This window comes from Lissotriton vulgaris, chromosome 5 (assembly GCF_964263255.1).
Source record: "Lissotriton vulgaris chromosome 5, aLisVul1.2, whole genome shotgun sequence".
In the NCBI taxonomy this organism is placed as follows: domain Eukaryota; kingdom Metazoa; phylum Chordata; class Amphibia; order Caudata; family Salamandridae; genus Lissotriton; species Lissotriton vulgaris.
In genome coordinates this window covers 67,296,580-67,398,260 of record NC_141693.1, presented here as the reverse complement: position 1 = coordinate 67,398,260, position 101,681 = coordinate 67,296,580, and the positions used below count along the sequence as shown (strand labels likewise).

The window sequence follows — 101,681 nt, the reverse complement described above, 5'->3', positions numbered from 1 at the left end:
TCCTCACGCACGCTCTGCTGCCACCACCACTGCATGAATCGCGCCGCTCGCTTCTTTAAAGCGGCCAGCGGCACAACTCTCTCTAGCGACGTCCTTTGTGCGCTCTCCACGCGAGGTGGTGCGCGCTGTCAGGGGAGGTGCGCGCACACCCTAGAGGGAACGGTGGAGGTAGGTACCTTTGTCCAAATAGGGACCCTTGTGTCTAGTCAGGGTAAGGGTGTACACTCCTAAAATAAACCCTGCTCAACCCCTTGGTAGCTTTGCACGAGCAGGCAGGCTTATCTCAGAGCCAGTGTATAAAGCATTTGTGAACACATACAGTAACCCAGTGATAACACTACAGATGGACACCACACAAGTTGTAGTATAAAAATAAGTGTTTTTATATAGACTTAATACAAGACCACAAACAACAAAAATCCACAATACTGTACATAAAGACGGTAGAATTAGCTCAGTTCTCTTAAGATGTAAAATGTGACACTTTTAGTTCAATTTACCTTAGGATGCGTAATGCTATACAACAAATGTTTTGCAGGGAAGGTGATGTATCCGTTCTTTACACCCAAGAACGGTGATGCGTCGGTTCTGCTTTCTGAGGGGAGGTGATGTGTCGGTTTCTTACTGCGCTTCCATGACGATGCGACCAGCAGCGCCGTGATGCGATGAAGATCCGGTGCAATAAACAGAAATGGCATCTTCTCCTTGATGCGACACGATGCGTGCACGCCCGATGGCCGTGCGGCGACTCAACGATTCTTCTGAGCTGCGACTGGCCCTGCGACTCGCTTCTTGGTGATGTGGCGGCATCTGGCGGACGTCGATCCTCTTCTCCTTTAAATACCTGGGAATATGGATTACCCTGCTCCCGGAGCTGGGCTGGTCCCTTAACGTAACCCCACTGGTCAATAAGGCCAAAGAAGACCTTCAGAAATGGAAGACACTGCCCCTGAACCCTCTGGGCTGGGTTGCTTTGTTTAAAATGTTGATCTTCCCCAAGTTCCTCTATGTCCTCCAGAACACCCAGTTCTGCTTCCCCAGGTCCTGATTAAGGAGTTGGATGGCTTATTTACCAAATTTTTCTGGGGTGGCGGGAGGTCGCCTCTGGCTCTCTCCACATGTCGGATCCCTTACTTTGATGGGGGCATGGGCATGAGACATCCGTACCTCTACTTTGTAGCCACATGTTTGCTGGTGGTCCATGATTGGTTCAACGGGGGATGGTCTGACCCGGCCGACCGGCTGGAGTTGGGTGAGCTGGTTTTTCTAAAGTCCAGGCCATGTTGTATGGAGACCCATCTGCTAGACGTGACACGTTCAGTATTCCTGGCTTGGCAGGCTTCACTGCGCCTTACCGGCTGGACCGGCAAGTTGACCCAATGCACCCACCTGGGATCTCATAGGCATAACACAGCTTGGGACAACTGGGTTAGGGGCCACATGCTTTCCTTCCAGAACATGCGCAGGTTGTTCCTTGCGACCCCCCCAATTTTATAAATATTTACAGTTAAGACACGCCCTTCACATACACATCATAGACGACACTCGGCTCCCGGAATACAGCCCCAAGGAGGCCCAGACTTTATTTGGGGACTTGGGCGGGGGGGGGGCATCTCCCGTATATACCACACTATAATCAACAACACTCCCACCTCATTGGACAAATTGAAGGACCAATGGGTAGATAGGGTGGGGCCACTGGATGAGGTGGACAGGCGAGATGCGCTCATGTCGTCCAAGGCAATTACCGCCTCTGCCAAACTTAGACTAATCCAATTATATTACTTGCACACTGCTACCTCGCTCCAGTACGCCTTCAGCGAGCGGGCGTATGCTCCGATGCGTCGTGCGCTAGGTGCGGCCAGGCCCCAGCAGATTTTTTTCATGTGGTCTGGTCCTGTCCCCGGCTGGCAAATGTTTGGGGAGCCATTGAAGAGGATAGATAGGTAGATAAACTTTATTGTACAGTTAATAAAAACCATTACATATATATAAAATACCAGAATTTAAAACGTAGAAGATGAACATTAGACAACAAATAAACAGGTAATGAGTCGTAAAACACTTTAAAAAAAAAATTAATCTTGTGCTTAAAAATTGCCATATCTGGGACAGGGAGAACATTCGTGTTTAATGTACGAGTTCATGATGGAAATTAGGACTTTACCAAGGCTCCTCTCTTTTTCTCGAAATTAATGATGTATTTGACTGCTCCACAAACAAGTTGAGGGTCCACAGAACACAGTGTTTGTATAATAGCGGACCGACAGGTACGTACTCCAATTTCATTGAACTTCACTCTTAGTCTGCTCCGGCGTTCCAAATTCAGGGCGGGCAGATGCAGATCAGATTAATTAAGTCTTGTTTTCTTGCTCCACACAATTTGCACCCTTTATTTTCTTGTATCCGCCATTTTGGTTGATCAAAGTTTGTTGGAAGGTTACCCAGCCTCAATGTAAGATATCTCAATTTGATATGCGCTGAGAAGGCAAGTTGTAGATATGCTGCCGGAACCAGCTTTTTATATGATTGTATTGTCATTCAGGCATGTTAACGATGACTCAAAGATGACTTATCGTTAATTAACGAATGCCTGCTGGCAGCCTTCTTTGCTGTTTGCTTGAACAATGATACCGGGAGCCTAGTTTCCCAAAGTGGGGCCAATTCTGTAGTTTCTAAAGAGAGTTTGAGGAATTTGGCATACTGGGTATTAGGACTATTATGAATTGCTTCCCACATGGCACGATAAATCTCTGTTTCCTGGTTCATCCAGACATCGTACCAAAATTTAACAGTCTCATATTTATTTTGCCGAACTTGTGATTGCAGGCCAAATTCAAGTCGCACTTGTGCGGGTGATGCATTAATTGGCAAACCAAATACACGCTTATAGATTTTTGTTTGTATTTTTTCTATGAGCTGTGCACTCTTCCCGTGATGTAATATGCATTGAAGAGGAGCTTACAGAGGTGTTGGGGTGGGCAGTTCCTCACGTTCTGCATCACTCACTACTGGGGATAACGGATGGGCTAGATGGGTCCCGGAACGATAAGACCTTCTTTAACACAGCTATGATAGTAGCCAAGCGAGACATAGCGGCAGCATGAATTTGTCCCGATCCACCAGCTCTAGGAAAGTGGCGCAAGGGAGTGGACTGGTGTGCGACACAAGAGAAAGCTCTATACGCGGCACATGGATGCCCCAAGAAATATCGGAGGGTGAGGGGTAAATGGCTGGGCGCTGTCGAAGAGAGTGAATGACGGTCGTACACCCCGTGGGGTGCAGAATTGAGGGTCACATGGATTTTTTTATTTTTTATTTTTTTTAAACACTTTATTGAGGCAAGTAAAGCAATCCACATTGTCATCAAGCTGATACACACCATGTACAGAAGAAAAGCAAGTGGCATTGACAACAGAATAAGGTGTACATGTAATTGTCCATCGCATAGCAGGATAGGATGTATACAGCAGTGTACATTTTTTCTGATAAGGCAACAGAAATGAATCTATAACAACACTAATTGCACGTAAATGAGAAGAAAAAGAAAAAGGGGAGAAAAAAACAGAACACATTTCGATCGGCTTGCGAGAACAACACTTCAATCCAGTCAGTATGACAATGCACAGTACTATTGGCAACAACCACCCTAGAGCAAAAAACAGATGATGTCCGGCACCACCCTTCAAGGGTACAGCAACCATCAAGAGCCAACATACGCGGCTGAAGACAGAGCAGTCCACTAGCCGGATCCAGGACAGCACTACAGCCTGCAGCACCAGGGAAAAATGGCTTCAGTGCCAGGAAGGATGAGGAACCCCTGGCCCACAAGAACCCGGCCACCACTCACAAGGATAACAAGTGTGCTGCAACGAGGTCAACACCAAAGCGGGGTCAAAGAAGGAAGGTTCACGTTCTAACCCACCCCGGTCGGAGTGTTGGGGTGTAGAGATTGAGAGGGTGCCACCTCCGCCCTCCAAGCTAGATATTGGCGGTATGGACCCCAGATATCCAAGGGGCGGGAGGATGTCGGAAGCTGTTCCGAATACTCCACGCTGTTCACATTACAGAACGCCACGCTCCTGAGCCACGACGCGACTGTAGGAGCGCGCCGCGTGCACCAAAGCAGTGCCACTTCTCTTTTGGCCAGCAGGAAGCAAATGGACGCCAACTTGCGAATTTTGCGAGGGAAATTGGACACATACCCCAGCAGGGCAATCTCAGGCGTGACAGTCAGTGATAGACCCAGTATTTCACCCAACGCTATGTGTACCTCAACCCAGTAGGTGTACAAACTCGGGCAGGTCCAGGAAAGGTGTGCAAAGTCAGCCTGAGGGGCGTTGCATTTAGGGCAGGTGTGGGGTCTGGTGGGGTCAATCCTATGTGAAAGCGCCGGTGTGTGGTACAGTCTCCGAAGAAATGTAAAATGTATAAGTTTGTGCTTGCTATTCATGGAGACTTCCCTGGTCATTAGACAACACGCCTCCCATTGGTCATCTGTGATCTGTGTGCCTATATCGAGTTCCCAAGCGGTGCGGACCGCTTCATCCGACGAGGGAAGTGAAAACAAGCACAGCTTGTAAAGTTTGGACACCATGTGGGCCCCCGATGTGGTCTGTATGATGTGTGTAAGGGCTGGGGTATCATCCGGCGGGAGAGGGAATGTATTGAAAGTAGCTCTCAACAGCGCCCGCACTCTTGTAAGTATAAATGTGTCCATAAATGTACGATCAGTGAAGCGGGGGTCTTCAGTGAGTGTGAAAACGTGGCCATTGGGGAATAGGTCGCCAATCGTGTGCAGGTGGAATTTCGACAGCGATCTGCGTACCACCGTTTCGCCCGTTATAGGGAGCCAGTGGGCGTTGGCCAGCGGGAGGGCGGAAGAGTATAGCGTGTCTACGCGAAGCAAGCGCCTGAGTTTATCCCAAGCCCAAATCGTTGTGGTGAGTGGGAGTATGTCCCGTGGTTCTCGGGGGAGGCCCCTGGGAAGAATCGTCGCGAGGCTCACCGGGAGCGCCGCGTCAGCTTCGGGCCGCAAATGCGGAATCCTGGCATCAGGATGATACCAAGAGTGAGCGTAGGAACACTGGGCGACCAGGTAGTAAAGGTAGAAATCTGGGACCCCAAAGCCACCCCGCTCGTAAGGTAGAGTTAGTGTGCGCCAGGCAAGTCGTGGGCGTTTACCCCCCCATACTAATCTCAGCAAGGCAGTACGCAATTGTGTAAACAAAACCTTGGTAAGAGGAATCGGAATATTATTGAAAAGGTACAAAAACCGGGGGAGGACAACCATCTTAACAATGGCAATGCGCCCAGCCATGGACAAAGGGAGACGGAGCCACCTATCGGTGTTATCCTCCAGAAAGTCGAGGGCTAGTCCATAGTTTAGGCGGATAATGGACAAGGTGTCAAGGTGTATATGTATCCCCAGATACTTGACAGACTCTTCGCACCACTCCAGTGGGAGGGAGCAGGGCCATTGCGCGGTGGCAGGGGTGAGGGGAAACAATTGTGACTTATGCCAATTAACCCTAAGGCCAGAGTATTCGCCAAAGCGTGCGATCTCAGATAGCAGGGTTTGCAGATTGGTCTCCGGAGTACGGACATATAAGACCATGTCATCCGCATAGAGCGAAACCAAGAGAGGGCCCGTGCGGAACTGTAACCCTCTGTGGAGATGTTTTTCCTGCAAGTGTCGCACCAGGGGGTCCATTGCCAAAATAAAGAGCAAGGGAGACAAGGGGCATCCCTGGCGGGTACCTCTGGTGAGAGTAAATCTGTCGGAAAGGGTGCCGTTTAGGCGAATGCGAGCCGCGGGAGCAGTGTACAGCAGCTCCACTGTCGCGACAAACATCGCGGGCATGCCCATCCTACGCATCACATCCAGAAAAAAGGGCCATTCTAGCGTATCAAAAGCTTTTTCGGTGTCTAGAAAGACCGCGGCAGCAGGGGTGGCTGGATCGATTCTGTGTAGAACCGAAAAAATTGTGCGAAGGTTCAGTGACGTCGTCGACAATCGGACAAAGCCCGATTGTGCTGGTGATATAATGGCGTTAACCAGCAACGCTAACCGCATCGCCAGTGCTTTGGCCAAGATCTTATAGTCCAGGTTAAGGAGTGAAAGTGGGTGATAAGAGCTGCAGATCGTGGGGTCGCGTCCCGGCTTGGGCAACAAAACTATGACCACTTCGCAAAGTGTCGGGGGAAGAATACCGGAGTCCAGGGCCTCGGCGTACACTTCCATAAGTATGGACACTAGTTCTTCCTTATATTCCTGATAAAAATCGGCCGTGAAGCCATCAAGGCCAGGCGCCGAGGACCCCTTTAAGGAGTCGATCGCTTCCGTAATCAGTTCTGGAGTGATGGGATGAGCCAAAAAATCTTGCATGTACTTCTCCAGGTACACCATAGCGATCTCGTTAATGTACGGCCCCGGGTCGCGACACTCTGCCGTAAGGGCAGTTTTGTAAAGCTGCCGATAGTAGGCCAAAAAGGTGTTGCAAATGGCGGGGGTAGTAAAATGGCGGTCGCCCTGCGCATCCGATATTTCAGTAATATATGCCGCTTGTCGGGGAGGGCGCAATAGCTGAGCCAGCAATTTACCCGGGCGATCGCCTTCACCGTACCATGCGCCGTATGGTGTTTGCTCAAATACTTCAATTCCATGTCTGCCGCTTCCCTAAATTCTAGGAGCAATTCGACGCGACGCGTCTCGTGGCCCGGGGAAGGGTCAGCAAGGATTACAATCTCAACAGCCAACAACTCCTTCTCCAGGCGGGACAGGGTAGCACGGATATCTCGCAGCGCCCCAACATGTTTGGTGATGCATACCCCTCTTATGGTAGCCTTGAACCCCTCCCACAGTGTGGCCCAGGTGGTCACTGATCCAGTATTGAGTTCGAAGTAGTCTTCAATTGCAGCACGGACCCCCTCCGCAAAGACCGGGTCTGTTAATGCCCTCCCAGGAAACCTCCACTGCCGTTCGTAGCCGCCAAGTCGAGGGACTGCGAGGGACAGGACTACTGGGGAATGGTCTGAAAGAGTGCGGGGAAGAGTGCAATGACCTGTGACCCAGCCCGCCAAACCCGGAGAAAGTAGCCAGTAATCTATTCTGGTGCTGGTGTTGTGGTAGCTGGAATGATGCGTGAAAGTAGGAGAGGCAGAGTGTAACTTGGCCTCTATGTCCAGAAGGGAAAAATGGGAGCACATGGACGCCACCACGGCGCGGAGAGTGGTTTGCGATCTGGGGAAGGGGACGTGCTATCCCTACTGGCGTCCATCAGCATATTGAAATCGCCCCCTATCGCTAGCATGTCTATATCAGAGTGTAAAAGTGACAGGTACAGGTCTTCAAAACAGGCCGGGGAGTCAATATTCGGACCGTAGACCACCACAAAAGCAATTTTATGGCCATACAACAGCCCAGAGCGCAGAGCATACCTGCCCTCGCCATCAATCTTACTATTTATGAAGACAAACGGAATCCGCTTGTGTATTAGAATTGCCACCCCATGCGCATATCTACTGTAGCATGAAAACACTCTGTGAGAACCCCAGCTCCTAGCAAAGGAGGCCGTGTCCGCCTGAACCATGTGAGTCTCCTGTATAAAAAGGGCATCAGTCTTATGTCTCTCAGCGTATTGCAGAACCTGTTTCCGTTTACGGGTAGAATTCAGCCCACGAACATTCCATGTCATCAGCGTCAAACTCGATGGACCAACCTGCAAACCTATCCGGGCCATAGCGTCAGATCAAGAGGTGTGAGCAATAAGCGGTCATTCAACAAGCCAACAGCATGTGACTCGCAAGCAAACGACAATGGAAAAAAAAAAGGGAACCAAAAAAAACTCCCACATCCCCTCCCCCACCCACCACCCAGCCTCCCGCACCCCAAGAGAGGCAGAACCCAACTAGTTTCTGAGCAACAGTGCAGAACAACAATGAACAGTGAGACAGAGCATCTGGATATTTCTGCAAATTGAAGCGTGACACACCCCAGAAAAAAGAGCAAAACACATAGGCATATGCCATGGGGGGAAGCAACGCCATCCCAACAGCACAAAATCGGAGATTATAGCAAGCATGAAAATCCGGATGTAATGACACACCCCATCCAACAAACATGCAACCATAGTCACAGTGTCACAGGCAATCAGCCCCGGCCAGAGTCAGCAAATAAGTCGGCGTTAGCTTGTGTGTCCGGCTGCTGTGGAGATGTGGGCCTGGAGCCACAGGCTGAACCAGGACCCTGTTTGTATGAGCGGCAGAAGTCCTGAGCTATAGCCGGGGAATCAAAAATGCGTAATCTGCCATTAATGTCCACTATTAAACGGGCAGGGTAAAGCATGCTGTATTTTAGGCCGAGATTGCAGAGAGCTGCCTTGACACTGGTATACTTCCGTTCGCTTCCTGCACCATCAAAGTGTAGTCGGGGAAAAAGGACAGCTTGCTCCCCTGCCACTGCACTTCACCCATCTACCGTGCAGCCCGGAGGGCAGCATCGCGGTCTCGAAAGTTCATGATCCTGGCGATGATGGGCCGAGGCGGCAGCCCCGGGTTTGGCTTAGGCCCCAAGGTCCTATGAGCCCTTTCCTCCACGAAGCCGGCCGTGAAAGTGTCCTTGCCGAACAGTTCAATGAGGAGCTTCTCCACAAAGGTGTCGAACCGGCCGGTGGTAGTTGTCTCCGCCACGCCAAGAATTCGAATGTTATTACGCCGGCTCCGCGCTTCTAAATCTTCATTCTTAATGGCCACGTCCTTAAGAATCTTCTCGACCCGTTCCAGCCTTTTCAGAGCCTTGGAGGACCCGTCTTCCAGATCAGAGATCCTGGACTCCACCAAGTCCAGGCGCCGGTCGTGAGCCTGCACCGTGGAGCCGATGTCAGACAGTTTTTTCTCCAGACTGTCAAAGCGAGTGTCTAGCGCCTTAAAGCCGGCACGCATCTCCCCCATCAAGGCGGCCATCATGGAAGTTGCGTCGCCATTTTCATGTGCCCCCTGTGCACCAGGAGCCGCACCCGGAGGAGGATCAGCGGCAGGTAGTGGTGGTTTATGAAAGTTAAGCGTCCTCTGGGCCGGGTCTTTTTCCCCATTGCTGCAGGTGTGAGGCGGGGCCGCAGACGCAGCGACAGTGGTGGAGAGCAGGGATCAATGGTAGGGCAGGCGGTCGGTGACGACCCTCACCAGGGCAAGTGCAGTAGAGAAAGTGCTACAGGCAAATGATGTGTCCACAGACCAGGAGAGTCAGTTCAATGATACGTGGGCCAGACACAGTTAGCTCAACGGAGCGCCTTCGGGTCGTCTCCACGTGCTGGACATCGCCACCTCAATCGTGGGTGTGCACTGAGGAAGTGCGGCGCAGCTCCATGCGGCAGTGCAGTTGCGTGTATCACAGAGGCACGGCGGGGCCGCTAAGTAGCGCCGGATAATGACCCCCCCCCCCCCACACCAGGGCCCTGCAGGCACCACCCCAGATCCGCGTGAGCCGGTACTCCAGGCCCCCACACGTCCGGGCCGGAGGCCCCAACCGCAGACGGGGGCCGGGGAACCCGGGAAACGGGGACCGCGCAGCAGCAGCGGCGCCCCCGACAGCCCAGCAGGGATTGCAGCAGAGGGGGATGGGGTCGCGGCCGACAAGGCAGAGCAGGACTCACCTGGCGCTCCAGCGCAGAGGGAAGATGGCGTCGACGCCCGGAGGCCTCAGATCCCCTCCGCCGTGGTCTCTGCGTCCGGCCGCTCCCACGGCTCAGAAATAGCTCATCGGCGGCCCGCAGTCATCCGGAGGCAGGTACTGGCCTGTGGTGTGGTCAGGAGTGCCAGTTCACATCTCCGTTTGCCGTCTTCGGGCGCCCGCTCGGTGGAGCTTCACTGCGGAGCAGCCATTCCGCTCGCCGCCGTGGCCACGCCCCCAGGGTCACATGGATTTTGATGATGTAAATGAATATCTGCTATCCGTGATTTTGCTGATTTGTTATACGTTTAAAATCAATAAAAACTTGAATATCAAAAAAAAATCTAATAATCTGGGTGCCAGCTCCTCTATGTACACCTTATAGAACTCACTAGGGAGCCCATCAAGGCCTGCTGATTTACACGTGGGGCGAGACATTATAGCTGCCTTTACGTCCTCTACATCAAAGGGCTGTGTCAAATATTCTCTATGACCATCGGAGAGTCACCCTAATGCAATATCATCCAGATATGAGCAGATGTCAGCCTCGGAGACTTGTCGCCTATCCCATAAAGTTCTGAGTAGAAATCCAACATGATCACACTCATCTCCTGTGTAGTATGACGCGCAACATCCACCCGGTCAGTAATGTTTTCCTGACCCTTAGGCAGTGTTATCTGCTTAGCTAGAAAGCAACTAGGCCTTCCTCCCTCCCCATAATATTGTGCTTTGCACCTTCTAGATCTATGCGCCCATTCCTGATCTGCAGTTTGGTTATGCTCTGTCGCTAGCCCTCTAATGCTGGCCAGCATTTCAGGGGCGTGTTTCTTTCATAGTCACGCTCCAAAGCGATTATCTGTGACGTCAACTTGCTTATTCTGCACCTAAGGTCTTTCAGTATGCCTGCTTGTGCACCTACGCACTCCCCACGGATCGTCACTTTAAAGGCCTCCCAAAGTGTCCCCACACGGTCTACTGTTCCCTCATTCTCTACAAAATAGTTTTTGATCGCGCTTCCAATTGTACTCTTAAACACCAGGGAGGACGGCTGTAATCTTCACTTAAATATAGGTCTCGTACCATCAGGGATAAGCAACTCCAGAAGTACTGGGAGTGATCTGAGAGCATCTTAGCTCAGTGACTAATTTGGACAACCCATGGGCACGCTCCCTTGATGCACACCAGTAATCTAACCTAGACCATTGTGGTGTGGCCTAGGCCTGGTTTGCGCACATTGCTATGTTAGCATGGCTTTTTAGACGTTTTTTTTGTAAGTTAGGCTGCGTGAATGTCTTCACATGAGAAAGGCTTTTTTTTGACATCCCTAGACTTACATCGTGACCCTAGTCTGCACAGTGAGTGGTGAAGGCTCCAAGGTTATCATAACAAGGTAGCTGTTGTTGGCTCACGTTTTTAGACACAACACAGAGCAGCTGCGAGCCAACTGAAATTCTGGCACCTTTATTATTGCACACAGCCATGATTTCACACACTTGGAAGATTCCTGTTTTCCAGACAGACAGAGAGCTTTCTCATATCCTGATGTGATTCACTACTGCTGATCATAGAGGTATAGGATACCCTATACAAACCTAAGAAACCTTCTATAGTTTATAAACACCGTTCTTAGCTAGGGAGGTTGATTTACTAGGTGCTATAATACCTGTATTCACCATCATTGTAATATGATTGCTCCTTTTGTGTTTTATGGAGTTGTAACAATGCTGACCATATTATTTCTAATCATATGTCTGCTTATGTTGGCAAAAATACTGCATCTGAGAGCACGTCGTTAACATAAATATTTTAACCTTTCCTGTGTCTCTGTTTTACTACTGTTGTGGACTGGTATGAGAGTATAACGAAAGAGTGTTCTTGCTTCCCACCATTCCTGAGAGTAACCTAAGTCGCATGTTCTGGGTTGTCTAATCATTGGTTACTTTGCTATAGAATGAAGAGCCAATGTGACACTGATGCTAGCTGGTTGGGTTCTAGGTACTAAGGTGAGTTTTTTGGTACACCACAATTCACTGAGGTCCTGGGTCTCTGTGCACAGTTCTGTGTAGGAGCAGAATCCTTGCAACACCATGATCCGTGCACCGAGGAAACTAAGGTGCTCTCTCTAAGCTCAGGTTGGTGTCATCTCCAGACATCTGTAAGACCCCTGGCGCTCAGTAATCTTGTCAAAGTGTCCGAGGCCGGCCTGAGCCATCCGAGCGATCCATATTAGCATCCAGGCAAATGTTAAAGTCCCCACCCCAGAGCACCTCTACTGGGGGATATTTAGAAATACGTCACCAAACATCGCAAAAAAATGCAGGATTATCAACATTTGGGCCATATATGTTAAACAGCAGCACCGTCACTCCCCCCAATTTGGCCAGAATCAGCGCCACCCGGCCCTGCTCATCTATGTCTGAGAGAAACATGGTAAATGGCACGCCCTTCTTAATGAGGATCATCACCCCTCTGGAGTAGGAAGGGTAAGAAGAGGCCACTCTCACTCCTGCTCAACAACGCCCTACATTTTTCTCTGAGAATTTAGTTAAGTGGGTTTCTTATAAAAAAGAAACACCTGTACATCCATCCTATCCAAATACGCTAACACATATAGAATTTTCTTGGGACTGTTGAGCCCACGTACATTCCATGTAAGAAATTTTATATTACTCCCTGAGCCTGCTGTTCATCCCTGTCACTTTGTATATTGCCCAGCCATGTCACACATATCAACAGTATTCTACCAGAAGTACTTTCTTTACAGAAGTTGGATCTCCCTCTCCACCATTATCAAGCATCCCCCACCCACTTCAGCTCCTCCAACTTGCTAAAGCCATCCTGTTTTAAATAGAACAATCCCCCCCCCCCCAACTCAAAATAGCATAGTAACTACACTGGGTATTCCCGGTAGGGAGCGCCAGAGTGCTATCTGCCTCCCACGTGTGTAGGAGGTGGCTGACCTGTCCTATACCACTTACTATATTGCCTCAATGATATTTCTCAGAGACGACGCCAAGGGAGCTAGTACCGTGTATGACTGACCAGTCCATTACAGCGAGTGAACTTCAAACCAAAAAACAACCGCCCCATTCACCTATAGATATAGCAACACTTCTTGCTTCACAGAGCTAGTCATGAGTACACACATTATTGTTCTTCCTCTCCTGGGTCCTGCGAGTATTCACGCCACCGCCTTTTTAGTGTTTTAACATGTTCAAGCTCAGCTTTTGGGTTTGTGAAAATCTTAAATGCCCCTTCCGGGCCAATTCGAAGGCGGGCGGGATACAGCATGGGATATGGGATGCCCACAGATTGCAGCTGTATTTTACCATTCCAAACTCTCTTCTCACTGCCTGCATCACGACCGTGAAGTCTGTATAGAACGGCAATGTGTGCCCCTGAAAAGTTAGGGTGCCCTTTTCTCTCACCAGGATAGAATCATGTTTAATAGTTGGGCGATAATAGGGCGTGACATTGCTCCTGGGTCTAGACGTGCCGCAAACGAGCAGTGTGCTCTTTCAACAATTAATATGGGAGACAAGTTCTCAGTTCCGAAGATATCCTTGATCATTCTCTCAACATAGGTCTCCATTTTCCATGTATTTGTCGACTCAGATAGTCCTGTAATTCTAAGGTTATTTTGCATTGACTTAGCCTCTAAGTCTTAATTTTTCACCTGTATTAATCCTAGGACCTTTTCCATTTTAAAGCTTTACTCGTGACTGCACCTAGATCATCCTCAGCATTGGAGACCCTTTGTTCAACTCCCCAAATTCTGGTATTTTGCTTTTCTAGTTTTGCAGACATATGGTTCATACGTTGGTTTAAAGTGTCTATCTTACCATCTAAAGACTTTGCTGCATTGCCAGCAGCGTAGATCCAAGTGAAGTAGTGGCCTCACCTTGTATAACCGCAGCCTTTGATTGTGTCCTGCTAGGTGTCCGCATCGCAACTGTGAGGCGAGGTTGGGTTTTATCTGGTTTGCCCATGCTGCTTCCCAGACATGCGTATACCACTTTCTGGGGTGTTACACCTCGTCTTTCTTTCTAGCACCTATTGCACCACTGTCCAGCCAACTCCACAATTTAGCTTGTTTCCCCTTTACAGCGCGTTGCTCTGTTTTTAGTACCCGTGCACCCCCACAACTGCAGTGCCACAGCCCTTTGAGTGTTCCACCAAGCTCTTTCCAGGAGCCCATCTCAGACCAAGGCTAGTAACTATTTACGCAGTGCTGCCCACTCATGTGTTATCAGCTAGCGTATATTCCGCCTGACTGGATGTCCAGTTCTATTCCGTAGCAGACTGCACTCTTATTAATCGCCAGCACTCTCACTGCAGCCTTATGAGGGAGCTTCTTACTTCTGGCTCTTCGCTGCTTGTTTCTATGTGTTTTTGTTCCATCGCAGCGCTAGTCCCACCTCAGGCCGCGGGCACGCACCTGAGCCCACAGCCACAGGCCCAGCTGCAACCCCACTCACCGCACCCATGTAGGCAGCAATTCTCACTCCTTGAGGTTAGCAGGGGCTGCAGCAGGGCTGAACTTTGTTACTTCTCGCCTTGCTCTGCTGCGGCTCCTCCGGTATCGCACAGCAATACGGTCACACCTCACTTCCCATGCCGCACCGTCATACCTCAGTCATCTCACATGTGATCGATGTGCAGCGATAGGCTCAGATCGCCTCCCGTTCCTTTTTCACTCGCCAATATCCTCGCCTATTTGCACTTCACAGTGCTTGCTGGCTTCTGTCCTGTGGTGAGGAGCTTTTCAGTATTCGTGTTCTGTGCCTCTTATGCAGAGAAGGCCGCCATGTTTCCCTTGCGGGTTCAGGTATTTTCACCTGCGGGTTTCTCTTGCCATACCAAAAGCAGCATCTATCAGACACCTCAGGTCCACTCTAAGGTGCCTATGGTCGTCTTTCGTCCCCGCTTTCAGCCACTATATAGTACAATTCAATCGGATATTGGTCGGATTGTTAATCAGCCTGGCAGAGCTACACTACAGTGCAGCCATTTTGCCGTGCGCCCTCTAGCGCCCCAGGCGTAATCTAGTTTAGATATTAACTGTTCCCCTCCTGCATTTGTGGTAACGTATAGTTTCGTACCTGTCGGTGTAGTTTTGCAGCTTGAAGACTTTCTGGATTTACTATGCTGTGCATTATTCCGCCATCTAGTGGTTGGGTCCCTTAACTGTAGTCTTTTTTCTCTGCTTTTTTTTCCGTGGCCCAGGTGGGCGTCGACATCCTAACATTTGCTGTCTTTCGTGATGTCGGCGCGCTTCTGGCGGAAGCTCCCACCTTTGGTCGCCATCTCCGGATTCTTTTTTCTTTTCTTGTGTTATTATTGTTTTCCCTCTCATTTCTTAAGTCGTGTTCATTCCCTAATCCCCTTCCTCACCTTTCTGGCGGAGGAGGGTGGGTTAGCTAGTGAATCCAGAAAGTCTTCAAGCTGCAAAACTACACCAACAGGTAAGAAACTATACATTTTGCAGCGTGAATCTTTCTGGATTCACTATGCTGTGCATAGACTTTGTAGCGGTTTGTCCTTATTGTGGTGGCTGGGTGGAAGATGAGCACTGGTTACTGAAAATGTGCTGTAAGACCTTCTGTCCCACTTGCGCTTCCTTGTTCATTTGAATATCCACACAGTAGTGCTTCGTGAGCGTGTGCACTGAAGACTATGTTGCAGCTTGGTAAATGTCTTGAATTGGTGTGTTAGCTAAAAAACGCAATTGTTGCTCCTTTCTTCCTCGAGTGAGCACGAGCTGCTCCTTCTAATTGTTGCCCAGCTCGTTTGTGGGATAGTTGTATTGATTGATTGTGCAATGGTATTCTTGGTAACAGGTCATCCCAAGAAACTGCTTGCAAAGAAAACAAAGAGCTGCTTTGTCTTTCTGCACTCCTTTGTTCTTTCCATGTAGTGCATTACTGCCCTTCTGGCGTCCAGTGTATGTAGGGCTCTCTGTGTGTTTGTGCTTGGTTTTTGGAAAAAACTAGGTCTTTGGATTGTCTGGCTGATAAGGAACCGGTACACCACCTTTTGCATGAAGTGTGGGTCTGTTCTCATTCCAATCCTATCACTGTGTATCTGCAGGTAGGGTTCTTGAAGTGTTAGCACCTGCAACTCACTTACTCTTCGTAGTGATGTAATAGCTACTAAGACGGCCGTATTTAGTGTGAGCATGTGCAGTGTAACCTTGTGCATGGGCTCGAATGGTGCCTTCATCAATTTTGTCAGTACTACGTTGAGGTTCCATGTTGGTGCTGCCATTCTGTTCGGAGGTGCGATCCTCTTCGCCCCTTCTAGAAATCCCTTTATCTTCCCTGTTTCTCCTCTAGTATAAGTCACAATCGCCGCTAAGTGTACCCTTAGGGATGTTTAGCTTAGTCTGCTTTGCAGCAGATGCCTTAAGTATTTTAGCACTGTTGACTTCCTTGAGATTTTTCTTTGCAAACTCTCCCTAATGTACCATTCTGAGAATCTCTTCCACTTAGCTATGTAGCATTTCCTTGTGGTAGACCTTCTTGCCTCTCTGAGCACTGCCATTGTGCTCGCTGGTAGCTTGAGGTGTGCAAACTCTTCAGGAGCCAAGCCAACAGGCCCCAGGCTCTGGGTGTAGCACCCTTCCGTCCTGCACTGTTAACGGGTCCCTTCTTTTTGGGAATTTGTGTGCTGGTGCCTGCGCCATCTCTACAACTTGCGAGATCCACAACTGCCTGGCCCACTGAAGTTCTAGTAGTATCAGCGACATATTGCTGATCCTGCATTAGCGGAGTACCGTGTGTATCAGGGGTATCGGGGAAAAGTGTAAGCAAATGTCTTTGACCAACTTATCCATAACGCATTCCCTTATGACCAATGGTCTGGTTGTCTGGATGCGAAGTGTTGGCATTTTGGTGGGTTGCAAATAGGTCTATTTGCAGTGTACCCCACTTTCGGAATACCTTCTGTAATTCCTGTTGGTTGATCTCCCATTCGTGTGATGCTGACGCCTGCCTGCTGAGTCTGTCTGCCTCCATGTTGTCCGCCTCTATGTTGTCCTTCCCCGGGAGTCGTATTGCTAGTAGGTCTAACCTTATTGGGATGGCCCATGTCCATATCTCCTGTGCTAGCCTTGATAGCGCTAATGACTGTATTCCTCCCTGCTTGTTGATGTAGAACATGGTCATGGTGTTGTCTGTTTGGATCAACACCCTGTTTCCGTACAGCTGCTTCTGAAAAGCTTTCAGGGCTGGAAACACTATCTTTAGTTCCAGATAATTGATGTTCTTGCCCGCATTCTGTTGAGACCATAGTGCCCTCACCTTCAGTCTGCTCATGTGCGCGCCCCACCCCAGCTGGGAGGCGTCTGTTGTGATGGTCACTGTTGGGAGTTAGTTGTGTGAATGGTTTCCCCTGTGATATGTTTTATTTGTTCCACCACGCTATTTCCTGATGCACCTCGTATGTGACAACCACTAGATCTTCCCAACTCCCAGTTGCCTGTGACCATTGCTGCTGTGTCCCTTCCTGGAATGCCCTCATGTGTAATCAAATATTTTGGACTAGGTGAATGCAAGACGCCATCATTCCAATCAGCTTGCTCACCATCCTCACTGTCAGAACGTGCCCCCTTGCATTAATGAGGTGTTTCCTTCCGTATCACTAAAGCTCTGTTCCTGCGGGGGAACACATTGGCATGTATGCTGTCGATCTCTGCCCTTAAGAATATCTTGATTAGCTCTGGCTCTGTTGACAATTTCTCCCAATGAATCGAGAAGCCCAGCTTTGTCAGTGTTAGTATGACCTGCTGGATATGTAGTTTGCATTGATCGTACAAACTTGCCTTTACGAGCCAGTCGTCGAGATAGGGGTATACATGTATCCCCTGCCTTCGTAGGTGTGCTGTGACAGCTGCTAGGCATTTTGTAAACACCCTTGGTGCAGATTTCAGGCCGAATGCCAGTACTGTGAACAAGTAGTGGCTTTGGTTGATCACAAACCTTAGTAGGCGCTTCTGTTTGGAATGTGTAAGTATGTGTCCTTTAAATCTATAGTAGTCATGAAGTCTCCTTGCTGTATTTGTGGTATTACCTCTTGTAGGAAAGTCATCTTGAATTTTTGAATCCTTATGAATTTTTTCAGGAACCTCAGATCAAGGCTAGGTTAGGCTATCTGGTTTTAGGATTAAACCTAAAATAACTGATAAAAACCTTCCAAAAGGAAAATAGCCATCACCTTTGTAAACTTAGAAACACTGGAACAACACCTTCGCATCCACAAACTAAGTGCCATTCAAAGAAAGGAAAAGATGAGTGAAAGTCATTTTTATTTCTTCCTCAAGGGGCCAATACAATGTAACTTTGTTATACAAGGCAGCAGCAAGAAAGACTGGGCAAACATTATTCTGTTTGAGTTTTGTTGTTTATGGATGTCACTAAAACATTGTCTCTTCTTCCTTAAGCTTTTGTTTTAGCTTTGTGGTCTTTGGTTTAAAGATGTAGTGTTTAGAAGCATGATTTGGGCCTTATTTAGTTATTTCATAAACTGTAGGGAATCTGGAAATATCAAAATCATATTTGATTTTATGGCTACATTTGATTTCACTGATGAGTAAATTGGCTGGTTTCATAGGAATCTTTCCCCATATGTACCATCACATTTACCCACAGACAGAGACTGGGTTAAATCCTTTGATACATCAGCCCCCTTTTCTAGCGAGTCAGTATTGATTGTAATTGAATTGCCAGAACTAAACAAAGAGTTGACATGGCACATATCCCTGTGAGCCATGCCCACAAAACCCACTACCCTGGCATACTTCAGTCACCCCTCTAGCTGGGTACCCTGTGCCAGAGGTGTGGGCACAGGTGCATGAGCCCTGTGCCCCTACAGTACCCAGGGCCATTCCTGGGCACTGTAAGTACAGTGATGCCATTAAGAGTATATGGTGCTGGGAGGTTGTCACTACGAACTCCACAGCACCATAATGGCTACACTGAAGACTGACAAGTTTGGTACCAAACTTCTCAGCACATTAAACCTGCACTGATGCCAGTGTGGGATTTAATGTAAAATGCACCAGAGGGCATCTTAGAGATGCCCCCTCAGAACCTAACCTACAATCCACCTCTGGGCTGAGTGGCTGCCACACAGCAGACATGTTGCTGGATTCCTGGGTGGAGAGCCCCCCGCTCTCCTGGGAGAGGTGCTAGGTCTCATCCCCCAGGATGGGCAGGTGGAAGCTTCAAAGGCATGCCCCCTCTGTGAGCTTCTCCAGACCATTTGCTGTACCCAGCAACTGGCACCCACCAGTCTTGACCCCTACTCTGGCGGGAAAAACAACGTCAGGAAGGGGGGTGTGCCAGCCTGTGCCAACCCCACCCCTTAGGTGGGGGAGAAGAGGTGAAGCAAGACCCCGGGCTCCGGCCATCTTGAAGATGGGGAGCCCTGCCCAATCACAGCTAGGCTCCTGCCCCACCTCCCACAGGAGAGGAGAAGGTTAGGGGGTGTACCCACCCCAGGACAGGGACCTATTGGTCCCTGCCCTTGCCCTACCTGTAACGCCCCCAAATTCAGTATTTAGGGGCTCCCTGAACCTTCCTTCCTCAGATCCCGATAGGAAAAGAAGAAAGAAGACCAAGAGGAAGAAGACCCGCCGCGCAGCTGCTAACAACAGGACGACAACAACTGACTTGGCCCCAGCCCTACAGGCCTGTCGCTCCTGGAACCTGCCCCAGCCTAAATCCCGGTGACTCCTGCGGATAGCAACCATGGGAAACCCAGAGGACCTGCCTGCCTTGACCCTCTTAAAGTCTGGGACTCCCATCAGCAGAGGCTCTGCTGCAACAAACCCTTGGTGCCAGTCAGGAAGCACCGGACAAGCCCACTCTGCACCCGCCGAGCCTGGCCCGTGCCCGAGTGATCAAAGACCACGAGGAACACCCCCCGGCGACTGGGACCCGAAGACCAGTGCCCAAAGAACCTCCTCGATGAACCAGATGACGCCTGCAGACTCAGAACCAGGGACCTCCCCAACCACGACCAGCTGAGTGTAAGCTTGCCGACACCCAAAGATACCCCTGCACCCTACAGCCCCCTGTGCCTCCCTTTGGGGTACCTACCTGTGCTCAAAGATCCCAACTTACCTCTCGAAGTGCTGGTCACCCCTGGAGAGTCTCTGCCCGAGCCTTTGTTATCTTCTTACCTTCCCCATTGTATAAAATTGAGCGCCCGACGGCTCAAAAGCACCCTGCACCCAGCCGCCCGAGTACCGCTGGCTGTGCCACCTTTGCCCTATCCTGCTTCCCCCTTTGCCCTGAGCAAGTGACCAGGAGCCCAGCTCCCACAGCCGCGTGGCCGGCTAGCCAGCAACCACCAACCGGAGGCCCCCTGTCCCTCATTAGATAACATTGGGCCTAACTACCTCTGCACCCGGCCGCCCCTGCACCGCTGAGGGTAAACCAACTGTACTTACCTGACCCTGGGGGACCCCTGAGTCTATGCCCAGAACCACAACTTCGCCAGACGAGTACTCACCTGGAAACCGGTAACTCACTTACTCGCCATTGGATAACATTGACTGGTTTGACGTTTGGAACTTTTGGAAACTTAAAATGTTCATATAAAATCAACCGAATTCCGAAGTTCTCACCTGTGATCAGGCGAGAAGCTAGTACTGTACCATGTAGCCCAGTACTGAACCGCAAAAGTAATCCTCGCCGGGTTTACTAGTAACCTGAATTTTCTCCATAGGAATCCATTGTCTGCTTTTCTATGAAATTTCTTCCAAGTGTCTACTTTTGAAAACTTGAAATATTCTTTAAAAATCATACGAAATACTGAAATGAAATGACTTACCGGTTTTAAGTTGAGATTCCAGTACTGGACCCAGGACCCCAGTACTGGATTACCAAAGTAACGAGATCGTACTTTACCTGCAACCTGAATTTTCTCCCATTGGATAACATTGCCAGATTTCTGTTGAAAAGTGTGAACTTTTAAAATAGCTTTATATTCCTGAAAAATCACTGCAATACCTAAAACGTTTTTACTAAACTGTATTCAGCTTAGACCCCAGGACTGAATCTAGGAGCCAGTCCTGGAACTACCAAACTAATCTACAAAGTAATCAACTGTGTTTATATAAGAAAATCCATTGAGCTCAATTGTGTGTAGAATTGTGTTGCCTACTGCAACCCCTGTACCTATTGTGTTTACAAAGTTTATTGCCTTTCTGCAAAGTACTCATCTGAGACCTCTCATATTGAGAAAAGTATATTTTGATACCGGTTGGTTCTAGAAATAAAACAACTGTATCTTTGATATAAAAACAATTGGCCTGGAGTTCAGTCTTTGAGTGTGTGAAACCTTTTGCTGACTGAGTGTTTACACCAAATGCTTTACAATGTCCTCCGGTACTGCCTTACTGCTCGACCAAGCTACCACTTTAGAGCGTAAGGTCACCCCTGGCTTTAACCTCTGTTATACCTCTGGGGTTTGTGGACTCTATACATACTGTACCTTATTCTGGTCCAGTATATATAGAGCCACTTTCTCACACATCTTTACAATCTTCAGAGTTAACAAAGAATGCTATTGACTTTGTCGTCCATTCTGTTGCACTGTTTCGTTATGCCCGGGAACTAAAATGCAAATATTTCTCATTTTGTGCATTGTGTGGCATCAAAGAGTCATAACTGTGTCATTTAGCCGGTGGTTCTCATTCCTAGAGGGCGTGAATGCTATATTATCCATGTAGCGACCATTTACAGAATCCTTGCTTGGTGATGATGCCAAAGTCAAGAAAAGTGATTATCTTTGGTCACATATTGACAGTGATGTGAAAAAAAGTACAGTCTACTGCATGCTTAGGTTTTTACAGTTAAACTTGACTGCTGTAGTGGACATAATCAAAATACTAGAGTCCGAAAACACCCTTGTCTACCAAGTGTTAAGCGTAATTGATGTAGATGTAAAACATCTCCTTGAGTAGACTGGGTGACACTTTTAGTGACTTTGGTACTGCAACATGTGCCATGTTAGAATTCTTGCCACTTGGTAAGCAAAGAAATGTTGAGGAGCAATGCAGAACATTTTATTTTACAGACTATGGGAAATGGCTTGCAATGATGCATAGAAATGTCCTTTCACCAACCATGGCATTCAAAGTTAATGAAGCCTCACTGGAGTACACTGCACAAGTTCTAGATTCCTTCAGAATTTTCTCCAGACTTTGAAAAGTACTGATTCATTTTTGACCGCTTCAATAACTGAGGGCATATGTGCCCAATTCAACGCATAAGTTGAAGAACATGTCCTAGAGAATCACAATCTTCAGGTGCACCAGTATTGGCATGGAAAGCTATGTCATTGGCCAGAGTTAGAAAATTGTGTACTGGCTGTTTTGGCGTTGCCCGTCTCAAGTGCCAATGTAGAGAGGGCATGTTCACAGACAAACGTTTATATAGGAAGGAAAGAGCAAGCGTGCATGACCAAAGATTAACTAAAGAAGTATTGTATGGTCATCTACAATAAGTTTGATTTGTAAAAATGTATTTGAACCTCATATAACCTGTGCACATGCAATCTATACATATGCTCCGTCAGTACAGAAAGCAAGCAGTAATTAAAATTCAATTTAAATTCTATAAAAAACAGAAACCCGTTTCTGTTGTTCTTAATGGCGCGAAAACGTGTAACCACTGATAACCACTGATAACCACTGTTTTTATAAGGTATTGAAAAAACTGAATAAACCCCACCAGAATTTACCAAAAATAGAAACTGAAAACAGGAAAGCCTAGTCTTAGTGTTTCGTCCACTTTTGGTACCAGGAAGTAAGTTGAGTAAGCCCCCTTGTTCCTTTGGTTTTGCGGTACCACTTCTATTGCCTCCTTGCTGAGCAATTCCTGTGCCTCTAGCTGCAAGAGCGAGAGTTCCTTTGCTGAGTGTGCCTTTCTTCTTGGTTTTTTGTTCGGAGGTGTCTTTCTAACTCTATACAGTATCCGTATTATATGATGTTTAAGATCCATTTGTCTGATGTTACCTTCCTCCATTCCTGGATGAAGTCTCTTATTATTCCCCCTACCGGTGTTGAGTGTTCAAGGTACTGTTTGTCGTTGAACGTTTGGCTGCATCTTCTCTTTTTGTCTTCCCGTCCACCTTGAGGTGTTGCTAGGGTGGGGGCCTGATGCATGGCGGAGTCACTTGGTTGAGGGCTGTTGTCCTCCCCTCCGTGTTTGTCCACATCCGTTTCCGCGCCCTCGAAAGGACTGTCCCCGGGGTCGGTACTGCCAGTTCTGCTGCTGCTGCTGGCCTTGGTTATTCCCTTGGTAGCCTTGCTGGAACGATTGGTGCAATGTAGTCGGCACGTTGCCTCCACTTCTACCACCTGGTCTCTTTGTGGGTGTGCCTCTTCTCATCCCCCTGAACTGCAGTGCTCCCATGGACCTTGCTGTTTCGTTGTCCTTTTTGAGCTGCATCAACTTGTCGTCCACTAGTGTGCCGAACAGTTGCTCTCCATTAAAGGGTGCATTTAAGATGTTGCGTTGTACCTCTGGCTTGAATCACGAAATTCTCAGCCATGCGGGTCTTCTCTCAGTCACCACTATCATCATTAGCATGCTAGATGTTTCTGCAGCATCCAGTGCCGATTTTAGGCATGTGTTCGCCAAGTTCTTTCCTTCCTCTACCAGGTGAGCAGCTCTTTGTTGGTACTGATCTGGTAGATGCTTTAGGAGCTGTCCCACTTCATCCCAGTGTTGGTATGCGTGCTTGTTGAGCAGGGCCTTGGAATTCGCAATGCGCCACTGTATTGCCGCATTTCTCTCCACCTTTCTCCCTGTGAGATCCATCCTCCTACTCTCCTTGTCTGGAGGTGGTCCGGCATTCGTGAGAACATTAGCCCTTTTCCTAGCCGTTGCTGCAAGTATGGAGTCGGCTGGCACTGACCCCTAGATGTATGCAGGGTCCTTTGAAGAATGTTTATACTTCTTCTTGGTTCTAGGTGTCACAGCCTTGCATACTGCTGGCTCCTTAAAAGCCTCTCTTCCTTGGACCAGCACACTAGTGAGCATGGGCAGGAATTGGCTCCTGGTCTGTTGAGGCAGTAGAGTTTCCAGGAGGAAACATGCCTTGTGCTTCTCCTCCTCCATTTTCACTCCATAAGTCTGTGCAGCCTTCTGCACGACCATGTTGTAGATCCCTATGTCGTCTGGCGGCGAAGGCTTTGAACGGTAAGTGTCTACACCCTATTCCTGTGATTCAGCATCGAGATCTTGCCATTACACGTATTGTGCCTCCGAGGACGCCGCGTCCCGGTAGGATTGCAGATCTTCGTTGCCTTATCCCTCCAAATAGTAGTCCTCTCCTCCCAGTTCGACTGGTTTGGGTGTTTTCGGCGATTCTGCGTCTTTGTCATTCCTTTCGACCTCGACCGCAGGATGGTGAATTGACTCATCTTCTCGTCGAAGTCCTTCTTCCGCTGTAGGATGCTCGCCATTTCGGCCTCGAGCCTCCTCTTCTTCCTCTTCATGTCGGCGGCATGTTCAGCGTCCAGGGCCGGAGCGAGTCTCTTCGAGGATGTCGATGTCAGCCCTTCTTTCCTCAGCACCGAGGTGTCCTTCTCGAGGGCAACCTTTGACGTCTGAGGTTTTTCGCCGATTGGGAGTCCTTTTCGAAGGATCCGCTCGGCTGACTGTTCCTGAAGGCTGTTGCTTTCGTCTAATATTTCAGCGGCAGATCTCCTTTAGAGGACTTAGCTTCACCTCTACGAGGGTCACTCGGGGCTTTTTCTTCACTCTTTCGAGTGTTGCTTGGATGTTTAGGGGTCAACAACTCCCTTATCTTCTTCAACGTCTTCATATGGACCTCGACGACCATGCAGTCCTCTGGTCCTTCGGCAATGTTGTCCTCTTCTCCACTGGAGAGGCCCCAGTCTCGTAGCATGCTGAGGTTCGCCCTTCTCGGCCACTCCCTTACCGGAGGGTCTTGGGTGTAAAGGCCACACAGGCGTTGCAGCCTTTGTTTCTGTGGTCAAGCGGCAGGCAGAGATTGCAGACTGAATGCTGGCCCATCTGGGCGCACTTGTGGTGGCAATTGGTGTAAAACTTGAACGGTGTTTTGTCCATTGCCGTGCTCAGGGATCCCCCTGCGAGCGCAAACTCTGTCGAACGTCGAGGTTTTGTTTGTAAAACTTCTCCCTCGTCGCTCCGGGTACCTGACATGTAATCGGTGTAGTTGAAAACTTGATTCTTCGTCGAATATCTTTGATTTTGATTGAATTCCTCTTCCAAAACTGTGGAACTCCTCTGCCACGATCCAGACCCAATGGCAGAAAAAAGAATCTGAAGATGGCAGAGCATAGTGAATCCAGAAAGATTCATGCTGCAAAACTAGCGTTAAGGGGAGGAAGCTGTCTGGTCCCAGTGGGTAGCTTGGGATCTGGGCTCTCAGCGTCCCTTGCAGCCTCCGTAATATAAACTGATCCAATATTGGGGCCTTCTGAAAATGGGTGTCTTCTGTTCTTGGGAAAACGTTTTCCCCTGGGAATAGGTCGCCCATGGTGGTAAGGGAGTATTTACTGAGTGTTCGGCGCACTAGTGCCTCCTGGGTGATGGGCAGCCAGGGGGTGGCTGCCCGGGGAAGGGCTGATGAGTACACTAAGTGGCCACCGGTCATTTGGATTAGCCGTTACCAAGCCCATCTTGTCAATGGATACAGTCTGAATGTCACGAGGGTCTCGCAGAAGCCCCGCCGGCAGCAAGGCAGCCAGTGGGGTTGGGTCAACCAGGTCTCCTTCTGGTTTAGTTTATGGAATCAGAGCGTCGAGTTGGTACGAGTGGTGCGCAAAGCTGCACTGGGCCACTAGGTAAAAAAGGTGGGGAAGGAGAGCTGTATTGCGATCATTTTAGCTACTATTTTGTAATTGAAATTCATTTGGGGAAAGTAGTCTGTATGAGCCACATAGTTGCAGATATTTCCCTGGCTTGGGGAGCAGTAGGATTACCACTTCACGGAATGTGGGTGGTAGTACCCTGCTCTCTAAGGCTTCTCTACATAGTTCGAGGAGATGTAGTGCCAGTAAGTGTTTAAATGTTTTGTAAAACAAATGGCAGTGAACCCATCGAGGCCAGGCGCCTTCTTACCGTCTATGGCCTCTATGGCTTGTGTTATTTCCTCAACTGTGAAGGGTTCTCCGAAAAATTGATGATGTGCGGAGCTTAGCCTCACCATAGTTATTTCTTCCAGGCAATGCGCTCTGTCCGTAGCGTCATCCGTGACCCGTGAGGTGCACAGATCAGTGTAGTAGGTAAGTATTTCACTCTGAACATTGAGCGTGTCTGGAACGAGAGTTCCATCCCTCAGACAGAGACTGGTTATATAGAGCTGACACCTAGGAGGTTGCAGCAATTGCGAAAGTGTGCGACCCTGCCTCTCTCCCTCCCCATATCTCCTGGCTGTTGCATATTTACTTAAACAGTGTGTTTCTCTCACCGCTGCCTCACGAAATTTAGCCAGTAGAGCAGCGTGGCAGTGCATTGGCGTCTGTAGTCCGTTCACTGCCTGTTCCGGATACATTACATCTATTCGCCTCTCAAGCTGGAGACGTGTGCGCCTTAGGTCTCTCAGAATCCTGGCATGTTTAGAGATGCATACCCCCTAACATACGCATTGAAGGCCTCCAAAAGCGTGGCCCAAGAGCTTACCGACCCCTTATTATCACCTCACTCTAATTCAGCGCCTCAGCAACATCGGAATCCAAGGGAAAGCACTGGAGTGGATCACCTCGTTCCTCGCCGGAAGAACCCAGAAGTCCGCCTCCCTCCGTTCCGATCCGCGGCCACCGAAGTCATCTGCGGCGTACCTCAAGGATCCTCGCTCAGCCCCACCCTCTTCAACGTCTACATGAGCCACCTCGCAGCCATCGCACGCCAACACAACCTTAACATCATATCATACGCCGACGACACCCAGCTGATCCTCTCCCTCACCAACGACTGGCCAACGCCAGAGCCAGCCTACACGAGGGAATGAAGGACGTGGCCAAATGGATGAAGAACAGCCACCTGAAGTTGAACTCAGACATGACTGAAGTCCTCATCCTGGGATCATCCCCCTCCGCCTGGAACGACTCTTGGTGGCCCCCTGCCCTGTGCACAACCCCCAAGCCAACGGACCACGCACAAAACCTGGGCTTCATCCTGGACTCCGCCCTCGCAATGACCAGACAAGTCAACGCCGTATCGTCATCCTGCTTCAACACCCTGCGCATGCTCTGTAAGATCTTCCGATGAATCCCCACCGAAACCAGGAAGACGGTCACCCAGGCACTCGTCACCACCCGAATGGACTACGGGAACACCCTCTACGCGGGAACCACTGCCAAACTACAGAAAAGACTTCAACGCATACAGAACGCCTCCGCACGACTCGTCCTGGACATCCCCAGACACAACCACATCTCCGCCCACATGAGAGACCTGCACTGGCTCCCCGTCAGCAAGAGGATCACGTTCAGACTCCTCACCCACGCACACAAAGCTCTCCATGACCTGGGCCCTAAATACCTCAACAACGCCTCACTTTCTACATGCCCACCCGCCAGCTGCGATCGACCAGCCTCGCCCTCGCCACCGTACCACGCATCCGCAGAGCCACCGCCGGAGGAAGATCCTTCTCCTACCTGGCGGCCAAGACCTGGAACTCCCTCCCCATCCACCTACGGCTGACCCAGGACCATCTCTCCTTCAGGAAGCAACTCAAGACCTGGCTTTTCGAGCAGTAACGAACCTCCCCCCCCCCCCCACCCCCCCCCCTTCCCCTCTTCCCCTCAGCGCCTTGAGACCCTTCCGGGTGAGTAGCTCGCTTTACAAATTGCTCTGATTGATTGATTATTCAATTCAAAGTACTCCTCAATTGCCTCACATAGGTCCGACCGGAACACCTCGTCCCCTAGCTCTAGTCCTGGGAACTTTCATTGCCTTTCAACTCCACCTTCTCTGGATATATGGAGCTTAAGCAGCACTGGGGCGTGTTCCAATAGTGTTCTGGGTGAGGTGTTGAATAGTATTAGACCATGGTGTCATGTTGGGAGAAAGTAGCCAGTAGTCCAGTCGAGTAGAAGTATTAAGATGTGCAGAATAGTATGTGCAGGCGGATTGAGTGGGATGCCGTTGGCACCAAGCATCTACCAGGTTATGTGTCATACAACTCAGCCATCGCTCGTCGGGAACGCGGTTTGGTATCAGGGGTGTTTGCAGTGCTGTCCTGTTTTGGGCCTAGTAATAGATTAAAGTTCCCACCATGCAGATACAGTCCGCTTCAACCATGTCTATCTGAGCCTGCAAGTTGTAAAACAAATTCAGGGCTGTCTGTGTTGGGTGCGTATATGTTGATAAAAGCTATACTATACCCCAGGAGACGGCCTTTCCCAAAGGTAACGCCGCTCTGTGTCCGGGTGGACCGTTGACATTTGGAATGGCAGTCTTTTGTCTATTAGTATGGCGGTACCTCTGGCATATGTACTGTAACCTGTTAAGCACCGATGCGTTCCCCATGCTGCTGCAAAGCCAGGTGTTGGCGTCGGAAGCAGGCGCGTTTCCTGTTGAAAGGATATGCCAAGCTGGTGTCTCTGCAAATAATGAAAGATCTGTCTACATTTACGCACGTTATTAAACCCCCTTCCATTCCAAGTTGCTAGTGTTACATCCGCAAATGGGCTTAGCCTACCGTGCATGTACACGGGGGTGGGGGGGGGGGGGGGGGGGGGCGTGGTACTGATGTTGAATACTGCGATGTGTTTGAAAACAGTTCCCTTGAAAATACATCATTGCATAACTTTCCATTCAAACTGTCATCTTCCCCTCCCTCCCTCCCTTCACCCATCCCTGTTGCAATTATAACACGCCCTCTGAATCACTCGATCTGCACGCCTCAAGACCTACCACATTGTCGGTTACCAGACTTATACCTCGTAGTCACGTTGCCAAAACTCAACGAGCGTCAGGATTCCACCAACCCTGCACTGCCGCCATTACGTGTTTACCTCTCTTCACTTTCGCGGTAGACACCACACCACCGCTCTCTCGAACATAGCATCTTAGCCACCAGTTGCTTGCATGATTATTATACATTAAATGAGTGCATGTAACTATCTATGCCTTTCTCCCTTCTTCTCCCTCCTAGGCAATAGAGGCTTTCAACAAATAGGCATTAACTAAATGTCCTGATGATGGTCCCCATGATTAATTAGTGGGACCGAAACGCCGTCGACCTTTTGTGCATCTTATGCAAAAACGTAAATTATATGTTATGTATATGTGAAGGTGCCCGCTTGAATTTTCTGTGCATTTGTAAAACTACAGAAAACCTCAGCTTTTGCCTAAAAAGCCCTGTTTTGTTCCTTTTTGTTCATCTTTCTTTTCACTGTATTGATCTGTATGTGTTCGGTTACAGGCTTGTGCCCCACTACGGTGAATTGCTGAAGGTATCCTTTTGCCTATATCTTTCATTAAGTAAAGATTAAGACCTCTGTCCGGCTGGACATGTCTAATTCAATATAGAATCGATTGTGTCTATATTTATTGCTTTTGAACAATTTGTGTGCATGGGACCACTGTTTTGATAAAATAAGCAATTATAACAGGGACATCCCACCCCATCAATAATATCAAGAGTAATGATATGGGCGTTATCTTAACTATACACTAACAAGATGTGATACACACTAAAGGGGTGGCAGTGCTACACTAGCCTCCAGTCGCTGTAAAATAATCAAATTACAAAGAGAGAAGTTTGTTTGCTGGACTCTACCTTTAGGTGCTTTTGGCTGTGGCCCAGGTGGTATACCGTTACTAATCCATTTGCCTGCCAGATTTTATTGTCTAGCTGTTTCTAAGGGATGGACAGGGATTTATTCTGTAGAGAAAAGGTCTCTTGTGGCGCATCTTTCTGGTGCATCCCTTGTGCGGCTGCGTATGTGTGGTAGAACTCCTGTACTGCCATTGGAGTGTCAAAGATTTGCGGCTTGCCTTCCACAAGGACACGCAGGCGGGCTGGATACACCATACCGTAGCCAAGGCCCAGGTTCCTCAGCGTAGCCTGGACTCCAATGTATTTGCGGCAGCCATCTCGCCTTAAAGTCTGGGTACAGGGAGATGATAGTGCCTTCCAGGTAAGTGGGCCTTTTTCCCCTAACGAGTCATACAGCAGTGTCTCTGTCCCGGAAATTTAAAAGCCGGGCGATGAGTGGTCTTGGTCGGCAGCCCAGGTTGGGGCGTGGGCCAACTGGTTCGATGGGCTCTCCACTGTGAATGTAGCATTAAAGGACTCTTTGATAAATAAGTCAGTCAGTCAGTCAGTCAATAGTTGTTCCACAAAGAGATCCAGGTGGTGTGTTTGTAGTGATCAGAATATCTAGGATGCGTATATTATTGTGCCGACTTCTCACCTCCAAATCTTCAGTGTGACAGTTTTGAGAAGCCTTTCCATATGATAGAGTTCCTTGACCGACTGCACGGTTCCGTCTTCTAGGTCTGAAACCCAACCCTCCACCATGTCAAATCTCTTATCCTGAAGGTCGATATGCGCCTCTAGCGTGTCAAGCTGTTTGTCCAATGAGTAAAGCAGCCATACAGGGCCTCGAAACCAGCCCTTAGTTCCACCTGGAGGGCACCTGCTCCCGCCGGTTCCACAGTAGTGAAGCACGCAGCTCCGCCACTCTCAACCATTGGTATGTTGGTGTTTTCTTCAGGGCCTTTAGATATATTGAATTGTAGGCACCGCTACTTAGGGTCAAGGTGGACCATAGCCCATGCCGCTTTAGAGATGCAGCTGTGAAGATGCATGGGTGTACAGCGTGGGCCAGAGAGTGGCAGTGTGAGGCGGGCGGCATCCCCCAATCGCCCTATGGTGCCAGCAGCAGGGAGTATGCTGGGCAGCTCTGCCGTGTTGTCCACTGTGTATAAAGGGGATGGGAGTAGCAGCGAAATTCGGGCAGAGACAGGTTCTGACGCCAGGGAACACAGCAAGCCGCTGGGCCAAGCCAGTCCTCCCGGCCCCCTGCTAGCCGAGGTCCCCACGTTAATAGATTCTGATCTGCAGCAGTGCTCAGGGCGTCTCAGGCCCATCAAGGAGGGCATGGCGCTTTAGGCTGGTCAATCACGGGCCGCCATCCAGCGGGCCACTGACCAACGAGCCAGCAGAGCGGATATCTCCAACCAAAGAGGTGAGTATCTGAGAGGGCAAGGGGAGGCAGGGTGAGATCAGAGGTCGCGATCTATTCCCAGGCTCGCCCGTGGTCCTGTCACTGCAGGGTCTCTGGGGGCAATGCAGACCAGCTTACTTTAGAGTCTGCATGATCTCCTCCCTCGAACTCCACCTCTCTCAGTGGCGCTCCAGTCAGCAGTCACTCCACTCTGCCATCACGTCGCTGGGAGGGGTCCTCTTCCTGTCCCCGTACAGGAACTTCGTCAGCTAGTCCGGGGAGCTCCGACTAATGCGCATCGGGGCCATGCACCCAGCCCAGGCACGGTCGGCAACAGCACCCGCCTATAAGACGCTCAGCAGTACAGGCGGTTTGGGCTAGTTTTCTGGCTTCTGGCAGGTTGTGCCCCACACAGCCACCAATATAACAGGCAACGCCTGCAGGCAGGACGGTGTTGATTAAATGAAGAGTACGGCAAGGATTGCGGCTAGGCTGGCGGAGCTTCAATGCTACCCGACCATCTTGGTTGGCAGCTTGGCCACGCCCCCTCTGCTCTTATCTTTAACAGCTTGAAGCTGCTGGTTGAGTGCAATTGCCAGCACATTACCTATTTATGCACTGTAGTTGTATCTTGAGTTTAGCAAATACAAATTGCACTTTTTAATATATATGGTCACTTTTTTTAGGAATTGTTTGTTATTTTGTCTAAATTGATTTGTATTTTTATTTATATTTATAATGTGTATGTATATTTATGGCCTTGGAGGCCTAGATAAAGTTTTTGGGAAATGAACATAATGTTTTTTTTCACTTTCAACAACAGTTATTATTTAAGAATAGTAAGCAGATGAAGTGACCAGCAGCTCTGCTGTGAGTAAACTTTACATGATCCTGGTGCTTTACAATCAAATCACATCACTGCATCATTCAGTTGAACTGTATGTACAGCCCATCTTTCTTTAAATGAACTGTATTCGGATCTTCGCAGCCCACTTATATCTCTGCTGCAACATGTCTCGGTGGTGACCCCCAACTGCTCTCTCTCACCATTGCTATCACCCCGCCCTCCCCTGGACTCCGTCACCAGGAAAACAAGCCTGTTGTTGGCGCTGTGCAGACAGCCGGGGCAGAGCCCCTTTAAAGCTTAAATAAACATCCTAATAACTGGGCTCCTCCTAAGAGATGATTCTCCAAAAAGAGTGTTTTATTACTTAAAAATAGCTCTGCTTGTGCTCCTTGTTACATGTTGAATCACACCAGAAGGGGTGGGGGGAGCAGCTCCTACACCAGCCTCAGCTCTTCTGCTGGTGGGTGGCAGGGGGGAAGGTAAGTTGGAAGCCTGCTGCTCTCACTTTAGCCTCAGATCTGCTTCTCCCCAGAGAGAGAAGTACGGGCAGAGCCTCTGTGTGAAGGGGGCCCGCGGGAAGGAGTAGAGAAGCTCCATGGAGTCAGCATTGTACAGGGACAGCCGCCCCCCCTCGTAGTCCAGATACACCCCCAGCTTCAGGGGCTTCTCACGAGGGGAAAGAAGGGTCTCAGGAGACGTGACAGCCAAGTACTGACCATTACGCCCCCCCACAGCCCAGACTCCCCCCTTGGGTGACCATGTGAAGCGTCCCTTCCTGTTCACAGACTCTGCTGCGACCCCCACATGCCACCCTCCCCCCTCCTGCAGCAGCTGCACCTCCCAGTAATGTCTGCCGGAGGTGAACCACTCGCTCCCCAGCACACAGGGACAGAAGGAGGTGAATCTCTTGGGGATGTCCGGCAGGGGCTGTGTTGTGCCTGTCCGTCTCGCACGTCTCCGCCCCTCAGACAGGAGGAGCAAAGGATGAGCCGTGTCTGGATCCAGAGTCACCATCACTGCAGAGAAGAGATACACAATTAGAGATTTAATGACACAAATACAGTTGTTTTATATTTTAGCATATGTTTCATACGAATAATTTAAGCCAAAGCTGAAAGGAGAACTGGGTCTTGTGCAGAACATTTTTATTGTAGCAGGAGCACCATAACCTGTACATGGAATAGTGGAGTGTGGGGGGTTTAGTGGAAACCAGAACTACACGGCATTTTGATTATACACTGCTGTACTAGATGTGTATACTATCCAGTGCAAAGTCTACTTACTGTAGTAAAAAGTACACTGTGTGGTAGAGTGCAGTGTACTATACAGTACACTCAGGTAGACAACACACTACATACACAGGATACTCTACTACATAGTGCACTGCAAGACGGTGGGCGCTAGGTGGCACTTGACCGTAATGGCCGTGCTGATGTGAGGCTCCCGCCGATCTGGGCGGATTTTTCAACATAAACCCCATCCTTCATAGCAGAACGGCCCTTTAATGTCACCATCGGGCAGCGGAAGGTGTGCTGGTGCCGGGATCCAAATTTAATGTATGTGGGTCGCGGCATGCCGGAACGACGAGCTGCGGGACCTGAAAGCGGAGCGAGGAGTGGGATGCCTGGAGGGCTTGGCCGGCTGAGGAAGTCACCAGAGGCCGTATAGGCCCAGCTGCGGCGCTGCCTGTAACACTGCGCGGCTACCTGTGAACAGAGATCACGGCTGGGCAGCTCCCGGAGACCGGTACCCTGGTGAAAAGCCCTGTGGAGGGCGAAAAAGGCTGCAACGTGTCGGCCCTGGGAGACTGTTGCGTGTGAGGGCCCCGTGCCCGCGCGTGGTGGGAAGAGATCGGCGGAGAAGCCCGCGACCCGGCAGTAGCGGCAGTGAGGAGCGGGGGCAGCTGGAGGCATCAGAAGCTCTAATACTTGCTGCACGACCCTGGGGCAGAGACAGGCAGCGCGAGTGGGGACGAGAGGGCGCATTTGGAGTTTGGAGAACACTCACGCTGCGCAGCGGGCCCGAGCCGCCATTTTGTGTGGGCAACGGACATTAGACCCCTGCGAGCTAGCAGAGGTACATAGAACACCCCGTTCGATATTCTGAGGGCTGCCCGTCCCCTCTTGCCCTGGATTACTGGTGCTTACTAACTGTGGCCTGCTGACTCACTTATCCCCTGGTAACCCAGTTATACCTTCTGGTAAGATACGGGCTGCTGGGCTGCGGTACTTTGGGGCCTGAGAGATCGTAAGAAGTGTGTGTATAGTGGTGGTGAGAGCGGCTGGGACTAGTGAACCTGATCTCCTGTGGCACATATATCAGACCTGCGCATACGACCGGTGGCAGACAAGCATGGGGAGAACGGAGCCCAAGCAAGCGAAACGATCATTTGACGCGCGTAAGGCTCCAGGCTCCAGCTCAGGGGAGCGCGAGGGGCCGGACCCACTGGAGATAAGGGATGAGGGATGGAAGGCGCTGTTGGTGGGAATGCAACAGAGAGTCACTTCAATAGACTAAGATGGACGCCATGAACAGCAGACTGGAGACATTGGTCGCGAAACTTGATAAGCATGAGGAACGGCTAAAAGAAGCGGAGCATAGAGTGTCGGGACTGGAGGACGGAGCGGTGGCCAGCAAACAGCACATGCTCCAGATGGACAAGCGCTGCTGAAGGTCATCGCGGACAAGAATGAGGAGTTGGAGGCCCGTTCCCGGAGGAACAATGTATGGGTACTGGCCTAGCGGAGTCTACAAACACCGGGAGAATGGAGGACTTTATGGAACGACTGCTGGCTGAGCTATTTGGTAAGGACTCCTTTTCCACGCACATGACCATCGAACGGGCCCACAGATCCTTGTCGGTACGCCCTTCCCCGGGAGCCCCGCCGCACCCGGTGATAGAGCGCTTTTTGAACTATTGCGACAGGGACACTGTCCTACGCCTAGTGTGCGAAAAAGGTGAAGTACGCTATGAAAATACCACCTTGGCCTTCTACCCCGACTTCACCCAGGCCGTGCAGGAAGCCTGCCGCAAATTCACAGCTGTGAAGAAAAAGCTACAAGCACAAGAAATCACGTACGTCATGCTATATCCTGCAAGGTTAAGGATTCAACATCGGGAGAAACAACATCTCTTCAACTCTCCTCAGCAGGTGGAGGAGTACCTTAAAGACGACCGCAGATCAGCATCCCAGGAAGAAGCTGCCCGTAGACGCTCCCAGTCCCAATCACCACTGTCAGAGCCCGGCTGACACCAAACCCAAATGTGATGCGGACAGTAGCAGTACTGAAGCCAAGGGACTTCTGGATGCTGCGCCGTTTTGGTGATGTATCACTATTGCTTATTGATTATCTGGACAACTTTGCCGCCCGAACACTCGCCCCCGTCCCGTCAGGACGACCCACCTGTTAAATTGGGTTGCGGACGGGTGAGATAGAGAGGCTGAGTGGGTACGGCGAGGGCACCTAGTGGTCCCCAATTGAGGGCATTCCCCTTATTCCTTGTATTGTTGGGCTTTAGAGAGTACAGATGCAATTTGTTGGGTCAGATGCTGGAGGGGGGAGGGATGTTTGTTCCTGGCAAGTTGGGGAGGCCGGTGTGGGTGGGGGGGAGGGGAGGTAATGGGAGAGCCGGGGGGATAAGTTTACCCTACATGATTGTCCAAGATGGGTGCGACCATTGCAGCAGGCAGAATGAGATAGATGGATAGTAGCTATGGCTGATGACATAAGTAATAGAAATGACCTTAACATTATATCCTGGAACGTGAGAGGACTGAATGATCCGAGGAAATGGAGGCAGGTGCTGGGATACTGTGATCGCCACCATGTCCACGTGGCTCTGTTACAAGAGACCCACCTTCCACATGGAGGTACGCCCCAATTCGCATCTCGATGGGCCTCCCATAGATGCTTCGCATCATATTCCAGCTATTCCAGAGGGGTGGCCATCCTTATCAAGCGAGGTGTCAGGTTTGAGCTAGGGGGGATGGAAACAGACCCTGAAGGGAGGTATTGTATACTTTGGGGTAGGCTGCAATCACACGATGTTGCTGTAGCGAATTACTATGGCCCCAACGTGGATGATGTACATCCCTTACTTATGCTGAGGGGCAAGCTGCACACTCTCGGATCTACATATGTTCTCTGGGGAGGGGACTTTAATACTGTGGTAAACCCCAGACATGATCGCTCCCATGCTACTGCAGCACACTACACCACTACCCAACGTACCCTGCATGACATCATAGAATCCGATTATTTGTTGGACACATGGCGTCACATGCACCCCGCACGGACGGAAGGGACACATTACTCAGCTGTGCATAACACTTGGGCCAGTAACGGTGTGAATGACGCATTGGGTCGGCAGTGAGACGCATCTGGCTCGTACGTATTCTGATCACTCCCCTGTGTTAGTGACCCTTCGGCCCCCGATGGACCTATCCCCCTATCTTAACTGGCGGCTGAACCCCTTACACTTGCAATATGCTGTGTTTAGAACAGAGATGGAGCAGGATATTACAGACTTCTTCACCAGAAATATTGATTCGGTGGCCAGATTAACAACGGTATGGGAGATGTTTAAGGTGACTGTGCGGGGATGGTGTATTTCCAAAGGAGGACGTATATTGAGGGACCTTAGTCGAGAACTACACACACAGGAGGGAGAGCTGCAGGCGCTAGAGCGGGAAATAGGTGTGGGCAGTTAGACCGGGGCGTTGAGGGCTAGCCTACGAGAGAAAATGACGGTATACAAGGAGGCGGCAGATAGAGAATGTAAATTCCGGGGGAAACACTGGGTGGCTCGGGTGTATGGCAAGGGTGACAGGCCTGGAAGGGCCCTGGCCGGTGCGGTACGCTCCCCTAGATCCCATAACTATGTCACTTGTTCGAAATGGGAATTCCGGTTGGCTAAGGCTTGCGCCAAAGCCAGGCAGAAACCACAACTCTAGTCAGGGCAAGGGAGTTACACACCAAAGATAACCCCTGCTCACCCTCTAGGCAACGTGCCGCGAGCAGTAAGGCTTATCCCGGAGGCAATGTAAATTAAGTATTTGCGCACGCACCCAGCAACAACACCCAAGGCCTACCATAAAGGAAACTCCACACAAGGTTATGTATAAAAATAGCCTTTGTATCATAACAAACACATTAGATAAAAACACACACTTTACTATGTGCCAACAGGCAGAATTTACAGGGGGATTATGTACAGGACAGGGCCACATGGACCACAGGAATAAACACTTTTAGAACTAGCACTTGGTAGAATTAGCACTTTGTAGGAATAATAATTAGCACATAGGACATATAACTGTAGCACCAAATAACAAAATGTAGCACACAACCAGTAACCACTGGTGAAAAGGTAAGTACCACCTACGCAATCCTAACCGCCTTAGGAGAATATCACGCAGGGAATCATGAACTCACTAGTAGGACCTATATTAGGAAAAACAACCTCCTAAGCATTCAGAGGTATAAAGCATTAAACATGATGCAGAAATCACATTAGGCAGGTAAATCACAATTGCGCACAAGATCACATAGGGCATAAACATGTAACCCACGCAAGGGCACAACACATGAACTGTCCCCCAGGACAACTGGCCCCTTAGGGGCTGAAACGCCGTGTGTCTAAAATGTCAGGGCAGGCTGAGCAGGCAGCAACGAGAAGAAATGCGCAAAGGAGCAAGCCTAAACGAAGCAGCTGCCCACTAAGTGCTGGGCAGCTGTAGAACTCCTCTAGGCTTTTCACGTAGGCAAGGGGCCCCAAAATAACATGGGAGGTGGGGAGCCTCGTGGGCTCTCAGCAATAGAATGCCCCCAATTACGTGGGAGTCCCGCACTGGGGACTCGGGAAAACTGCCCCTCTTGGATCCTCGTGGCTCTGAACAAAACAATGCCGCTTCGTTGGAGCCTCTCGGGCGCGAAGAGAGAATGCCCCCGGAGCCTCTCGTGGGCTCTGAAGAAATGTGCCCAGGTCGTTGGAGTCCCTCTCGGGGGACTCGAAATTAGCAAAGTTCTGTTTTAGGGCCTCTTGGGCCCTAAAACAGAAATGTCCCTGTCGTTGGAGTCCCGGCTCGGGGGACTCGCTTGCTACGAAAATGCCCCCTGGAGCCTCGGGGCTCTAAAACAAAGCAATGCCCCTGTGCACAGTTGGAGTGGTCCGCTGCACTGCGGGACCGCTCCGGGAGACAGGGACCGGTGATGGGTGCACGTCCCACTCACCTGGGACTCCCTCGCAGACTCCGGTCTCTTTCTCCGGGACTCTGCTGGCGGGGGCTGCTCGGGGGAAGCTCCCCTTCTCACCCGGTCCTGCTCCTGGGGCCGGGTGTTCTTGAAGGCGCCGGGCAGGGCTCTCTTCCTCGGGAGAGCCTCGCTGGGGTGCCCGAACACTCCCTGGTTCTTCTCCCGACACGGGGACGTCCTGGGAGGCGGGGTAGGCTCCCGTCCTCCCTTGAGATCAAGGACGGTTCTCCTCACTTCCCTGGTGCACTGGAGCGCGGGGTGGGCTCCCGTCGCCTTCCGGTTCGACGGCCTGTACTTCCGGATCGCCGCAGGCAGCGCGGCGGCCCGGAGGGGGTTTTTCTTGTCTGGCTGCAATCCAGAGTAGGCACACGGGGAATAAAGAATAAAACGGGGTGGCACCCGATGACCAGATAATATTAAAAATGGGCTTGGAACAAATTAAAAGAAAGCGCTCCCAAGCGCTAGGGGGACCAAGACGGCAGATAAGCGGGGTGGGCACCCGCACCGTAAATTGTCACAAGAGGGGGAATCCCCTCACACGCTGAGGGATCCCTTAGGGCAGGGATCACCACTCCAGCGGCGCCAATGCGCTATTTCCAGTAGGGGGGAGGACCAGTGCTTCCCAGGGGCTTGGGCGGTAGGAGTCCAAAAGTCCAGGAAAGCTATTGTAGGAGGTGGGGGGCAAAGGCTGGGCCCAGGGGCCAGCTCAGAGGGTCCTTCAGGCAGGAAGGCAGTCCCTAGTGGCGGTTCCTCCTGGCGCCCAGCAGCAGCAGGCCCCCTCCAAATTAGGATCAGCAAGAGAGAACATTTCCTAAGGGGTCACAGCCCCTTTTTATACACCAAATTCCTTTGTCTGTGGCTACAGGGTGAAGGGAAAACCAGATGCAACTGGTTTTGGAGCACTGTGTTGTGCTCAGCCCCTCTTCCCATTCACTAGTCAGGCTAGGGCCATCAGTCGCACCACAGGGGGCGGAGCCAGCATTGTGTGGGGAAAGCCCAGCCCTATTCAGGTCCCAGGTGCACCCCTCCCTCACATTAACATGCAGATCTCCCATTCACCACCGGGGCAGACCAATCCTGACTCATGGGGCCAGGCACACCAGCCAGTATCAGCTAATCACAAGCCAGACAGCCAATTTACCTTTTATACACAGACAGGCCAACTTCTAGAAGTGGCACTTCCACACTAGACACAATAACGCCGCACACATCATCGCGCAGCATTCACTCTCACGAGTTCGCACATACCAAACTCGAGCCTGCACTCCCCACACATCAGGAACTAACATGGACACATACATTCCCCATGCATTCCTATGGGAGGGCAGGCCAACCTTACCACACGCACGCACTTTACCCTGGGACACAGTGGTAAAGTGTGCAGAAACCAAAATTCACTAACACCAGGTCACATATCAAAAGCAAAAAGTTTAGGGGTGAACCTGCCAGTAGGGCCAAGTCCAACATCACTGAATTGCAGGATGCGCAGGGAAGACTGCATAGGAATCTCCCAGACAAAATGTCTACCCTAATGGAGTACTATAAAAGGATTTATACATCGCAGAGGGGAGCCCCGCTAGACCTCCGGGGATACTTTGAGGACACAGCACTGGCATGGCTAGGGGACACGCAGCGTAAAGTCCTGTCTAATGACTTAGAAGTTGATGAGATTACAGAGACCATTATGTCCATGTCGTCGGGGAAGGCCCCGGGGTCCGATGGGATACCCATAGACTTTTTTAAACCTTATGTGTCCATTTTGGCGCCCATATTGAAGGCAGTATTTTATGAAGCACTGGAGGAGGGCTGCCTGCCTATGACCAAGAGGGAGGCTCAAATAATGTCATTGTTAAAACCAGGCAAATCCCCCGTCGTTTGTGATTCGTATCGGCCCCTGTCGCTTCTTAATAGTGATACAAAAATGTTGGCAAAAGTATTACCGACGAGGTTTAATCTTCTCTTAGAACGACTGGTGTTGCCTGACCAGGCAGAGTTTGTGCCAAACCGAGCCACAGCTCATAATCTACGGACTCTCCTGGCTGTCCTACAGGATAATGATCCACATAGCGCCGCAGTGGCTGTCTTTTTGGATGCCACCAAAGCGTTTGACTCCGTAGAGTAGGACTACGTGATGGGGACGCTGAAATATATGGGACTGCCGGAATCCTTTATAAATTGGATCCAACTGATATATACGAAGCCATGTGCCAGGGTTCTTCTTAATGGCTCCCGGTCAGAGGCCTTTCCGATCACTAGTGGGACGAGGCAAGGGTGCCCACTCTCCCCTGTACTCTTTGCAATAGCAATAGAGCCTCTGGCTGCGAAACTGAGGCAGCATCATAATCATAGGGTCCTCATATACCCATCCAGGCAGTTATTAGTGTTCCTTTATGCAGACGGCATTACGCTGTATATACATAAACCACAGGACAACCTCAACCCAGTCTTAAGGGAGATTACAAACTTTGGGGCTATGGCTGGGGTGCAGATAAATTGGGACAAATTCGCAGTCTTCCCCTTAACGGACCAAACACTGTCTCACCCACATGATTACCCGCGAACGTGGGAGACAGGAGACCTTAAATATCTGGGCATTCCTGTCACTAGAGACAAAAACGCACTGTTGAGGACAAATTATGGGCTGACCATGAATAAGGTGACGATAATATCTCTAAATGGATTAAACTACTCCTCTTGATGGCCGGGAGGATATCATTAATTAAGATGATTATACTTCCAAATTTTTATACTTATTTATAAATATTCCTTACCATCCAGGTGCCTTCTTTTTCAAAACACTCAAAACGCAATTGGTACGTCTTACATGGGGAATTAATCAAACACGTTTGAAGCTAGCCACACTCGTGCTGCCATATCAGTTTGGTGGGTTTGATGTACCTAATTTTGAACAATATTATTATAGCGCGCAGCCTCACCTCGCAGTGGAGGATGGATATATGTCCCCGGTCCCGACATCTGTGTATGTGTTTACACCATTCAAAGTCGCATCAGCAGCCAACAACCACCCAGTGTAGCAGAGGCAATCAGGCATGACAGTTAAAAAGCAGGGTCTTCAGATTCTTATGAAAGATAGGCAGGGAGTGACAATTCCTAAGAGAAACCGGGAGAGAATTCCAGAGTTTCGGGCCCAGGTAGGAAAACGAGCGACCCTTCATGCAAGCAAGGCGAAACCTAGACACTGCGAACAGTGAGAGGATAGAGGTTCTCAGCTGCTGGGTGGGCACACAGGGTTTCACCAAGCTTTGAATGTAAGAAGGGGCCAAGCCATGTCTAGCCCGGAACTTAGAGCACAAGGCCTTAAATTCAATACGCTTGTGAACCCTAAGCCAATGTAGGTTATGAAGCAACGGTGAAGCTGAAACACATCTAGGCAGCCGAAAAAGAAGGCGAGCAGCTGTGTTCTGAATGACCTGGAAGCGATGGATCGGGGATTTGTCTACACCCAGGTATAGTACAGTTCCATAGTCCAATCTGGATGTCACCAAAGCCTGCATCACTGTTCTCTGGGTGGCCAGAGGATCTTCTTGAACCATTTGAGAACAGAGAAACAGGTGGCTATGACCTTAGACACCAGAGGCTTGAGGGAGAGGTTATTGTCAATGATAAAGCTGAGATTCTTCACCTTAGTTACTGGGGTAGGCAGTAGTCTCAGGGAATCCGGCCAATGACTGACCCCAAATTTCGGGGCTATTTCCCAGAACCTCAGTTTTATTGCAATAAAGCTTCAGTACATTTCTGTTCATCGAGAGGGAGACATTTCTCAGACAAAGCTGGAGTAACGAGGGATCTTGATGCTGAGCAGCAAATAATGAGAAGATGATATGAGTCCAGACTTCTCAATAACATCAGCCAGAAGACGAACGTAAATATTGAAGAGCAGTGGGCTCAAGATGGATCTCTGAGGAACACCAGAGGTCAGAGCTAAGATCTCAGATCTTATGTTGGCCAAAGAGACTTGAAAGTAGTTTTGCGAGTGAAAAACTGCAGTGAGTGGGCACTATGTGGTATTTGGACCCAGACTAGGGTGGCATGTCTCAAATATAGTAAATAACTAGTTTTCTTTAGTGAGAGAGCAATGTTTTTTTCCAGCCTGGTGATGTCGCTGAAAGGTCTGGCTTAAGCCAAAAGTGAATTTATTTTGTTGGGTAGAGAAAGACTAAAACCATCCATTTCAAATTCCAGAAGTCAATCCTTGCTGATTGCAGGTGAATACATTCTACTTTTCAGACTGAGTGCCTTATTTAGATCTCAACAACCAAAAACAATTGCCAATACTGCTGCTATTTATTAAACTAAATCCAAGAAGATATAAGAACTGCTCATCACTATATCCTCAAGCGCATGAATACCCATACCATATGATCCATCATGTACAATAAACCAAACAGAAGATTACCAGTTTTTCCTACAAGATATAAATATATACATTTATGTACATTTGTAGCATTCCAATTAACTTTATTAGGTTTACACTTGTCCTTCTATTGCATAAGATAGCCCTTAATAAACAAAAAATTGGTTTACAAACCAATTTTTTGTTTATTAAGGGCTATCTTATGCACTAGAAGGACTAGTGTAAACCTAATAAAGTTCATTTGAATGCTATAAATGTATATATTTATATCTTGTAGGAAAAAGTTCCCTTATACTGGTAATCTTCTGTTTGATTTATTGTACATGATGGATCATATGGTATGGGTATGAATGAAGTAGGTTTGGAGAAGAATGGTGGATGTGATTGTGTCGTATTATGTGGTATTCTGTACAGTTAATTTGTGGTTTTTTGAAATGTATTATGTATATATAAAAAATTGACAAAGCGTTTTCTAAAAAAATGAAATAAGTATACAAAATAAAAAGCAATTCATGAGCTTGAGGATATAGTGATGAGCAGTTCTTATATCTTCTTGGATTTAGTGTAATAAATAGCAGCAGTATTGGCAATTGTTTTTGGTTGTTGTTCAAGTGTGCTCAGCCTTGCTGCTTATGAGCCAGACCCTTTTTTTGGTTTCCATTATTTAGATCTCTGCGGACAGGTTACACTGTCACAGCAGTGAAAGATATCCTGTACGCTGAAATATAAATCTCCTATTATATCCTACGGGATTTATATTTTGGCAGACGGGATATCTGTCACCCTTGTGAGATCTAAATCAGGACTCTAGTCTAAGAACACTGGTAGGTATCAAACTGTGAAACCTCAGCAGACATAGGTGGAGAAGTCAGGTGTCATCTGTTTATTAGTGTATTTCAGTTCCAGGCTCCGCCCTCAGCAACTTCGATGGCTCCAAATAAAAGCTGAACAGGAAAGGTGCAAGGATCGATCCTTGAGGGACTCCACCGGTGATTGGAATTGGATCTGAGAAGAAGTAACTAATTCAGCAACGGTCATTGGTGGTTCAAGGGTTTGAGTGAGGCTCTGATGAACATTGTATTTATTAGGGCAGTTTTATATATCATGAACTTTGCCCAAGTTTATTCCAAGAGAACAAGAAGTATATGCATAACAATCAAAATTAAAATAAGCAACAAGGAAACCCCATAGACCAGACCTAGCAGCTCAAATCGGGCATAAAGGTGAGGCAAACTGCATCTGGATAGATTGGAAGGGTCAAAAGGGGATGAGGAGAGGTGATCTTTGCTTCATCCATACTGCCTAATATTCTGTTATATTTCCTTGTGGGTGCTATATCAAACATATAGCTGTACTGTATCATAGCATTACCATGAACAGGAACATACATGAATACGCTACACAATTATATTTACCTTTGTAACTCTTCTTCACTGCCTCTAAGCACTGCAGATTCACATTATTGACCCTGGAAGAGCACACAAATCATTTTAGGTGTTTCAGAGCTATTACAGTTCACAGGATCTCAGAAAGAACATCACATACTTTGCTATTAGAAATAGAATAAAAATCACACGAGCTCCTGTGGAGCTTTATGCAATATATGATATTTATACACATCAGTCTGTGCTACAATCAAATCCAAAACGTAGTGCATTACTACTAGTGGTTACCTCTATCAGACCAGCATGCGTCCTGCATGTGGGTGCTCTACTAAAGAAATGGTTACTAGGAGTAGTTTTGCAGCTTGAAATTTTCTGGATTCACATGCCGTCTTATTCCGCCACCTAGTGGTTGGGTCCGGAAACATCCTTGTTAGGTCTCGCATAGTGTTGCAGTGCAATGCGCTGTCTCTTTGCGAGGCATGCAGTATACAGTATAGTGGGGGAAGCTCCGCCCACTTTCCGAGCATCTTTTTCATTGGCTTAAATTCTAAATCCTGCATTCTCATTGGTTTTCAGCGTGTTAGTCCCTCCTCCTGACAGCCATGTCGTCATTATTCTCCTTCCATGGCTATCAGCCCCTTTACTTTAAAAACTCTTTTGTTCTCCTGCCACCCCCCCCCCCCCCCTGTTCCCTCCCGCAGTTGGTAACTTCTCTGCCCACCACCCCCCACCACTCCCGTTCGTACGTTCTTGGACGCCCTCACTTTTGTTTACAATACAATAGGTCTTGCGTAAATACGAGTCTTATTGCATTTGTAAATGCTGGTTTTCTCCTGTGATTGGCTGGGTGAGTTCACACTATATTTTGCCTGACCTATCCAGATGACTATATTGCGCATGCGTTCAGCAGCCGCTATACAGACGCTCCTGCGCACGAAGAGGAAGGTGTTTACCAGGACCCAACCGCCCGGAACCTGCCTCTGTTCTCTCTCAAACTCCGGATTCCATTTGACGACATGCGCAGCTGGGACAATGGCTTCTCTACAATTTTCTAGCATCTGAATTGTTTTTGTTGTCTTCCCTTTCTCATTCCAATGCTTAGTTTTACAAAGGACGTATTTTGTTAATCCCGCTCTGACAGGCAGGCACTCAAGATCTCCGGCAATGGCGAATGTTTCCCGAGGGGTAAACACCGCTAAAAGCTCTTCTGTGTGCCTCGCATTGAAGGGCACCTCTGATTGAAGCGGCCCTCTGCGCCGGGATAAAACGGTCACGAATCACCGAGCAGCGCCTGCCTAACTGCCAAGAACTACATATCAAATGATCCTCGGCAGGAAGGAAGTATATCTGGTTGACTCGCGCATTGGCCAACGCGCGTAATTCTGGGTATTTGGCATTTCCTGGTGCCGACAAGTCAGTCGTCTGCAGGAGGCTGCCACCCGTCATCGTTTGTATGCCGGTAGCGCGGTGGGGAATCCAACCACGCGCTGCCGATTTTCTGAGGACTTCATTGCTGAGCATTGTCGGAACGCGGTGTGTTGGAAACACGCGTTGCCGTTTCTTTCGTTTGTTCATAGCTTCATAGCGCTTTTAAGAGCGGAGCACAGAGGCGGTCGCAGCCTCTTGTTGCCGTTTTTTACTATTTCTTGAACCTATGATAAGGACAGAGGAGTGCAGTGGTTTGGGGACTACACACTACCGTTGCGTATGGTAAAGCGCTTTTCATTTGTGCTACAAGATACCGGAGCGAGGGTGGTAGTCACAACCACGCGCTGCTGGGAGACAGTTCGTTTTCATTTTGGCCAGGATTAAGAGCGGAACACAGAGGTGGTCGCAGCTGCGTGTTGCCGACATCAATCTAAATAAAGGAGAACTTATCCTATATTTGTTTGTAGCAGAGTGTGGGGAAACATTCTACTTGGTGCTTGTGAGTTGGAACAGAAAGGAGCCCTCAACATGCCCTGAGTTATTAAAAGAAGTAGGAGAAGTAGGAATTCTTGGAAGAAAGAATACTACAAAAGAAAAACATGTTTTGCTTAGAAACATTTATTACTTCTGGTACGCTGCTGACATTTAACACTGTTTTCAGTAAACATAGGTACTGGTGATTGAAATCAACATTCTTCATCTTGTGTTTTAATTCTTACAGGAGCAGAAAGATTGACAGAATGTTTGATGACAAATACAGAATGTATGTGGTGTTCACTATGCTACCAGGTATACATGGTCTACTGAAAAATACATGTGTAGAATCATCTTTGGGCTTTGTTCATATTTATCCTGTTCTTTTGTTGTTGCAGGTCCCTTTCCCTGCTGACCCCTCCCTTTCCTTTCCCTCGCCTGATAGTTCGAATCCCCTGTGCAACTCATTCAGGGGGTTGGAGACATCAGGAGGTGGAACCTTATTTTCGACATCCGGATCCTGCGGAGCTAATCCTGCCAAAAACCCTTTATCTTTTTACACGTCATGATGTACGCGGAGAGCAGTGCACTCAGCACTTGGAGTGGAGGGCAGGCTGTCCTGACTGCCGGACATTACCTCATCGCTCAGAAGTCACCCATGGGGAGCTAGTGACAGAGGAGTGTTAGCACAGTACCTGGGGCGTCACTCTTTGAGGCACATGGTATCTAGTGTATCCCTGGTTTTACGTTTTCTGACAACTACGTTTTTTTTCGTTAGATTTAGTTGTCAGAAAGACATCAGTTATTCAAATAGGATTACGGCGGCGAGGGCCCGAGAATGGCACACGCTCTGCGAATCACCCTGCCACAGCTCATTATATAGGCAGGGGAGTTGCGCTCCACAGAAGCATGTGAGCCTCTCAAATGCAGTGACAAAAATAACCAAACGTGCTTGCGTTGCATGTTAAAGGTAAACAAAAATGTTAAGCACAGATAAAAGCATGTCTGGATGGCGGTGACCACGGGAGCAGTCGTGGCGGACACGAGGAGGTGGCTGTTACGAATTGCCACAACATTAAAAGGAGCTGAAGGAGGTCTCTTGTTGAGCAAAAAATGCGCTTAATTATAGCGTTATCGCCTGTACCACACTGGTGCCAGTCCAACTTCCAGCACTGCTGACCACGGTATCACTGCAGTAGCGCTGTGACAGCCGCAGCTGTGGTGCTGTGGGCCGCCCGGGTGGACACCCCTCAGCAGTGCTCGGTAATGAAGCTCTTTCAGTGGGGCAGGGCCCAGGGAGGGGTTCAGGGTTCTGCCTCTGCGCGTGGCTTCGGAGAGGGAGGACCACCGATCCCTCCACTACGTCAGCAGCCACTTGATTCCCCCCGTGGTGCCATGACGAGGTGCCTGGGCCGTTGCCCTGTGGTGTAACACCAACACTGCTACTGCTGCCGATAGGGGCCCCTGTCCGGCATTCGGCCTTCTGTCCCAGGACAGGCCAGCTGAGAAAGTGAGGCACGCAGAGACAAAGACCAGCCCCAATGGCACCCTTACACTGTCCTTGAGGCTAGGTGTCTGGTGGAAATGGTATTTTCATCTAGGTCATCGTAAAATCTGAGGACCATGGCATGCCCTTCCAAACAATCAGACTGGAAGAACTTACGACAGCAGACAGCAAAGCTTCTGTCAGCTGTGGTACTCCCTCAGTTAATGAAGAGTACAGTCACAGGATGGTTGCCAGGGTACAGAATGCATGTAAAAACCCACTAGTCTGCAGGGTGAAAGTTGTCGGTTCACTCCTCCTTCGAGCATCAGGAGGACATACAGATCTCCTTAGCATGGACAGCAAGACGCAGACCACTGCAGTAAGTACGACTGGTGGGCCTGGCAGTATGGGGGCAGCTTGCCAGGAGAGTGCTGGGCACTCAGACATCGCAGCTTAGAGGCATTTCTCGGGACGAAATACATTGCTTGCAAACCACTCCCTGCTGTAGATGAAAACTATTGCAGACCACTAGAAAATGTCAGGTATCCAAGGATAGTGGCACTGTTAAAAATGCCATCTACTTTGATGCTCAACTGTAACACAATCTTATTCCTTTGAAAGCAGATAAAATCAGTGCACATGAAGTGAGAATGCCACGATAGTAAGCGCCAATTGTACATTTGGTGAAGGCATTAAAAAGCGAATCAGGTGACGCCTGTAAACTGCAGCGTGCCTCTGAGGTTGCGAGGTCTATTCATATACGCTTAATCCACTGCTCTATTGTTGGGTCTTTCTTGAACTAATCATTGCTTTGTAGGAGTTGTGCACCTTGATTCTTTTGTTCCACTTTGACTGAAAAACTTCATAACAGTGGTTAAATAAAGCTCAGGGATGAATGCATGTTCTCAGGCGTGCAAGGAGTGTTCAGTATGTTAGTCCCAGAAAGATGCAGGAACTTAAGTGCAGTTAAAGATATGCATGATTACAGCAAAGTGGCCAAGGCAGGAATGGGCATGCAATATGCATTGTATTCTTTCCTGCAGGGGATCATTCCAAGGAGGGAAAGGATTAGATGGCCATTAGTATGATTTCTGCAAAGAGGAGTCAATGACAGAGTGTCCATTGACACTCTGTTACTCATCCACCTCAACAGTGCGGGTAAATACTAACGGGCATGAACGCCTGACTCACACAAAGATGAAGAGAGCCTCCTTCCACCCGACCGTATTTAGTCGGCTTGAAGTGACTTATGTAGTTTTAAGACAAGTATAATAACGCTGTACCTTATGCTTGATTATGTTTTCTGTTTACCACACTTCTGAGACTCGCTGATTATGTAATTTTTTGTGTGGGGTTACCATGCTCGCATTTGCATTTTGGTATTTACTTGTATCATCCAGTATTCAGTTGGCTTAGACCTGCGTCTAACGGACTAACTAAACAACACTTTATGTTCAAAGACACCAACGCCCTCACGCTGCAGTATGTTTCCTGTCCTCTGCCTCACACAGTTTCCCCTTTACCCTGACCTACAGTCACTCTCCTAAGCTGGAAAACGTAGGGATGCCTTTATCACATAGACATTGCTTGCCGTAATATTTCATGAATTCTGTTGATGAGTTTTAAGTCACAGAAGCCATATTCTGTGAACAGCTGCATTGTTAAACAAGCATTTACAATGCAATGGTCTCGACATTATTAAAGGTAGAGCTATTGGCATTGCTTATTTTTTCCTTTTTAAATCATAAATAAATGGCATTGTCATTTACATTGCCAATAGCTCCAATAGCTTAATCGTTAAATAAGCGGCATTGTCATTTACAATGCCAATAGCTTAATCGCTCGCAAATGCATGACCTATTGCATTTACACCCACACAGAGGCAAACACACACACATACAGAGGCACACACACACATACAGAGCCACCCACACACACAGAGCCACCTTCACACAGACAGAGCCACCCACACATAGAGCCACCTACAAAAAAACCTAAAAACAGCTAGGTGGCAAACCCATCAGGGACTCAATTTTCCTGTCCTGGGTATTCTTTTAACATTCTGGGAGCTGTAGTCTTGGTTTGTTTCAAGCGATCCAATTGGGAGCTGTAGTCTTGGGTTGTTTCAAGTGATCCAATTGGGCCAATAAGCCTGAAAACAATTATTTGTAAATGGAAAACACATACAAGCCCGCTGGAGGCAGAGTAGACGGAACCCAGCGGCGCAGCACCTCACAAGGGCCCGGATTACCCTCCAGGGGACCTCCTCACCCCCAGGAGCAGCAGGGACGCTGCGAGTGCCCCTCCCCGCGAGCACTGTGAACTGTCATCGGCCAGTGCCTGGAGGGCGCATCTGGGGAGGCTGCACGTGGAGGGGGCGAGTGACAGAAGCCCGCGTGCACCGCTCGACGCGTATTCACGCGCCGCGCAGCGCGAGACCCCTGCACTGACCCAGGGAAGGTTCACCCCGGCACCGAGCGCAGGTACGCACTGACGTGGAGGCGGCGTGGGGGAAGATACCAAGGGCCTCATTTATGAAAAGTGACGCATCGTTGCGTGAAAACAGCGATGCGTCACTTTTCACTGCGCCCTCCATGCGACATGATTGATGCGTCATATTTATAATATGGCGCATCATGTCGCAAGGAGTTACAGATACGTCAGTTTTTCTGACGTATCTGTAGGCGCAAAAGTGACGCATTGCTGGAGTGTGTCACAAAAGTGACGCAACTCCAGCAATGCTTCCTTTCACATGGGGAAATCCCCATGTGAAAGGGCTTGTGTCAGTCTTACGCCTGCTGTGAGGCAGGCGCAAGATTTTGATGCAACAGCATCCTAAAAGTGACGCAGTGAAATCTCATAGATGTCACTGCGTCACTATTACGAGGCTTTTTGCGGGTGAACGCCCCCTCTGCATACATTATACCTGACGCAGGTATAATGTAGCGCATGGGTTTACAAAGTGACGCATCTGCTTAGATGCGCACTATTTACAAAGTGACGCATCAGGAGGCATGTTTTACGCTGCCGATGCGTCACAAAAAGTGACGCATCGGAAGCGCAAAACTGACGCAAGGCCTCATAAATGAGGCCCCAAGAGAGGCGGGGGGGGGGGGGGGAGGCAGGTGGAAGTAGGGGCACACAAGTCCATTTTGTAGAAGCTGAAAGGAATCACATGCGCACAGAAGTCCGTGGTTTTATGCCAAGGTATAAACAGTAACTAATCGAGTATAAAACAAAATCCTGTCGAAGTTATCAATTCTATGGGTCGAATATTAGAACCCGCGACGGGTGGCTCGCGCACTAGTAAGTTCTCAATTGCTCGTAACCACTAGAATAGTAAGAAGTCCTGGCAGTATTCTTACCGAAAAGCTACTTAAAAAGCAGATTTATTTTAACGAGATATAAATAAAATGGGCCAGATGACTATAGCAGGGCTCTTCGCCAGGCGCAGGTTTTTTGGCATCGCCTGGAACACTGCTTGAAAGAGGTTTTCTTTAAAAAAAAAAAAATAGTAGGGGGCTTCAAACCATTTGCTTCCAAGAGGGCTTCGTGTTATGGTGCCCAACAACACAGCCAGACAAACGAGCCACATGCAGGAAGTATGTGCAGGGCGCCGCCTGCAGAACTGTGTGCCCCACGGATACTGCCTCTGGGAGTGAAATCACAGGTTTTATGTAGCACATACTTTGTTTTGCGGATTGCAGGGCCACATGTTAAGAAGACGTAGTGATTTACTGTAGGTCACAAGATCACGACTTTCTTGCGTCTTAATTAATTGGGGAATGGGGGGGGGGGCGGTTTAAACAACACCAAAGGGAACCATATGGGCCGCCTCATAGCATTGTGACATTATCAAAGTGAACATACACAATATGCATACGTTTAACACCTAAAAATAACAAGCAACATATAATAAGCTATATTTAACTTTCAGACATTGAACCACCTGACGCATCCATTCGGACAGCCATGAAACTAACAAACATGTGACATGCCTTTGCAGTGTATTTATTATTGTTTATATATGCTCGCCTACAGAGAGTATGTCTTTGCTTTGCTTTCTGAGGTCCAGCTACTACCTACTCCCCGCCCTCACCCCCCCTTGTTTAAGTGGCTGTCACTGAGGCGTGTCTATGCCTTTACATCTGCCTCGAGCACACCCTCCCCGCTGGAATAAATACAAACCGATGTGTTCCTGGACCCGTTGTTGTCTGTACCTAGGTCTGATCCCTGCACATTGAAGACTTTGTTTGCATGACTCTCGCTCACACATCCCCTGTCTCAGCAGAGAGGCCTGCTCAGCGGAGGGGCGCCATGTACGAGCTGCAGGCGGCTGCCGGGGACTCGGAGATCGACGTGGAGAGCCTGGAGGTGGACGAGGAGAGCGACGCACCCCACAGCCTCAGCCCCCCGCCGGCCGGGGACACCTGCGAGGAGGAGCAAGACGACGAAGAGGAGGAGGAGGTGCCGCCGGGGTCTTCACCCCCGGCACAGTGCACCCCGACAGGCACAGACAAGGGCTGCGGGGAGCAGAGGAGGCTGAGCCGCACCCCCAAGTGCGCGCGCTGACGCAACCACGGGGTGGTGTCCTGCTTGAAGGGGCACAAGCGCTTCTGCCGCTGGCGGGACTGTCAGTGCGCTAACTGCCTGCTGGTGGTGGAGCGGCAGCGGGTCATGGCGGCGCAGGTGGCGCTCTGGAGACAGCAGGAGGGGGGCAGGAACAAAGATACGGACAGCGGGATACAACGGGAACGAGGACACGGACAGCGGGAGAGGGGCGGGATACAACGGGAACGAGGACACGGACAGCGGGAGGGAGCGGGAACAAAGACACGAACAGCGGGAGGGGGCGGGAACGAGGACAGCGGGAGCGGGCTACCTCATCTTAATGAGCAGCAAAATGGCGGCTGTAAAGCTCTGAATATTTCGGGTTTGGGGGCGTATTTTTGGCGTTCTGAGTGACGGGTGACGTCACAGGTCGAAAGAACGCAAAAAATCACGCCCCCGAATCCGAAATAGACAGGGCTTGAAAGGAGTGATGCCCCTCTCTTCCAATGGCTGGCCTCCGTTTAGGAAGCCAGCCAATGGAGGAGAGAGGCGGGTTCAAGCCCCCATACTAGAAATCATTAAATCTCCTACCGGAGACTGCGCAAGCGCAGCCTTACGGCCCTCGACCTAAAAATAAAGAAAGGCGCGAATGCTCTCCAGGCACCCAACAGAAAGCCTGCCTTGCCTAACCCCAATGTTAATTTAAGGTTGCACTAATATCAGTGTAAGCTATGTGATGAACTCCATCCACTCAGGATCACCCACAGACCCATGTCCTCACCACATCTTCAACAAAGCAGACTCCGTCATAGCACCGCACCTCCGAGACGTCATCAACTGCTCCTTCAACTCCGCCACCTTCCCGGAAAACTGGAAACACGCTGAACTCACCGCCCTTCTGAAAAAACCCACAGCGGACCCCACCGAACTCAAAAATTACCGCCCCATTTCGCTCCTTCCATTCCCGGCCAAAGTAATCGAGAAAGCTGTCAACAACCAGCTCGCCGCTTTTCTCGAAGCCAACAAATCCCTCGACTCCTCACAATCTGGCTTCCGAGCAAAACACAGCACTGAGACCGCCCTCATCGCAGCAACAGACGACATTCGAACTCTACTGGACAATGGAGACACAGTCGCCCTCATCCTCCTCGACCTCTCTGCAGCATTCAACACAGTCTGCCACAGCATCCTTTTACAACGCCTCAGAAACATCGGAATACAAGGAAAAGCACTTGAATGGATCACATCGTTCCTCACCGGAAGAACCCAGAGAGTCCGCCTTCCACCATTCAAGTCCGAGGCCTCTGAAGTCATCTGTGGCGTACCACAAGGATCCTCACTCAGTCCCACCCTCTTCAACGTATACATGAGCCCCCTCGCGGCCATCGCCCGCCAACACAACCTCAACATCATCTCTTACGCGGATGACACTCAACTGATCCTTTCTCTCACCAATGACCCCAGCACCGCCAAAACTAACCTACACGCAGGAATGAAAGAAGTTGCCGAATGGATGAAACACAGCCGTCTGAAACTGAACTCAGATAAAACAGAAGTCCTCATCTTAGGTACATCCCCCTCTGCATGGGACGACTCTTGGTGGCCGGAAGCCCTTGGAAAAGCACCCATCCCGACAGACCACGCACGGAACCTAGGCGTCATCCTGGATTCTTCACTCTCAATGAACAGACAAGTCAACGCCGTCTCTTCATCCTGCTTCAACATTCTTCGCATGCTCAAAAAAACATTTCGCTGGATCCCCACCGAAACTAGGAAAACAGTCACCCATGCTCTGGTCACGAGCCGACTGGACTACGGAAACACCCTCTACGCAGGTATTACCGCTAAACTCCAGAAGAAACTCCAACGAATCCAAAACGCCTCAGCCAGGATCATATTAGACATCCCGCGCAACAAACACATCTCTGGTCACCTGAAAGACCTCCACTGGCTACCCGTCAATAAGAGAATCACTTTCCGACTGCTAACCCACGCTCGCAAATCACTCTACGACATCGGACCAGAATGCCTCAACTCACGACTGTCCTTCTACACCCCCTCCCGCCAACTACGTTCTTCCAGCCAAGCCCTCGCCACTGTACCCCGCATCAACAAGACCACCATGGGAGGCAGATCCTTCTCATACCTTGCTGCTAAAACTTGGAACTCACTCCCCACTTACCTTCGCCTTACCCAGAACCACCTAGCATTCAGAAAGCAACTTAAAACGTGGATATTTGACAAGTAATCCTCCCCCCCTTCCTAAGCGCCTTGAGACCCTCTGGGTATGTAGTGCGCTATATAAATTACTTGACTTGACTTGACTTGACCTGGAATTGTTACTGCACATAATCCGCCCCCAGATGCTGTCAATGATTCAGCCATAACAAAGCACTTTTTTGCATACATATCCATAGACTATCCAGCGAACTTCCCTCAATAATACTCTGTTTATCCACCGTCATCGGGGATAGCAGCTGACAGTCAGACCCTTTACCTAAGCCTGGCCTGGCATACACATTCCAAGCTACCTCTCTCACAGGGGTATCCCAAATTCCCCATAAATCATATTTTGGAAATGATAATACCAAGGTTTTATTCAAAACTAGCAGCCCGTCCCGACGTTGTCGGGGGCAATGAGGCTTTCAGGTAGTCAATTGCCCCCGGACAACGTCGGGACGGGCTGTCCAACAGAAATATCTTAGGGTCTATGGAGGTTCTTTGTTTACATGCATACCCTATAAAACCCCACAGTTCGAGACCTCCCTACTACACATTTTGTCCGTCCTTTAAAACCCCACAGTTACAGACCTCCCGGGGGCAATGACGCTTCCAGGTAGCAGGAACTCCCTTACCTTGCGTCATCCTCGGGGGCCGTCTCAGCCCCACGGCCCCACTGTCAGCGCCGCGGTCTTCCGCGCTCCTCCCACCGAACGCCGCATTCCTTTTCCTCCCCACGGCTCCCCACTTCAGTGAAGCGGGTGTAGGTTCCGCTCCTCCCGCTGAACGCCGCGTTACTTTTCCCTCCCCACTGCTGTCCGCCGCTCCTCCTCGCATGATGTCAGCATGTTAGCGCACCCGACGGCCGGCGCTACTTCCAAGGGACTACTTTTTTTTCTAAGATATATTTTTTAAAGAACGTATTTTTTGGGGGGTATATAGCCTATGTCACTCTGCAGACCCTGCCAATTCCAATGATGTATTGGGTGTCTGGATTGGCGCTCTGGTTCCCGAGTTTACCCGCCTCAAAGCTTCCCACTTCTTACTTTATAATAGTAGTATAGAAGATATCACGTAATAGTACTGGTCCGGCCTTGGTGCAAGGTTAATAGTTCTGAAGGTAAAACATAGCAGAGTATGGACACTATCACATTAGTTTAAAGTTGTCCTGGCTTGTGAGTTGGTTGAAAGTCGACATTTTGACCCCTATTGGGTACGCTAGGTGACTGATGCCACATTGACGGAGCAGAGCGGTTGTTAATAGATTTATCTGGAATGCGACAGGGATTCATTGACCTGCATTGACATTACGCCTATACGCGCACAGATGGCCGCACACCCACCCGTTGACTGACAGCCCGGCTGAGCCCCATCTCGATAAAAATTCCCAGTATATAGGAAACACGTTGGAAGACTTAAAATTCGGTGCTCTTCACATTGCTAGTCCTGATGAAGACCCCGCCCTAAGGTTGGACTCACCTAGCGTACCCAATAGGGGTCGAAACGTTGACTTTCAACCAACTCACAAGCCAGGACAACTTCAAACTAATGTGATAGTGTCCATACACTGCTATGTGTTACCTTCGGAACAATTGACCTTGCACCAAGGCCGGACCAGTACTATTACGTGATATTGATGTATATATGCCACACTACCCTGTCCTTGTCCACTACCCCCACTTCTTATTCACCATCACCATCCCATCCTCCATCATTTCAACATGAGCACCGTTCTCTTTTTTGCAAATGTTTCTAATACATTCAATTTGAAGGAGCAACTGTGTTGCTATTACTTATAAATTTAATCTAATGCAAATAAACTGCATACAATTGCAACAGTGACTTCTAGAATCTTAATGGTGAATGCAAGTACAATTGTTTATGTTTTAAGCTATTTGTGCTACTCGACCGCTTTTTGTATTCTACCGTAACATTGATGACCGTACCCCACTCTGACAATTGTTCCAGTACCACTGCCATTTTCGACATGGTGTGGGGCAGGGCGGGGGGCGATAGCTCTAATGGTCATTTGCTTACATAATTTCTATATTGTGTATTTACACAGAATATACTCATAAATTCCAGAACATTTTTCCGAGAGATGTTTCTTTCCCTTTGTGATTTGTGGTTCACAAGTTCATATCCCAGCACATAACACTCACTGAGCCCTCCAGTTTTAGACACTTGTGTCTCAGGGCATTTGTCAGCTAAAAGAATTTCGAGCTTTCTGACTCATGACAGATCTTTCTCACCAGCAGCAGCCCTGACCTCGTTTCTCTTCCACATGTGATTCTGGAAGCTTCAAGCGGCCACTGTTTAACGAAAGCGGCATATTTACGGGTGTGAGTGAGTCACTCACGGTGAACGGCAATGATACATGGCACGTTCTCAAACATTTTGTTTTTGCAGCAAATAATTCCAGAGATGTGTTTGACGCTTTGCATACTGTAACAGATACCTATTTCCAGGCACAGCTTTCTCTTCCATATGACGGGCGTGCTTACGCCTTGTGGCGCATTTAATTCCAGAAAGGGCAGCTTGGGTCATTTTGTTCTCACGGTTCTCTGTCCGTTGGCAGCTACAGCGGCTCCCCTGTGATTTTGGAAGATAAGTTCACATTTCTGACACAAAAGGCTCTACAATAGTACAACACGTTCGTTGCCTTTCTATCTTTGGTCCGACATTTGACTTCTTGAACTTAACTTTTGAGCATGAGGGAGCTTTACTGAATTGAAAAGGTTCCCGCAATAACCCTTGGCTGGAGAGGGTTGAATTGACCTGCGTGGGTGCCTAGAAGACTTTGACCCGGCTAGTGTGGCCGGCTTTGAAGCTGGGAAACCAATTCACGCTTGGCGGGAGGCTCAAACATCCTGTGATTCTGAGCAAATCAATCACTTAATCTACCCGTTTCTTTAAAAAAAAATTTTTTATTAATTGTGTCAAGTTGTAACGCAACTGGTGCTCATGATGCCTTCGGCTCGAGTTCGCTCTGATACCTTCGGATCAAGTTCGCTCTATAAATACAAATATAAACATTTTTAAAAAGAACGTAAGCAGGCTCGAACCACAGCGTTGTGAACAGACAGCGATTAACAGAGCAGTAACTAATCAGGGAATTAGGAAGATGTTGCATGGCCGAGGCAATAAACGCCAGCCCCATATCGGAGAGGACCTTCAAAGTCAAACAAAATGTGTACTTCTGGGACACCGAAGACATTACAGAATGATCACCAGGCGCCACCTTGTGGTATTAGTTATGTTACTGGCATCGAAGTTAGTAAAAGACGCAGGCTTGGTTTTAGACCAGTTAGAGACCTCCCTACTACACATTTTGTCCGTCCTTAAAACCCCACAGTTACAGACCTCCCGGGGGCAATGACCCTTCCAGGTAGCAGGAACTCCCTTACCTCGCGTCATCCTCTGGGGCCACAAATTTGTTTTCCTCCCCACGGCTCTGCACTTCAGTGAACCGGTTGTAGGTTCCGCTCCTCCCGCTGAACGCCGCGTTACTTTTCCCTCCCCACTTCTGTCCGCCGCTCCTCCTCGCATGATGTCAGCACGTTAGCACACCCAACGGCGGGCGCTACTTCCAAGGGACTACTTTTTTTTCTAAGGTACATTTTTTAAAGAACGTATTTTTTTTGGGGGGGGGGGGTATATAGCCTATGTCACTCTGCAGACCCTGCCGATTCCAATGATGTATTGGGTGTTTGGATTGGCGCTCTGGTTCCCGAGTTTACCCGCCTCAAAGGGTCCCACTTCTTACTTTATAATAGTAGTATAGATAGCATGACCGCTCATAAATGGGCAGGCATACACCAATAGTTCTGGCAGCTAATAACCTTTATGTATAGCTATGGGTTTTCTCAGATTACATTTGTTAAGATAAATGGGCTGTGTTTTGTTTGACCCTTGTTATCACACTGTAGCTTCACAGCACTGCAAACAACTTGTGGTATTACTGAACTCAATGGTACTTATTGTAGAAAGATGCAAAGGCAGGGAAGACCCTTCCTAAGTGGTTACAACTTAGTAGTTACAAATCTACTTAGCCACTCTGAATGGCACATTCTGCTGTAGCACTCCATACTCGCTATCGCTCTTCAGGGATGCAGAAACAGACTCCACTCCCTTCCTGCATTTCTTTTGTTCAATTCTCTAGTCCTCTTTTCACTTTCATTCTCCTCCACTGCATCCACGCTCTACAACAGGGGTCTCCAAACCGGTCCTGGAGGGCCGGATCCATGCCAGATTTTTTGGATATCCCCATTGAGATACATGTAGTTATTTTAAAAATCTGGCATGGATCTGGCCCTCCAGGACCGGTTTGGAGACCCCTGCTCTACAACCTTATGTCCTTCCTTCCATCAGGTACTCCTTCATGCAGCCTGACATCTGTTTTTTAACCGAAACATGGATGAAACCTCATACGGTTACAGCAATTACACTGGGGGTTCCATCAGGTTATAAGATCCTACACTTTGACCGTATTCACAAAACTGGTGGCGGTCTAGCGATTATATATAGAGACAGAATTAAAGTAACAATATTAGAACAAAGGTCCAGCCCTCAACTGGAAATAATGGTTTTTAAGATTAAATCGGCTGACCACGCCTTCTGGAAAGGTGCTTTAGCCTACCGTCCACCAGGATCCAATCCGGATTTTGCCCTATCCCTCTTGGAGCTATTAGCTCCACATTTTAAATCCAAGGAGGATTTTATCCTCCTTGGGGATTTTAATGTACACATGGACAATCCAACACATCCCGAAACCACCTCATTAACTGCCGACTTATCCAGCCTGGGGCTGATAGCAATAAATAGCGGTGCTACCCATATAGGTGGTCACACCCTAGACTCACTATTTTCAAACTGCACCAAAATAATATGTTCACCTGCAAAGGAAATTCAATGGTCCGACCACATCATGATTGAGTTTCTTTTGATGGGCCCGATCAAACCCTTGCCAAAAATGCCACTCCCACCAATCTGGCGCCGACAGTGGCACAAAATAACGATGGATAAGATGCGGGAAAGCTGGAAACAACCAATGTTCACAGACAATGACTCAGTAGATACTGCACTAGATAAATGTAATAACTCACTGAAATCTGCCATTGATGTTCTGGCTCCACTAAAGCTTCACAAGCAATACCCCCCTAATAAGCAAGAAAACTGGTATACACAAGATCTAAGATCAGAGAAACAGAAATGCAGGCGATTAGAAAAGGCATGGAGGAAATCAAAAACTGAGGAGAAAAGGAAAAACTTTCAAGAGGCCCAGTCAACCTACTATAAACATATAAAATTAGCCAGAAAAAACAGCCTCACTCTACAACTAGCAGAGGCGGGTAATTGTCCCAAGGGAGCTGTTTAAAATACTGCAGAGCTTTGTCAAACCTACAGCCTGCGAGAGTCCGGACGAATTCTCCCAAACACTCTGTGATGACATCTCGGGGTTCTTTGAGGAAAAAATTAACCTTATTTATGATAAAATTACAGCCTCTAAAACAGTAAGACCAATGATCTCCCTCCCAAACAATCCACCCAAACCAAACAACAACTCACTACTGACCTTCCCACAAATTGGTGACCTAGATCTTCCCCCTCTTATCAGCCACATAAAATCGGGGTCCCCCAACGACTTTCTTCCAGCAAAAATTATTGCCCCTCTGAGCACCCTCCTAGGACCTTCCATCCAGTCAGTAATAAACATCTCTTTGACAAAAGGACAAGTCCCATTGGAGTGGAAGACAGCGGTGGTGAACCCCATAAGGAAAAAAGCGGCATCCCCATGGACAGATCTCTCTAACCTACGGCCCATCTCCCTCCTGCCGTACATCAGTAAGATGACCGAGAAGCACGTGAATACTCACCTATCAAATTACATCGAGGCAACGGAGGGCCTGGACCAATCACAATCTGGGTTCAGGCCCAACCACAGCACCGAATCAGCCCTCCTAACAGTGACCAATAACATCAGGATGACACTTGATGGAGGGGGATCAATGATTCTGGTGCTGTTTGATTTATCCGCTGCCTTTGATACGGTGTCACATGAAGTGCTTCTCGGCCGTCTGAGGGATGTGGGACTGGGGGGGAGTAGCACTGTCCTGGATGGAGAGTTTTCTCTCTGGCCGTTCTCAAGAAGTCTGGTTGGGCTCTCACAAATCCATCTCTAGAGAGCTCACCAGGGGAGTGCCACAGGGCTCATGCCTAAGCCCCACATTATTTAATGTGTATGTGGCCCCCCTGACTGACTTAGTGAGATCCTTTGGGTTCACCCTGGTATCTTATGCCGATGATACCCAACTTCTGTTCCCTTTTAAAACCTTCACACCTGCTTTAATAAGATCATTTGCAGACGGAATGAGGGCAGTATCAGAGTGGATGGCCAAAAACTGCCTACAGTGCAACGTGGGCAAAACGGAAGTTTTGTTATTTGGGGAGGCAGTGACACTGTGGTCCCCCAAATGGTGGCCCCTGGAACTCGGACATGTTCCTAATCCCAAACAGACCGTGAAGAACCTGGGAGTGCTATTCGATCAAGCCCTTACATTCAAAGATCATGTACACCAAGTTGCCGGTACCGGTTTTAGGACCATTGGACTGCTAAGAAGGGTGTTTCCATTTCTACCTGACAGTCACAGGAAGATCTTGGTCCAGACATTAGTCACTAGTAGACTGGACTATTGCAATGGCCTCCTTCAATCAACTAACGAAGAACAACTTAACAAATTGCAAATAGTCCAGAATACCACAGCAAGGCTAGTCCTAAATGTTCCACCTAGGACTTCCTTCCGCCCTCTACTGGCTAAATTACACTGGTTCCCAGTGCGGCAACGCATCAAGTTTAAAATCCTATGTGCCATTCATAAATCCCTGTTAGGTATTGGTCCAAAGTATTTTACAAAAATCTTCTCACCCTATACTCCAGGGCGTTCCTTACGCTCCAGCAACCTCCAACTACTACAAATTCCCAGAATAAAAAAATCTAGGCAGGGTGGTCGTGCCCTAGCCTACACTGGACCAGCTCTCTGGAACTCTCTGCCCTAGTCACTAAAACAGATCACTCATCACTTGACCTTCCGGAAAAGTCTTGAAACCCATCTTTTCACAAATAGTTAAACACCTAACTAAAATCAATTTATCACTTTTAACTCAGACCAGCATTAAAGTGCGTTCCCTTCTTCATCAAAAGCGCAGAGATACCCCTCCGGGAGTTTATTCAGGCGCTCTATAAGAACATAAATAAATAAATGCCAGATTCTTTGGATATCCCCATTGAGATACATGTAGTTATTTTAAAAATCTGGCCCTCAAGGACCGGTTTGGAGACCCCTGCTCTACAACCTTATGTCCTTCCTTCCATCAGGTACTCCTTCCTTACAATCGCTTTATTCCACTCTCCTTCCCTTCCTTCACTCCTTTCACTTTTTCTTACCTCTTGCCCTTATCTTGATTATTTACATCATCTCTACCCCACACACTTCCTCTCATGCGCCCTCTATTCCTCGTTCACTAATTCCATCTTTTCTCACAAAGTCCTTTCAGTTTCTTTTTTCCTTAAATCTCTCTCCCTTCTTTCCCCCCTTTTCGTCTCTTCCGCTATCAACACAATTACAAAACACAACACATACAAACAATCCACATCACACCACAAAATCCAACAGCCCTCAACATAATTAAACTCCACTACATAACACTTCACAACACAAAACACCATACCACATAATTACTCTCTATAACACACAAAATCCCACTGTACCTAATTTCAATACACTACACAATTACTATCCACATAATTCCACTGCACACCATATACATCCACTCCTCAACACAAGTAAAAAACAGTGTCATTTACAACGCCAATAGGTCTAACTTTCACAAATGCGAGACCGATTGCATTGCAAATGCTTGCTTTTGTTTTCTCTCTCTCTTTTTAGGTCTCAGCTAGCGTAGGCTGCGCACATGCGCAGTCTCGCTGGCGAGATTTAATGACTGAGTAGCGAGGGTAAACCCCACCCCTCTTCTCCATTGGCTGGCCTCCTAAACCACAGCCAGCTATTGGAGAAGAGGTCTCAATGACGTCATTCTCTCGCTCTAAGCCCCGTCTTTTTCGGATTGGGGGGCGTGTTTTTTCGTTTCTTTCTCTTCTCTTTCCATTGGCTGGAATGTAAACAACAAGTCAAAAACACACCCGTTGTTTACATTCCAGCCAATGGAAAAGAGGGGAAAAAGAAAAACACGCCCCCCCCCCAGTCTGCAAAGGACAGGGCTTACAGACATGGCGAGCGCTTGTTCAACTATGATTTCTCCCTTCTTCGTTTTTTTGCCGATGTTTGTCTTCTTCCCCATTCTGTCTCTCTGCGTCCCGAGCCTCCCCAAGAACGAGTGCTCCAGCACAATGGGCATGGGGGGCCTCAGGTGCGTAGCGCAGGTATGCGCGAGTCAGTTTATGAATGAACATGGTCACGTGGTGCAAGAAGCAGGCTCTCGTGGAACGAGGAAACGCGGGCGCCCGGGAGCTCCTCAGAGCCTGTCGTGCTCAGTGCAGGCTCACAGGCGTCGAGGAAGGAGCGCGTGGGATAGAGACTCGCACGGTGATGTGTACATTTATAGTCTGGTATGCTGCTATTTATTGTGAAGCGCTCTGACACTTTCGGGTAAAGTTTGCGTGATATAAAAACGCATAAAATAAATAAGTACATTTCGCCGTGCTGTACTGTAACTTTGTAATTTTCTGGGCTACATTATAAATTTAGCTGTGGCATAACGAGGTATCCTTCATGACATTAGTATATACTTTGGTTTATTACGATTTCTTATTTTATGCTGCCTAGTGTTATGTTGTGCTATTTTAAATATATTGTGATACATTGCTCATAGTTTATTGCCAATGTAAACTGTGCCTTTTTACCATATTCTGCACATGTCCAACTATGCCACCTCGTGCTGTTCTGGTCCTCGCTATAATGTGCTCCCTCCCTCATTGTGTTAGTCCGCAGAACCCCCTAACACCACCCAAGGCTTCCAGGCGCTATAACTAAACATTAGATTTTGAATGGTTAAGTACTAAGTGGTTGTGAACAAGAGCCTCGGATATTGTGGCGTCCTAATAGTTTGCCACGAAACATACTGACTTTATACTGCACTATTTAGAGTGTTTCGTTACATCCGTTCTACTCCAGGGGTAGTGTCCTACATACACACGAATACAGTACAGAGTGTGTTACTCTGGGGTGAAAGAAAGCGGTCTGACTGGGGAGGGAGGGAGGGGGAAGAGAGAGAGAGAGAGAGTGCGTGGTGTGTGTGTAAATGCAATAGGTCCCGCATTTGCGAGAGATTAAGCTATTGGCATTGTAAATGACTGCCATTTATTTATCTGTTTTCAAAACCAACACATAAATAACAATGTTGTCATTTACAATGCCAATAGCTCTGACTTTTTGCAAAGGCTTGCATTGTAAATGCCTGTTTTTGTTGTGAGCTTCATTGACCACCATTTGGTGCCAAGTCCACCCCCTGTGTGACATCAGATGGCACCACAGTAGTTAAGATTATTTTTCTCAGTTCTTTTCTCCGTCCATTTTTTTATATTGTTCTTCCCACCTGTTTGTTTCATCTCCCATTTCTGGGGAGGTGGGTGGATCGCATATGAATCTAGAAAATTCTTCAAGCTGCAAAACTACTCCTACTGGTAAGTAACCATTTCTTTTAGCAGAGTGAATTCTTTTGCTAGCCATGGTGTAATGTTCTAGTCTCTGTCGATGTCATACCATAAGTGTCTTAGGTACAAACTTGGCGCAGGCCTTGCAGTCTGCGCCCCTGTGGTCCTTCGGCAGACAAAGGTTGCAGACTGTGTGGGGGTCTCTTTGGGCATATTTGTGGTGGTAGTTGGGGTGGAACTTAAAAGGATGCCTCTCCCCTCTTCATTCTCTGGCTTCGAGAGTCTTACCAGCGGGGTCCCTCATCGGGGTTGAGAAGGCTTTCTTTCTTAGTTCTTTAGATCTTCGAGGCCTTTGCTATTTTCCAGTGATATTCGGACTTCTTGTCTCTTTTTCTCTCTCTCTGTGATTCTTTGCAACTCCTCGGTCGTGCTTCCAAACCCAATAGCAGAAAAAAGAATCTGAAGATGGCGACCACGGCAAATCTATATCTATACTAATATAATAAAGAGAGAGCCCAAACCTTTGAGGCGGGTAATCTCAGGAACCACAGCACCAATCACAACACCCAATACAGCGTTGGAAAGGGCAGTTGCAGCAAAAGGACATAGGCGATGCAGACGCCCACCATATACATTTAAAAGGTAAAAGAACCGTGCCAGCAAAGTAGTCCCTTGTGGGCGTGTCTGCGTTGTGCTGTGGGCGTGTGCTGGGGGGCGTGACAACCGCTGGGGGCGTTTGGTACGTTCCGCCCTTCATGCCATGTCTCATATTGTGTTTTTGGGAGAACAAGGGAACCCCATAAAGCGAACCTGGGGTGGAAGCGTCCTTTTTTGAAAACAATGGTTCAGTGGTGGCCTAAATAAGGTCCTCAGAAAGGAAAATAGCGAACAATTAATTAACGCTAGGGAGCTTTGGGAGTAGGTTCATATGAAAATAGTTTTTATTTTCTTTCTTAGTATATACAATTTTTAACGTTTTCAGGTGCTCAAATAAGTGGTACGGTGCAGAACATGACATAAGTGAACATAGTGAAAAAAACAGACTCTCACACAACAACAAGGTTAAAAAACCACATGAATATATACAATGAAGTGGGATTATTTCCTTGGGTAGGTCGACGTTTCGATCTGTATGAATTTCAGATCATCATCAGGACGAAAAAAGAGCTTCCTGAAACTGTAAGCATTTATTGAAATTAAAGGTAGCATATAGACCTACAAAACAGTTGCTATTGGTGCTCCCGGTTGTAAAATTAATTCACATGCACATTTTCTCAGAGAAGGATTCGAGCGCACAGCAATGTCACCACTTATATGCTGCGCATTATTGATTAATTTAAGAAGAACGATTGGCATGTGCACTTGCATGCAAGAATGAGAGATTTTGAGTGACTTATTTCAACAATTAATTCACATGCACATTGTGCTTAGAGAGGGTTGTGGGCGCGCAGCAGTATCACCAATTGTGTGCTGCGCATTACTTATTTAAGGCGAACGATTGGCATGTACCGTTGCATGCAATAATAATTAAGATTTCAGGTGACTCACTATGGTACATATAATTAATGCAACGCGACAGGAGAAATTCACATGCACATTGTGCTTAGAGAAGGATGTGGGCGTGCAGCCGTATCACCAATTGTATGCTGCGCATTATTTATTTAAGGCGAACGGTTGGCATGTACAGTTGCATGCAATAGTTTATTAAGATTTTAAGTAACTCACTTTGGTACATATAAATAATGCAACGCGACAGGAGAAAGTTGGCTGGGTTAATGAGGCGTTTTCTGTAGGAAAATATACACCAGGGTTATGTAGAGCCTAGGACAAAGCAATTTTCATGGTGTAATTGGGGCCAGTAGTGCTGTCACCACCCATCATTGTACAAGATTAATCCTGAACAAGGCCAGGACAACTTGGGTTGGTTCATACTAGCTTAGTTAAAGGTTGTGAGCAGAACTGTGAGTGTCTGTCCAAGTTGCACTCAGTATTTGGAGCGTGGAGGATAATATATCATATAGCTAATAGTCATTATTGCTGGCTTATGGAGCCTAATGAAGGGAGGGGGGCACCCTTGATCGTCATTATACAAGAATAGTTGTTTTATCAGTCCTAGTAACGCTCTGCTATTTGGAAGAGGGTCCTACTGTTACCTATGAAGTAACAATGTGATAAATTTAAACACGAGACATTAATGTTAAACCATCTTCATAAAAAAATTGCTCAAAGTATGACATTACTGGTAGTTTACGGAGCATAATGAGGAGAATGAGAGACACACTTACTCGTCAATTTAAAAACGTAGTCGGTTTTTTAGTCCTAGTAGCGCTCCGATATTTAGAAGAGGGTCCTACTGGTACCTATGGAGTAACATTGCGATTTAAATTAAACAGGAGCCGCTGGTTTCAAAAAACTAGAGAAACCACATTAGGAGCCAACTTACTCAGAATAAGACAACCGGAATCAGTCTAATGAAGTCCGCGTGGATTCTGCAATTATTATGTAGGCAGACGTGTTTGTTACGGGTCGCCTGGAGCTACAGAGAAAAACGGAGTGATTAAAGGTTCAGTAACCGCTAGCGGGGTCATAACGTTTATGCTAGCGGGGAGAAAGGAGGGAGAGGAAACTTACTCAATCTCGGTGTTACCCGCTACGCTGCGGTGGCGTCTGAGTGTCTCGCTGTTTGGTTGCTCTGTTCCTGAATGCCGAGTAGCGATTCTGATAACGGCGCTTCCTGGTTGTGCGCGCACTCAATGGAGTGTCTAATCTATGCGCATGGGCATTGCAGGGATTAGGGCGACGTTATTTCGGCAATGCTAGTATCGGTGTCAAAGGCGGTGTTTTGGATAGATATGAGGGATATAGTGTCTGTGATTGCAGCAGGGAAAATTGGGATAAAGTTATTAAATGGCATAGATATTTGTAAAAGTTTTGTACAGATGCAGCACCTAGCTCCTAGACACGAAGTATAGTGATTAACAATACAGCATTAAAAAAATTAGGGTTTTTGGCAATCTGTTTCTGGAAACATTTAGATGGAATTCAGGTACACAAGTTCAATTCGTCAAAGGAGTGGAGTCCTTTCTCAATAGTCTTACAATTGTAAATCCATTTACATTCCAGGCGATTCAGAACAGTCTGTTGGTTACCACTTCTCGTGTTTGGCGCAAGTTTGTCAATGACCTGCCATTTGAGGTCGTTTTCAGAGTGTCCCAATTCCAAAAAGTGTTCAACCAATGGAGCTGTTGTTACTCTGCATCTGATCCTGCTCCTATGTTGCGAGATCCTTGTCTTGACTTGTTGGGTAGTTTGACCAATGTAGAGCAATTTACAAGGACATTCAATGCAGTAAATCACATTTTTTGAGTTACAGTTTGTGAAAAAATTGAGTGTGTGCTTACAACTTTCATACTCAAATACTTTGCTGTTTTTCATGAATTCACATGCCATGCAGTTATTACATTTAAAATGTCCTGTAACTGGTGATAAGTTAAAACTTGCTTCAATCGTATTGCTTTTGGTTGAATACGTTGCTGCTCTCACAAGGTGGTCTTTGAGGTTCCGACCTCTTTTAAAGGAGAAAAGTGGGAGGCCTGTATTAAGCTCCAAGGGATCAAGCACAGACCAGTGTTTCTTGATTAATTTGGTTAGCTTATTGCTGATTGTGTTAAAGGTGGTAACACAGGTGATTTTGGGTACAGTATTTTTGGGATGGGGCTCGAGTAGGTGTTCCCTGTGTGTATACCATGCTCTTTTCATTGCCCTCCTAACAAGTTTTCTAGGGTAACCTCTGGTTGTTAGTTTTTTACACAGAATTTCTGCCTAAGTGAAAAAATCGTTTTTATATTTACAGTTTCTTCTGATCCCTAGGAACTGGCCGTAGGGGAGGCCATCCCTCAGTGCCCTTGGATGTGCACTTTGATATTGTAGGAGGGTATTTCGTTCCGTAGGTTTGCGGAATAGTGTGGTATACAGAAGTTCTTCCTCACATTTAATGGTGACATCTAAGTAATCTATTTGCTGTCTGTTGTATGAGTAGGTGAATTTCAGATCAGGTTGATTGGTATTTAGCCATGTACAGAAGTTGTGTAGCGATCCCTCCTCGCCATTCCAGATCATAAGGACATCGTCGATGTACCTGCGCCATAGTTTACTCTGGTTCCGGAACGGGTTGTTTTCAGTGAGGATGATGTTTGTCTCTAGGTCATCCACAAAGAGAATGGCAAAGTTGGGGGCAAAAATTGCCCCCATAGAAGTTCCCTTACACTGTCTGTAGTAAGTATCTTTAAATAGAAAATAATTTTTGGTTAGGGCTACTTCAAGGAGACTGATTATGAACTCCGTGGGCACTTGGTGTGGTGCAGGACGGTTATTAAGATGTTTTTTGATTACACTAATACCTTTGTCTTGCGTAATGTTAGTGTAAAGTGACTATGTCAAGAGTCACCAGAATTTCGCTGTTAGGATGAAATGGCTGTGACTCAATAAGGTTGATCAGATAAGTTGTGTCCTTAATGTAGGTGGCAGTGTCCTGGACTAAGTCTCTGATGAAGAAGTCAATATACTTGCCCAGTGGTTCTACAACAGGGCCACACCCTGAAAGTATTGGTCTTCCGGGTGGCTGTTCTGAGTTTTTATGAACTTTTGGGAGTGTGTAGAGTACCGGGGTACGGGGATCTTTGTTATTCAAAAAATGGAATTCATTCTTACTGATAAAGCCCTGGTTTAGTGCTTCTTGGGTGATAGTGAGAATTGTATCACTTATGCTTTTGACAGGATTTCCCCTTAGTTGTTCATAGTGGTCTCTGTTACTGATCTGGCGTATAATTTCATTCTCATAGGTAATGCGATCTTGGATGGCGATCCCGCCTCCCTTATCACAAGGTTTTATGATATTTTATTGTGTGCTGTGGGTGTGTGCGGGGCGCAGGATTACGGAAAAAGAAAACGAGCGTTGTGCCCAATATTTCATTGTTTTTTCTACCCAGGTTCTGTACATTGCAGCTCTGGGTGTCCACCCTGCTCCCTTTAAATACCCCTGCACTCCATAACCATTTACCCACCCTTACTCCTTAAAATACCCCAACACCCTTAAACATCAACACATCTTAACCCTATAAATATAACCTGTACCCCAAAACCCAAACCTATCCCTAAACCCTAAAAATACCCCTGTACCCCAAAACCCAAACCTAGCCCTGAACCCTAAATACCCCTGTACCTCAAATCCCAAACCTACCCCTGAACCCTAAAAATACCCCTGTACCTCAAAACCCAAACCTAGCCCTGAACCCTAAAAATACCCCTGTACCCCAAAACCCAAACCTAGCCCTGAACCCTAAAAGTACCCCTGTACCCCCAAACCTACCCCTGAACCCTACAAATACCCCTGTACCCCAAAACCTAAACCTACCCCTGAACCCTAAAAATACCCCTATACCCCAAAACCCAAACCTAGCCCTGAACCCTAAAAATACCCCTGTACCCCAAAACCCATACCTATCCCCAATACTACCCCTGTACCCCATAACCCAAAACTATATCTGAACCCTTAAAATACCCAAACACCCCAAAACATATACCTCAGTACCCATACTTACCTTATCCAAACATAAAAATAACATGCTTTTATCATTCATGCATTTACAACGAATTTCGTTGTAAATGTATGCGTGGTAAAGCATATAAAATGTAATGCCATGCGTTATGATGGCATTGCGGAGTCATGGTACATCTCCAGCAAAATACTCATATTTTTTCACCACCGATTTCAAAAATGCACAGGTCCCTCTCATTGATGGCCAGCACCGACATACACTTTTAGACACACCTCCCGCCACAAGTTCTAGAATTGCAAACTTTAGAGCTGGGGAGCTACGTTCGAATCTCGGCATCAGCTCAACATCCTGTGATTCCAGGCAAATCGCTTTTTCTCCCCGTGCCTACCCCAAATGAATGTGTTCTTCTGTAATGTATATTGTGCTCATGCCATGTTGTCGAGTTTGCGCAATATAATATTGCAAGGAAAAATAAAGTAGGGAAACTCTAGTTCACACACTACTGAACGCGCACTCTCATGTGCATCAGCAGTCCACTGTGAATCGGAGCGTTTCACAGGCCTGTCACAGATAAGAAATGCTATCAAAACGAAATCCTACAAAACAATATACTACTGGCCGCAGTAATTCATACCCGGACAACGTCGGGACGGGCTGCTAGTCATCCATAAAGACAAACGCAGGTTTAACCCACAGAGAAGAACCCTCATGAATATCCCGACTCACACGTCATGCACTCCGTGCAGGACACTCAGACAGAGACGGTGGTGGTAGCACTTGACATAGAAAATGCTTTTGACATGGTTTGCTTGGATGGCATATGGGCGGTCTTGTCACACTTGGGATTTGGTGTGAAGCTACTAAAATAGATAGTCCTTCTATACTATGGGCCCTCGGCCAGGTTCCGGTCTGGAAGGCATTTGTCTGACAGCCTGAGGATACAGAGGGGGACCTGGCAGGTTGCCCCATCCCTGGTGTGCACGGACCATAGATTCGCTGGCAGCATATTTGCAGACCACATTGCAAGGAATGGGAATCCATGTGGGAAACACTGAGCTTATAGTACACCGGATATACTTTCTATGGCCGATGTGTGCACTACCACTCCTACTGGATGCGCTGCATACTTTTAAGAAGCTTACTGGCCTCAAGGTGAATGTGGCTAAGTCTCTATTGTTCCCTGGCGCAGGGTGGGCCCGGGCTATCACTAAACCCCTTCTGGACCTTGGTTTGAAGTGGGAGCTAGATAGCCTCTGGTGTCTGAGCATACAGGTGATGCATGGGATTGACTGCTAATATCGTCTGAGGCTTGAGCCGGGCGGTCATTCTTTCTCTCCTGCTATTTTTAAAAACATTTACTTATTGCTTTTCACTTGCCCTTTGTGTCCTCTCCCCCCTGCACCAGTGCGCAGATTTAGCGCGACGCTGTGGTGTTTCTGCCGATTTTCGGGCAGAAACATTATTTTAACGCACTGACCTTTTTAAATTGACTGGTTGCACTCCTGTGCATAGCGCTGCCTCCCCCAGACGGTACAGCCGATTTCAGGGCTGTTTAACCTGCTGGCAAGGGTAGAACTATTGCGGCGGCCATCTTAGGTAGGGCGAGCCTTCCTTAGGGGCGAGAGTCACCGCTATAAAAAGAGTAGAAGGACTTTGGCATACCATTACTGCTAATATCGCATGAGGCTTGAGCCGGGCGGTCATTCTTTCTCTCCTGCTATTTTTAAAAACATTTACTTATTGCTTTTCACTTGCCCTTTGTGTCCTCTCCCCCCTGCACCAGCGCGCAGATTTAGCGCGACGCTGTGGTGTTTCTGCCGATTTTCGGGCAGAAACATTATTTTAACGCACTGACCTTTTTAAATTGACTGGTTGCACTCCTGTGCATAGCGCTGCCTCCCCCAGATGGTACAGCCGATTTCAGGGCTGTTTGACCTGCTGGCAAGGGTAGAACTATTGCGGCGGCCATCTTAGGTAGGGCGAGCCTTCCTTAGGGGCGAGAGTCACCACTATAAAAATAGACAGCCATGACTTCGCGCAGCGGACGCGCCGGACTCGCGCCGGAGTCAAGCCAGAGTCCAGCCCGTCTGCGCCCGTCCGCGCACAGGCCGGGCATAGGGCTGAGGACTCTGCTGGGATCATTAAAGAAAGTTACAGCAGGCAACAACTATTAGCCTTACAACCAGTCCATGATTGTGAGCGCCACAACCTAGACCCTACGGACTGGATAGGTCCGGTGAGCTGCCACAAATGTCATATCGCACTATCATGGTCTCAGGTATCCGCCCTTACAACACTCACCGCCCCCACCCATACCTTAAAAGCAGGCTTAATAAACGCTAGATCCTTATCAAAACATGCCCAGCACATATATGACCTCCTCACAGGCGACAACCTAGATTGTCTCTTCATTACAGAGACTTGGCTCAAACCCTGGTGTGCTCCGGATCTGGTACATGCCCTACCTTTAGGGTATGGTATCCAGAGGGTGGACAGAGGCAATGAGCAACGAGGAGGGGGAGTGGCCATTATACACAGAGATATCTTTGGGTGTGTCATGACAGAACTCCATGATTTAAAGGATGCGGAAGGGATGGCCTTTAGTATTAAAATTCATGATAACTTCTCTTTCTCTGGGGCATTAATTTACCGCCCTCCCGGTACTAGCACTGACTTTTTAGGAAGTGTGGGAGAAGCGCTAAGCCCATTGATACTCAGATATTCAAATTTTACCTTGTTGGGGGATGTGAATATTCATCTTGAGTCTATAACTGAGGCATCTACTGCCTCCTTCAGAGAAACCATGGAAGTACTGGGTCTTAAAATACGTCATACTCCAGCCACCCATGAGCCGGACACACGATTGATTGTATTGCTACCAACTTAGACACTTTAAAAATAGACCAGCTGAAACCCCAAATATGGACTGACCATGTACTAGTGCCTTTCTCGATTACACCAGAGACTAATGCCAATAAAAAGAATACTTGCAAAAGTAACCAGGCCAGACAAGAGGACTGGAAGGCCACCATGAAGCACCCCAAACTAATACCAATAGCTAGAGAGTGTAGATCTAAGTTAACTGGATCCCCAAACCTAAACACCTTTAGGGAATGGATGACAGAACAAAAAAATATGACCGGACAGGGAAGACGCAAGCTCAAACCCGGGAATAAGAAGAGATCTGCCCCTTGGTTTGACCTAGAGCTCAAAAATAAACAGGGGGAACTAAGACGGGCTGAACGTAGTTGGCGGAAAAACTACCTCAGCACAGAACGCAGCAAATATAAAAAGACCAAGAAAGCGTACCACGCCTTAATCAAACAGGCTAAATCAAAGTATTTCACGTCAGCCATAGCAACAGCCAATTGTAAACAGAAGGCGATTTTTAATATTGTAAAAGACTTTAGTAAACCCAAATGTCTAATGCAGGACATCCCCCCCTCTCAAATGCTTTGCAACTCCATCGCAGATTTTTTTGAGGAAATGGTTAGGGGACTGACGAAAGACTTTGAGGCTCCCAGCTTCGATCAAACATATGAGGACGAAACTACTAGGCAGGAAGTCACCCAGCTTACAGCTTTCCGTACAATCAGCCTGGAGGAGACAAAAAGGGCCATCCTGGCAACCAAATCAGGATCACCATTTGATCCATGTCCTATAGGACTCTTACATCTCATTGCGGATATTGTCAACCCGGACAAATGTTTTTGTTAACAACTCTCTGTCCACCGCCTACGTCCCCCCTGAGTGGAAACTGGCAGCTGTAAAACCCTTACAAAAAAAACAACTTCTCGACCCCTCCACGCTCTCCAATCTACGTCCGATTTCACTATTTCCAGCTCTGTGTAAAATCACTGAGTCCACAGTGAATAAACAGCGGACACTCTTCTTGGAAGATAATGAAGTATGGCACCCCAATCAGGCTGGCTTTAGGACTAAGCATTCCACCGAATCGGCTCTCCTGTTCACTACTGAAACCATCCGCTCAGCTCTAGATCAAGGCAAGAAGGCCGTCCTGATACTATTAGACCTGTCGGTGGCCTTCGACACGGTCTCACATGCCATCTTAATAGACCGGCTAATAACATCTGGCATTAAAGGTATTGCCTTAGAGTGGATAAAAAACTCTCTTAGTGACAGGAGACAAGTGGTGACTCTGGGGGAATTCCGTTCCAGTGAGAAGCCACTGTCAACGGGAGTACCTCAGGGCTCCAGTCCGAGTCCGACATTGTTCAATGTTTACACCGCACCCCTGATACAGCTGATATCGTCCTATGGCATAGATGTAATAGCATATGCCGACGATACCCAACTGATCCTGGTCATGGACAAAGACAACCAGGCCTGGGAGGAAAAGCTTAAGTGCTGCTTAACGGCCACCTTTGAGTGGATGCGGAAAAACCATTTAAAATGTAACACAGGAAAGACCGAGATCATGCCCATAGGCCCAAATAATGATTTCATCCCCAGACTGTGGTGGCCTGAGAAGGCGGAAATACCACCCCACACTACCTCCTCGGCTCGCAACCTTGGGGTACAGTTTGACGCCGATCTATCCTTTAAACATCAGGCGTCAAAAGTGGCAGGCACTTGCTTCGGGGTAATAAAAATGCTCAGAAAGTTCTTCGACTTGCTACCCCTCGAAGCGAGGAAAACTGTTACGATTGCATTAGTTACTTCTCGCATTGACTATTGCAATAGCCTGTATGCTGGTACCAATAAGACGGTTACCCATAAACTCCAGATGGTGCAGCATGCAGCTGCAAGGCTGGTTCTGAAATGGCCAAGAAGATCCTCAGCAACCAAAGCCCTCAATGCATTACACTGGCTCCCTATAACTAAACGGGTCCTCCACAAAGTTTTAACAATCACCTTTCGCGCTGTGCATAATTCAGGCCCCACTTACCTAAGAAAATAATTTGTAAAATACTGTCCAAATCGCGCACTAAGATCCTCCAATGCCAATCTTTTGACCATTCCTCGTTTTAGACTCAAAACCCGCGGGGGTAAATCCCTAGCGGTATTGGGTGCCAAAGCATGGAATGCCCTACCCCCTCCATTAAGAGCACTGGACAAGGAGTGAGTTCCGGAAGCAATTGAAAACCTGGATTTACAATCTTCCAGACCCAATGGCCAGAGAGCTAGTGTGACTCCGGTTATGGTCTCCTTAAGCAGTAAGGCAACCCTTTCATCTGGTTGTCCTATATTCGCGCCGAGATGCTCCTTGGAGCGATTGCTAGCGCGTTATAAATGGACTTTACATTTACATTTACTATCAGTATAAATATTATATGAGTAGAGTACTGATAGGCCTGGGGGCACTGGTGACATTTAGGAATAAACTAACTTTGTCCATGGCTGGCAGGGTGGCGGTCGCCAAGAGAGTGTTTCTTCCTCGCTGACTAGACGTCCTGCAGAACATGCAGTGCTACCTAGGCGTCCCAGCGTTTAAAAAATGGGACACCCTCTTGATTGCATAATTCTGTTGAAAACGACATTAACAACGCGGTCAACACACCGAAATACATTTACATTGCTGCTTTTACAACGCAAGCCGCTACCACGACTTGCACTGGAGGGCGCTCTAGACTAAGGAATAGTGTTATTTACTATTCCAACATCTCCCCTACTGTACGTAGGCTGGAGTTGGAATAGTAAGTCATACTATTCCTAAGTCCAGCGCCCTACAGCGCAAGTCGTAACGACTTGCGTTGTAAAAACAGCGATGTAATGTACCACGATCAAAATGATTGCGTTGTAACATCATACATCCAATTCTGGATCGGAAAGCATAGCCAAATGGGTATCCTATTCCTTAAACTGGACATAGAGAAGGGAGAGTTAGATTTGCCAAACAAGGAATCGTACTATGTGGCAGCAGAGCTCAGCACTCTGTGCAATGGTGCTCAGATGGCTCTAGCAGCGAGAGGCAGCTGTTGGCGGAGCAGACAATCTACCCTGCTGCCTAATGGAGGGAGCTCAATTAAGACAACACTACATGTACGTAGTGCGACAGACCATGAGAAGAGAACATGGGCATTGCCGATTAGAATTGTACTGCATCAACACGGCTGCTGCTTTGGTGGTTGAAGCCTTTCTTTCACATCACACAGGTTACGTCAATGTCGGCCTGGATTGCTGGGAGTTGCAAGACCTTAGGAGAACTATATCCAGGAGAGAGGTGCATTGCGCTTGCAGAGGCGCAGAAAACATTAGGGGTGGGTCAGGGTCATTTTTTACAATTTGTCCAACTTTACCAAGACGGCAATAAAATCTAGACTGGCTTTCCGTGCCCCCCCCACCCCTCCTAGGTCCACGTGCTTGAACCATCAATCATTACCGTAGAGCGCAGCTTGTCACACGGGTATACAGGCCCTGGGCTAGTCTAAGTGCCAGGTCTTGAGTCTCTTCCTGAAGTCTGTCAGCGAGAGTGATGTTCAGAAGTGGGAGGGGAGGACGTTCCAGGACCTGGCGGCGAGGTGGGAGAAGAAGCGTCCTCTGCTGTGGCTAGGGCGGATGCATAGTGTTAGTGCAAGGAAAGTGGAACACAGGTTTCTGGATGATTGGTGGAAGTTCAGGTGGCGGCTCATGTATGGTGGTCTATGGTCGTGGAAGGCTTTGTAGGCATGTTAGTAGTTTGAATTGGCATTTCGTCTGGATGGGGAGCCAGTGGAGGTTCCTCAGGTGTTTGGTGGTGGAGGTCTGTTTGGACAGGTTGAAGATCAGACTGGCTGCTTAATTCTGTATCGTCTTGAGCCTTCTCCCGAGTTCGGTGGGGATAGAGGCTTCCTTGACTGTCTTTCTCGTGTTTATGGGGAGTCATTTGAAGATTCTTCAGAGCATGTGGAGAGTGAGGAAGCAGGCTGAGGAGACTGTGTTGATCTGCTGTTTCATGGCAAGTTTGATGTAAAGGATGACGCAGAGGTTGTGGGCGTTGTCTTTTGGTGTGGGGGTAGGTCAGAGTTCAGCAGGCCACTAGGTGTCATTCCAGAGGGAGGCGTGGTTGCCAAACATCAGCACTTCGGTCTTGGCTGTGTTGAGCTTCAGACAGTTGACCATCATCCAGGCTGCGACGTTCTTCATGCTGCTCTGGACGTTGATCTTGGTGGTTGAGTGGTCTGCTGAGCGCGAGAGGATAAGCTGGGTGTCGTCAGTGCAGGATATGATGTAGATATTGTGGGTTCTGGCGATGTCGGCTAGGGGCGTCATGTAGGTGTTGAAGAGGGTAGGGCTGAGAGATGAGCCTTAGGGGATGCCGCATATGGTGCTCTTGGGTTCCAAGGTGAATGGGAGTAGGTGGATTCTCTGCATGAATCCTGTGAGGAATGATACTATCCATGTGAAGGAGTATCCCTGGATTCCAATCTGGTGCAATCACTTAATGAGTGTGCAGTGGGATACAGTGTGGAAGGCTGCACAGAGGTCGAGAAGAATCAGCGCTGTAGATTCTCTTCTGTCAAGTTGGGTTAGGAGGTCGTCCGTGGCAACAGTTAGGGCGTTCTTGGTGCTGTAGTTGGCCCGGAAACATGATTGGGAGGTGTCTAGCAGTTAGTTTCTCTCCAGGTGTTCGGTGAGCTGTTGGTTGATGGCCTTCTCCAGGAGTTTGGTGGGGTACGGGAGCAGCGAGATGGGGCAGTAGGTCTGGAGATTGCTGGGTCTGCGGAGAGTTTCTTCATGAGAAGCCCGACCTCTTCGAGTTTTCATGCGCCGGGAAAGGTAGCTGTGGCGATGTATGCATTGAGGATGGTGGTTAGTTGGTGGCTGATCTTGTTGCTTCCTAGGTTGAAGAGGGTGTGGGGCAGTGGTCAGTGGGTGCTCCCAAGGGGATGGAATTCATGAGGTCTTTGGTGTCCAGTGTGGTGAGCTCTTCCCATGCAGTGAGATGTTTATAGGGCAGATTTCCTACAAATGGCCTGGGTATGCACGGGGCTGACGAAAAACGGGGGCATGATTACACACCGCCTTCGGGAGGTGAAGGATGTACAAGTAGATCTTACAGTCCGCCACGGTTTGTTGCACCTCATACCATGACCTAGCAGGATTAAGGTATATTCTAAATCTGTGACAAAACTAAGGGCAGTTATCTGGTGTGGTCCACCGGTATCCACAATATCAGTGGTCCAGAGGTCATTTATCCATTAAGCCTGTGAAGAGATTACATTGTTAGCTACACAATGGAGGACACCATTAATGTCCCCTCATGCACTTTCCTTTATAGGTTTATGTGAGCTCAGCAACAGCATTTACTCACTGTAGCAGACAGACACGTTCTTACACACTGAGAAGAGGATAATAAACCAGCCTTACCTGCTCAGGGTTCTTTCGATATCCTGCAAAACAGAGAAACAAAGACAGTGAAATCAGTTTCCACTGAAGATGTTAAATTGTGGCTGATTGTGTTAGATGCACGCGTTGGCAAATCTGAGATTCATTAAACATTTCTATCTCTGCTTAGAAGACACTGGGGGGGGGGGGGTACTCCCACCTCCTCTTGCAGAGTCTGTAATATTCTGAACTGAGTCACGTGACAGTGCAGTTTATATTTCTGAACGGAGTCACATGACAGCGCAGCTCATGATAGTCAGAACTGAGTCGCATAACTGCACAGTTTATAATATTCCGAACTAAAGCATGTGACACAAAACAGTCTATAATATTCTGAACTGAGTCACGTGACAGTGCAGTTTATATTCTGAACGGAGTCGCATAACTGCACAGTTTATAATATTCTGAAGTAAAGCATGCGACACAAAACAGTCTATAATATTCTGAACTGAGTCACATGACAGCGCAGTTTGTGGGATCACATGACTAAGCACATTCTAGTATTCTGAATGAGGTCACATGACTCAGCAGTCTACAATATTCTGAATGAGGTCAAACGCCACCGCCTGTGATATTATGAATGGAGGGTCACATGAAACGGCATTGCCTGCTATTTTATAATCAGTGTCGCATGACTCAACACCTGGAAAATGCCACATAATACAACACGTTGTGAATGAATTCCATCCGTAAATGTGTCATTTTACAAATCCTTACAAGTGACAACACAAGCACTGGAAGCAAAGCTTCCTGTAGTCTGGTCTGACCATTCGATTCTCCCAATTAGGATTGTGAATCCGAGAAAGGTCCCCCGCAATCTGGAAAAGAGACCAGAGGCCATAATGACCCGGAAATGGGCTCTACTGACCCACTACACTTTTAGGGATAAGTTGGCCTCAATCACACCGGAATTAATGGCCAACACCCAGACAGCAGAGAATCAGGTCTCTCTGTGGATTAAGGAGGTAGTGGACTCCTTGATACTGCTGTAACCCTGTAAGAGTACTGGCCTCAATTCCACCAGCGAAATGGTTCTCACAGGAACTGGCATTGATGAAAACGGAATGTAAACGCCTCGAACAACGCGCGAGGGTGAACTATGAGAACGAAAGTAAGCTGCAATACTGAGAAGCACTCAAGTTCTATCATCAACAAATTAGGAGAGTACGGAGGGAGTTCTACATTGGGCAAATCGAAACAGTTAAAAACTCCCCATAGAACATATTTGGTGTTGTCTAACAACTTACCTCCCTTGAACGTGTCACAGCAGTACTGCCTGCTTCTGCAGACTACTCTAATAAAGTAGCTGTTTTTTTTCTTGGGAAAGATAGCGAAAATATATGCGACCTTCCCTGATAGTAGCAGGAATTAGGGGCAGATGTATCAAGCTATTTTTTAGTCGCAAACGCTGCGAATCGCTAAAAAACAGCATTTGCGACAAAAAAATAGTAAAATGGTATGTATGACGAAAAATGCCTCGCAATATTAAGGAATCGCAAATTTTGCGATTCCTTAATATTGCGTAAGCATTTAAGAAATCGCAAATTACGATTTCTTAAATGCAATGTGTCAACCCTTTCAGAATTGCGAATTTAGGCTAAGAAATCGCAAATTACCACCAACTTGTAGTTGGTGGTAATTTGCGATTTCTGTTACAAATGCACTTTATGCAATTTGTAAAAGTGCCATGTGACGCTCATACATGCCCTTAGGGGTTGTATGTGCGCCATATGCGCACACATGTCATTTTCAGGGGTGCAGCAGGGTGTTCTTGAGACACCCCTGCACCCTTGGAATTATTCTCAATTTGCGATTAGCAAATTGCGAATCGCAAATTGAGAATAATTTCACATTCATTCCTATGGGCCTCCAGGCCCATAGAAATGAATGGGAAATTATTCCTTAATTGCGATTAGCAATTTGCTAAATCGCAATTAAGGAATTTTCAGAAAATCGCTAAAAAATTGCGAATTTTTACATAGATACCATTTTGATATTTCTAAATAGCGATTCCTTAAAAATCGCTATTTAAAATCGCAAAAGGGTATGTTGATACATCTGGCCCTTACTTCTTTGCTCTACCTAAAATGGACTTCTGGTTTGAGGATAGGTTTATTTTTCATCCTCCTGAGGAAAGTGACGTTATAAAGCTTTTGGAAGTAGTTAAATCCGGATCCCCCCTGTATCTGACCCCCACTGAGATTACTACTGCTGGGGAAAGAAGCCATTGTACCGGTTCTTCCAAACTGCTGAAGATGTCCTTCAGCTTGGAGCAGGTTCCTAGCAATTGGAAACATGCTATGGTGGTGCCACTGCTAAAGATACCATCTTTAGATCCAGCGCTCCCGGAAAAACTAAGACCTGTATCTTTGCTTCACTATTTTGCAAAAATTGCGGAGAAACATCTGAATATTCAGCGGACTACGTTTATGGAAGAAAAACAGGTTCTCCACGAAACCCGGTCTGGTTTCAGGGCGCTTCACAGCACTGAATCGGCCTTACTTCTGGCTTCTGAAGCCTTACAAATTGCAGCTGATGAGGGAAGGACAACAGCACTGATTTTACTGGATCTGAGTGCAGCTATGAGCTTCGACCTGTAGTGCGCAGCTTTTAATAAACTCTGATAAACACGAACTATGAGCTGCTAACTGCATTGTGCAGCTTTTAATACACTGATAAACATGAGCTAGAAGCTGCTGCCTGTAGCGCTGCTTTTAATAAACTCTGATAAACATGAACAATGAGCTGCTTATTGCAGTGCGCTGCTTTTAAGATAAACATGAGCTATGAGCTGCTGCCTGTAGTGCACAGCTTTAAATAACCTCTAATAAACATGAGCTGCTACCTGCAGTACACCTTTTAATAAACTGAAAACATGAGCTCCGAGCTTCTACCTGTAGTGCACTGCTTTTAATAACCTCTAACAGGAGCTAACATGAGCTAGAAGCTGCTGCCTGTAGCGCTGCTTTTAATAAACTGACAAACATGAACAATGAGCTGCTAATTGCAGTGCACAGCTTTTAATAACCTCTAATAAACATGAACTATGAGCTGCTGCCTGTAGTGCACAGCTTTTAATAACCTCTAATAAACATGAGCTTTCAGCTGCTGCCTGCAGTACACCGCTTTAAATAAGCTGATAAACATGAGCTATAAGCTGCTGTCATTAGTGCACAGCTTTTGCAAACTGATAAACATGAGCTACCTGCAGTACACATCTTTTAATAAACTGAAAACTTGAGCTATGAGCTGCTGCCTGCAGTGCACAGCTTTAAATAAGCTGATAAACATGAGCTATAAGCTGCTGTTTGTAGTGCACAGCTTTTGCAAACTGATAAACATGAGCTACCTGCAGTACACAGCTTTAAATAAACTGATAAACATGAGCTAACATGAGCTATGAGCTGCTTCCTGTAGCGCACAGCTTTAAATAACCTCTAATAAACATGAGCTAACATGAGCTATGAGCTGCTGCCTGTAGTGCGCTGCTTTTAATAAACTCTGATAAACATGAGCTATGAGCTGCTTCCTGTAGCGCACAGCTTTAAATAACCTCTAATAAACATGAGCTATGAGCTGCTGCCTGTAGTGCGCTGCTTTTAATAAACTCTGATAAACGTGAGCTATGAGCTGCTGCCTGTAGCGCACAGCTTTTGCAAACTGATAAACATGAGCTGCTACCTGCAGTACACAGCTTTTAATAATAAACTGAAAACATGAGCTATGAGCTGCTGCCTGTAGCGCTGCTTTTAATAACCTCTAATAAACATGAGCTCTGAGCTACTTCCTGTAGTGTGTGACTTTTAATAAACTGATAAACATGAGCTATGAGCTGCGACCTGCAATACACTGCTTTTAATAAACTGAAAACATGAATTATTAGCTTTTAACCAGACCACTCAGGCTAATACATAGTCAGGAACTCCCTGAAACCAGCTCCAGAGATGTATCTCTGGAACCCGCATCTGCATAACTAGAATAAACCTAGGTAGAAAGCCGGGTCAGTGAGCCACAAGGTGCTTGTAGGAAGCTGGCTCTGTATATACTATACTAAAGTGAGGTATAGTGTGCACAGAGTCCAGGGAGTCCCCAGAGGTATAGCAGAGACCAAGTCAGGTAAGTACTAACAGCTCTCTTACCTAGAGTGTGTGTTAAGCATTTAGTGTATTCACTCAATCAAGACTGATGCACACAATCGGAGACTGAATCCAGATCAATTGGGTAAGTATACAAAAAAGGTATACTTGTATTTTGTTTCTAGAACCAAGCACGACTTGGTACAGGTAGGTAAAATATACTTGGAATTCAGGATTTCACAATGAAATTCAGTTATGGTTGTATTTTGCAATAGTTACAAGTTGAAAATTATTGATATTGGCTGCGCACTAGCTGTCGCGGATGTAGGTGTTTTATAGTTTGTCGTGTGCTTCAAAGGTATCAATCTGACTTTTGGAGTGTTAATCATTAAATTACTATAAGCAATCTCTAATCGTAGGGATCGGCCCTCTGAGCACTACGGTTGATTTCGCGGTTCGCGATTATGAAACGATTTGATCAGTTATTCCTTCAAGTATTGTACCACAAAGTTTATCTTGGAATTCTGTTTTTATTTAACTCAAAGGTTCATGAATTCATTCATATTGCTTTTTTTATCCAATGTCGTTTTTTTAAATTAACATATTCCAAATGTATCAAACTTATTTGAGATCAAGTCACCAATGCATTTCGTGCACTTATATGCACTTCTTCAGGGGAATCTAGGTTTATTCAAAATAATAAGCAAAATGAGTTCCACTCCATATACATTAAATCATTACTATGCAGAATATCGTCATTATTTCACATTGTCAGCACTATATGCAGGCAAATCAATCATGGTTATAAAGACATGATAAATAAACGAAACAAGAATGTGTAATCAAGAAGATGTGCTTGTGTGTTTAAACTATGTGTAGAGCAGTGAGGAGGAAAAACGTGTTTAGCGTCGTGTTTGTTTTATCAATAAAAGTGTCGGGTTGATGCTGGTTTGTATTAAATAACAAGCGAGCAGCTTGCATAAACTGGGTCCTGTGTGATTCAAAAGTTTTATGCCACCCTCTAGTGGGAGGGGGCATAAACCTCTCACTACTTGGCTGAGTAACCTCACCTCCTCCACCTGAGAGGTGGCGTTGGCAAAGGTGTGCACACCTCTCTTCCTAACTTGGTTTTCCCGCCGATTCTCCCGCACAAAGTGAGGGCCAGAAACGGTGGTAGCCTGTTTCTAGACGTAGCACAAGGCAGGGAGAGCTTCCAAAGGCGGTAGGCCTTTGAAGTTTCCCCTTCGTGGACCTAGCCCATCCTGGTGGAGGAGGCATGACACCCCTGCCTAGGATGGGCTCTGTTTCTGTATCCAGAGAGCAGAGGCTCTCTATCCAGGAGGCTAGAATTGAATTGAATTGAATTGAAAAGGTTCTTCTATAGCGCATGGCTACTCGGAAGCATCCCAGCGCTTGATTTTAGACAGAAGGAATAGGTATGGAAACCTAAAGTATAGTGAACCAGCTTAACTATATCTTAGGGAACAGAGCTGTTTTAAACTTTTTTCGAAAAGCGAGCAGGCTGGGCTCTTGACGGAGTGGAAGAGGAAGAGCATTCCACAGCCTGGCCCCATTTCGCGAAAAGAGACGGCCCCCTGTTCGGGCTCTGTTGGTCCTGGGGATTATAAGAAGGTTTTGCTGTTTTGAGCGAAGGTCCCTAGATGGTATATATGGTCTGACCATATCATTTAAGATGGGAGGGCCATTCCCATAAAGGGTTTTATGGACCAAACAGAGGGTCTTGAAATGGACCCGCTCCTTTATTGGGAGCCAATGCAGGGTCCTCAGCGAAGGTGCAGCTGATATACGATGACTGATACCAGTGAGTAGCCTTGCTGCGGAATTCTGGGCGATCTGGAGTTGTCGGGTGACTGAGATGGGGGCTCCTAGATAGAGTGCATTCCCATAGTCCAGCCTTGATAGGATAAGTGACTGGACTATGGTTTTCTTAGCGGTTTCGGGTAACTGGGGGAGAATTTTTCGGATTGTTTTGATTAGACCAAAGCAAGTAGCCACTGTCTTTCTTGCCTGGATTTTGAAAGACAATTCCGTATCAAGCCAGAAGCCGAGGCTTTTTATCTCGGATTTTAAAGTGGGCCCAGGCCCCATACAAGAGGGCCACATGGTGGAGTTATTAAAAGTGGCCTTCCTTCCTAGCAGCATCAGCTCAGTTTTCCCCCCATTCAACTTCAGGTGGGACGCATCCATCCACTCCGCAACCGCCTCCAGGCAGCTGCAAAGATTAGTCGGAAGGGGTTCCACCTGGTTTAAGGAGACTACTAGCTGAGTGTCGTCAGCATAGCTTATCAGCTGGATTCCAAAGGGGGCTACAACCTCTGCTAAAGGTGCCATGTACACATTGAACAGTGTGGGGCTAAGGGAAGAACCCTGTGGTACCCCACACTGTAATGCACTGGGAGGGAGCAGTTGGTTTCCGAGAAAACCTTAAAGACTCTGTCGCTAAGGAAGGACCTGAGCCATTCAAGGGCCTTGCCTGTGACTCCGATCCTCTCAAGGCGGGCTAAAAGGACACGGTGGTTAACCGTGTCAAAGGCGGCGCTGAGGTCCAGGAGGATAATGGCCGCGCTGCCACCTGCGTCCAAAATCCTCCTGGAAGCCTCGACCACTCTCAGCAGAGCTGTTTCGGTTCCCTGTCCCTTCCGGAATCCTGTTTCAGTGGGGTGTAGCAAATCATAGATCTCCAAGTACGATGCTAGCTGTTTATTCACCCACTTTTCGGTAAGCTTACTGATGCCAGGAAGGAGGGAGATGGGGCGATAGTAACCTGTCTGGTGGTGGAAAATGGCGGACAGCCATTCAGGAACCACACCAGGGATGGTTGATTTTCAGGAGCCATCTCTAAGATACCCTCTGAGTGCCTTTTTCATTCAATCCCACACTGGCATTAGCCCTTAGAAGCCTTCCCTGGTCGTAGTGCCCTTGGAACCCATGGTACCTTTTACAAGGGGCTTGCTTGTGGCCAGTGATGTGCCAATTGTGGGTACAAAGGTACAGTTTTGGGAAAGAACACAGGCCCTGGGAACCAGATTGGCAAAGACCCAGGGCACATCAAGTTAGCTTGAACCTCGCGTTCCTCATGACTTTCGGGTCCTTTCGACAACAGACTCCCAGTCGTTCTCAGGGATTGGCTTTCCTAGGTCCTCCTCCCACTGCACTTGTAGTCACTCCAGAGGCTTCTAAGTGTCACAGCATATTGCTCTTTATAGACAAGAGACCGTTTTGATCTTTCCTGCCGATAAGACGACATAGCAGCAGCAGTCGATTGCTCGGGCTTCCGTAGTACCCACGCCCCAGTAATTCCTCATTCCCAGGGTCAGAACTCTGTGCATCAAGAATTGGCCCCTGGGAAGGTTGTATTCCATCCGGAAATCTTCAAAAGGCAGCATCTCGGAATCCCAAAAGAGGTCGCCTACCGCTCTTACCCCTGCCTCCTCCCAAGCATCAAGTCCCACCCAGCAACCCCCTCGCTGGGGGTGTCCGAGCAGGGTTATGGGCAAGTCAGGGGAATAAGGGATTCTGTACTGTATGGCAGTATCTTCTTTTTGGCTTGTATTACATCTTATACCATATCACTAGAGACATGTAACCCATCATTTGGGAAGTTAATCATTGATTATTGTTGTGTGTTAGGGTGCTTGTAAGCAAAAGTGTGATGTTTGGAGTTCTACTATCTGAGGAAACATACTATGTAAATGCAAAAAAGAGTGTTGAAGGGGCATACTTGGTTTTCAGCTTCAGGGTATCAATAGCACGAGGATCTCTGGACGCTAGTGATAAAGGGCCTCAGCTGAAGGGGTGTGCTGGGTTTTCAGCTTTGGGTAAAAATGGGACGCAGATCCCTGGGCGCTAGAGATAAATGGCCTCAGCTGAAGGGGTTGGATTGGTTTTCATCATGTGGTAACAATGGGACATAGATCCCTGGACCACCCCCAGTCACAGATCTGGGTTTAATCCATCGTTATTTTGCTCACCACGCCACCCCAGTTCAGACATGGCCATATGCAAATCAGTCTTGACCCGGTGCCTCATGGTAACAGTCCAGCCCGAACAGCCAAGCCATGTCTTCCCTGGACCGGAATCAAGCATCCTAGGACCGGTTTCTGGCTATCAGCCATCATCAGGCAGGATAGCTTGACTCCAGTGGCGTAAGGAGCACGGGACCCACGTCTGGCATACCCTTCCCACATAGGGCGAACAGGAAAACACACAAGATGATGGACTGAATGTTGCACATTGGCAAAACATTCACCCCCGGTCACAGATCTGGGTTTAATCCATCGTTATTTTGCTCACCACGCCACCCCAGTTCAGACATGGCCATATGCAAATCAGTCTTGACCCTGTGCCTCATGGGAACAGTCCAGCCCGAACTGCCAAGTGATAAATGGCCTCAGCTGAAGGGGCGTGCTTGGGTTTCCAGCTTGGGATTAAAATAGCACGAGGATCCCTGGATGCTAGTGATAAATGGCCTCAGCTGAAGGGGCGTGCTTGGGTTTCCAGCTTGGGGTTATAATGGAAGAAGATCCCTGGACACTAATGATTAATGATCTCAACCTCTGGATGCCCTAATCCCATCCTCAAAAGGTATAGTAACCTACCATGTACCCACCTCTGACCTCTCTTGTAATCCTAACTCTGCCTGGCATGCTCACAACATCTGCTCTCCAGTTGGCTCATCAATGACTTTGTATCCTTCTCTAGTATTCCAATGCACGGCTCTCTTTGTTACCCCTCTACCCATTTATAGCCTATCACACATAGATCTCTGTGCATCTGATGTACCATCATTTGCATCTCACCTAACCCTCTCTATGTTTTCAATCCACCCACCTTCTGCTCATCATGTACAACTATTGTGTCTCTTGTGTAAGTTAGTTTAAATTGGGCAGACCAGATCGGAAATTAAAAACACCAAACGGGTGAATCCAGTGCAGACGGGCCACCGCCTGCGCAACCAGGCATGTAGCTTTGAATGTTCTTTCTCTGTCTGAACTAGGCATCTACCGCTCTCGTCAGAACTTGAGAAGCACTGGAGTGGCTCTACGTAAATTCCTAAAGCATTTTTCAAGCGGTCGCTTCAACAGGTAAGGGGCCATCCTCTAAAACAAGAATTGGGAAAGCCAATTGGTCTTGCCTATGCATGAGCTAGTGTAGAGTGGAGGGGTGTGTTAGGGAGTGACATTAACTGAAAGTACCGTGGAGTGGCATAGAGGGGTGTAGAGTGGAATAGAGGGGTGTAGAGTGGCGGAGCACAGAGTGGGTTAAAGTGTCAGAGTAGAGGGGGAAAGAGTAGAAAGGAGTAAAGTGTTGGAGGATCAGTGGCGTGGCGTAGATTGGAACAGAGTGTAGAGGAGTCGAGTGGTGAGAACTGGAGTGACATGCAGTAGAGTGGGGTTGAGTGGAATGGCATAGAGTGGCGTGGAGTGTTCTAGAGTGCCATGTTGTAGAGTGGAGTGTCAGAGTGAAGTAGAGTGGCGTGGAGTACAGTGTCATAGAGAGATGTGACAGAGTGTAGAAGAGCGTAGCATAAAGTGGAGTGGAGGGGTGTAGAATGGAGTACAGTGGCATAGAGAGTCGTGGAGTGTCTGAGAGGAGAGTGCTGTAGTGTGTTGTGGGGTAGAGTGGAGTGTGTATAGTGTGGTGGCGCACTGCCATTACAGACAACACATTTTCAAATGAAATGACCATTATATATGCACAGACATACAGTTTCACTGCTAAAACTATGAAGCACACAAACAATGTGTAGAAATGGCATCACCAAATGAACTGATTCGTTTTGATCATACTAAAATATTTGTTCGCACCACACTTCAGAATTACAAACAATTTGCTTCTTTGTGCTTTCCTAATTTTGATATGTTCTGATATATGTGCACAGTTCATTTACAGACATTTAGATTTTGTTGTATGCTAGAAAAAAATAACATCCTACAGCTTCTCCTATTATGTGTCCTCTCACTTTGAAGCAAAAGAAAGAAAAGTAAACACCAAGTTCTCTCGAATTAAAAAACCATGACATTTGACCCCTGTCTTTGAATGAACAGCAAATGTAAAGAACAAAATTTAAAGGCCTGTTCAATGAAAGAATAGAGTAAATATGCTATGCTCCATGGGAGGGATGAACTCAAGCTGGACACACTAAAACAAATACAGCCAGCAAACAGATATCAAGCAGATGGGAATTTACAAATCACAAAGACAATGGTAAGCGATAGGTGGAATGCATTCACATTGAACTTTTCAGAATGTCCACAAGATGTTGTTAGTAAAAAAGAACTACGCTGTCTGGTAGGAGTTTTTAAATTTTTTTTTTTTTTTTTTAGAGTTTCATATAGCGCGAACTAGACCCGGAGACATCGGGTATCGGGGCGCTTTACTTAGCACCAGTTTCGTTACACAAGCACACACATTCATTTTTGTTAGGTGCAGGGAGATTATGTAATTTGCCCAGAATCATAGGATGTTGAGCGTTGTTGCAGAGACTCGAACCAGGTTCCCCAGCTTCGACATCGACTGCTCTAGCCGTAAGGCTACACCCTCCTCCCCATTTGACGTAGTGACACAAGAGATCAGATCAACAGGTTAGGATTCACCATCCTTGCACGAGGCAAGAGTAGCCTTCTTCCATAAGAAGGATAAGATTCCCTCAGATTGTATGTGTTCTTGCTCCATTTATTAGGGCTCGCGAGATTTAATGACTTTAGTGTACTTCACTAGCGAGGGTTAAACCCCCATCCCTCTTCTCCATTGGCTGGCCTCCTAAACGGTGGCCAGCCATTGAAGAAGAGGTCCTAGTGACGTTCTTCTTTCGATCTAAGCCCCGTCCTTTTCAGATTGGGGGAAGTGTTCTTTTACTTCCTTTCTGGGCTGTAAACAGTCAAAAACACACCCCCAGTCTGAACAGGACAGGGCTTAGATAAAAAGAAGAACCATTTGTCTCTAAACCTCGTCCTTTTCAGAGTGGGGGGGGCCGTGTTTTTGACTGTTGTTTAAATCCTAGACAGAAAGTCAAAAACACGTCCCCCAGTCCGAAAATGACGGGGCTTAGAGACAAATGGCGAGCGCTTGTTGTTTTATGGCTGTCTTCCCCAGACCGCCATGTTCACAAACTAAGTGCGCAGTGCAACAGGACAGACGCCTGGCCATTGGTTTAAATGAATTACTGCAAGCTAATTTTCGCTGGCTTCTGCGAGAGAAACGAATATACAGAGTACTGCATCAAGTGGGCCCCTCCCCCCCACATCCCCCTTAGGCAGGGCTGCTGAGTCCGGGAATCGCCTTGGCTGCAGTCCGTCTGGGTGGGTGGGGGGGGGGGGGCGCGGTGGTAAGTCAGCTCGCGGGGCATATGGAGCAGCGGGCCCTTTCGGGGTCAGGGGCAACGGAACCAGGATACTCTCCCCCGTTCGAATTTCAGCGGAGTAGGGTTCAGGACTCTGGCCCGCTGGAGCCGGATGTTGCGTGGGTTGAGGAGGGCTAGTACCCCTCCCCCCCCCCTTTCCGCTGCCTTGGGGTTTAGTCTGTGTAGGCCCCGTGTTGGGGTGGGGGGGGGGGGGGGGGGATCTGCAGGCTCCGCAAGGCTCCCCCTCACTTGGGACTGCAAATATCCACAGACCTCGTTACGATGGGGGCAGTGGCGACGCGAGGGCCCTTCCCCGGGTTGCTAATCTCTGAGGCCTCGTCTGGCAGAGGTGGCAGCAGTTTGCACTGCCAGGAGCAGTGCTTGGGGTCCCAGGAAGAACCATCTGCTCGGTGGTGTGAGGTCTTAGGCGCCTGCAGGCAGCTAGCCACCACTATGTCCACCACCACCACCATGTCCACCACCATGTCCACCACCACCACCATGTCCACCACCATGTCCACCACCACCACCATGTCCACCACCATGTCCACCACCACCACGTCCACATCCACCACCACCACGTCCACGTCCTCAACCACCACGTCCACATCCACCACCACGTCCACATCCACCACCACATCCACCACCACGTCCACATCCACCACCACGTCCACACCCACCACCACGTCCACACCCACCACCACGTCCACACCCACCACCACGTCCACACCCACCACCACGTCCACACCCACCACCACGTCCACATCCACCACCACCACGTCCACATCCACCACCACCACGTCCACATCCACCACCACCACGTCCACATCCACCACCACCACGTCCACATCCACCACCACCACGTCCACATCCACCACCACGTCCACCACCACCACCACCAAAACCACCCCCACATCCAAAACCACATTCACAACCACATCCACCACCACATCCAAAACCACCACCATCACATCCACCACCATCACATCCACCACCATCACATCCACCACCATCACATCCACCACCATCACATCCACCACCATCACATCCACCACCATCACATCCACCACCATCACATCCACCACCATCACATCCACCACCATCACATCCACCACCATCACACCCACCACCATCACACCCACCACCATCACACCCACCACCATCACACCCACCACCATCACACCCACCACCACATCACCCACCACCACATCACCCACCACCATAACAAGAGGCGCTGCGGGCCATAACAAGAGGCGCTGCTGGCCATAACAAGAGGCACTGCTGGCCATAACAAGAGGCACTGCTGGTCATAACAAGAGGCACTGCTGGCCATAACAAGAGGCACTGCTGGCCATAACAAGAGGCACTGCTGGCCATAACAAGAGGCACTGCTGGCCATAACAAGAGGCACTGCTGGCCAAAGGCTGCAGACATCTGCATCGGTGTAAGGTTACTGCCCAGAACAGAAACGGTTTCAAACTCCTGAGAAAAGTGTGGAAGTTGTTTGTTTTTTGTCTCAGTTCAAGCAGGAATGATGAGATATAAAGAAAATTCCCATCGCCTCGGGGCGGGTGGGCCCACTTGAGTTTGTGACCATGTAAGTGAGTGGCCTCGTTTCTGGTTTCAAGTAAGAAACCTGAAAGCTACTGGAATAAGATCTTTACATGTCAGACTGGCACAATAGACGAGGACATGATGATGGATGGCCGGATGATCACATTCAGTCCCCGTCCTTTTATAGTCATATAAAATACTGCATCTTGCAGCCAACAATGTGAAACATAACCGCAATGAAGCATATAAAAATGATGGAATGGAATACGGACGAGAGTAATTATCAGCGTCTGAGAATAATTCAAGCATTCCATCCATCGCTTATTGTATTTTTGATACATAACTGCAGGCATATGGCCCATTAGAGAGACTACATTCTTGGAATGGGGCGCCTAACTCTTCAGTGCTAGGTGACCACAAGAAAAATAGGCTGTCAGGATAACAGAGAACAGGGGATGAGTTGAACGGTGAGGTATTTTGTCGTCATGTTTTGGTAATCTTGTGTCCCAAAACCCGATCCCGTTGTTTTGCTTTCATTATGTTATCTATTTTTACCTTGACTTATTTACATTTTACTCCTTGGTCTCCATAGGTTAATTCCTTCACGAGTATGGACTGGTGTATTGCAACCTCCTCCATAAACAAATGTATTAAAAAATAGCTAGACTCTATATATACATAAGTTATTGATATGCATGTAACACTGTAAGGGGTCACCGGAAACTACGTTGTCTATATATGGTGTTGAGCTATCAGCATAAACACAATGTATGTTGTAAGCGGCTGTCAGGCAACATGGGCTCACTGTGCAGGGATCCCGTCAGATCATGCGTGTTCCCCTCATACATGTAAAGCTGCACACAAAATGTGAATGAATATTTCCTTTCCTTTTGCTGTATTTACTGAATGTGTCTCACCTTCAGGAGTTCCCACGCCGGCACCTCACACTGCTTTACTATCTCTGTTATCAGGGCATTGAGAGAGGGGATTGGATTGGACAGTTTGGTAATATTTGCATTTTCTACCATGGTAATTTTCTTCTCCATCTCCTCCAGTCTCCTGTGCAGTGTTTGCTCATTTTCTTTCAGGAGTTGCCGTAGTTTTTCAAACTCAGATTCAATTTTCTGCTTCTCAGTTGTTAACTTGTCCTGTCAGAAGCAAAGAAAAGCTGGTTAGATATTATGAATCTTCCTTTGTTAGGGGCGAGTTATCAGGTGATGTATGTCTCACCCTCACCTGGAATAAGAGAGTGTGAGTAATCAGGTGAGGTATACCCCACCCAAACTTGGAATAGTAGGATGTGAGTTATCAGGAGTGGTATGTCTCATCCAAGGCTAGAAACTAGGGTGCGAGTTATCGGGTAAGGTTTATCCCACTCCAACCCAGAATGGTAGGGTGTGAGTTATCAGATGTGGTATGTCTCACGCTGGCCCGGAATAACAGGGAGTCATTTAGCAGATGTGGGAAAACAAGCTGGGAAAAGAATGGTGCGAGTAATCAGGTGAGGTAAGTCTCACCCTTTCCTGAAATAAGAGGGTGCGAGTTATCAGGTGAGGTGTGTCTCACCCCAGGCTGGAATAGTAGGGTCTGAGTTATCAGGTGAGTTAAGTCTCACCCTAACCAGGAACAAGATTGTGTGAATAATCAGATGATATTTCACAACTCAGGCTGGAATAAGAGGCTGAGAGTTATCAGGTGTGGTATGACTCACCCAAGCATGGAACAGTAGGGCGTGAGCTATCACACACCAAAAGGGCCCTTGGTGTCATGCTTCATCATAGGTGTCTTCCCGCCCCGCTGCGGGACGGGGCGTGCTACGACCTACAACTACGCGGGAGCACTGATTTGAAAAAAACGATGTGTTGTGTAGGAAAGTGAGTGGAAGGCTCATGAGTAAGTGAAGGAGTGAATTTAAAAAGTACCTGGCTCCTATGGACTAGAAAACGTTAATATTCCCAGGAGCTGGTACTGTTAAAAGGTGGGAAAAGGGTTGGAGGTGTATTGCCTCAATGAGCAGTCCCTCCTGTGTCTGTCAATATGTTTCGAAGCCCCCCCGGCTTCCTCTCCTTCCATTCCACAGGCTGGAATGGAAGGGTGTGAGAAATCAGGTGAGATATGTGTCACACTAGCCCGGAATAGTAGGGTGTCAGTGCAATAAGAGGGTGGCAGCTGTTGAAAGAGGAATGTCACTTCCTAGCCTCACCAAGAAAGGCTGGACTTAGAACGTCCGAGGAGATAAACACGCCTCTAGTTGTGGTAGACTGGAATTCTCAGGCTCACACACAATACTCGGAAAATTCACCTCCTCAGAGCAGCCAATACTACTAGAATCAGTAACCCTAAAGGGAGAAAGGGTGGAGTAACTGCGTCAAGGTCCAGCTCACTTACAATAAATCCTCTAGTGTAAAGTTTAGTAAGTGGTGAGCGAGGTCTGGAGCGCAGCACTGCATCTTCACCACACACTCAAGCGGCTTAGAAGTGGTGAAGACTCATCATCCACCCGCTGCATCCTGTGGGATGACTGCGTAACTCATGTCCTATGAGGAGTTAAGCATATCAAGGGTATTCAGTGAACTGTATGATGGTGCACGTTGGGATGCTGAAGTCTCCAGCAGGGTAAATGAGTGTGTCCCCTTGCCTTGAGTGCCCAAAAGCATGTGAATAGACAAACTGACCGAGGGGCACACTCCTATAGCTACACATTAATGCGCACACTCACTACAAGTGTTTATTTGCTTGTAGAAACTCTCAGATGGATATCTCCAGATCATGCAGACAAACTCATAGATGCACACACTCACACATAAATGCATACACATACACAAAGATGAATATAGGGGTGTATAAAATGATAGACTGATAATGTACAAATTCTTGTTTTTGTTTCTTTTTAAAAAGGAAAACTGGGTGGATTTCAGCGCCAATATCCATGGCAATGACTGCAGACTGAATATTTCCCTGATGGGGACCATGACCCACTCTGTGGGGGTGGGGGGACTCGGCTACCACAAGTTACACCTCAATAGGTCAACACACAGACATATGCATAAACACAAGTACACAGCACTCACTGCAGACACTCACCCTCAAGGTTTTATATTGTTTCTCTTCCTTAACTTTAGACTCCAGAAAATATTCTTCCTCTTTCTTCAGAAGCCGCAGCCACTCTTGAAGTTTTACCTGCAGAGATGAGAGAGCAAGAATCCTAAGTGTAGACTGGTAGTGTGTTCCTGAATATAAAGAGCAGTCACTACTGTACCAACTACAAATGCCTTGATAGTAAGTACCAGCAGCACACATCTTGATAGTAAGCGCCGGTCCTAAATATCCAGTAGTAAGTACCAGTCAAACATATCCAGATTTTAAGCATCAATTGTGAAGATCCTGGTTGTACGTACCAGCCGCACATATTGAGATTGTAGGGACTGGGCACAATTATCAAAGACAGGCACAGAAAGAGAGAAGGTCCCGGCCCTATGCAAGGTCTGCAACAGACAAAAGACAGACATAACATGAGCAGGAACCAGCACCCATAAAGGAGCGGCGACAGAGAACAGACACAGTGAAAGAGCAGGCGCCAGACCCACAAGGTCTGCAACAGAGAACAGACTAGCATAGTGAGAGAGCAGGTGCCAGAGGAGACACAACCAGAGGAGGCAACAGCCTCGTACAAAGTCTGCGATGGAGAACAGATAGACAGAGGGAGAGAGCAGGCACCAGCAGTGTCAACAGTCTGTGACAGAGATCAGACACAACCAGAGGAGGCAACAGCCTCGTACAAAGTCTGCGATGGAGAACAGACCGAAGGAGAGAGACCAGCCTCATATAGGGTATGCGACAGAGAACAGACACAGCAAAAGAGCAGGCGCCAGACCCACAAGGTCTGCAACAGATAACAGACAAGCATAGTGAGAGAGCAGGTACCAGATGAGACGCAACCAGAGGAGGCAACAGCCTCGTACACAGTCTGCGATGGAGAACAGACCGAAGGAGAGAGACCAGCCTCATGTAGGGTATGCGACAGAGAACAGACACAGCAAAAGAGCAGGCGCCAGACCCACAAGGTCTGCAACAGATAACAGACAAGCATAGAGAGAGAGCAGGTACCAGATGAGACGCAACCAGAGGAGGCAACAGCCTCGTACAAAGTCTGCGATGGAGAACAAACAGACAGAGGGAGAGAGCAGGCACCAGCAGTGTCAACAGTCTGTGACAGATCAGACAACCAGAGGAGGCAACAGCCTCGTATAGGGTCTGTGACTGAGAACAGACACATACTGCAAGAGAACAGGCGGCAGTCCTACAGGGCCTGTGACACAGAACAGACACAAGAGAGCAGGTTACTAGCCTTATACAGAGTCTGCAAGACAGATACAGCAAGACAACAGACACCTGCCCAAAACAGGGTCTCCGGAAGAGAAGAGAACACACAAAAAGAGAACAGGTACCAGTGTGACAGAGGGTCTTTGGCAGAGAGATACAGGAAGAGAGCAGGCACCAACCCCACACATGGTCTGCGACAGAGAACAGACAGCAGGCACTATACAGAGTTCAAGACAAGGTGCAGGCAGCCCTTTCCACTGTCAGAAACAAGATTCACGCACCAGCCTCTTACATAATCTACAACAGAAAACAGGTGACAGTTTCATTGGTCTGTCACAGGCAAGCAGCGAGACCGAGACAGCAAGAACTACCCTTTACAGGGATCAGACACCAATGTGATACAGGGGCTGCAACTGAGAACAGACAGCAGACACTACCTTCTACAGGGAACAGACACCAAGCAGCTGCAGGGATGAGACACCAGTCTCATACAGGGGCCGCGACTGAGAACAGACAACCATGTAATATCCTCATGCAGAGTCAGCAAAAAGAGCAGATGCCGTACTAGAATAGTTACCAACCGAAATCAGTGTCTCTGGCAGGACAGAGGTAGTCCGATTCAGACCATGAACAGTAGGGTCAGAAACCCTGGCGCAGTGCCCATGTGAAAACCGGCTCCATTTTATTATTCTGTCAGGCCTGGGATATCTTCTTGTGAGTGAGGCCCGTACCACATGCCCCCTCTCCTGGAAAGTGCTTCACAAACTGAGTGTGACTCAACAGCGGATGCAAAACTATGTTGTGAGTCTAGGGTCCATCCACTTGGGTCCTCTGTAAAGGTGGGAGGCTCCCGCTCCATGGCCACCCCATGACACTACTGTCGGTTTGTGGCTGCTGACTATAGCACTGGGGTAGCTTTTACCCATACCCCAGTGTACTGGTTCCCTCCTAAGGTCTGGAGCCAACTAACCCAGGACTAGATATAAACAGACCAGCCGGCCTTTTAACTTTAAGGAGCTCTGCGCCCCACTGAAGAGAAGAGCAGAGGCAGCAATCTTGGCAGTCTTCCTTCTACAGACAAACGCTAAACCCTGGGACTTAGGAATAACCCTTATTGTTGCTGCTGAAGGACCGCGAGGGTGGACATACCCGGATCACCCAGAGCCCAGGGTCAGTGATCGGCAACGTATCATAAAGGTCCGATGCTCTGAACCTGCCCAGACCAGGAGCCTCTGGTCACTGTCTAGCCTGAAGCGCATTCATCCTGTGTGGGGTCCACGAAGGATGCATGCTTCTTCCAGCAAACGAAAAATAGTACTTCACTACACCCTGCATTGCTACAATCTGCTGCGGTGTCTGAGGACCATGTGAGCCCAAGGCCTACAGCCATTCTGATGCTCCACGTATGCAACTGGTGATCACGGCTCTCCAACTGACACACTTTGTGCTCCTTTGCAGCTTCTTGCATAGGTCTCATAGAGTGTATTCACATGTGGTCCCTAAACCCAACAAACTCTCATTGGGCTTTTAAGCAGCCTTCAGTGGGGACCCACTGAGTACATTATAATCCCTGCACATACACAGATATAACTTCAATCGTTTGAGAATCAAAGAATATCAATTTGCTCTTGAATCCTAACCACCGACACACATACCTTGTACTTCTGTGCAGCCTCCTCTACAGGACTTGCTGGGTGTGTTTTATGTTCCTTGGACTCCCGGCAGACCCAGCATATCATCCTTTGATCCTCTGCACAAAACAGCCTCAGATTATTTTCATGTTTCTTGCACAGATTCTCCCCCTGGGGTTTCGCTGGGTGCAGGTGAAACTGTTTTACCATTTCTGCCACGTTTCCCAGCTGCCTGTTGGGTCGGAGGTTTTCCCCGGCAGATGTTCCTCTGCATTCAGGACAGGGGAAGTTTCCATCTCTTCCCTCCCAGCTCTGAGTGATGCAGGAGCGGCAGAAGTTGTGTCCACAATCGATCATCACCGGATCAGTAAAATATTCCAAACAGATGGAGCACGTGGCCTCTTCCTTGAGGTTTCCGAGCTGAGTAGCTGAAGCCATCGTCCTGCAGGAAGTTAAAAACTTTGGCTTCTCTTTCGAAAAGTTGGTGTCGGCGCCTTTGAGTCGAAGCGTGGCTTCGGATTGGCTTACAGTTTGCTGGTTTCCATTGGTTGCTTCTAAAGGCAACACCGACTTTGATTGGCTGGTAGTCTGCCGGCTCCCATTGGTTGATGTAGAAGAACTCGCCTGTACTCCATCCCTTCTCGAGGACAGACACCGACCCGGGGTGTCTGTAATTGTTGGATTTGTTCGCACCTCCCTAATCACAGTATTACACATGTACTGTTGTACTTCTCTATGTGTCCCTTTTATGACTGGGACCGGGTAGAACTGAAGGATAGAAAATATAACAGCAGCCGAAGGAGAAAAAGAAAGGTAGACCTTAAAGTAAACCAAGAAAAGGGGAAAATACACGATTGTAAAATAGGGAGACCGCCTGTCCGTTAATTACACGGTGTTAGATTAAAGGCCGCAGACTCAGATGAGAAGCAGTTTATTGAACAGGATTCTCTGGCACCAGAGGACAACTGTCGCTCCCAACATTCTAAGGTGAGCTTCCTCTCAACATTCTAAAGAGGGGTCATACCAAGGTGGAGGGAGAGAAGGGGTGGAAGGGACGGGAGATACCATTGTATAACAGTAGCATAACAAGTGTAATACAGGCAAAGATTACAACACACGGACTGTCCGTAATTAGCGCACAGTGCCTGAAATTACACGGACTGTCCGTAATTGGCGCACAGTGCCCGAAATTACACAAACTGTCCGTAATTAGAGCACAGTATCCGTGATTACACAGACTGTCCGTAACTGGAGCACAGTGTCCGTAATTACACGGACTGTCCGCAATTGCAGCACAGTGTCTGTAATTACACGGACTGTCCACAGTGTCCGTAATTACACGGACTGTCCGTAATTGGAGCACAGTGTCCGTAATTACACGGACTGTCCGTAATTAGAGCACAGTGTCCGTAATTACACGGACTGTCCGTAATTGGAGCACAGTGTCCATAATTACACGGACTGTCCGTATTTGGAGCACAGTGTCCGTAATTACACGGACTGTCCACAGTGTCCGTAATTACACAGACTGTCCGTAATTGGAGCACAGTGTCCGTAATTACACAGACTGTCCGTAATTGGAGCACAGTGTCCGTAATTACACGGACTGTCCGTAGTTAGAGCACAGTGTCCGTAATTAGAGCACAGTGTCCATAATTACACGGACTGTCCGTAACTGGAGCACAGTGCCCGTAATTACACAGACTGTCCGTAATTGGAGCACAGTGTCCGTAATTACACGGACTGTCCTTAATTAGAGCACAGTGTCCCTAATTACACTGTGTTAGAAATTGGATTTCCAGTTGGCTAAGGCTTGCCCCTGCTCAACCCCTTGGCAACGTGACACGAGCAGTACGGCTGATCCCCCGGGGCAATGTAAGTTAAGTATTTGCGCACGCACCCCTGTAGCGATCTCGTGGTCAAGGGGGCGCATGCCATACCATCCTAGGGTACCCCGTTGTTTGTGTGTCCCACATAGTGTGAGTGACAACGGCCGGAAGCACTACAACTACCAGCATGATACAGGGCAGGCACACGGAGTCACAGGGCGGATCTTACAAAAGCACCTCCCTCCCAATGGGAAGGTGCTTGTCAATCAACCTGAATCGCGTGGAGATGGCGGATGGTGATCCCCGCCGGATTTCAGCTGGAAGATAGAAGTCTGCTGTCCCTGGACAACGTTTCGGACCTTGTTTCCTGGATTTCGGGTGCAGTTCGTGAATTGCGCTAAGTACTGGAACAAAAGGAGTGCGGGCTCGCCTCCTTCGTGTTTATTTCTGTTCCTTTGTTTACTTCGTTAGAGTAATAGCCGTGGTGTCTTTTAAATGCGCGGTTTGCGTTTACCTGGCATTTGAGGGTAAAGGAAAGTCATTGTTAGGGAACGCGTCTGCTGCTTAAAGACACGCTCTCTGAAATACCTTTCAGATCTAGCAAAGGTCACGTTTTGGGTGTCGAGTTCCTCATTGACTCTGTACTGCGTTGTTTTGTAAACAGGGGAATCCTATTTGGATGGTTGCTGTTTTATGTGTAATTCACAGAGGAGCATTACGAACAGACATTTCTCGAACTCGTGTTGTGCAATCAACAACAAAAACTAATACCATGATGAACTTCGTTTCTTGTGTGCTCCTGTTGTTCTGTTCTCTGGCGGCATATGTAGACTGTCCTTTGGGAGGAATTATAAATCAGCATTTCTCCTACGGGTTGAAAATGTCTTCCCTGTTTGTCTTGTCTGCAGTTATGCAAAGAGCCGGAATTACATGGTTGGGTTGTGCGACATTCTGGTGAGTAACAGGAGAAGGCTTCTGGGCTTTACTATTGCTCACAAGAGGATTGGTGTTAATCCTTCTGTTTTGTCATTCCCCTATGCAGTGTGGATACTCCTTCTGATATTACGCAGTCCATTGGCCCGACCCTTGAGGGACCCCACAGAAGACCACCACAGCCTGTTTATAATTTTATCCACTTCCCCTTTTCCCCCCTTGGCACGAAGTCACGCAGAGGGTTAGTAATTCCGCTGTTGGGATCGTGTCTAGGCGGGACTGGGGGCTTATCGCCAGACATCATTTCTGCTGGTCATCAGAACAAGGTTAGTGGCGACTATCTATTCTTGCGCTGCTGCCAATCCCGACAACCCCCCAGCAACAACATCCCAGGCCCCCCACAAAAGGAACTCCACACAAGGTTATAAAAAATAGCCTTTGTATTATCAAACACATTAGATAGTAAACACACACTTTACAATGTGCCAGAGGCACAGGCAGAATTTACAGGGGATTATATACATGGGACAGGGCCACATGGACCACTGTCAGGATTAGGCACTTTTAGTACTAGAGTACTTGTTAGAATTAGCACTTAGAACATAGAATATAAAATCACTGTAGCACAAAATAGAAAATAGAGCACACAACCAGTAATCACTGGTAAAAGGTAAGTACCACCTATGCAACCCTAACCACCTTAAGAAAATATCACACAGGGAACCATGAACGCACTAGTATAACTATACCAGGAAAACAACCACCTAAGCATAAACATACATTTAGGGGTATAGGTCAGACACATGATGCATGAAAACACAATTAGCTGTGTAGGAAGCAACTTTGTACATGATGCATAAAAACACATTCAGAGGTACCAGAACACAGGGTGCGCAAAACATACAACACACAGTACATTTCCTAGCACCCTAAGAAGCACATAACTCACAACAAAGTCCAGGTAAAGACTAAACGTAGCAGCTGCCCACTACTTGCTGGGCAGCTGAGGACAGGGACAGAACAGGGCCTAAACGCTGCAGCTGGCACTAAGTGCTGCGGAACTGGGGAAGGCCAAGGTAGGGATGAAGGAGGGTGACTCACTCTTGAGTCCAAAGTACATGTCCCTTAAGAGCAAAACCTAAACAGTGCAGCTGCCTAGTACTTGCTGGGCAGCTGGAGGACAAAACTGCCATCACCACCCCCTTTTGTACCGCTGGAGGACAAAACTGCGGCATGGGCTCTCACTAGCCCTTGAAACCCAAAACTGCGCCAACTGGGAGCCTTCTAGGCTCGAGAACACTAATATGTGTCTTGGGGCACTCTGACCCCTAAAATAATGATGCCCAATGTAGGGAGCAAAGGCTGGCCCCGAATACTGGGAAGCGCACTGGCGCTTTAGACCACTGGGCATCCTGAAAGGAGAGAACTTGCCCCCCCCACATGTTGGAGCCATCCAGGCTCACCAGCCTCTTAAAGCGAAGGCTAGAGCCACACGGGGCTTCTATAAATTCAGGCCGCACCTGTGGGGGCCACTCAGGCTCTAGAAGTTATTACAAAAACCGTTGGGGCAGCCCACTGCCATCGGGGGCTGCCCAAGCTACCAACACATACTGGGCCTTCAACGGGCAGCACCACTTGGCTGCCCGGAGCCCCCCCCCAGCCCTTTGACACTCACCGGGCTGTTGTGTGGGCAGGGGCTCCTCCTCCCTTGGTGTGGCAGCGCTTCTCCTGCGGGGCTCCCCATGGCTCCTGGGAGCCCCGTGCTGCAGTCAGCGGCCTCGCCGCCAGGTGTGTTCACTGGGCCCCCTCCTGGGACCCGGGGCTTCTCTGGGTATCTCCGGTCTCCCACGGCATACGGGAGACCGGAAAAGCGGGCTATGGCTTCCCCCAGGCAGGGGGAAGCAAAAGAGAGTTAACCCCGGCCCCGCCCGCAGTAAGGCGGGCGCGGGCCGGACTTCCGGTTTTGCGCGTAGGGCTGTGGCGGTGATCTCTCTGGCATAAGGAGGGGTGGGCACCCTCGGTATACAAATTAAGAGTAGAAACGGAGTGGGCACCTGTTAAGGTGCATGTACCTGGCAAATAAGCAAGGTGGGCACTTTTGCCAAAAATCAGCCAGGGGGGGGGAAACCCCACGCCGGGGAATCCCTCGGAAACAAGGGCAGCATCACGCTGCCAACAGTAGTTGCCGCAAACGAGGAGTACGCTCCCTCCATGACAGAGCATTCTAGAAATAAAGCGCTTCCAGGGAAAATCCAGCGCTCACAAGCCCATTATTTTAAAAGTACAGCAGACAGGGTTCCAGGACAAGGGAAGGTTTCCTGGTCAGAAGTCCCCCAAGGCATCCAGGGGCTGGGCAGGGCCCAGGGAGGCAAGCCTTCCCCTGGGCCCAAGCAGCAGCAAGCCCCTGGTAGTTTCAAGTTGGCAAACAAGAGCCTTTTACAAGAGGTCACAGCCTCTTTTTATACACAAAAATCCCTTTGTCTAAAGGTGCAGGGTGGGGGCAAAACCAGGCGCAGCTTGTTTGGGAGCACTCTTGATGGG

The 101,681-nt window shown here is 48.1% G+C and overlaps 1 protein-coding gene across 1 annotated transcript; it reads right to left on the bottom strand.

The window, feature by feature from the left end:
• Positions 1–32,040: 32,040 nt before the first annotated feature.
• LOC147710192 (E3 ubiquitin-protein ligase TRIM11-like) lies at positions 32,041–96,856 on the bottom strand. The gene is made up of 6 exons (XM_086920874.1): positions 96,403–96,856; positions 93,509–93,604; positions 91,342–91,572; positions 77,414–77,436; positions 43,747–43,799; positions 32,041–32,717 (listed from the first exon to the last, which is right to left on the bottom strand). Exons 1-6 carry the CDS (start codon positions 96,814–96,816, stop codon positions 32,203–32,205), a joined length of 1,332 nt encoding a protein of 443 aa, XP_086777000.1. The 5' UTR covers positions 96,817–96,856; the 3' UTR covers positions 32,041–32,202.
• Positions 96,857–101,681: the final 4,825 nt, after the last annotated feature.

Bases quoted from the DNA above. Each gene is read 5' to 3' on its own strand.
- LOC147710192 (XM_086920874.1), bottom strand. From the start codon at position 96,816: ATGGCTTCAGCTACTCAGCTCGGAAACCTCAAGGAAGAGGCCACGTGC. The intron at 43,800-77,413 runs GTAAGGCTGGTT...GTGCTCTTCCAG, and splicing joins ATCGAAAGAACCCTGAGCAG to GGTCAATAATGTGAATCTGC. The intron at 32,718-43,746 runs GTAAATATAATT...TCTTCTCTGCAG, and splicing joins AGTGAAGAAGAGTTACAAAG to TGATGGTGACTCTGGATCCA.